Below are 143312 nucleotides of genomic sequence, written 5' to 3' on the forward strand. Positions count from 1 at the left end.
TGGACCAGTGGGTCCTTTGAGTAAGGTTGGTGGTTGCTAGCGCTTGGGCTGAATTGAATTAGCACTAGGGTGTGAGTCAGAGCGACCCGAGTCCCAGTGTCCGGGAGCCCAGGAGGACCCCTCTGTGCACATTAGCTGGATCTAAAATGAGGTCTAAGGGAGCCTCTGCCGAAACTCATCTTGGCCTAGGAGGAGATCCCAAGCATGTCTGCCACGCAGGGAGAGAGGTCAGGAAGACGTTTGGGCTTCACTGAGATGGAGGCTCTCCCTACAGAGCATCCACGGGGAGTAAGGCACCTGGCTTGGCCTGCCCATACTGCCAGGGCCTTCCTTAGGCAGTGAAGAAGAATCTGAGGCAGGGCCTTCCGATACCTGCCCTGCCTCAGACGGCTCTCCCCAGCGTCATACACCACAACAGGAGCCCGATGAGGGTGGGTCTTTTTTTTTTTCTTTTTTCTTTTTTTCGGAACTGGGGACCGAACCCAGGGCCTTGTGCTTGCTAGGCAAGCGCTCTACCACTGAGCTAAATCCCCAACCCCGAGGGTGGGTCTTAATGAAGGCAGCTAAGGTTGGATTCTGCAGACTGCATGCTCAATCCTGCCTCGTGGGGTGGGGAGAGGAATGGTCTTGTCCTCCTCCTGGCCTTCCCTCCTTCCCTCCTATGTGTCCTCCCTAGCTGTCTGTTGTGCCCCCCCAATGCCCAGCTCCCCAATGTCTGCCTCCATTACTGTCTCTTCCCTTTCCTCCTGTAATACGGACTGATGAAACCCGCGTTGGTGTCTGCCATCCCCTGTAATCTTCTCTACGTAGGTTTAAGATGAGGGCAAATCAGGAAGCTAGAGTGAGACGATGAACCTGTACTGAATGGTGGCCTCCCCTACAGTTTGACAGCTTCCTGTGAGTCGTCTGGCCTAGGGCCTGCAGTTTCCCTCTGACTGGAAAAACCACCTTAGTTTCTAGGCTCCCGTAGTGAGACAGGGGCAAGGTAGACAGACTCTCGCATGCTCACCCTGCGGTGCTCCCGGGAGCCGCCAAGTGTCCTTAGTGACCAGTGCCCGCCTGTGCGCAGGTGACCAACGAGATCATTCCGATGCTGCCCTACTCCCACCTGGCCGTGCTGGTCCCCGTCTTCCTGCTCACCGACTACCTACGATACAAGCCAGTCCTGGTCCTCCAGTGCCTGAGCTTCGTGTGCGTGTGGCTGCTGCTGCTCCTGGGGACCTCCGTCGTGCACATGCAGCTCATGGAAGTCTTCTACAGCATCACCATGGCGGCGCGCATCGCCTACTCCTCCTACATATTCTCCCTGGTGCAGCCCTCCCGCTACCAGCGCATGGCCAGCTACTCGCGGGCCGCGGTCCTACTGGGCGTCTTCATCAGCTCCGTGCTGGGCCAGGTGCTGGTCACCCTAGGAGGCATCTCCACCTATATGCTCAACTGCATCTCCCTGGGCTTCATCCTCTTCAGCCTGAGCCTCTCGCTCTTCCTAAAGCGTCCTAAGCGGAGCCTCTTTTTCAACCGGAGCGCACTTGTGCAAGGAGCCTTGCCCTGTGAGCTGGATCAGATGCACCCGGGGCCTGGCCATCCAGAGCCCAGGAAACTGGAGCGCGTGCTGGGCACTTGCAGGGACTCCTTCCTGGTACGCATGCTAAGCGAACTGGTGAAGAACATCCGGCAACCACAGCTGCGTCTCTGGTGCCTCTGGTGGGTCTTCAACTCGGCAGGCTACTACCTGATCACCTACTATGTCCATGTCCTGTGGAAAATCACTGACAGCAGACTCAACTACAACGGTGCCGTAGATGCCGCCTCCACGCTTCTGAGTATGCACTGGAGGGCCCTTGTGGGTCCCAGCTGGACCCCAGCGGGCCTGTAGTCTGCTAGCCCTACCCCTTGCCCTGGGCTAGACCACCGATGTAGGCTGCCCCATCCCTCGCCCTACCCTGCCACCCTAAGTCAACCTGACTCCCTACCCATGGTTCTGCTTACCCAAGCTCAGCCGTGATCAAATGCCTCCTACCTCCAGGCGCCATCACGGCCTTCACCGCGGGCTTCGTGAACATCCGCTGGGCTCTGTGGTCAAAGCTGGTCATCGCGAGTGTCATAGCCATCCAGGCTGGCCTGGTTTTCTGTATGTTCCAGATCCCGGACATCTGGGTCTGCTATGTGACCTTCGTGCTTTTCCGTGGGGCCTACCAGTTCCTTGTGCCCATTGCCACGTGAGTGAGATGGTATGGAGGGGCTTCTGGAAGGTTCTCTTGGGGAGCACAAGACAATGTAGGAGGCCTGACTTGTCTTGACACTCCTGGCTGTGTCTACACTGGTTTCCCTAGGCCCCACAACCCCTGTAAGAACAGAATGCCTTGCAGAAGAGCAGCCTCGGCGCTCTCCCGTCTCCCCCAATCCTTCCTGAACCCCTATAGTGTTGCTGTCAAATAGACCACCTAAAGTTGACCGGGACCCCACCTTCTCACCTGGGACACCCTCCTCCATTTCTTTACCTGCACCCGGTCCTGCTGCTTTTGACCCCCTCCCTTTAGACTTGACCCTACTTGCTCTCCCAGCTCCTCTGAACACTGCTTCAGAGCCGCCCGGCCCTTCCTCTTCCGGATTCTACTAGCACGACTTCCTTAAGACCCCGCCCAGGCTGGAACAGAGGGAGCACACACAGCTGTGTGTGAGTACACACTCAGCTCATGCCACAGAGGCCTCAGATACCCTTGCAGAGCTGGGCGGGGTGGTGCACACCTTTAATCCCAGAACTCAAAAAGCAGGCAGCTCTGTGAGTTCCAGACCAGACAGATTTGTGGTGAGACCTTGACTAAAAGAAACCCAAAATATGTTCCTAGGTATGTGCTCACATCACCAGACGGACAGCACCATCCACACACTACCCACTGCACTACACAGTCCATGTTTATACTATACACACACACGGATCAGCATGCCACCATATATGTGTGTGTATGCAATATGTATAATATGTGTGTGTGTGTATATATATATGTATGTATACATACATACATATGTATGTCATAGGTTTCATACACCATATATTCTTAGCATTTGCACTGTGCATAGCATACATACATGTGCTTACACCGCACACAAGACACTTGCCTTCCGGTACATGCCACTTTTTCCCTGCCCTCTTCTGTGTGTGTGTGTGTGTGTGTGTGTGTGTGTGTGTGTGTGTGTGTGTGTGCGCGCGCGCATGTGTACCCTCGCGTGTGTACCCGTGCGCGCACATGCGAGTATACACACATATACATATATATATACATACATATATATCTGATATGTATATATCATAGGTTTCATACATCATATGTTCTTAGAATACATGTGCCTGCACCGCACACAAGACACTTGCCTTCCGGTACATGCCACTTTTACCCTGCCCACCGTCTCTTCTGGAAAGAGTTTGGGTCCTTCCTACCTCCCTGGGATTCCTAACCCTGCCTTTCTCCCTACTCCCTGCCTTCTCCCATCCCCTGGCCACATACTCCTGCCTTCTGAGTTGAGAGCGCATTCCTGTCCCCAGTCTTCTAGAATCAGTCTCTCTATAGGCATGTCCTGAGCCCCACTCCTGCCCCGAGTCAGCTGCTATTGGTTGGTGGGTGCACGTTGGGAGGGCAGGGCAGCGCTATGCACAGGTGTGCTGGATGGGGGTGTGGATTTGGAATCTTAGAGTTGTGGCTTAGCTCAGTCTGGTGGTGGGGGTTGTATGACTTGATACCTTGCTGTATTCCTGGGTAGATACAGGAGTCTCCCTGACTCTGTTTTTGTTTGTTTTGGGGTTTTTGGGTTTTTTTTTTTTAATTGTTGTTGTTAATGTATTTGTTTAACTAGATGGGATCTCACTGTATAGACCAGACTGGCCTGGCCTCTTCTGCCTCCTGTGCTATGATTAATGAGGTCTGACTCTGTTCTGACCCCTGCCTTACTTGGTGAGTTTGAGCACAGTCCCTTTCTTTTTTAACCTCCCAGTTTTCAGATTGCGTCTTCCCTGTCTAAAGAGCTCTGTGCATTGGTCTTCGGGATCAACACTTTCCTTGCCACTGCGCTTAAGACCTCGATCACGCTCGTGGTCTCTGACAAGCGGGGTCTGGGCCTCCAAGTCCATCAACAGGTAAAGCCCCAACTTCAGTCCCGTGCCTTTGGGGGAGGGAAGCCTGTCATGTGGTCATGGTGGGGCTTCCTGGTGTGGTCCATTGTCAGGGGACACAGACCCACTGTCCCTGGAGTATACAGAGTGTGGCCCACATTTGGGGCGGAAAGTAAAAGGGTTGGACAGGCTCACATTTCCAGGGGCACTTGATGTGGTGAAGTTAGCCACTGTTTGTTTGTTTGTTTGTTTGTTTTTAATTGTTTATTTATATAGTATTCAGCCTGCACATATGTCTATGCACCAGAAGAGGGCACCAGAAGAGGGAACCAGATCTCATTACAGATGGTTATGAGCCACCATGTAGTTGCTGGGAATTGAACTCAGGACCTTTGGCTGAGCCATCTCTCCAGCCCCCAAATTAGCCACTTTTATCTATCCATGTGCCCCTACCCTGCTCCTGTCCAGGTCCCAGGTTGGACCTCTGGGACTTGGAGCCCCAGGTGGCTGGGCCTATACGAGTGGCTGAGTTTTCAGCCATCTCTGAGGGGTCCTCATCAGAATGCCCTCACCTGGGCCTGTACCAATGACCTCACATGGTCACAGCTCCTTAACTTTCATGTCCCATCCCTGTTGGTGGTCGTCAAGACCCAATGGGCCTTAAGCCCAGATGTCTGAAGTCAGATGTCTGAAGTGTTTGTGTCCAGGAGGGAGCTAGGCAGAGCTCCTTGTTTGGAGCTGGCATCGGATGGCATTGGAATACTGGCCCCTCTTGGGATGCCCTCAATTTTCTCACAACAGCCAGAGTTTTTCTTGTATCTGAGAAGCCCCCTGCCTAATCTATGATGGGGACATTATGATGCAGTTACTGGCCAAGCCAAATGGGCTTGACAGTCACATGAGGAGGGATGTGGCTTCTAAGTAGGCTCCTTAGTGATAGTCCCCGACTATAGCTGGGCAGTGTCCTAGGCAACCTATGAAAGCCTTTGGTTTCCCTGGGCTGTGGGCCTGCAAGTTGGCATGTGTCGTGAAGGAATGCTAACCCACCAAGGGTCCCCAGTTGGCACAGCCCTGTCATTGAAGCTTAGTGTTAAGTCTGGTGGGTCAGTGAGGAGGCAGATGGAGCAGGTGCTTATGCATCCGTCTCACTGAGAACTAGCCGCTAGTGTCTGAAGAAACCTATGAAGTGAGGGTGTGGTCTTGACATTTGAAGCTTGAACTTGTCTCCAGTTTACCAAAGTCCTTCAGTGCAGACTCCCAGCAGACTGAACCCACAACAGTCAAGACTTGCCCGGCCCTTAGGGTAGATCGAGACCGAGCAGGTTATATAATTCCTCAGTACTGTCCAACAGCTCTTGGCATGACTCACAGTACTGGGTAAGGGTGTGGGGGTAGAGTTGGGCCAGGAAACAGTTCACTGGCTCAGAAGGGCACTAGTCATCTCCCTCCAACCCCCCCAGTGGAGACTGTCTGTCCTCAAAGAGTAGGGTCTCCTAAAGTGGAAGGGGCTGTCCAAAGAAACCCCAGGGGGAACCTGATTGGCCCCAGCTGTAGTGCACTTAACACGTGATTTGTCTTTTAGTCACTGACTTCTAAGGATACTGTGCTGTCTCTCTCCCATCCGCCAACCCCCTCTCCCTCCATAGCTGCCTCTTGTTCGGCCTTTGGGAGCCAAATGGGTGGGGCTTGACTCTTTAGAGTCTGATGCTGTCCTGTGTTGCCTATGCCTCTGTTCTATACCAGATGCCCTGCAAAGACCCCCTTGCTAGTAATCTTCAGAGGAGTGGGGTAGGAGGCTCAGGAGGGAGGGATCTGGGTCATCTCTTTCCCAAAGGGATGGCCACAAGAGAAATTCTCTTCTTGAGGGTGCTTGGTCAGTCCTATTCATTGGCCCAGACTGTATCCAGGGGCCCACTGAGGGGTGAGGAGTATTCTGACGCTAACTCCTGTTTCATCCAGTCAAGCTTCGAGATGTGTACTGATCTTTCTCTGGCTGGTTTTCTCGGGAGCACTGCATTTTGTTCATAGTCAAAAGAGAGAGGCAGCTTCCTGCTCTGCCCTCTTGTGCTTCATCTTGAGTTGGGAGACAGGCTAGGGCAGGAGTCTGGGCAGTGGGAACACAGCCAAAGACCACTGAGGACCAGGGTGGAACCAACTCCTGTGGCTAGGAGCCAACCTGGGTTTGCTGGTTTTTTTTAAAGTTGGCTTCATTCACGTCCAGTTTAAGAAACCATGCAGAGATTCGGGGTCCCATTTCTTTAGCTCTAGGTCATATTCAAGGTGTTGATTTTTCAGTCAAAATCCAAAACATTTCTTCCCTTCCGGGACCCTTGGGATCTATCTTAGTTTGGGTTTCATTATTATGAACAGATGCCATGACCAAGGCAACTCTTATAAGGACAACAGTTAATTGGGGCTGGCTTACAGGGTCAGAGGTTCAGTCCATTATCATCATGATAGGAAGCTTGGCAGCATCCAGGCAGGCACGGTGCAGGAGGAGCTGAGAGTTCTACATCTTCAAAGGCAGTCAGGAGAAGGGTCTCAAAGCCCACGCCCACGGGGACACACGCCTGTTCCAATAAGGCCATAGCTCCTAATAGCACCACTCCCTGGGCCAAACATTCAGATCTCCACAGGATCTTTTCCTGGCCACAACCACTCCCTTCACCTGTGGCCTGTGAAGAGCTGTTCTCCCTGGAGTGGCTCCATCCTCCTGTGCACTCACGGGCCCTTGGGCTCCTTCTCGGGTGGCTGCTGTAGCTGCTGCAGGCTGTCCGTGTGTCCTCTAGTTCTTCCCTAGAGGTTGTGGGAATGTAGGTTTTGTTCTCCTGGATGGGAGCCCAGAGGCAGAGCTATGGGTTCCCAGTGGGGACCATTACTGTCCCGCCAGAAAGGTGTGAGAACCCCTTTCCCTAGATTTCCATTAGCGCTTGACACACCTCTCTCCTATTAGCCATTCACACAGTTGGTTGCTTTGCAGTTTTCTCTTGGATTCACTTGGGAAACCAGAATTTCGTCTCTGCTGTCCCTTTAGAAGGCAGCAATGGTCTGATGTCTGGGACTGCCAGGGAATTCCAAATTATGTATAGTGTGGAGACTTTACCACTGGGCCTGTTGCCCTGACGTTTTGCCCATGTACCTTCAGAATCATGTAAGACAATGTTAGTCAAATTTCGTTTTTCACCATCAACCATGACTTAGAAAACACAAGCCAGGCACGCAGGCAGTGCCAGCACTCAGGGAGCTCAAACAGGAGACCCGTGAGCTCAAGGCCACCTGAGCTGCTGCGTAGCGAGCAAGCCCGTCTCAAAAACACAGAAGCAAGAATAGAGAAATCACAGGAGGGAAGGGTTTGTTTGCTGTGGTCTCTCCTGATCGATTAATTCCCCCTTGTTCCATACCTCGTGCATCGTTTACTCTTGGTTAGTTTCTTTGGTCTGAATGTCGTCTTCCCTTTCTTACCCTCATTTCTTGCCAACGGTCTCCTTTTTGTGTTTCTGGATTATCGTCGCCGCTTGCTGACCCATTTCGTGGCGGTCGCTCTAGAAAATCTTTCTCACATGATTCCAGTACCTACTGACCGCCTTTGGTGTCCAGAGGCCTTGGTGCGAGGACAGCGGTTTTGATGTAGTGACGCAGTAGCAGAGGTCAAAGGTCTCCTGGTGCCGTGCACTGAGGCTAAGGGGCGTGAAGCGTTGCCTTCACAGGTCTGGCCGCTTAGGTTGACGCACACTTTGGGCAGAGTAGGAGTTCTCACTCCCGTGGTGCTCCCCTTCAGTGCAGTGGGCAGTGAATACGTCAGTACTCCAGGTGTGGTGTGTGTGTGTGTGTGTGTGTGTGGTGTCCAGTCACCCTGAGGGTAAGGGTTAAAAGCAAGATCCTTTCCACAGTGTGAGAAGATTTAAGTTTCTTCCCAAGAGTCTTGCCTGGCCCCACCCAAAAGGTCCTCCTTTGTGTCTGGTGAGACTGAAGTAGCCAGGTGGTACCTTCTCTCTAGCTGGGCTCTACCTGTGCTGGACTTCTGGATCCTGAGGTCTGGCCGGCTGACTCTTCTCTCCTCCCTTCCCCAGTGGGTGTGGCCCCACAGCATCCAGGAGTTGGATTGACACGAGGGAATGGGGAAAGGATGGCTACCCTGTCTTCTTGATAACAGAAGTCTCCTAATGGCCATTTCCGAGGTTGCTTTAAATGTGATCATTCCTGAAAGGGTCCCAAGGGGTTTCAAGAATCTCGCCTACCTCCACCGTTCTCGCCACTCCAAGTTCTAAGACCGTCTGGCAATAACCAGGTTCCTCTCTGGGAGGGAATGTATCTGGTCCTTCAGGAAGGGGTGTGACCATAGCTGCCTGGCCCCTCTTGGTCACTGCTGTGCAGTGCATGCCGAGGCTATGCCCAGTCTTGACTGTGGCCAGGGCCTAGGAGAAGCCCTGGGGCACTGTCCTGGAACCTTCCTAGTGACTGTGGAAATCAGTTCCATGAAATTAGAGCCTAAAGACCAACCCTTGAGGACCACACAGGGTGTGTGTGTGTGTGTTGGGTCCAGTCTCTGGGGATCTTTGGGGAAGCGGTAAGTAGTTGACCATGCTGTGAGGGGGAGGGGAGGGAATCATCCATCTTGAGGTCTACCTATCCTGGAGCAAGGTCTGACTCCTCAGTGCCCTCTGGCTACCTGGAAGCTGGGTGATGGGGAACCACAGTGGGATGTCCTAGGTTGGGCAAGGGTGGGGTTGCTGAACACAAAGCCCGAAGTCACCCCGACACTCTCTCTCTCTCTCTCTCTCTCTCTCTCTCTCTCTCTCTCTCTCTCTCTCTCTCTCTCTCTCTCAGTTCCGCATCTGCTTCATGTACTTCCTGACGCTGTCCATCATCTGCCTTGCCTGGGCTGGGCTGGACGGCTTGAGGTACTACCGGCGTGGCCGCCACCAGCCGCTGGCCCAGGCCCAGGCTCTGAGTCCCTTGGAGGATTCTGTGCAGGCGATAAGCCTACAAGACGGAGACCCAAGGAGACCGCAGCCCTCGGCGCCACAGCTGCTCCCGGAGGATGGCAGCGTGGAAGACGGCAGGGCAGACTTGAGAGTCGAAGCCAAGGCCTGACCTGTCTTCACCTTCCTGGCTTCATCCCAGTTCAGCCGCCGGATTCCTGACTCAGTGGCAGCCCCTCCTGCGTGCACTCCAGCCTGAATCAGCCCTTCTGGGGTTCCCATGCCTGAGACATGTGGGGGTCCCCCTGTTGCCTTTCAGGAGCCTTCAGGTTAGGCCACAGAACTCTCTCCTTAGGGGCCACCTTTTTTAACAGTGGGGCGACAGACAGCTTGTCCTTCCAGTAGCCTCTGAGGACACTAAGCCCAGCCTACTTCATGCTTTAGCAATGGCTGGAGCCTGCTACAGACACTCAGGGCCGCTCCCTGGCTTTTGTGAACCACAATGTCAGGCCACTACGAGCCTGGGTTGCCTACTGCTTGCCAAGAAGAACCTGTGTAAGGGTCAGCTGTGCCCACCAGGCTGGTCTGCCCTTTGCTCCGGGACGCTCAGGACAAATCACGTCTGCCCCCAGGGCTAGTGAGGTAGCCCAGACACTGGACAAGGTCCGCTGAGCCTGCAGGGTGCTGGTTGCCTGTCCTAGGCTCCTGGCGAAGCTGCCATACGTCCACTCTCGGAGGTGCTTGTTTGAATGGTTGTCTGATTTTTTTAAAACTTGACATTAAAATGGAGAACTACATTGGGCTTTTCCGTTGTGAGACGCTAGAATCAGAGGACTACTTGGCGAATCCCCATCTGATGAGGTAGTGGCAGACTTCCGCCCAGTGTCCTCCCTGTCCCTCCCTTCATTCCTAAATGACTTAGTACTGACTTGTCACACTGGTCAGTGTGACTTGGCAACCCAGAGGACTGACTGTAGGTGTGCCAGCCTTGATCGGAACCGAGGTCCTAGAGAGGAATGCCTTTAGGGGCTTGCACTGGGGAAGTGAACCGTCTGGCTCAGCTCCCGAAAGCCATCAGAGTCCGCCGTGAGGTTAGACCGTCTGTGGCATGAGTACTTTTCCCCATACTTCAAACCGACCCCAGTTTGAGGAGGCTTCTCATCCCATGCTGGCCTAGCCTCCCTAGCACATAGGAGATGGGCCGTGATTGATGTCACCTAGCTAAAGCGAGGATGCACACCAGAGAGAGACTAGGCCTTTGCTGTTCCTGGGTTGACTTTCAACTCCAAGGCGAGATCTGACACCCATAGGGCATATATGCAACCCTTTCTGGCTTAGAAACAAGATTCTAGTCAGGGAGGGGCTGATGGGCCAGTTGTGCCGTAGTACCTACCTGCAGGTCCACTTGGGGAAAGGCCATCTTGGAGACAGACCTTGGGCCGAGAAAGAGGCTGAAAGAGGGGCTGGCCCAACACCTGCTTGTGATTACAGAGGACATCCATGCTCTACCACAGCACTCTGAAGCCTTGTTGAGGAGGGCTGGTCTCCATCCCCTCTGGGCTTGACAATCTCGTAGGACACCACTGATGCTTATTTACCACAGGCAGAGATGGTGTGTGGCTACCCCTGCTGGACCAGCCCACCCCCTGTAGCCCTCAGTGGTTCCTGCAGTAGGATGGGACTTGCTGGTACTCAAACCTCTCTGGGCAAAAGCTCTCCAAACAGCACCTGCCCACCCTTGCCTGAGGCCCTGTAGCCTTCACCTGGTAACCTGGACTGGCTGAGGACAGTCACCTCTCTGCTCCTCAACCCTCTATCAGCCACCGGCTGTTCTTGGCTGGAGGCTTTGGACAAGGTCTCCTCTGTTAGGCCAGCACAGTCCCTTAGGGTAGCACAGACAGAACATGGTAGCAAGTACAAGGGATGGATCTGGGGCTGAGGAAACAGATAACACGTAAAAATTGGGAAATTTATTTTATCCGCATGAACGCTCGCTTGCATGCATCCCGGTGACTGTGGGAGCCGGAAAAGGGTGTCAGAGCCCGGGAAACCGAAGTTAGGAATGGTTGTAAGTTGCTGGGAACTGACCGCAGGTCCCCTGCAAGACCTCTGAGGACTCTGAATTGATGAGACATTTCTCTCTAGCCCCCCTCCCCCACGTGATTCTGAAGTCACCACGTGGGCACTGCCGGATATCAGGGGGAGGGTACTGCCAGCACCTGCACACGTCTGCATACATGCATATGCCTGCACACCTTTGTGTGTAAACACACCTGCATACCCCTTTGCACACCGTGTGCACACTTCTGTAGACCATGCATCCATGCAGACCGCCGGACGCCTGTGCACACTTGTGCACATAAGGCATGGATGGTCCCGTGCTCGTGTATTAACTGTACCCACCCAAACATGTGGGTCTACACACCCGACACAACGTACACCGGTGTACTCACATGCGCGCGTTTGCCTGTTCATGCGTGTGCATACGGGCCTGTATCCACGTACACACGACTCTGTCCATCCTCACCTATGCTCCCTTAGTAGGACTCCAGTTAGCAAGCGCAGGGACGGAGGCTCTCCCCGGTCTCATCATGGAGGATGATTCGCCCCTTTCGTAATAGGGAAGACAGTTTATATAAACCAAGCGTCTGTATAAAAGGTCATTTTTATTTGGTGCCTCTTTGAAATGGCTTCAGATCACACATTGTCACAGAACCAGCCCCACTGGATTGTCCCAATCCTTGGACGGCAGAGCCCGAGGCAGGCACAGTGGCTTTGATCGACCATTTGTGGCCCTGAGCACACAAGTCCCTCCACAGGACAAGTGCCTTGCGTGGCTGCTGAGAGATTTGCGGACTTCAGACTGAAGAGCGAGGACAAGGGACTGCCAGACCCAGGCTCTTCTTGGGCTTGGCTGGGGTTGGGTTCTGCTCTGGATGGGATCTCAGGAGTCACCAGAGAAGCCACTCTGAGTGACAAGCCCCATGTCGTGTATGGCCCTCAGAAAAAAAAAATGAGCACCCAGGCTGAGTCTGGCCACATTCCTGGTCTCTGTCCACGGTGACAGGAAATGGGGTCAGATATGGGGGTCACTGTGAACTTGGAAACCTGCTCTGGCAGGAAGTGTGGCTGCAGGAGAGTGGGGGAGTCGGGAGAGTTGGGTCCCTCTCCTCAAGCATGAGGAGAGCCAGTTACCACATGGATGAGCAGGTGCCCGCCTGTACAACTGGCCACAGCCACTGGACGGTGAGAGGGGAGCCTGAACTACCCTGTGCTCTCCCCAGCACGTGCGTGTGACTGCTCTGTGAAGGGTCTGCACAGAAAGACGCCAGGCTAGAGCAAAGTCTGCAGGTCTTAGGCAGCAACTCTAGGTCATCAGCCTTCTGCCGAGACCCAGCTATGGTCCAGCTATGGTCCCGCCAAGCTTGGAGGAAAAAGGAACCGTGACAGGCTAGCCAGTTCAAGTAGGAGAGGAAGGGCAGGAAGTCTACTGTAAATGTTTAAAAAAATATACTCTTTGGCTTCCTTTTATTTCTTGACGATTACATAAAATGTGAACTACACAGGGTCGTATCCTAGCCAGACCCTGGGTGCTGGCTGGATGCTCCCTGCACCGTGTCAAAGTTCTGCATCGCCTCTGTCCGCCCTCTTAGCTGGCAGAGGCCCTATTTGGAGAAAGAGGTCATGAAGCTATTCTCAATGCACAGGACGATGTAGTTGTTGTGGCAGCTCTCGGCCTTCTGTTCCAGGAGCCTGCCCGACAGCAGGGAAGAGGCCTGACCTGTAACCCCAGTAGCTTCAGTCCTCCACGTCTCACAGTAGCTCTCCATCAGCCTGCGCCCACTGGGGTCTGAGCCATGCCATACGCTCTTCTGTGGCCTGCAAGGTATACAGACTGTCAGCTACCCGGAGACCTCTAGGACCGAGAAGATGGAGGCCAGCCGCCATCTTTGGGGAAAGCAGGGCAATGGGACAATGAAAGGCCCCTGTGACCTACAGGACTTAGGTCTACCTCTCAGATGTGCACCCCTCAGAGGGTATTGAGGGTGCAGCCTGGGTGGGCCAGAGGACCTCTGGGCTGGCCTTTCCTCCACGGATGAGATAGAACTGGCTTTCCTTGATGCATGCTAAGAGGGTACTTGACTACCAGGGCTTAGTCATACAGCTCATGCAGGGGTCAAGAAAACCCTTATGGTGCCTCTTGGGGAAAGGAGGTGAGGGCCCAAGTACTGTGCTAGACACATTTGTCCAGCTCCCCAAGTCACTCCTCAGAGAGCAGGGTCATTGAAACAGGAGTCTCATCTGCCAGGTGCAGAGACATGGGAAACGACACCATTCTGAGGACAGTCCAGCCGCTGGTCAATATTTCAGGTGCATTCTATGACCAAAAGCTAAGCTTTCTTACAGGATCGGTGGCATTTACACGGCCAAGAAGCCACAGCTGAAGAAGTGATCTGCTGGGGCTTTAAGGGTGCACACAGCACCATTGCTTAAACCATACGGCGATCACCCATTCCCACGTTCTAGGCCCCCTGATTTTGTGTACTGACCATTATCGGTCTAGAGATGGAGGTCTTGGTCACGTCTCTGAATGCTGGGGGACCTACCAGGCTGGGTGTCTCAGGACATCTCTGCCGTCGAAAGAAAAGATGCGGGCCCCAGAGTTCAGTTGACCCTGGGAGCCAGAGAACAGGGTGTCCCAGCTGGGAGATAGTACCTCATCCTACAGGAGACACAGAAGGGACCTCAGTCATCCATCACATCGGAGAATGACCATTAGGGGAGATCACAGGAGACCAAGGAACACATTGGGCTGTGGCAGAGAGAGCCTCTTCTCCAAGCCCATCACAATGGGAGAAACCCATAGGGACCCTCCCAAGCCTGAGGCTATGTAAGCCCACACCATTGGTTCTGGAAAATACTACTGCAAGGGCCCCGAGAGTCCCAGCTCTCTATAGGAAAGACCCAGGAATAAAGTCGCATGATGGGTCCTGTGGTAGGCTAAGTGGAACATAGAAATTACTCCATGCCCCTTTGGGCTATGTGGGCTATGTAGAAATGTCCATGAAAAGAAGCCAGGGCTCTGGGAGGGGCAGGGATCCAAGGGGCTTGGTGGGGAATACTGAGGAATAGTAAGCCCTGCTGTGAATTTCACACCTCAGACCCAGGCCCGGGTACAAATGGAGACAGATTCTTAGCCTTCTAGAACCCTCAGGTCAGGTTCCACCCACCTTGAGGTTGACGATGGGCACAAAGCTGCGGTCAGCACGACGTACGATGCTGTAGAGGTCCTGCAGCCTAGAGGACAGGAAGGCCCGAAAGGTGCCAGACAGCCCCACGGCTCGGGCTTGCTGGAAGCACTGGAAGTCAGCCCCACGGATACCACGCATGCCTCCAGACAGAGGGGTGTTCAGTGCCACCAGGTGGAGCTGCCGGAAAGGTCACGGATGGTCACAAGATAAGCAGGGTCACCCGTGACCTTCTAGCCTGTGGCCTGCATACCCACAGGCATAGCCCATGGAGGGATGAGACCAGTTACTTTGGTGACGACCTTCAAGCAACCCTCTCTCCTGGCCCCTCTCAGCCTAGAGCATCTGAGGCAAGTCTCAGGTACTGTGGAGTCCCAGCAGCCCCCATGATAGCCCCGATACTCCTTTCCGGTGAGCAGAGACAAGGGCCAGCTCAGCCTGTTCCACACCCTGGCTATAGAGCAACTGCCCATGCCTGGCTGCCCCACCCTCCGTAGGACAGAGACACGGCCTATGCACAGCCCACTGCCCTCTTGTCTGCTCTATTAAAGACTGGCAGAGACTAGCTTCTAAAGAGCTTGATTTCATCGATAACCACTAAGTCACCGGAGAAAAGCCAAGTCCCTGGCCTACATGGTGAGTAGCCCATATCAGTCAGAAACCTACCCATAGCTCTGGGGGGATTCCCTCTGTCCTGTCAGGACTGGGAGCTGGATGGTCACACAGTCCTCAACCCTGGACACTCACCATTGGATGAAAGTCCTGGTGAGTATGGGCAGGTGAGGGGGAGGGGTGGGCTGGCGGCCGGTGTTCATGAGAACTGTGGTGGTGGTGGTGGTGGTGGTGGTGGTGTGGAACTCCCGGGTAAGGCTGGCGGTCCGGCAGACGTGGTGGGTTGGCCAAGATGTCATCTGCTCGCCAGGGTCGTGCCGTGGAATAGGAGTGCTCCCTCCGGGTATATGGACTGCCCTCATGAAGCTGTACCAATGGAGGTTGCAAGGCAGCTACCTCGTTGTCCTAAGAAGGGACATACACAATGCCTGGGGTAGCTCATCACCTCAGTTATCCCCTTCCTTTGTCTATTCTGTACACTTAGGCAGGACAGGGCTGGCCCTGAGGTGGTAAGGAAGCTATACCCTGAGCTCTGGGGTTCAGGCTTGAGCCAGGAAGACAGTTTTGTCTCAGCACAGCTTCCTCAGGGATCCTGGGTACTGGTCTAGCTAAAGACATACATTGTCTTAATCGGCTGTCGAATGTCGTTTGAGGTCACTGGGAGGCTGGCCCTGGAGTTGCCTCTTACCCTCTATTTCACACCCAAGCATATTTGTCCCCAAAGCACCCTCCAAAGTCTGTGATGGTATTTATATGCTTGACCCAGGGAGTGGCATTACTGGAGTAGGTGTGGCTTTGTTGGAGGAAGTGTGTCACTGTGGGTATAAGCATTAAGACCCTTGTCCTCGCTGCCTGGAAGCTAGTCTTCTCCTAGCTGCCTTTGGAACAAGATGTAGACCTCTCAGCTCCTCCAGCCCCATGTCTGCCTGGATGCTGCCCTGTTCTCACCTTGATGATAATGGACTGAACCTCTGAACCTGTAAGCCAGCCCCAATGAAATGTTGTCATTTATAAGAACTGACTTGGGCATGGCTTGGTCACAGCAGTAAAATCCTAACGAAGACAAAGGTCCCTTGTCTGGAGATGGCCCCACTCGCTGCGGCATGGAGAGAACAGCAAAACAGGCCAAGAGCAAAACACAGTGCCCTTGAGCACAGCTAGAAGTCAACCGTTTTCAACCAAGGTGACCACTGTTTATCCCACAGCAATAAATATCAATGGGGCTCAATGGGGATCTCCAGCCCGTGCCCCGACTTCCCCAGTCAGTTTCTGCTGAAGTTCGAGAGCCTAATTTAGTGATGGCATTTCTACTTGTTGTCATCTGTTTGGGGTTTTTTTTCCCCCTTTGGAGGCCTTACCCAAGGGCTTCTGCCCACGACTCTCTTGGGAACTCCAGCCTGCTGCCTTAAAGGGGCCTCCCAGTCACCAGCTTTTTGCTGCGTGTTTTGAGTACTCAGTTTGACGGTGCTTTAATTTTTATCTGTCCTCCTGTTAATTATTCTTTCACTTCCAGCTTGCTGCGTACTCTGTAAACCCGCTCACTCCAAACTGAAAAATGAAGTTGCCCTGTGGCCCACTCCTTGCACTGCAGGGGCCCCGTCATCAACCTCCAGTCACACACAGTTGCTTCCTGCACTTCAAGTAACAATGCGGATCTCGAGGAGGCACTGACTCAAGTCCTGGCCTTCCTGTGCTCCGTGGCCCCTGCTATCCTTCTAACAGCCAAACGGAGGGGGAACGCTCCTTACCGTCCCGTGCGGGAGGGCTGTCCGGGCCTCCAGCTGAAAGACAACAACAGCAGGGGTTATTCCAGGCCAGGGCCTCTCCTCTGTAGCCCTCTTCCCACGGCCCCTCCCTCTGGAAGAGGGTCCCCTGAGAACTCACCAGCACCTTCCGGAAGCCATTTCTAACCCGTACGTAGAGCTCTTCCCTCTCGGCCACAAAGATAAGCCAGCCCTCCGGCACCTCACGTATCTTGTCCAACATGGTCTGGTAGGTAGCCCAGATCCTTACCTGCTAGAACCCCGACCCAAGTGCAATGTGAGACCCACTGCCCAGAGCACCCAGAGCTCCCATTAAGGAGGCCAGAGGGTGACTCTGAGTAGGTCAGGATGTCCCCAAGTAAGAGGAATGGAGCTTAAAGTAAAAGCCTTGGGGACCCCATAGTCTCACAGACACTGAACTCTACACCCATTCAGACTGGTGGCGAAGACTTCCTGACATGGCATCTGCCTCCCCACCCCTACTCCAGATTGTCAGACCTTGGCCAACTGGACACTTACCCCAGCAGAGGCACCCATGGCTCCTGGGGGACCTGGGGGGCCAGGTGGGCCTGGAGGACCAGGAACACTGACAGCTACAAGAGAAATCAAGTTGGAAACTCCTGTCTACCTGGGCAGCCCTCGGCAATCCAGACCCACTCTCCACATTCTTACTCTGTCTATGAGGGCCAGGGAATGAGGGAGGTCCTGGAGGTCCCGGAGGTCCTGGGGGCCCCTGGCGCCCCTCATAGCCAATGCCAGGAGGTCCCTGCGGGCCAGGAGGGCCAGGCGGACCCCGAATGCTCTCTCCTTTTGGACCCTAGGAACAACAAAGAAGCCCTTCATTGGTGCCCTGCGTATCCTAGGCTGGGACTGTAATTGCTCATAGCCCCAGAGGTAGAAGAAGTCTTTAAGACCTATATAGCCCTGCCTACCACAGAGTCCCTTTTGTTAAGAGATATGGTCCCAGGACAAAGGAACAGCCCCAGATCTTCCGAGTGTTCCAGTCAGAAGCTAGGCCCATTGTTCCCTTGAGTCATCATGACAGTGGTGATGCCCTACCCCTGGGGCTGCTCAGTGCTGCTCAAAGCTAGGGACAGCAGCAAAAGAACAACCATAACACAGACACACAAGGCTAGCCTGCCCATGTGCCCACCCAGCCTCACGCTCACAGAGAAGCTAATAATGTAGGTTCTCGGGCAGCTAAGCTTGCAGGGTTTGGTCTGAGTCTTTCAAGGTATACAACCAAGCATGATGTGCCCCTTGACTGTGCCCAAGCCCACAGTGTGTGAACACCTATAGGAAGCCTAGGGGTCGGGGGGAGGGCTTACCGGAATCCCAGGGTATCCAGGAGGGCCAGGGGGACCAGGTGGCCCAGGTACACTTGAGCTGAAGAATCCACCACCAGGAGCCCCAGGCTCTCCCCTCTCTCCCTTCCGTCCGGCATCCCCTCGGTCTCCCTTGTCCCCCTAAAATGGTTATCGGAGGCAGATGAGAGTTACAGGTCAGCACCGACTCCATGAGTCATGGGCACCTCCTTGGTCCTTGGCGTTCCCCGCCCACCCCCAGATCCAGCTCAGCTCCCACCTCCTGCTGTATCAGCCCCACCCCCACTGGCAAGGGACAGCGAGTGTCCAGCCGACACTACCAAAAGGCCAATGTAGAATGGCTCGATGTCATTAGACACTTGTCAGCAGGGACAAAGGCACCGGCCCGGATATCAGCCACCCAATCAGGACATCCATGTGGCCCCACCTTGACCAACAACCTCACCTACCTTCATTTCGGCTTCCAGGTGGAAGAGGTCAAGGGGGAACTGCCCTGCAGGGGGCGTTAAGTAGGTTAGGATCCTATAAGGTATGCATTCCCCTCCCCCACGGTTTGCACTCCCCTCCCCCACCCCGCCCGCCTCCCTTGATTTGTGTGAGGACCACACATTTTCTTACATTTACCCCACATTAATGGATTTTTTTTTTTTAAGATAATGTTTTTGGTCATGGCGTTTTGTTTTGTGTTTTGTTTTGTTTCAGAGTTGCGCTTGTAAATGTTCACCACTGGTCAATGGCCCTTCTGATCCATCACCATCCAGGGGGCCTGGAGAGATGCGCTCCCTCATTCTGACAGTCACCCACGGATCCCCATGGGGGTGTGCATTAAAGACCCGCTGTGTGAACTGGCTTCTTCCCCCGGTCTCCTTGCTTCAAGAAGCCTGGTCCTGTGCCCTCAGGCCTAGGGTCAGTCAACAGGGCCCAGGGCTCCTCCCTCCTCTGGGCCATTTCCTCTTTGTTGACTCTTGCCTACGGAGGCGGGAAGATGTTTTGGCCTCTTCTGGAGAAGTAACTTGATCTTTTTTTTACTTCACAAATGAGTAAAACATAACTTCATTTATTTCTGTCTGGGGAACACCTTCTTGTCCTCATCAAATATGAGGGTTGGTTTCTAGTACGCTTGGATGGAAGGCACGGAGACATTCCATTTAAGGCCTGTAACTCTGTGAACAAAGGGTTAGTTCATTCTCTCAGGGGCTGCCCTCTTCGGAGTCCTTGCCTTGTGGAATTACTGTCTGGAGGCCTCTTGCCACTGTATAAGGTAGTCCTGAGTCCCGATGGCTCAGCTATCTTACAGGGCTGTTACCTGGGAACGGAAGTGACAGCTACCACTAGTAGGACCCAAGCTCCAGCCCCTATCCTAGGACCTCTGTAGAACGAGGTCGTGGTCTATGGGATCCTGTGGCCTATATAGCAAGGTGTCCCACTGGCTTAGTTATTCCCGGCTTCTAAGATGGGCTTCACCAGCATCCCAGCCCAGGCTGCCTTAGGGTCTTTTGTTTCTCCTTTGACTTGCAAGCTGCCTGAACCAATCCTCCAGGGCAGGGATTTTTACATTCACAAGACTGCCTCCCACTGCAGGGACCGATCCCTGTGGTTGGCCGATGAACCCTTCTGTCTCCGTGTTCAATTAATTTCTTTCTTTCTTTCTTTCTTTCTTTCTTTCTTTCTTTCTTTCTTTCTTTCTTTCTTTCTTTCAAAAACGTCTATCCATTTTTTCCTCTGTAATCCCGAGGGTCTGCTACTGTAGGTGAGTGAGTTCAGTTCCTGGATTGTCCTGGCAGATTGAGTTTGATCAAGACGAGCGCTTTTCTACTCCCAGCCACATTTCCCAAGATGCACTTGGTGACAGACGCAAATTGTCCAGGGCACATCTTGCTGGCCACGGCTAGCTCCCTTCTCCCAAGACAATTCCCTCCCCATCCCCACCTTCTAGCTTGCCCATCCTAAGGAAGGGGTCTCCCTTTGTCTCTCTGGGCAGCCAGTCCACGCCCGTCCTGGCTGCGGACAGAAGCGCCCATGCATAGCCACTGAAAACCTGAGTTTAAATCTATTCTGTCTTCTCTCTCCCCGGCTGTCCCTGCTGTGTGTTTCTCCTTCCTTCGTCTTGATTTGCGTCAAACTTTCTTCTGTATTCTTGTTATTTTTCCGTCAGACATCCAGCTGCACATTCTTGGTTTTGGCAAGTTCATCTGCAGCCTTGACCCCAGCCAAACATCAGAGAGATGCTCCAGAGAGTCTGGGCCTATGGCTGTGCAGCCTGGATTCTTCCTGCTGGGTCGGTCAGCTGTTTCCCACCTCCCAGCCCTTTCTGGGACTGCTTGTCTCCCCCAGGAGGCTTGCCCTGGGCAGCAGGCTGTTTGATGCTCAGACTGTCCTCTTCGGACAGGGTCATACTGTGGCATCCTGTGTGAATTCTGATGTGGAACATCAGAGCCCAGCACCCCCACCTACCCCCCCTTTACATTCTGAAGTGCTCAGGGTCTTCTGGCTTTACTCATTTCTGCCAGTTTTCAGTTTTCTTGGGCATCTTTTGACTGTGGGAAGTATTGCAGATCTTTGGAAATGGAGCCATTTTGCCCTTAATTGCTGTTTACCTTTGATTGTCTAGCGACGATCGTGCCAGATGATTGCTGTGTCCTCCCTCCCCTGGGGAGCTTCTCTGTTTTGGTTTTCCACTGTCTGGGTGCTGAGCTGGCCCCTCATAGCTTACCCGTGCTGTCTCAGCTGGTCATGTCCACGGTACTCCAAACTCTCGCATCCCAAGGTTTACCAGACCAGACAGCCCTCTTCTCTGAGATGATTCTCTTTTCTTTTAGGTCTGGGACATGGTGCTCTCTAAGTCTTGGTAACGACTTCCCAGGAGGTACCTGGTCTCGTCTCGTCTCGTCTCGTCTCGTCTCGTCTCGTCTCTTCTCTTCTCTCCTCTCCTCTCCTCTCCTCTCCTCTCTTTTCTTCCCTTCCCCTCCCCCTCCTTCCCCCACCACACACCTCTGGTTGGTTCTTTTTTTTTTTTTTTTTCCGGAGCTGGGGACCAAACCCAGGGCCTTGGGCTTACTAGGCAAGCGCTCTACCACTGAGCTAAATCCCCAACCCCTCTCTGGTTGGTTCTTTGTTCAAGTGTCTGTCTTCCTTATAATGCCACTCACGGTGAGTGCTGTCGGCAGGCAGAACTTGGGGCTCCAGAGTTTGATTTTGCTTTGCTTTGGCAGGATCCCACTAGCACACAAACACGCTAACACTTTTGTGTGTTGTTGGGGTTGGATGAGTGGGTGTGGCCTCAGTCTTTTTGTTTGTTTGATTGGTTGGTTTGGTTTAGTTTAGTTTTTTAAGACACAGTATCTCTGTGTAGCAGTCCTGGAACTCCCTCTGTAGACCAGGCTGTCTCCAACTCAAGAGATCCTCCTGCCTCTGCCTCTGCCTCTGCCTCCCGAGTGCTGGGATTAAAGGTGTGCACCACCAGCTCCCAGGTGAGGCTTCTCAACTCTTAACCTGCTTTCCTAGATGGGCTTGGTGGACGTTGGTCAGACCAACATGGGTGCTTGGCAGGGAATGCTCACTGCTCACTGGCAAGAACAACCTTGCTTGTTTCTATCAGTGAGCTGGGTGACAGGGACATCTCACTGAGCTGCTCTTCCCCACACACATACATCCCCAACCTCCAGGCCCTAGCCCTGAAATGCTGACTGGAGTCCCTAAATCCAGCTCTAATCAAGACTGGGTAAGCTAAGAAAGCGCTTTGTCCCTCCAAAGGGTTGGACAGCAACCATGGTATAGGGGGTGTCTAGCAAGCACCCCAAGGGGTCTGGTCCCCAACTCTAGAGCTAGTTATCCCCAACAACCCTCATCCTGGACAGTAGTGCAGAACATGCTCACCTGGTGGCCCGGGTGGGCCCACCTCTCCTTTGTCACCCTTTGGTCCTGGAGGCCCCTGCACACCTGGAGGAAGAAACCCCAAAGCTATCAGGGAAAGTCCCTCCCCCTACCAACGATGCCCCCAGTCCTAGCTATTGTGGGCACATGGTGGGCCTCGACCAGAAAGGCTGCCGATGGTTGAGGGTGGGAGAGCATAGTCAGAATTAGGGCTCATTAGGAGCAATGGTGTGTGTGAGGTAGAGAGAAACAAAGCTATGTGTTGGGGGATAGGAAGCCACTACCCTGTGCCCCTACTGATGGGTGGTATTGTTCTCGCACCCATTCTGAGAAATCTTGGGTGGTCACCCCCCATCATCAGTGCCCCTAGTTAGACTCCGTGGACAGTCACTCCAGATGTGTGCACCATTAGAAGTCAGGTACGGTTACAGGCATGACCTAGCTAAAAGGTACTCAGGAACAAGATACTCAGAGCTAGCAGAGAGGTTGAGTCCCACAACTTCCTTTTTCCTAATCAGTTTGACGTTACTATCCTGCGGCCAGCTCCTACCAGAGCCCCAAACCTCCAAAGGAAATGTGAGCCCCGAAGCCCTCACCTTGCTGTCCTGGTAGTCCAGGTCGGCCAGACTCCGCAAATGCCTACAAAGACCAAACGTGAGAGGGGGAGTGTGTGCTGAGAGTCAACGCTCTACAAAACATGACTACCAGAGTCCCCAAGGCAAGAAGTCCCAGGGGCCCTCCCCAGAGCCATATCGGCACCCTTTCCATAGGAGCACTGAAGTAAAGGTAGGGTCTATATCAAGAATCCTAGCCATGGTGATCTGCTCTCACAGGTCACCTCTTCCCTTTCTAAGTTTAGTAAAACTGGGGCACCCCCAGCACCTGGATCAGAGACCTGGGTCAATCCAGCTTGAGACTGTCTCCAAGCCCCAGAGTTAAGATCCCCTCCTGTGTGGGATCAGTGCTCATCCCCTGGCCCTAGAGACAGCCAACCCGAGAGACCCATCCCAGAGGCGATTCCAAGGCCAGCAACTGGCGAGAAGCCTGTATAGAACGAGGCTGTGGACACTTACATTGCTGTCATAGACGGGCACTCCGGGAGGACCTGGGGGGCCTGGAGGCCCAGGGGGGCCAGGCAGTCCCTGTGGAAGAAAGCTCTAGTTAGTCAAGGTCACCGCTAAGCCATCAGTGTAGGCTAGGGGAGCAGACACGGGCTGAAAAGCAGTTCAATCAGGAAGCTGAATGCGTTTGATGATGTAAAAACCAAGAACACATTTCTGACTCTGGTCCACGGGCCTGCCAGCTAGGCCTGCCTGTTTCCTGCCTAGGGTGTTCTTCTTTTTCTTTCTTTTTTCTTTTCCTTTTTTTTTTTTTAAAGATTTATTTATTTATTTAATATCTGTATGCTGTAGCTGTCAGATACACCAGAAGAGGGCATCAGATCTCATTACAGATGGTTGTGAGCCACCATGTGGTTGCTGGGATTTGAACTCAGGACCTCTGGGAGAGCAGTCAGTGCTCTCAACCACTGAGCCATCTCTCCAGCCTTGCCTAGAGTGTTCTTAAACCACATAGGGGCCACATGAGCTATGGATAACCAAAGTACAAGTAGTCCTGCTTTCTCCTGAGATCCCTAGCTGCAAATTTGGAGCTCAGTCACTCAAGAAGGCTTTGACATGAATAAATGACATCTTATTTTTACATATTCAAGGTAAGGAACAGCCTAACTCCAACAGTCACATGCTGCCTCTACAAAGAGCCTCTGTGTAAGCCCTGAGGACCCAGGTAAGGAAAAGGAATGACCGGGGCTTCTTCATCCCACTAGGGTACCCTGCGTTGTCTGCTGTCCCCAGGACAACTGTGAACATCTGTGTGGTTTTTTTTTCTTAAAGATTTATTTATGGTATGCATGTGAGTACACTGCCACTGTCTTCAGACACACCAGAAGAGGGTGTCGGACCCCATTACAGATGGTTGTGAGCCACCATGTGGTTGCTGGGAATTGAACTCAGGACCTCTGGGAGAGCACTCAGTGTTCTAAACCGCTGAGCCATCTCTCCAGCCTGAACATTTGTGCTCTTGCTGGCACCTCCAATGGAGGAACACAATCCTCGCAAGGAACAGTATTCAACCTGATTTTGGAAATCACAACTGAGGATAAAATCCAAGAGGCAGTCTTTGGCATTGGGAAGGACAAGGCTGGTCTGTGACTGAGCCGGTCCTGCAGCTCTGCAGACGCTGCAGTTTGCTCTCCATTTTGCCTGGGTGTTGGTAGGCCCAGCCCCAGTCCACAGAGAAGGCAGCGGACAAGAAACCTGGAGCAGCAATGACCAATCAGGAGTGTGAACTCTCTGAAGTACTTATATCTGGGTTTCCATGCCTATCTCTGTGCCCTGGGCAAAATGGGTGGGAGGCAGGGGCCACAGGCGACACAATCACTCTGGGGAAGTCCCTGAGTTTCTGGGTGGCTGCATCCGGTAGAAAGGGAAGAGACACCATGACACTCACACACACACACACACACACACACACACACACACACACACACACACACACACAATCCTTAAGTCCCTAAGGCAGCAGATGGTTTTAAAAGGTATAAAGCTATGTTGATGGGTCCAGAGAAGGGATGTCGTAAGGTCCCATCCCATGGTTCTCTTCTGGTATAGGAATATGCAGATATGTCTATGCACATGTAATTGTGAGTGTGCTCACACAGTATTTATGCAAGTCTGCCTGTCAGGACCGACATGTCTGGTTACATCACCAGACGTCTGAAACAGCTCAGTAGATGAGCTGCAGAGGCCCTGGTAGCCATACCTGTTCCCTGGTGTTCCAAGCCACCGCCCACTTCCCGTTACAGGTTACAGGACACTTACCCTCATGCTGGACCCAAGGCTGGCTTCTCCAGGCTCCCCTTTCTCTCCCTTTAAGCCATTTGTTCCGGGACGACCCTGGACAGGATAGAGTAGCAGGGCTTCTTGGACACTGGACAGCCTGTGCACAGCCCCATCCTTCCCATGATCAAGGCTTCACACCCCAGCCCCAGTCTAGGCCTTGCCCAGAAACTAGGAGAAGCAGGACACTGACTAGAAGGACACAGGTCAGAGCCCGGTCTTTGCCCAGAACCTCCTATCAGGTGTCAGATGAGTTGTACTGCGCTCCGTATTAAATGACCCATGTTAAGACACTGGCCACACAAGTATGACAGCAGCATCAGGAGGATGGACAGAAGGAGCAGCTGTCCATTTTCTCCTAGGCCAAGCCCTCTGTAACCCCAGACACTCTCTACCCACTAGGTCCCACTTGTAAGGCCACCAAATCCTTACCGGCCGTCCAGGGAAGCCAATTTCACCCTTGTACCCAGGCCGTCCGTAAGGACCCTACGGAGAAAAGTGATGAGTCAAGGGATGGGTGGAGCCTCCTAGTGAGGAGGGAGAGGCCGTCCCCAGGAAAGGATCACCAGGACTGCCATCTTTGAGGAACCGCCTGTTGCCATCTGGTGTAACCCAACCCCATATTTTCAGGGTTGCAGTTGATACAAACCCTGGGGCCATGAACTCAGTGTAACAAGGGCACTACTCACCGGGGGTCCTCGGAAGCCTGGTTCTCCCTGAACGGGGAATCAGAGGTACGTTAGGTAGCTATGACTAACCTCACCCACTGCCTCCCAGAGTCCTTGCCGCACCCATGTGGATGTGCTAGGCTGGCAACCGAGGATAATAACCATCCCAGTGGGACAGGGCAGACACTAGCATTAGGGACTGTTGTGGTTATTATTTAAAAAATAGGACCTTTTCTCCCAGGCTAGTGCTGGCACCGTAGGACCACATGGCATCTACAGGGTACCTTCATCTCAGTGGCGGCCAGTTCCAGTGTGGCACCACACCATGTTACCTCTAGTTATCCTCTAGCCCCCACTGCTAATCACCCTTTCCTGGCTGGCAAGCCAGGGACTCTCTGGTCCCAGCAACCTGGTAAAATCAGGACTCTAGAGGTCCGGCAGCGGCTGGCTGGCCTATCTGGGCACTCTGCCATGGACTCTGCCCACACTCCCAGCATCCGCCCCCTGGTCCCAGCAGTGGCTAACCTCCCACCGCTCTCTGCCCCTGCTCTGTTTACATTCCCAACACCCGCCCCCTAACAGTTACGGTATGAACTCCCAGCAAGCCATTAAACTCAACTCAACAAGCTATAATTTAGCAATCGGATTTATATGTTAAATTCTCAATCCGCAATACATCCACACAATAAACTCACAACCAATTGATAAGTTGACCTCTAGAAATCCATCCCTTAAGAAATATTCATAGGGGTTGGGGATTTAGCTCAGTGGTAGAGCGCTTGCCTAGCAAGTGCAAGGCCCTGGGTTCAGTCCCCAGCTCCGAAAAAAAGAAAAGAAAAAAAATTCATAACTAACTATGGCCACTTAAGGCCACATAGATCTGGGTCGTCCTTCTCTGCCTCCATCTTGGTTCTTCTTTTTGTCCCTTCTCCCCCTCCTTACAAAAATTTTGTTCCCCGCCTTACTTTTTACTGTCCAATCGTGGGCCTTTGACCCACCCTGTGCCAGCCCTCACCTGCATAAAGACATCAACCTACCAGGGACGAGGTCCAACTTAAGGCACAGATGGGTGTTCCCTGAGTCCCCGAGGGTAGGTTCAACTTACAAAGCCCATAGCTAAGGGCACCCAGACCTAATTCTATAGAGCCCCTGGGAGCAGAGGGTTCTCTGGGCCTGGGGAATCTAGTATCTAGTTAAGGTCACCTTCTAACAACACTGTAGGCCAGTGAGAAATTATTCCTCAGAGGCACTGTGGCTTGCCAAGGCCCCTCCCCCAGTGCCTCCTTGGAAGGGCCGCAGGGGTGGGAACCTAAAATACAGAACAACTCCTAGCCAGCCAAGCAGTTCTGTGCTCAGTTCCTGCAGGCGCAGATCCATAGGAAGGGGGAGGTCTAGATACCTGTTACACAGGGTAAATGAACACGGCCCCCCAAGGTCTTGGTCCCTTTCATCTCTCATAGAAAGAAGGCCTGGCAGTGGTCAGTATCACTAGTCTCCCTATAGGTGACTTTGGCCAACAGGACCAAGCTATAATGCAAGCCACTGGCAGGTATGGGAGCCATGAGAACATACCCAAAATGGTTGCCAGGGGCAAAGGTCAGAGGGTGTCATGATCTTACTTCTCTATCGGAACACCCCCCCCAACATACACACACACACTCATGCTGTCTTCACAGTATTAGGGAACCCCAACCTCACCTTGGCTCCCTTCTGGGCCTGGCCCAGGGCTCTGCCATCAGGGCTAAAGATACTGCCTGGTTCTCCCTTCTCACCCTGGAAAAGCAAGACAGGAAAAGACAGGTCAGGCCTCACCCATTGGCTTTCAGATACCCACAAACCAGAAGCAGCAAAGGGAGGGGGGAGTCTTGGCCTCTATGGGAGAGTTTATGACCAGAGCCCTCTGAGACAGAGTAACAGAGATGGCATATCCCAGGATTCTCAGGGCCCAGCCTGCCCCAAGAGCCATCGTCTGGATAGATAAGATAGAATATCTTGCCTGTAGCAGGGGCAGCAATAAGGCTACCCCCTGGTTCCTGAGAAAGGAGCAAAAGGCACCCCAGCCCTTTACCTTGGGCCCTGGAAGACCCCGCTCGCCTTTGGAACCCAGGTCACCCTTCGGTCCAGCAGGTCCCTGTAGTGACGATCAGATCAGAATGAGGATCCATGACCCACTGTTCCTCAGTCCCCATAACTCCCATAGCCCTTGCCCCATGTTTGCTCACGGGCCAGCCCTTCAGAGTGGTGAACAATTGCACGTGGCAAGGACACCATGCTACACCATCCAGACCCCATTTTCTTCCTGAGAGCATCATGACCTCAAGGACAGCGACTGTCCCCACCCAAGCTTACACTGCTGTCCTGTGCATACCAGGAGCATAGCCCACGCCCACCCCCAGTGTCAGGGTATCGCTAGACAAGCATGCACCTTGGAAGCAAAGCTACTTACAGGAAAGCCTGCGTACCCTGGCTTGCCCTGTGAAGAGAAGGGGCACCATGAGTTGTGGGGACACCCTGCTCTCACTGGTGCTCTAACCCAGCCGCCCCCGACCCTCTCTGAACTTTCTTAGAAGCAAGATGGCGCTTACCTCAGGTCCCGGTGTGCTCACTACAGCTCTCTGTCCCCACGCCACCAGGAAATACAAATTCGAGGGGAAGGAAAGAAAGCCACCTTTGAGTTGAAAGTCACCTGCTATCACGTTAGCCACGAGCTCAGCAAAGCTAGCCCAAAGTGGAACTTAGAAGAAAACTGTATTTTTAGCGGTGTGCCTGGACTCTCTGTAGACGGCCAGCTGACAGCTGACCCATTTCGTGGGGAGTCCCCCTTTCCAGCTTGGGGTGGCTCTCCAATCCTGTTACATACAGATCCTGCTGCATGTGACCGTCCTGTGGAGACAGCTCCACCTACTGGAGGGCTTCTCCTATGCCTCGCTGTCAAGCCAATGTCCCCTGAATAAAGGCCAGCTCCGGCTTTTGATCTACCCTGGTCCCAGAGCCCTTGACCTTGACCCTGCACTGTGGTGTCTGGCCCACTCTTGGAAGCATGAGGCCCAGGCTAGGCTCTCTTGTGACCACTCACATCCTTTCTCCCAGGACCACATCGTGCCCATCTCAGAACTGATGGACAGACTCCAGAAAGGGAAGTAACCAGCCGGGATCACGAATGACAACTACAGCTGGATTTGGGCCTAGTTAGCGGCCCAACCATGCTCTGTCCAGGGGAAGCCTCTCCCTGGCAGGCTCAGCTCCTCGGGACCCCGCATCTCCCTCTCAGAGACTCAGGCTTCTCACTGCAGAGGCGTGAGCTTGGGCAGCAGCTCAGCTCCTGGGTTCTGTGGTGGGGCCGTGAGGGACCCATTTACTCTGGGCCTGGACCCTTTGGATATGTTGCTTCGGCGAGCCCAACAGGGCAAACCGTAGCTTCTACAGTGTAGAAGGCCTAGAAGCTTTGGCAAGGAGAGAACTTGTAGCCAACACAGACAGCCTTTTCCTGAGAAGCCAGGGCCCCTCTCGTGTCCTTCTGATGAGGCAGCTAGACCATCTTAAGGCAGTACCTAGACCGAGGAATGAGCCCCACAGCACTCCAGGGTACTTACATCCTCATTTGATACATAGATCACAGGCCCTGGGGGGCCTGGAGGGCCAGGGAGGCCTGGCCGGCCCACTCCATCTTTTCCTGGGTTTCCCTGGAAGAGAATGAAGAGAACGGTAGAGAGGTGAACATTCCAGTGTCTGGCCAGATCCCAAGAGCCAACCCACGGTCCAGGTACTAGGTTTGTAGAGAGTAGCTGAGGCCATCCCTGTTAACACAAGGGTCTCTGCTCAACTCTCTGATATCATGCGGGCAGCCAGGTGGTTTGGGCCTGAGGCAGGGGCTTAATGGGACTCCCCACCCCAGGCCTGGGCAGCTCAATTCTTTGTCCCCTCTGTAACTCCGGCTACAGAGACACTTACCTTTTCTCCCTGGGTCCCTTTCTCTCCTTTGGGTCCCTGCAGAGACAGGAAATGAGTCCTTGTAGACAGAGCCAGAGTCCCTTCAGGAACCAGCCTACCTGACCCTGGCTTGCAATGCCGACAAGGACTCTACGTTTCCTTGAGCCTTGGAGACTAGAGAGAGGGGGACCCCCAAATCCCCAACTAGGCTTGCACTGGGCTCCACAAGGCACAGTGTAGCAGGTTGGGGACACAGATGTCCAGGATACCCCAGTTCTCTTCCCAAGGGCTTCTTTTCTGCCCCCTCACTTACCGGGGGTCCAGCTACACCCTCTCTTCCTGGGAGACCAGGGATGCCCTGGACTCCGTCTGCTCCGACTTCTCCCTGAAACACACAAATAAAAGATACAGAGTCAGCCCTGCAGCCCACAGGAGCAGAGACGCCTAGAGAGGGGGCCACAGCAACCATGGATGGGTACGGCCATCACCTAGGTTTCTGCGGGCTACTGGCTCAAGCCCTGGAAGGGTAAGACAACTCTCCCCTTGAGAGGTGAGGAAGATGGGGTAAAGGGAGGATGGTAACAGGGAAGAGGGAAGGGAAGAAACTTATTTTCCCTTAATTAGTGCAGGGCTCTGTGGGTGTGCCCTACGACAAGGACTTAACGTGGGTAGTTTGCTCTGAATCAGGCATGTTAAGTTACAGAGACAGAAGTAGACTGGAGGAACCAGAACCAGAACTGCAGAGGGGTCTCATTCATCCTCCTCTTAGGAGGCTGCCTCTGATATGCCTGACCTACCCTCACCTATGGCCTACAGGGCATAATTTCTGGTCTCTTCAGGCCCTCCCAATCCCCAGTGGACCGTGTGCCCGACCCTGGGTGAAGTACGTACCTTGGCCCCAGGTGGCCCAGTCACTCCAGGATCCCCCTACGTGGACAAAAGGTTCCATAAACTTGGGGTATCAGCTGGCCCACCCCCAAACCAAGGTGCATTCTCCTCTGTTAATCACTCAGGATTCTCGGTCCTAGCACTTAGGCTCTCCTCCCAAGGGTCCTAGAATCCTTGGTGACTAAGCTGAGACCTAGAGGCCCACACTGGTGAAAGGTATGAAATGTATCCCAGCATCATGGCGGTTGGATAGTTCTGGAGAGCGTAAAAGCAGGAGGCAGGTCTTAGCATCTCCACTGTTAGAAACAAGTCCTCTGAAGTAACTTCCAAACATTAAAAAAAAAGGGGGGTTGGGGATTTAGCTCAGTGGTAGAGCGCTTGCCTAGCAAGCGCAAGGCCCTGGGTTCGGTCCCCAGCTCCGAAAAAAAGAAAAAAAAAAAAAAAAAAAAGAAAAAAAAAAAAAAAAAAAAAACAGTCCAGTACAAGCCCATCTGAAATCCCAGTCTTTGGAAATGTCTACCCCGTGTTTTGTAAATCGCAGGAAAACATTCAGCTGAGGTCAGTCAGGACCCCCTGGTAGGGACTATTCTGGTGTTCTCCACCCTTACTCCTGCCCTGGGGAGTCTGACTCAAGTCTAAGGGAAGGTAAGGGCTATGGGGCTATATCTGTGGGCTGCTGTGACATGAGAAGCTGAGAACCAAACTCTCAGATCCTCTAGGACACAACACCCGACTGTCCCTGAAGCTGAGAAAATGGCAGAGGGTAGGGGGTTTGTGGGGGGGGGGCTTGTCCCTGGGCTCTTCAAAATTCTATCATGCTTCAGATGTATGAAGCCAGGAATCTCAATTCGCAGGGTTTTGGAAAGATAAGATATGACCCCACTAACCCTCAATGGGCAGGAAGGGGGCATGTGGCTATTTTCTATGAAGCCATAGGCTGTATTTTGCAAACTTCCATGCTGAAGTCCCAAAGTATTAATCAGTTAGGCAGATCTCCGAGAAAGGCCTCCCCACTCACCTTGATTCCCGGCAAGCCCGGAGGTCCCTGTCAGAGTACAGGAAACAGGTGTTAGTGACCGGATCTGTGTTATTGTTCCTCAGTTGATTCCCCCATCCCAAACCTCACAGCTCCTTCTATGGTAAAATGATCTCCCCGGGCAACCGAACTTTAACAGTGTATCCAGCTGAAAGATACAGGGGGATTCTTTCTGTTGTTCTTATGACCGCCCCCTCCACATTTGAAATGGTTTTACAATAAAAGTATATACTGAAAAAAGTTACAAAGAAAAATAACCATAACAATATTACTTTAACCTATTGTTACAACAGTAGTGGCCCTGGAGACAGGAGGCTGTCCTGGTGTCCTCCAAGGCCAAGGCAAGGAGGAGTGGTATCCTGGATGGGGCCATTGAATGGACCCTCCTCCCCCAACCCACTAACTCCTGTTACTCTAGCCAAGTATCTGCCACTTTCTCAAATTGCAGGCACAGAAGGATCAGATAGGGAAAGGACTGTCTATCTGACACCCTCTCTCCCATCTTGCAGACAGTTTGGAATCGGGTCTTTCTCAGATGGAGGATACTGTGGATCATATCCCTGAGCTGCTGGAGACTCCTTGGCCCACATGAGGCTGCTCCAAGGACACCCGCTGGCCTGGAAATCTCCTGCCTAGCTCATGGGCAGTACCTGCAGCCCACCGGAGCTTCGGGCTGTTGACCAGAGAGGTATTCCAGAACCTTCCATGTCATCCTGAAGGAAACATAAAAGGGATGTTTAGCCTCTGAGCCTTATTAAGGAGGAGCCTTCCCTAAGGTGAGGGAGGTGGAAACGTGGGGGATGGGAGGGGACCATGGATGGTTGACCGAGCTTGGGTTATGGGTAAAGTAATCGAACCCCGATAGGTAGGCCTCCCTGCTCAGTCACAGGGCTCCGGCTTGTGTGTGTGCAAGAGCAAAGTGTACCTGGGTGCACAAGCAGGTTTTCAGCAGTTAAGTATGGAGGGGCTGGGAACAGCAGCCACAGACATTGGACATAATGTCTGTGCCCAATTTGAGTACACTGAGGCCAAGCCAGCACTGGGCCAACCCCATCCAGGCATTCAGGGCTCAGGAGTGGGGGCCCAAAGACAGGGACAGAAGAAACCCACATGGTGACATGAGCTGGGCCCTGCCTAGAGCGCCGTGAGCGTCCTGAGTGCCAACTATAACCCAAACTCACAAATCCAGCAGCAGATCCTGGTCCTGGTGGCCCTGGAGGCCCTGGAGGTCCTGGGGGTCCAACTGGCCCAGGGAGTCCAGGCAAGCCAGACTTTCCAGGCATACCGATGGGCCCAAGGTCTCCTTTGCTCCCCTGTACAGACAGAAGGACAAGGTTACCACCACTCTTGGCCCTGGGCTCGAGCAACGCTACAGGCCACCCTGGAGAACACGTGCTTCCTTTACAACGCTTGACGAAAATCTGAAGACCCAGATAAAAGTCACATTCCACAAGGGCATACCGACAAATCCATGGTATAAAGCAACAGGGCCAAGTGACATTCACAGTTGCACAAGCCTGACACTGTGGCATTGGCTCTAACCCGAGTCACAAAAGCACGCCGTACATCATGGCCTGATACGGAGGCGGGAACTTGGAGCCCAAGTACGGAGGCCCTGCTCCAGAAGTCTCTGCTCCAAGCAAGTTAGCCCTGAAGTTGGATCTGGTGGGCCAGCATGCCCACCAGGGACCCTGCTGGTGCCAATTCACCTTGATGAACTGGAAAACTGAGACTACAGCGTTCCCTCCTGGGCCCTGACAGGCTGACGTAGGAGAGATGCCCCGAGACAAGCCAGACACAAACCTTCGTATAAAAGGTCTAGCTGGGTTCAAAGATAGCCTGGGCTACGTGAGCTGCTATCTCTACTAACAAGTTCCTTTGTATGTGACGAAGATCTTAAGTACCCATGCAAGTGTGGGATCTCCGGCTACAGGGGTAGCTATTCAGTTCCAGGGTTGTGCCTAGTACAACCGCCAGTTCTTCAACCTCAGTAAAATACATGTCTTACTGTCCTTGAAGGCCCTCCGTGTGTGCAAGTATCTACCTGTGGGCAGACCAAACACCTGAGTGCAGACACCAGTGTCGGTGTGGATATGTGTGTATGGTATGAAGAAAGCAGTGTGTGTGCCTGTTTACACACTCGGCCCAGCTCTCTTTTATCTCCTTCTGACATGCTTGTCTGCCCTCTGATACCCATGTTAGCTTCTCCCCACTGGATTTTCCTATCAGCCCCAACTCTTCCTTTGAGTGCCAGCCCGGATGCCTATTGAAATACAGGAGGGCCAGCAAGGCACTCTCTGCACAGGAGGATGCTGGGAGTACCATGAGCAGCGGGTAAGGGGACTATGCTGAATCAGACAGCTATGACCCTGAGGTACCTGACTGAGGTACCCCAGGAGTTCCCAGGGAGCCTTCCTTCTACCTGCCTTCTGGGAGCTCATTTGCAAACCTGACACCCCTGGTTCAATTGCATTAGCAGAATAGAACTGAGTGGAAACACACACACACACACACACACACACACACACACACACAAATACACACAACACACATAAATACACACATACACACACAACACACATACACACGCACAAACAACACATACACACAAACACACACAACACATAACGCAAACACACACATGAACACACACAAACACGCACACATACACACAAACACACAACACACATAAATACATACACGCAAACACACACATCAACACACAACACAAACATACAACACACAACACACAACACAAACACACACAAACACATACACATACACACACAAACACACAACACACATAAATACACATACACACACAAACACACAACACACATAAATACACATACACACACATGTACACACACAACACACAACACAAACACACGAACACATACATATACACACAAACACAAACATACAACACACACAAATACACACACATATGAACACACAACACACACAAACACACAACACACGACACAAATAAACGAACACACACATACACACAACACAAATACACACATACACACACACAAACACACAAATAAACACACACAAACACTGGTAGGGTTGTTGTCACAGTCACACTGAAAGCTACCTTTGCTGACTGGGGTACCCCATGCATCCTGCTGGGATACTTTTATTTACTAAGCAGGTAGCCCCAGCCCTACCAGAACGAAAATTGGTTTATACCTTGGGTCCTGGGCTGCCCGCATCGCCCTATGGGGGGAAAGGAGACGATTACAATAAAATCAGACGCATGTGTAGCAATTAGAGGAAATCAGACCTACTACCGATTATGCAGATTCTAGTGGTTTCTAGTCTGTTCCTGCCCTCTCATCTTGTCAGGGATGGAACCCCCCACCCCAGGGAACTCAGCAGGGAGGGGAGCCACCAAGGCACTAGGCCACAAAGCACCTAACATACAGACCCTAGGAAAGCCTCTTAGAACCTCCTGACCCCTGAGCCCTCTCGGCTTTGCTGAAAACAGACAAGCTCTGTGCACAGTTCACTTAAAACAGCGGTCGGTTCTCAGTCTGTGGCGGTCAAATGACCCTTTTACAGGGGTCACCGAAGACCATCGGAAAACAGAGATACATACAATACCATTCATAAAAGTAGCAAAATTACAGTTATTTTATGCTTGGAGTTACCACAGCATACGGAACGGTAATAAAAGATCCAAGTGTTTGGAAGGTCTAGACCCACTGGTTTAAAAGGACCTTCAGCTGCACAGCACCAGTGAGGGTGGGGAATTTTCTCATCAAACCCCAGAAGTGCTGGGAGCAGCCCTCTGAGAAAGCTCCTCACAAGTAACTGGCCTCTGCTCTCAAAAGTATGAGACCACAATGGATCACGGTTAGCAGAGGCCAGCCTGCCTCCGAAGACTCCTATCAATCTAACTACACGGAAACCTGAAGTAACCCTTTCTTTTTTTTTTTTTTTTTTTTTTTTTTTTTTTTTTTTTTTTTTTCTTTTTTTTTTTTTTCGGAGCTGGGGACCAACCCAGGACCTTGCGCTTGCTAGGCAAGCGCTCTACCACTGAGCTAAATCCCCAACCCCTGAAGTAACCCTTTCTAATGCAATGAAGCTGCTAGTCCTTCTACAGTGGTAAGAAACACACACTGAGACCTTGAAGTTAGGCCGAGGCCCGCTGGCCCCAGTACCAAGAATCGTCCTAAACTGAGGACATAGGTCATGCCCGATGGCCTCCCCCTACGGCAGGCACCCTCTGCTGACCCCCAAAGCATGCAGTGTCCACCACCCTGTGGTGACATCCCCCTGTAGGAGCTGACTTACAACACTGCCTTTCTGGCCGGCCACTCCTGGTGGGCCCTCTTTGCCTGGAGGTCCCTGGGAGACAGAAGAACAATGAGATGAGCTGGGATGGGACCCACCACGAGCAGGCAATGGCTGGCCACCAGAATTCCTAAGAACCAGGATCTAAACTGTTTCCCCCACAAGGTGCGCGCAAGGCTTAGAAGGCACCACCACAGGATGGAGATCATTTCTGTGAGCCGCTGATTCGCTGGGGAAACTAAGGTGGGAGGCTCCCATCCACCCAGTCCCGAGTGGTTAAATGTATGGCTCAGTTAGCTAGTGGGTCAGCACCCCAGAACCACCCCAGGGTAGCCTACTCCCCACCCCCATCACCCAAATATGAACCATCTCCACCTTGCAAAGGATCATGGGAGTCCTGAGGTAGAACTAGCAAGAAACCTCACATGACCACACCCCACATTCCTAGTCGAGAGGGTGCTCTGGGGCAGGGTAAGCAGCATGACTTACCGGGGGACCAGGAAAACCAGGAGGCCCTTCCTTCCCAGGCACACCAGGAAGGCCTGCAGGTCCTGGTGCGTACGAACTGTTGACCCCAAAGCGCCCTGGTTCACCAGGCAGTCCTGGAACACCAGGGGGACCTGGGGGACCAGGGAAGCCTCGTGGGCCCTGGACGGGAGAGATAAACCATCATAGAATACATGGTCCCTGCTGGGCAGTGGTCACACCCCCAGCTAGTCTTGTCCCACCCCCGAGGGTCCCCAGTGATGTCTCAGCCATCACACTCTACAACGTGCCCAGTGACAGTGGGGCGTGGCCACTTACTCTGAGGCTCTCTAGGTCTCCGCTGAAACCACCAGATCCCTCCATGTCAATGAAGGTCTGAGGGAAGGGCAAGAGAAGGCATCACAGGACGCTGTCCTGAGTTATCAGGGAGCACTACCCAGCTGTCCCCTAACCAACCAAAAACGCCTGAGATGGGAGACGAGACATCTTTGTCCCCACAGCCTAGACATCATCCCAATTGTGTAGTGGGAGCCCCATTCTCTTAAACCAACACTGTAGCTCCTGCAGGAGCTGGTTCCTAAGGTTGAGTACTGGGGCCTGGTGTGGAGGAGGCCAAGGGTGGAACTTACCAGCTTGTCCTGTCTGAAGGAGGGTCCTGGTGGTCCCGGAGGTCCTGGAGGTCCTCGAGGCCCAACACCAGGATCTCCCTGGAACATAGGACAGATCTATCACACTGAGAACACAGGGTCCCCACTTTCAGTCAGGAGCCGAGACAGGAAAGAGGCCACGCCTTTGTCTGCACATACTTACCTTCTCACCCTTAGGGCCCACATCTCCTGGGGTCCCCGGGAAGCCTTGAGGTCCAGTGTCACCCTAAAAGACAAGGGTAGGGGCTAGACAGAGGGAAGCAACTCTCTCCCTTCACACAATGATTCTTGAGCCCCAAATGCTCCTCATTCCAGAACAGGGGGCAGATGGGAGATAAGACCGTCCATGGAGGCTGGAATTAGCCAGAAGGGGTCATGCCAATCAAGGAACATCAGAGAAAAAAGCCAGGATTTAAAAGGGACAGCACTGCCTATGGAGAGTGCCCACTGAGTCTTATCACAATGCCTGGACAATGGCATATGTCCTCTTTGGAACTTAGTTGGTATGTCCAGGGTGTGTGTGTGTGTGTGTGTGTGTGTGTGTGTGTGTGTGTGTGTGTGTGTGTGTGTGTGTGTGTGCACGTGTGCATGTGTGCACACAGCATATTCTTATGCACAAACTCAAAGGACACCTTGGGCTCCAGGAAACCTCCAGTTATGATTGAGCTTGGGCTGTATGCTTTCTTAGCCCTGCCCTGACTTTCTGTCAGGTACAAAGAGCTCCCTGAGGCCACTCTGGCAGCCCGAAGGACCCTGTCTCCTCAGCACTGCACCCCCTTCCCCTCTTGAATGCTGGCTTCCTGGCGCTTTGTGGTGCTTCCTCCCCTCTGAGCATCTGCAAACACCACCTCATGGCTTCGGAAGTCACACGGGCATGGATAGATATAAAGTACAGCCCAAGTAGCCTGCCTCCCTCTGCCGTAGGCAGATGGCCCATGGATCCTATGTAAACACCGGATAATGTCAGGTGCAGAGAAAAAGCAAACATACCGGCCTCCCGTCTTCACCAGGGTCGCCCTGTAAAATCCAAGAGAGGCCATTATTAATGGAAGTGGTCCTGGTGCAAGTCCCTAAGACTGGACACAAAAACAATGGCCCTCCGACCCCCTGTGGGTTAAAGCTGAGAACTTGGACAACCATGTGCTCCAGACAGTGTAATGGTTAACACTGCCCTTAAAGTTTAGACTCACCATGCTTGAAAGTCCAGAAAGCAAGAAATGCCTCTAACGTATAAGGCCCTAACAGCTCGCTTCCCTCCCCCCACCCTGCCCCAGCCCTAGACACTGGAGAGTATTCTGTTTGTTTTATTTTTTGTGACAGAGTTTCTTTTTCTTTTCTTTTTTTTTTAAAGATATGTATGTATATGTGTGTGTGTGTGTGTGTGTGTGTGTGTGTGTGTGTGTGTGTATTATACTGTAGCTGTCTTCAGCCACACCAGAAGAGGGCCTCAGATCCCATTACAGATGGTTGTGAGCCATCATGTGGGTGCTGGGAATTGAACTCAGGACCTCTAGGAAGAGCAGTCAGTGCTCTTAACCGCTGAGCCATCTCTCTAGCCCTGAGACAGGGTTTCTTTGTATAGCCCTGGCTATCCTGGAACTAGCTCTGTAGACCAGGCTAGCCTCAAATTCATAGAGAAGGCATGCTGCCGGCACCACTAGGCTGAAGACTATTCTTAAATGATTGATTTTTATGAAATTCGTTGTTCTAGTAAGATAATCAATCCTAAGTAAGGCTTACTGCTATTTCTGCCTTTGTAATCAAACTATATTTATTAATTCATATATATTAAAAGCCAGAGTCTGCCTTCAAGTGCACAGATTTCATGTAATCTTGTAGGTTTTTTTTTGTTTTGTTTTGTTTTGTTTTGTTTTTTACCTTGAACTGCTATAACTATATGTTGCCTCTATGGGAGGCTTTCCTCTGCAGTCCTGGTGTTGTTGAGTATCTGGCACCAGTGTTTAATGAAGCCTCTTCTTATTGAAATTTACTCATGGTCATGGTGAGTCTCTGAGCGACCCCAGGCCCACAACAGACAGCATTTCTGCAATAGAGCTTAGGTCCAGGGCTGCCTTGGGCATGCCTGGCCTCCATGCTCCAATCACCTTCAAGTCCCAGTACACATCAGGAGACAGAATTAAAGTCCCTCAACCCAAGGATGCTATCGCTCTGATTCCAAACAATTCTCCCACCAGCCCCAGTCAGAGACCTCAGCTCCCACCCAGATCACAAGGAGAGGCCAGCACTTACTGGTTCACCATCCCTTCCTGGAATGCCATCCTTCCCTGGTGGCCCCTGAGGTCCCGGGGGTCCTTGTGCTCCAGGGACAGGTTGTGAGCTGGGGCTCTGTACCGCTGGACCGGCAGGACCCTGGGGCCCAGCTGGGCCAGGTGGACCTTGAGCACCTGGCTCTCCCTTTTGTCCTTTGAGACCTCCCTAGGGACCAAAGAAGACATAGGCTGCAGCAACCTACAGACCAATTCACCTCACACCACTGCGACATTCTCTGGGCATTAAATATAAGAGAGGACTTCAGGGGGGTACGGAGCGGGGTATGGAGGGAGGGTTCAAGGCAGGGAGATTTGCAAGGTGTGTTTGCAAGGGCAGGGTGTGCAGAACACAGAGCAGCGGGCTGGGAGAGGGAGTGTGATCCTGAGGGCTTCAGAAAGTCATTGAGACCCATGGGAGGCACTAAGGGTTCCTGGGTGCCCTGTAACAAGGTCATAGGGAAATGACCTCACCTTTATCAAGCCACCTCCAGGGTTATGGACATCCCCGTCCCACACACCGCTTGAATCTGTGACAGGAAGGTTCTCAGCTGGGAAGAGGGAGAGATGGTCCTGTCAGGCTTCCAGTAGCCCCAGGCCTTCAGTTTTACTCCCAAACCTTGTTCTTCCACTCATCCATAGCCCAGGGGACCCAGGCTACGGGAATGGCCACTTATCTGTCCACCCACCGAAAACCCCAAGGACAGGGGCCACGGGAATGGTGAAGGGGAATGGCCACCTAGCACTGGCAACAGGAGAGAAAAAAAAACGAGTCAACACAGACTCATGCAACCATTTAGAGCAAGCCCAGGGACAACTGAAACTCCCGAGAAGATTCCTGGATTGGTTTGAACACTCCACCATCAAAACCCTCTTCCACCAACCATGCAATTTGAGTAACAGAAAACCAGCAGGAATCCTGAGGGATGAGCCCCAAGGGCTCACCTAGACCCCATCATCCACACTGTGCCTCTGACACATAAAGGCATGTATGCACCCACACAGGCACACAAGCAGGGGCATAGGCACGCATACACGTGCGCGTGTGCACACACACACACACACACACACAGGCACACACCCATGTCATTTCCCCCTCTGCAGCACTGTCTGGACATTTGTGGAACGTGTCGAGGTCTCTGTCCTGAATATTCGACCCTCACAAGACAGCCACATTCAGGGAGCCCAGCCTCGATAATGAGGATTCTTTTTTTTTTTTTTTTTCTTTTTCTTTTTTTCGGAGCTGGGGACCGAACCCAGGACCTTGCGTTTGCTAGGCAAGCGCTCTACCACTGAGCTAAATCCCCAACCCCGATAATGAGGATTCTTGATAAATAGCCCACACCCAGTCCTCCCCTGGCTTCTTCTCTGGGAACAGGAACCACAAAGACACCAACCCAGGATCTCCTCTTGTGATGGCTTCATTTCACTCATGTGTTCGACCCACAAGTGCTGTCAGAGCCAAAGTTCAGACCCGCTGCCTGGTTTCGGACAGCCTTTGAGCTGAGAATGGCTTTTATAGATGTGTACAGACAAGAAACACTTAAAGACTTCAAAGGTCAGAGACAGAAAACACCACGGAGTGACCCCCAAGCCTGGAGTGGAAGTCGGCCAACACTACCATCTTCCCCCTGCCTCCCCAAAATCATGGGTTTCAGCCATGGCCCAGAAGAGTATCGTCACTGGAACCACACGATAGGTCCTTACTGCATGCTTGGGTTGCCGTCCCCTTATGATTAACGAGAGGCTTGCGGGATGACATCTAGAGGCTGCTGACAACCTCTCACCAATGGCAGACAGTGAAAATATATGTTGTCAACCCGTCGTATCTTTTGGGGAACAAGAGAAGGGTCTAATTCTTGAACACTAGTTAGAAGAGTCTGCTGGACCCTTGGCTGGGGCACAGAGCCCTCATCTTGGGTTAGAACTGATGCTCACACAGTTATGCCTGACTGAGCTCCATGGCTGGCAGGATTGAGGATCTGCAGTGGCAATTTAGAGTGGCCAAACCTAGAGTCACACAAAAAGCATGCTTGGGGCCCCTTACTTGCTCTCGGGGTTCTGGGGGATGCTGCTCCTAGCTCATGAGGCTGAGATCGTTCTCTGGGGGAGGGGCATGCTGATGGTCTTGCCCACACCCGGTCATAGGCTTAGTGAAGAGTAAGCCAGACACCTGATCAGGATGACACACTTCCCCCAACCTTAATCCACCACAGCCGAACTGCCCCAACTGCAGGAGCTAACTACCAAGTCTGACCACAAGAGGGCAGCATGGGCTCTCCCTGCAGCTGCAAGAGTTTCTGAGAACTCGAGGTTCAGCAGACCTGAAAGCGATGCCCCCCAGGGTATTTAAAACTATACAAACATTGCTAAGAGAAATCAAACAAGGCCCAGGCAAAATGTAATAATGGGTCTCAAGAGTCATCACCAAGATGACAAGACTGCCAAACCCATCCCCATCAAAACTCTGGTGGTTTTTTTTTTTTTCCTTCTCTGAGGATGTGTGAATGGCAACAACCGCAGTCAGGCAAGCATGCGAAACCCCTGTAACTGCAAGGCAAAGAGCAGACTGGAGGGCTGAGCCACCTGATGAGGATGGGGTCAAGACGGGCAGTGAGATCCACGGCTCAGAGGGAAGGGCAAAGATTCAGAGAGACAGAGGGGGATGGTACAGACGGACCCGCATGGAGACCCACAGCACAGAGCAGAACCCAGAAATAGACTCGGGTGAGGGAGGCTGACTTTCCACATCCCAGAGTCTCAGAGTCTCAGAGTCTCAGATCTCAGCAGGGAAAGGGGTCTTTTTAACAGTGACATAGCCAAGCGGGGAAACGGTTTCTTAAAGAATTAAAAAATAGGTCTTCGGATCCCCTTGATTTAGATGATTGCCAGGGGGGGATCTTTGAATTTCAGCAAAAATTCGAAAGTTTTTCTTTTCTAGAGATGCCGTGAAGAAAATGACACTGGGATGCGGCTCACACCGGTAAGCCTAGCGCTTGAGAGGCTGAGACGGGAGGGTCACAGGTTCAAGACCAGCTTCACTCACACACACACACACACACACACACACACACACACACACATACACATCCCCAGACAGTAGGGTAGGAAGGAATTAAGAAAGGGAGAGGGAGTGGGAGAGAGAGAGAAAGAGAGAGAACAAGGCAGGCCACCTCCCATCAATGAGACAGTGATGTCTAAAGACCATCAAAGGTAAGGTAGAGACATATATATATATATACACACATACATACAGACACACACACACACACACACACACACACACACACACACACACACTAGGGTGGGTGGCAAACAGACAAACCTCCTGATGATACAGAAACCCCAGAATAACTTTCTCTGAAACCGCCTCAAACTGGACCTAGTGAATATGCCCATTGCTAGGCAAATGGGCAAATCTGCATAGTCTGTCCACACTGGATGACAGGTCAACAACGGACTAGCTTTTTTATAAAAGGGACGCAGTACCAAGCAAGTCCAGATGCAACTTACTGTGTCTGCATACCCCACCACCCCACACACGCTACACACACACACACACACACACACACACACACACACACACACACACACAGGCGCGTTCCGTGAAAAGCCACCCACCCGTCTGTGGTGACAGCAGCCAGAGCAGTGGTGTCGGGGTGGGGCTGCCCAGGGAAACCTGGTAGAGTAGGGATTGTGTTCTCTCGTCTTCCCTGGGACCCCAGAACGCAGGAAGATGGGAGTCAAGGCAAACCTCACTTCAAGGCCCGTGGCCCACACAGCCCAGGCGGGATTAAGACCCTGCCCATCAGTCAGAAAGTCAATACTGCTCAGCCTTCCTTGGCTTGTGTACTAACAACGGTAGGTGGCCATAGGTGGTGACCCGTGGAAATCTAGACCCCGTGTCTCAGATCTTTGAGTATGTGAGCCCTGATAGCATCAGGAGGGGCCATAGCCTGTTCTCTCTAGAGGATTGGAAGCCCTGGGGGCTCCCAGAAGCCCAATCATTGCACCACTGTATTTCAATCCTATAGAGCTGTAAGGTAGAGGGAGATGTTTACACTGCTACCCAGCATATGCTGGTACCCAGTAACACAGAGACTATCACACACACACACACACACACACACACACACACACACACACACACACTTACTTCACATCCGTCCCCGTCTCCTACAGGCCAGGGGCCCTGTGCAGGTCTCCCAGACAGTGGCTCCCATGGGAAACATGTTCAACCCTATATGCTGAGCCACGGCAAGGTCTGGACTAAGAACATTACTTCCCTCCCATCATCCCCACCTTGGTTCAGTTCACATCCTCCCAGCAAAAGTGCATGGCCCTGAACCAGGAGATGCCATCTCTGGGCAGGGTCTTATACATGACAGACAAAGGCAGTGTAGTGTGGGCCAAGATCTCTGACAAAGGATGTGTCACAGCTGCCTGATTCAGAACTCTCCTGGGGCCCAGCCAGGAGCCTGCCTGAACAGGACCTTCTTAGAAGGCAGAAAAACTTCACATGGGGAGAGTTCTGGCTCTGAAACAGCTCTCATCCAACATATATGCACACATGCATGCACTCACACATGAATGCACATACATGCACACATGCATATGTGCCTACACACACACACACACACATGAATGCACACATACATGCACACATGCATATGCGCCTGCACACACACACACACGCACACACACATGAATGCACACATACACACACATGCATATGCGCCTACACACGCACACGCACGCACACATGCACACATGAATGCACACATACACGCACACATGCATATGTGCCTGCACACACACACATACACACACACATGAATGCACACATACATGCACACATGCATATGCGCCTACACACACACACACACGCACGCACACATGCACACATGAATGCACACATACACGCACACATGCATATGCGCCTGCGCACACACATACACACACACACATGAATGCACACATACATGCACACATGCATATGCGCCTGCACACACACACACACGCACACACACATGAATGCACACATACATGCACACATGCATATGTGCCTGCACACACACACACACACACACACACACACACACACACACACACACACACACACACATCCGGAATGGTTTTACCTCCTATAGAATCTACCGCGGCTTCTTCCTCCTTTTCTTCTGTCCTAGAATCTCCGGTGGCACTGCCTCCAGCCAAGGGCGGGGAAGTGACAGGAGGTGGCTGGGGGAGCCCGGGTCGTAGATATGTATCCTGCAGGAGGAGAGCGGGACACCCGGCTCTGTTACTCAGGGGTGCAGCTATGACGTGCGCGAGTGAACTATCAATTCTGCCTGGCTTTGGGGTTTGCGGCTTACGAAAAGGAAAACATTTGCCAGGCTTTTGGGGAAGAAAAGAAAAACCATCGCTCCGGTTGGAAGACACTTCTACAGAGGTAGATGCTATGGGTTTTCAATAGCCTGTGGTTGGAGTCATAGACCTCAGGAGTCCTTAACTGCCAGAGGACCAAAGACAAAGAGCCTCCCCTGGTCTAGTCCAGATTCCTATGGCTGGATAGCTCCAGAGGTGGCCCAAGTGAGGTCCTCTGGTGTCATCGAAGGGTATATGGAGCAGGTATGTTTTCTTCGAGACTCAGCTCTAGTCTAAACACTGCCCACAGCTGACTTCTTGCTCACACGGAGGAGGCTGGTTTAACCTGAAGACCCTCTGCCATGTGCCCAGTTTCAAAACATACTCAGCCAGGGGGACCTGGTGCCCCACATCAACATGGCCTAGATCCCTCATAACTTTCTATCAGTGACTGTGCAGTCCGGGTAGATGGGCCCTGGGGAGTAACCTTGGCTGAGGTAGCGCTGTGGGGCCTGAACAAGGCCTCCCCCAGACACTCTTGATATGGTATGACAGGTCATCCCACAGGCGTCACAGACTTGGGTGGGAATGGGACACTGGAAGCCCACGGCTTTAATTCCCCCAAAGAGAAGATTCCACATGGATCCCCAGTTCCACATGGATCCCCAGTTTGGCCTAGCCCCTCACAGTCACCTGTGGCAGCAGGGCCAGGCTCCTAGTTGGAGTGAGCAGGTTACAAGAAAGGATGAGTTGTAAATGCTCAAACTAGTTATTAGCAGCCTCTGATCCACAGAGGAGGCTATGCCGGCTGGCACGGCACCCACTCATAAGCATATCTGTACTCCCAACATCTGCCGTGCCCAGGGTACCCTGTGTAGAGGCAACAGTTTGCAAATCTAACCCACGGCTATGAGGAGGACGGCTTAGGACCATCAAGGGACGTAGAGGCTACTGGACCTTGAATGGGAATATAATCAGCCCGCCATGTCACTGGATCGTGTCCCGGAACTCTGTTGGGCAACAGAATGCAGTCCAAGATGTCTGCATCCCCCGTCCTTGGAATCTACCTGTCCCTACCCGAATGTACACATATCAAGCGGTCCCCAACACCTCTTCTGGGAATGGACCACCCCCTACCCTTGAGCCACTCAGCATCCTGTAGTCTTTCTGGTGCTGACACCCAAGGTCCGCCTTAAAGACAGCCTCTGCACTGTAGATGCTGGGGTCACGGAGGGGCCCAGGAGGTTCAGTCAAACATCCTTTTCATATCTGGAGTCCTTCTGGGTTCTCTGGAGTCTGGACTAAAAGAGCATGCAATGTGGGTTTCCAGAAACTTCCCTACAAAGCCACTTGTCTTGTCCTCATGCTAGACACAAGCCAGTTATGGTCTCATAGCAGCCAACAGCAGCGACAGAAGTGCTGGGCCATCTCTGCTGAGAAAGCTCTCTTTAGGGGTTGGGGATTTAGCTCAGTGGTAGGGCGCTTGCCTAGCAAACGCAAGGCCCTGGGTTCGGTCCCCAGCTCCGAAAAAAAGAAAAGGAAAAAAAAAAAGGAAAAAAAAAAGAAAGAAAGAAAAAAGAGAAAGCTCTCTTTAGAGCTTGCTCAAGGCCAATGTCAGACTGGTCCCTGCTGGACATACATACCTGCATGACAGAGAGACATCTGGGATATCATACACACCTCTGTACACGCTATGCACACACCGTGCCCCTCCCTGCCTGAACCAGGGAATGCCCTGGCCAATACAGCAACTCACCTGCCTGTGTAACTTGCTGCTTTCTTCAAGGCCACTTCCAAAATCTCCAGATGCCTGCAGGGTGGGAGGGCAATGAAGGAAGTTAGGACCAGAGACACAATGACAGGGCATCAACCGGACAGCAACAAGTCTCCCGCTGGGTCAAAAACAACCAGACTCCCTGCTCAGGCCACCAGAAGGTTGTAATCAGGCCTGTGCACGCCTGATTACATGACATGGTTGTTCTGTCCTCGGATGCCATCCTCAGGGGACAGGGAGGGTGGGTGGGCAGGACCCTAAGCAGCTACGGTCCAGGCAGACACTGAAGAAGCATGTGTGGAGTGGAAGCGTTCCCAATCATGTCCTCACCCACCACCTCCCTGGACTGGCTGCCTCCATGCTTCCTCTTCCCAGCATCCTCCAGGAGCTCTGGGAAGGCCAGAGACCAACCCTTCCGCCCACCAAGACACCTAACTTAATATAAATCCCGAAGAAAATTACCACCTGGGCCCCCAGAACCTGTAGTGACATCTCAATGTCAAGGTGGCCTGGAGGGAATGGACACGCAGACACCGAGAGTGGGCAGCGCTCTCAGGAGCAAACGTTGCCCATGCACTAGAGACTCGTATTTGGTACCAGAGAGAAGCCAATGACATTTCTGATTTCTCTTCTGGAAAAAGTAACACGAGGAAAGACAGACACACTCAACTGCTCACAGCCGAACACAGCCAGGTTTGCCAAGACAACTGGTGGTGTCGTAGCGTGTTATCTCCACTGGGACATGGCCCCACCCCCAATCCCATCCTCTGGCAAGAGACAGTTTCCTTGGATGCTACGATATCGTGTGCGTGTGTGCATACACAGACAACAGGGGCACTCAGAGATGTGGTCCATACAGACCCCACTGTATGCACCCCACATATACAAGAGACACACAACATACAGAAAACAAACACACCAGCAACACACAAAAGACAGATACATGCAGCACACTTATAAAAGATACACTACACACGGAGACAACACGCAGCATATAGATAACAGCAGACATGCACAAAAGACATACGTGGGGTTGGGGATTTAGCTCAGTGGTAGAGCGCTTGCCTAGGAAGCGCAAGGCCCTGGGTTCGGTCCCCAGCTCCAAAAAAAAAGAACAAAAAAGAACCAAAAAAAAAAAAAAAAAAAAAAAAGACATACACAGCACACAGACAACAAGAACAATTGCACACCCTACAACAGACACACATAGCAAACGTATCAGGAGACACACACAGCACACAACAGACAGACATAACTCCCCCTCCCATAAACGCACACCATACAACACCAAGTACATATATATGCACTTTCCAAAGGGTGACCCCCCCATCCCACTGTGTCACTGGTGGGGGGTGCAGGGGGTCAGTCTCTGACATTTACAATTCCCAGGTTTCTAAAATGGAAAGTTAAGGCAGAGGAAAGTGTCTGGAGACACCGGTTCCTGACACCCCACCGCCATGACTTACCTGGTCATCATCATCTTCATCTTCATCCAGGCAGTGCACAGGGCTCACCCGGGGGGGTTTGCGTACTCTCAGCTCTGAGATCATTCCCTAGACAGAGGCAGAAGATCACTGACTTGAAAATGAAATGACCCTCAATGAATCGGGTGGTTGGACCCTCGGCTGCCAGCTGGTAGCACTGTTTGGGAAGGTTGTGGAACCTTTAAGAGGCGGGGCCTCACTGAAGGAACTGGGGCTCTGGGAGACTGCTCTGACATTTTAAAGGCTTCTCCTACTTCCTGTTCCCTCTCTGCTTCAGGACTGCAAAGTGACCAGCAGTCTCAAACCTCCACCAAGCTTACCTCCCCACCCCAACCTCCAGCACCTCACTGACTTTCTCCTCTCAAACTGCATGCAAGCCTCCCTTTTGTAAGTGGTTTCTGGTCAAATAACTGGTCACAAAAACAGGGAGAGAAACTAAGACCCTGAGGCGGATGCTCACACAGAGCCTGTGTGACTCACGCTGGCCCCCAGCCTAGCCTGACTTTACCAGGGAATCTGCGTTCTGTCGGCAAGACTAAGGCGCAGGCTCTCAACTGGCTTTCAAGTTGTGGCAATTTCTGGGCCAAGCTGAGGGAAGCCACGAGGATCAGAGACACTCCAGGGCAAACGTGGCTCCTCACCTTATGATTGGTGTCCGGAGCGCTAGCTCTCGGGCAGGCTCCAGGATGTCAGTCTGACGGCACCATGAAAGCTTCCCAACAGGGTATGCTGGAGTTCGTGCACACTTTCCCTGTGCTTGCATTTTTTTTTTTATGTTGATGGTATTCTGCTATGCTCACTAATTTCAGTTCGCTAAGTAGAGAGGGCACTTCCTCCATCCCAAAAGGACAATCAGAGAGGCCGGAGTGGAGCTGCAGTCTGAAGGGAGATGTCTCCTCCCTCTGGCTTTCCAGCCAGCTTATGTGGACAATATGATACAGACAGTAAGGGAAGATAGGCAGTCCTAAGGAAACTGAAATCTGAATCCCATACCAATTTTCATACATCACAAAATAACTTTTGGACCATTCCAGCCGTTTGAAAAATGCAGCCATCGTTTTAGCTTAGAAACCTTTGCTATAGGTAGCAGACAATGGTTGCCATGCTTGTGGACAGGGCTGGCCCATGCTTGTGGGTTACGTCTACCCCATATTCTACAACTCTTCCCAGGATTGAGGACAGCAGAGTCTGTGTGTGTGTGTGTGTGTGTGTGTGTGTGTGTGTGTGTGTGTGTGTGTGTGTGTGTGTGTGCGCGCACACGCACGCGCGTGCGCGCGCTCACTCGCACATGTATGCATGCGTGCCTGCATGACTACCACACCTGACACTTATGTGTACACACCTAATTGCACATGCCTTATATATACAGTGTGGGTTATGGTAGGTGAAGAAGCTAGATGACTATGGACCCAAGTAAGGGAGAGGGAGGTGGACTTCAGGAGAGCCCTGCACCCCACAACCACTCTGGTCTGGTCATTTCCAGCCAGAGCAAGGCCTTCACTGGCCACAAGCAAGCATGTACACGAGGGGTAATTTCACCACAGCCAAGTGCATACTTAAGAATCACACATGCAGCTACACCTGCAGCCAACGGGCAAGCCAGGTGCATACCTGGGAGTCACACCTGAGAGTCACACCTGCAGCCACCCAGAAGACCAGATGCATATTTGAGTCACACCTGCAGCCACCCAGCAGGCCAGGTGCATCCCTGAGAGTCACACCTGTAGCCACCCAGTAGGCGAGGTGCACACCTGAGAGTCACATCTGCAGCCACCCAGCAGGCCAGGTGCATCCCTGAGAGTCACATCTGCAGCCACCCAGTAGGCCAGGTGCATCCCTGAGAGTCACACCTGCAGCCACCCAGCAGGCCAGGTGCATATCTGAGAGTCACACCTGTAGCCACCCAGTAGGCCAGGTGCACACCTGAGAGTCACACCTGCAGCCACCCAGCAGGCCAGGTGCACACCTGAGAGTCATACCTGCAGCCACCCAGCAGGCCCACACTGAAGGTGGTTTGGCTTCGAGTCCTTAGATAGCTACCAACCAGAAGTTAGCAAGTTATCTCAGAAGCAGTACAGTGTTGTGACAGGGCACATTCTCCCCACCTAACTGTGGTATTTTCCAGAAGATCCATGACAAGAATTACCAGCAGGCAAACAATGATCCAGCCCCCACCGGCTAAGCTAGATGCCCATTATCCACAGCTCTGTCCCTGTAATCCCACACTGACCCACGCCTGTATCCATTTCCCTGAGGTGGCAGGTAGCCGCACTAGTTCTCCAGAGACTCAGGTGCAGCCCAAGGACCAATGCTAGACTAGGCACAGCATTTGGTGACATCTAGTGTCCCCTAAGGGAGAGAACTATTAGAGGACAGCTCTCACATACACAGGGGAGCACAGACATCATCGGTGTCTACTGAGCAATCCCCAGGCATGTGGGAGGGTGGTGGCAATGAAACTCAACAGCGGTAGCAGACTGAGAACTTGTTCTCAGTGACAGATGAGATGGGATACGGGGATCGTCACCTCCCAGGTGCTGCCCTCAGTACCTGGGGTACACAGGTAGCATGGAGACCTGACACCAGTGTCCCTAGCTTAAACCAAACTAGTGAGACTGTACAGGTCCCTCTGTTTGCTCTCTACCCTCAGCTGCCCACCTCCCCGCCCCCCAAGGTCACCACAGTTCAGTGTTCCCAGCACCTGAGAGGGTGGAGAGCAGAAGAATCTCTCTACAAACCCCTCAGGCCAACGGACCCCATCTCAGGAAACACAGGCCCTGGGAGAGGAGTCTCTGGGGAGGAGCAAGCAGAACGTCCTGGCCTGTGTCAACCCCGTGGGCCTCAGTGGGACACAGAAACAAGGCTTGACCCTTCAGGACCAACATTGTGACAGTGGGGACTCTGTGACCTCTGTCCCCTATGCTATGGTGATCTGAGGTGCAGGAGGCCTCTAGGTTGGGAAAAACAGAACAGGTATTTGTACCCCGCAAAAGATTAGAAGGACAGTATTGGACCGGCAGATTTAGAATAAATTGGTTGTATCTAGTCCAAAGGGGATTCTGGGAGATCCAGCCAGCCAGCACCAGGAAAGCAGAAGGAACATATGGTGTTTCTCTCTCTCTCTCTCTCTCTCTCTCTTTCTCTCTCTCTCTTTCTCTCTCTGTGTGTGTGTGTGTGTGAGAGAGAGAGAGAGAGAGAGAGAGAGAGAGAGAGAGAGAGAGAGCGCTAGTAGCACCCATGTCCAGTCAGGCCGAGGCCCAGTGCACAGAGAACAAGGATTTACAGGTAGGGAGATGCATATTTCTTGCCAGGCAGCTTCTGGTCAACAGAGCATCTGGGAACAGAGTGGACATCCCAAGAAGTCTACTCAGAGCTGCCGCAGCAGGCACCATGGTGATCGTTAAGAGCAGCCAGGGTCAGAAGGACTTGGGTTTAAATACTAGAAAACTGCTCCCTGGGGCTATGCTGGTGCCAGGAGAATCTCGGACGGTCTTGGCCAACGGGCCCATGGCATTCCACACAGACGGGCTCAGTGCCGTGGGCAGCGAGTGCCACGCTCTGCCAAGGCTTTTGGGTGCCTGCATCTGGAAGAGGCCTAAAGGAAAGACTTGGGTCTGCGCTGAGTCCTGCCCTTGTGACTTTTCCAACCCCCGCCTGGAGTCCTCCCAACCTGGAATGGGGGAGACGTCAGAAGGCCTAAGACCCACCACAAATATTTAATGGACTTGGACCCAAGAGTTATGCAATCTGGACCTTGGAAACTGGGAGGACTGTCAACATTTACAGATGAGTGCCACATGAGGCTCTCCCTGCCACACTGACCAATGGTGCTTTGATTGTGAGTGTTAGCATTCTGTCTAAGCTCCACCCCCACAGTTACCTGGCAACAGCCAGGTGTGCCTGACACTAAGGGGCTGCCTGCCCCCTCCTCACTCTCTTGTTCTCTCTGTTCTTGCTCTCTTGCCCCTTTGTCCCTTCTGTCCTCGTTCCCCTCCCCCCTTCTCTCCACGTGCTCATGGCCGGTCTCCTCTTCTACTCTTTTTCTACTCTCTCTCATCCCTCTGCCTTGTCTTGTCCTTTCTATAAACCTCTCCAATTGGAACCGTGTTGGCCTGGTATGGCTTGCCTAGATGCAAGCCAAGATTTCTACCCCTACAGTGGGGAAGTGACTAAAACTGGCCAGCATCAGGAGGAGGCACACACACTGTCTGGCTTCACCTGGACCTGCTAGAGCAGGAGCAGTGTACCAGCCAGCAGAGGTCAGGGGCTGAAGGCACAATGTGGGGCTATCGGCTGGTATTGTCTCATATACTGTATCTGGGTCTTCTGTGGCCTTGAGGGCGGCCTCTCTGCCACACCCCTCTTCCTTCAGCCTCACAGTCATCAGGGCTTTTTCCTCCCTTTCTTTTTCAACCTTGCATGGCCAGTTGCTGCTGCCCTGTGACCCATGCTGCAGACCATGCCACCTGCTCTGTTTGCTGATGCCTCACAGCTCTGGTGACTCAGGACACTGCCTTCATACTCATTCTCCCACACGGCTTTGTGAGCCTCTGGCTTTAGGTCTTCTTCCCTCCTGTGACCAGGTCCCAACAGGTGACTTCATCAAAGATAGCCTCCTTTGGTCTCTTCACACGCCAAGGAAGGAAACTGTGTATGTGCTGTAGCAATGTGCCCACCGCAGGCTCCTCCCACTCCAGATGAATGGAAGCAACGTCTGTAGAGCTTTACAAGAGGAAACTCTGAGAGGACCCGATGGGAAAGACTGCTGAGAAGCAGCCTGAAAGATGAGCTGAAAGGATACCTAGGAGTTCTCCATTGTCCCTTGATCAGGGACCGAACGGCTGGGGTCAGATTTTGATCTCTGCGGCCTGCTCCTTCTCTCACACTGGCAGGTCTGATACCATGAATTTGATGGCTGGGGTGACCTCATGGCCCTAGCACACACATCATTTACTTTTCTGGCAGTGTAGAGGGGAGAGCAGGGGGGGTTCAAGACAGGGTTTCTTTTCATAGGCTTGGCTGGCCTTGAACTCAGAGATCTGCCTGTGTGGCTGTTGGAATACATTTGGCCCGGGGAGCGGCACTACTAGGAGGTGTGGCTTGCTGGAGGAAGTGTGTCCCAGTGGGGATGGGCTTTGAGACCTTCCTCCTAGCTGCCTGGAAGACAGTCTCCTTCCTGCTGCCTCTGGATTAAGATATAGAACACTCAGCTCTTTCTAGATCACTATGTCTGCCTGGAGGCTGCCAAGCTTCCCACCATGATGATAACATTCTGAACTTCTGAAACTGTAAGCCAACCCCAATTAAATGTAGCCCTTTCTAAGAGTTGCCATGGTCATGGTGTCTCTTCACAGCAACGGAAACCCTAACTAAGACAGCCTATCTCTACCTCCTGAGTGCTGGGATTGAAGGTGTGCTCTGCCACCACCAGCCGTTCATTTACTTTCATAGTAGAGCCACTGCTGCACCCTGAGGAAAATTCATAGCTTCAAGAGTTTTTTTGTTTTTTTGGTTTTTTTTTTGACGTGAAAAGGTTTTTTTAGATGAAGGAAATGCAAGTTGACCATGAGATGCTCACAGCTGAATGAGCAACACGGGGAAGCTGGACTTAGCAGGGTCCCTGGAGTCACAGACACCAGGGATCAGGGGTGCTGGCATTGAAAGAGAACCACAAAGAAATCTTAAGCCAAGAAGATGGGGGAGCTCATAAGACAAACAGGGCAGGGCTGGACTCAATGGGGAGTGTTGGCCCAGCATGTGTGAGTCGCTAGGTTTAAACCACCCTAGTACCCCACACAGAAGTAGGGGCACCTCTGGCAGGGAAATAAAGCCAAGAGGAATTCTAACTACAGGACACGTAAGATAACAAACAGCACTGTACTGAAGCACAGTCTCGTTGGAAATCATGCTTTAAGGAAAATGACAGCACAGACTAATGCTCATGACCAAACTCAAAAGGACGGGTGAGATGACAAGTGACAACACTCCTTGAGGACTGTCACCCAGCAAGGACCAGTCCTGGGAGGCTGGAGGCACAGCCAGGCTCTCCCTGGCAGTGTGTGGATGCAGGTGGGACAGAGCATTCTCAGTCAACATGACTCAGAGGAAGTCAATTCTCTATCCAACTGGCTCTCCAGTTCCCTGACTTCCCCGACTCCCAAAAGCTCTGGGATAGCTTCTGTCAAGTCGTGAATCACAGGGCACAGTGACTCTTCCCCAGAGAGCTAAGCACGAAGTCTCCAAGCATCTTGTGCTAAACTCAACTATCTTTTATTCCTCCTCCAGCACATATCCCTCTCTCCAGCTGGCATCTGATTAAATCTGTGCAAAAGATCCTGAGACCTGGCCCCCAGGAGCAGTCAGGGTCAGACTGCTGAGGTCAGCTGGGGAGGAGCCTATGATCTTCACAGAACCAGCATGGTCCCTGAATGTGCTAAGCCTTCCTCCTTCTAAAGGTTTTTCATATCAAAGGTTGTGGGTGCTTTCTCCAGACTCGCATTAACCGAAGAAACACATTAAACGCCCCAGTGCTATTGTGGTTTATAAGTGAAAAAGAAAAATGGTAGGCTGGGAAACAATATGTGTATATACACAGCCAGGGATAAGTGTCTTTCAAATATAAAGAGTCTGTATAAACCAATAAGAAGTGGCTGGACTCCCACAGTCCAAAATAAAAATCAAAGAAACAACAACAAACTGCTAAGGAGATTTAAGGCACGGGGTGGGGGGAGTGTATTCACAAGCACACCAAGAAACACATGGGGGTGGAGGTAGTGTCCCTCTATCAGCACCCACTGGGTGTGAGGCTCTGCCCTCTGCGGTCTCAGGCTCACTGTTCCTCACCCAGCTCTGCTGCTGAAGCAGGAGACACACAGAGCCTGTGGCGCCTGCCATCCCCTTGGGAAATGACGGGGACAGTGTGGCGCAAATGTCCCACTCTGGAAATGATGAATCGTGTTTGAAGATCAGAAGGAAAACACAAAGGGGCCCAGTTTGATGACAAAGTCCTGATAGCTCTCGAACCCCGTGGGTTAAAAGTTCCTGCCAGAGGGCAGAAGGTCAGCTTTGAGAGCTGTGGATCTAGGACTTAACACAACTCACAACAGGAGGTCCTTGTCTGGGTCATAAATGAGTGTCTGTGCCCTGGGGACATGTCCTCCCTCACACACACACACACACACAGGGACCCCTGTCTGGGTTGGGCAGGGGCGACCCAGCTGCCGATGGCTAGTGGGTTGAATTCAGGAGCCATGAGTCAGTGCCAGCCTAGGGTCCCCACGCACTTGTTCCCAGGAGGCTGGGATCCCAGCTGGGATCTCCAGGAGCAGTGCCCTCCTACTAGAACTGAAGGCCTAGGAGTGAGGGACTTTCCTGTGGAACATGGGGGAGTGCCACGTGACTGTCACAAAGTCTTCATTAAGGAACAGGCAGCCACGGCTGACCTAAGCAGGGCGGTTGTGTGAAGTCCCTGTCCCCATGGCCAGCAGGGTGCTCCCTCATCTGTGTTTGCAGCCGAAGACCCTACTCTGGCTAGCTTTAAATGAGTAAGTTTTCTTATCGTTGTTTTGGAACAGGATAATCCAAATGGACCTGGAACTCTAGCTCTTTCTCCCTGCCCAGGCTTGTCTCGCTAACTTTTTCTCAAGGTGCCTGAGTGCCTATCTTTCAGAAGGAATAACTGAGCCCTGACTAAACCCCACACCCTCCTAGTTGTAAGTTCAGTGCCTGCAACTTCCCACAGGCCCCAGCTCATGCCTGAGAAGGTAGTCTGGATCAACTCCGGATGGAACCCTGGGTAGAAGTAGCCTCCAGTAGCTTTCTTCCAGACCGGGGTCTCAGAGAACTCACACAAGCCCACCATGATGCTTCAAGTCATCAAACAACAAAAGTTGGGGAGCAGATCACGCTGAAGGCGTCAACATCAACTGGGAGAACCTGCTTTCTCTCGTCCCCAAGGCCCCCTCCACCCCCTGGATCGGCACACAGTAGGGCAGCACAGGTTACCTGGAACTTGTCAGGGTCCGCTGCTCCAGCCTGACCCACAAAGAGGCCAGCGCCACGCTCTAGCTCCAGACCGTGTGGGGACCGAGCGAACGGCACTCTCTGGAACTCTTCGCAGTCTATGTAGAGAGCCACGGAGCCTCCATCCACGCTGAGCGCGAAGTGTGTCCACTGGCCAACAAACGCAGGTAGGCGGAAGCTGGCTCCCGTCTGGGTCTGGCTGGCCCCGGGCTCCGTGTAGAGCAATGAGATGTTCTGTTGTCCATCTCGGACCTCTGAGAGCTTCACGCCTAGCGAGACCACCACCTGGGCGGCATCTGTGATAGCAAACAGCACCCCTGCGGCCTCTGTGGCTGGCCGGACTTCGAACAGCAACGAAAAGTCCCGGAAGAAGAGTTTGGGGAAGTGATACTGGGCCATCTGACTACTTTCGGAGTATGGTCCAAAGACGTAGGCCAGCCCAACATGAGGGTCTTCGACTTGGGAGATCTTCTGGGGTAGGGGGTCTCCGAGGAGCTGCAGGAGCCCCACCTCTTCAGCAACATTCTCTGCAAAGAGAAGGACATCCAGTGAGGTGGCTGCACCGGACACCAGAACCCAGCGGCATCCTGGGAGACACGGACCATGAAATCACCCCCACGGGCTCGCAGGCCGAAGCAATCTCAAGACGGGTGTGAGGAACTGGGGTAGGGAGTCTCCCATCTTCCAGACCCGGATTCCGCAGGAGAAGCACAGACGAGGAGGAAGACCTCTCTCTACTACAAAGAGAGGGAAGGTAGCACACGGTACTCCTCTGCCTGAAGCTCTACCCGCTCTGGGAGCCAGCTAGGCAGTATAAATCGAACCTGGGAGACTCGAATAGCCAGGCTCCAGGTTAGCTTTCTCTGGTTTCATTCAATCATTACGGTTTCTATGTTCGTATCAAACCCTCGCTCTGGCCCTCCACAAGCCTACTGATGTGTCAGGTGGGACATGTTACAGAGAGGCAGGACAGCTCTTTCTTGGCCATTTCTGTTCCCGGGAGTCTGCCACATGCTAGGGCACAGAAGAGCCACATGAAGGCTTGTGGCAACTACCCTGTACAGACTCTCCCAGATTCACAGCTCTTCTGATGTGCTCCAGTGACCTGATCCAAGTACTCACGTCAGTCCTCCCACCATCTTGAGTTGAACACAGCTGTGCAAGCCCGTCCTATCCTAAAGCAGGACACTCAGGTGGCGTTGGCATCACAAAGCCCAGGAAGGGGCGCTTGGGCAGAGGGAAATGTTCACCCTCAAAAGCTCTTCTGCGAAGGGGCTGCTGGAGGCAGGCATGCCGGAGAGTGTGCATGTGTGCAAGAACACCACGCCTCAGGTCAGGCTCCCACTGTGGGGCTAGGCTGGCCAGGGGCTAACGATTAGGAGGTGGGAAATGCCAAACCTTCAACTTCATGGGACAAGCCGAGGCAACGAGCCCCTTGAAACCAAAAGTCAAGAGCTGCCATCGAGCACATCTCTCAGGGGACAAAGAACAGCTTTGTCCACACGCATAGCCCAACCTACTGCGAGGGTCTCCAAAAAGCCTCACCCTGTCCCATGCTCCCTAAGCCCTGCATGCTGACCAGACATGGCGTTTCCGGGTGCAGAATGGACCCGGCTCAGTGAGGACATGGTCTGCAAGGACTGCGTGTCTGCAACTTTCTAGCAGAGAACAGAGAAGACTAGCAGGCCATCCCGGGGCAATCCGTGATCCAACACAATCACAACTGTTACAATGTTCCCTTCTCACTGGAAATGCTAGCACACAGCGGGCACTGAAGTTTAGAAAAGCCAAATGAAGCATGCTGCCCGGATGCTGGAGATGTGGCCACTCTGCTCCTCCTGGATAGCAAAACTCCCTGTTTCTCCCATTAGCATAGCACACGGGACTCTGCAGCAGCTGGCTTCCTCGGCTGGAAGGCACCCGTGTGTTACATGATGAACCCTGGGTCCTGCAGTGAGCTCTTCCCAAGTTCTTCCATTTCCTTTCCGTGAAATTCTTTTTTGGCTCCGTCGAGAGAACTGCCAAATGCCAGGGCCATAAGATCACTGGCTCTGTTCTCTGGTTACAGCAATGGTGAGTGGGGGGAGGGCATGGATGCCTAAGCCAGGAAACTCTTTCCCTTGTAAGCAGCAAGGCCTGTGCCATGCTCTAAGAGCTCAGAGGGCTACTGCAGGAGGCTGGCCCCTATGCAAGCTAAGGCCTGTCTGGTTGCTCACCTGAACTCAGATCCAGGAATGGGTGTCCTATGTGGTTGAAGTCCACCTTCCCTAAAGTGAGCAGGTATAGTTCTGAAAGTCTGTAATCTAACACACACACCCTTTAGCTCCATGTAGAACCAACCGCAGTCAGCATCCCCCCACCCTCAAAGCCACAGGAAGGCTTGGCTCTGGAGGGACCAGCACCAAGAACGTCTGATGCTCCCAACTGACTGAACCAGGCTCCCAACGGTACAAGAGCCCCTGACAGACTCCCTCCCTGGACTCCAGCAGAACCATTCTCTTCACCGGCAACCTCACCAAGTAGGACCTGGTTTGAGAACATTGAGGGCAGACGGTGCAGCCATTTGACAAGGGCTAGCCTTCAGCGAGGGCTCAGTAATGGCAAACATCATAAGAAAAATGAACCTTAACAGGGACCCTAGCAGCCCCAGGGCAAGAGGGCACACTCTCTCACTGAATAGCTCTAAGTAGGAGACAGCCCGTCCTTCAGCAAGACTCTTGGCCAATCCTGGTGTCTGCCTACCCTGGAGAAAGGCCTCCAACTAGGTCTGTATCTACTGGGCAGCTCAGGGACTTCACTCTGTATGACTGGTGCTTCTGATATCCAGGGTGTCACAGCCTGCCAACTGGCTCTCCCAGGGACGAGGTCTGGGGACTGTGCATCCATCCCTGGCCTGGCCACTGGCTTTCCCCTCACACTCTTGGGACTGTTGTGTGCAAAGCTCAGGCTGTGATAGCCGGTCCTTGCTCTCTCCGGCCTCCAAATCCTGTGGAACTCAGGCCGTGGCAGCCTTGCCCCACAGAGCGTAAGCCTGAGTTCTGCCGACGTGCATCTGGTGCTCCCAGACCCCAGGTAGGTGTACTATCTATGATCTCCCAGAACAACTCCTGTGGAACCTTCTAGAGAAACTGGTGTTTAAACCAAACATTTCCCTTGAGTCAGAGGGAATTATGACAGTCTCTCCCTGCTTCCAATTTCTGGGGTCTATTCAGATACAAACATACGCCACAGCTGTGTAAAGACATGGGAACACCTTCTGTGCTGGACCCATCCCAGGTACCCAATGGTACATCGGGTACGTAGCTGCAGAATCCAGGGGACACGTCCAAGCAGCGCTAAGACAGTCTAAACTGCCATGAAAATGGCTCAAGAGCTATTTGAACTAAGCAGTCAGTGTGGAGGGTTTTATCACATTCGCCTAGGCCTGGCTCCACTGAGCTACGGGAGATGAGCTATGCCAGACTCATGGCGGAATGAGGCCTTGGAGGGTAGTTTTATGGAGCCTTGAATGGAACCATTTTAAGAGATATCCAGAGTCAGAGTCCTCACGGAACTGAGAAACTATAACCAATCCAGAACTGAGAAAAGGAAAAACAAACAAAAAAACAAAAAAGAACAACAATTTAAAAACAAAACAAAAAACAAAAACAAAAAAACAAAACAAAACAAAACAAAAAAAAACGACAAAAACCATGATCACTAAAAACCATAAAAAAAGATAGCACAGTTTGAGTTCCGGTAAAGCAGCAATCTGAACGTCTCTGGTGGAAGGCAGACTTGAGTTGGGTCAGAAGCAAAGAGCAGAGGGAAGCACAACAGCCCAGCAAAGAAAAGAATCCGGCAAAAACTGCCCAGAAAGGCTGCGGGGGATGTTAGCAGCCAACAAGTACAAAACGAGCATTGCGACCATACCAGGCATGAACAGTTTCAAGTCGAACAGAGTTCAAATCAAAGCCCTCACCCTTTGATCTTTGTCTGAGGGCTGCCCAGATGGGTACATATGTATCTAGGAATGGTGCCCTAGGCACAAACAGCAAAGCAGGTGTTTCTTAAGGACGCCCCCCTAAGCACTTTTTCTGTTCAACTTGAAAGAGACAACCTCAGGGTGATGGTGGGTCCTTCCTGAGCCTCAAAGGTATCGGGTTCCCTAACGTTACTTTGTAACCCAGTAGCAATTAGAGCGTGCACAAGCCCAGAGTGGGCAGACACCTGATCTGTAATACATGGAACAAAACATTCCCCACCTTGCCTGAAAGACTAAAACTGACTTGAGCAAGTGAAGAGACCGTTGACATGCTACCCGACACCCTATAATATCCCAAATCCTGCACAGTCAAGCATTATCTAAAAGTGGCCCTGGGGGGTATTTTCTGACCTGGTCCTCCTGAGGAGATGCTCAGATGTGATCCTGTTTTGAAGAGGAAGGTCCTGGATCTTGAGGATGGTGTTAGGGCTATCTCAGGGGTCCAGATCAAGATCTACTTAAGGTGCTGGACCAGTGTTTAGTATACGCAGGCAGAAAACCAATGCACCAGAGGGTAAGCAGGCCATTAAAGCAAGAAACGGAAACACCTTAAAAGTGTAGTGGGCAGAGTTATCCCAGGGTGTTAAAGAAAATGCCAGAAGCACGTAGCCACAGGAAAGAAAGGCAGGGCGGCTCTCTGGGGGACACAGGAAATATGTCAAAGGAGTTTTCACATACAGATTGAGGCCATTCATGGAAAGTGAGCATCGATTTCCCTGTTCCTGTGTATACGCAAGCGCACAGACCTCAGTGGACAGAAAAATGGCCCCCAAAGATGTCTGTTACAATGAACGCTATTTCACCCTACAGTGGGTTGCGTATCTTGAGATGTGAATGAGCCAGTTAATTCACACATTCGTGAATGCTGTTTTCCCAGTCTAGAGGCTCCTGCTCAGGTAGGGAGGCTGAGTTCTGGGCCAGAGATGACAACTCCAGGTGCCCCTTGCCTTCTGGTACCCGGGTTTGCCACTGATACATAATCTGCGCTAATGCTGTCTTAAGATTTGACTTTTGGGGGGAAAATGTTTCAAAGTGAGTTCCTGGGGGACTCTGAAAAGATGGCAGGGCAGAGGGAACCAGGAACGGCATCTTTGGAACAAACTAGCATGCTGCTACGGCCATCAAATATGTAATGCTAGGGACTGGGCATCTATGTAGGGCCTGCCCCCTGCTCCCTTCCCTGATACCTGTAAAGGAACCAGAAAGCCTACAGGTTATGAAAAAAGCTACAGATAGGGACCCCCGCCCTCCCCACTCTTGCCTAGTGGACCTGATTCCCCTCAGAGTCCAACTCATACTGGTGTTTTTAGGCCTGTCTGTCCATAGCATTAATAACTCTTCTAGTGGACTCCTTACCCCTAACAATCGGTGTCAGTGCTCCCTTGAGCCCTTCACACCAGAACAAGTCCTCCACTGTGAAATCTCAGGACAGGCAGGGATTGGAAGTCATGTGACCACACGGAAGCGTCAAAGGTCCTTCTAAAGGAAGAGGGACAGCCCGTCATTAAAGCCAGGCCGCTGCAAGATCACCTGGCTACACCACATTTTTGTTTGCTATACAATTTAAATGTATCCAAAGGATTGCGACATTGTTTTTGTTTTTGGATTCAGGTGTATAAACATGTAATCAAGGAGCTGGGCTTAGTGGGGTGAGCCTTTAATCCTAGCACTTGGGAAGCAGAGGCAGAGGCAGAGGGGCAGAGAGAGAGACAGAGAGGCAGAGACAGAGACAGAGAGACAGAGACAGAGAGGCAGAGACAGAGAGGCAGAGACAGAGAGGCAGAGGCAGAGGCAGAGGCAGAGGCAGAGGCAGAGGCAGAGGCAGAGGCAGAGGCAGAGGCAGAGGCAGAAATAGATCTCTGTGAGTTCTTGGCCAGCCTAATCTACAAAATGAGTTCCAGGGCAGACAGGGCTGTTACAAAAAGAAACCCTGAGCTTGTGGCCAGCCTGGTCTACAAAGTGAGTTCCAGGGCAGACAGAGCTATTACAAAAAGAAACACTGTTTTGAAAAACAAGAGAGAGTTGCCAAGGAATCTCAAGGAGGGGTAGAGACAAAGATACAAGGGAGTAGGGTGTTTGAATTACCACTGAAGTTAAGCTAGTGTGTATCCAAGTTAGAAGTAATCTAGTATACATGGTAACCACACACACACATACACACACACACGCACACACAACAAAATATACATAAAATTACATATGCATAAAAGATGTAAAAATATACATAAAAATCAAAAATGAACTTAAACATTTCATTACAAAATCAACTAAAGGGGTAAGAGAAAGATGGCTCAGTAGTTAAGAGCACTTGATCTTTGTAGAGGACCTGGGTTTGGTTCCCAGTACCCACAAGGCAGCTCACAACTACCGTTCCAGGGGACCCAGAGCCTTCTTCTGGCCTTTGCAGGCTCCAGGCATGCATACGGTGCACACACATACATATAAGTGAAACATGTACACTCACACACAAAATGAAAACAAATCTCAACAGAGAGTAAAGTCTGAACTGGGGAACAGAGGACTTGGATGCAAACTGTATCAACAACAGAGACAGAAGTCCTCAAGCAGCAACTACAATAAATGTAAATGGGTTAAATGTCAATCTAAAGACAAGAGATTGGGGCTGAGCAAGTAAAGGAGTCTGTTTGTGATTCCAGGAAAGAACTGATACCTCTACGTTGTCCTCCAGTTTCTACATGCGGTCCAGGTTATAGTCGCAAGTACGCATGTGCATGCACACACACACACACACACACACACACACACACACACAAATTTAGAGACTGATGAAGTAATTGAAGAAACTATAATCACATGCTTTCTAAATGAAACGTTTTCTATCCAAACAGGCTAAAATGGAAAAAAGGACAACCTGTGCAGAGAGGATGCTGGGTAGCTATATAGACAGAACAGATTTTAAACCCATGTTTTACAAGAGGTATGGGGACGGAAAGGAATCAGTACAGGAGGGAGCTGTGACAGAAAGAAACCAGCAACATACACGAAGCAAAGTGACAGAACAAGGGAGAGACAGAAAGTTCTATGATACCAGTGGGGGACTCCAACACCCTCTCCCTGAAGGGCAGACTAAAGATGAGGAAGGACTCCCCAGATCTGTAGGCAAGCATAGAATTGCCAGCCATAGCGGCCTCCGAGCTCCTCTCTGATGTAAGAGGCAACATTTCCAAGATAGACACATGTCAGTCAGGCCACAGAAGAACCTCAACATACATGACAAATACTCCCCAGCCACTTTGGGACCAAGTTAGACATTAAAAAACAAATAAAACTGGAATATTTACAGATTTGTGGAAATTACACTTCACGGTCCTAAACAATCAGTAAATACAAAACTCAAGACAGAAATGAGAAAATAAACATTTAGAAACAGAAAAAAAAATCAAGTATATTGCCAAAAAAACTGGTGGGGCAGTTAAAAAAATCTTTGAGAGGGGAAATCTATAGCTATAAATACTTCATTAGCAGTCAAGTGGTCTCAAATGAACAACCCATATTATGTGCAGAATTAGGAAAAAGGGCAGTGGGGGTCAGGGGTCACAGAGCAAACAGGAGGAGAAAAATAAGGAAGAAAAACAAAAGCCGATAATGCAAAGAACGGAAAAAACACAAGGGGGAAAAAAAAAAATCAATGGAAGCAAAGTCGATTCTTTGGAAAGATAAACATAACTGATGAACCTTGTAAAGCCGACCAAGACCAAAACATGGGGGAGACTCATGACTGAGGTCAGGAGAGCAGGGCTGTCACTGAATACAGGAACGGAACGGGCTGTGACAGAGCCTGAGGAAAGCAAAGGAAGGGGCCAATTTCTGGACATAGGAAAGCTACAGAGGAAACCAGACTTTTGGATGGACCCACAGCTGGAGAGGAGACGGGACGAGTTGTAGAAAACGAAACAAGCAAACAAAAAGCCCTGCCTTTGAGAACTCTGTAGAAACATTTAAAGAAATTACGTTGATTCTTCTCAAACATATCCCAAAATACTGAGAAAAGAAAATGTTTTATCTCATTCTACAAGACCAGTACTATGAAAATCCATATAAGATATATATAAGTATATATATAATATATAAATATAAATAAATATATATAAAGTTGGGGGGAGGAAGAGATGGAAGAGGAGGAGGAAGAGAAAGAAGAGAAACAGGAGGAAGAGGAAGAGGAAGAGGAGGAAGAAGAGAGAGGAAGAAGAGGACCATGAGGAGGAAGAGGTGGAGAAAGAGGATGAAGAGGATGAGGAAGAGGAGGAGAAGAAAGAGGAGGAGGAAGAAGAGGAGGAGGAAGAGGAGGAAGTAGAGGAGGAGGAAGAGAGGAGGAGGAAGTAGAGGAAGAGGAGGAGGAAGTAGAGGAGGAAGAGGAGGAGGAAATAGAGGAGGAGGAAGTAGGGGAAGAGGAGGAGGAAGGAGAGGAGGAGGAAGATGAGGAGGAAGATGAAGAAGAGGATAAGAGGAGGATGAGGAAGAGGAGGAGGAACAGAAGGAGGAAGAGGAGGAGGAGAAGGAGAAGGAAAAGGAGTAGGAGGAGGAAGAGAAGGAGAAGAGAGGAGGAGGAGAAGAGGAAGAGGAAGAGGAAGAGGAAGAGGAAGAGGAAGAGGAAGAGGAAGAGGAGGAAGAAGAAGAGGAAGAGGAAGAGGAAGGAGGAGGAGGAGGAGGAGGAGGAGAAGAGAAGGAGAAGGAGAAGGAGAAGGAGAAGGAGAAGGAGAAGGAGAAGGAGAAGAAGAAGAAGAAGAAGAAGAAGAAGAAGAAGAAGAAGAAGAAGAAGAAGAAGAAGAAGAAGAAGAAGAAGAAGAAGAAGAAGAAGAAGAAGAAGAAGAAGAAGAAGAAGAAGAAGAAGAAGAAGAAGAAGAAGAAAACAGGTTGGAAATTGTCAATAAAAATACCCAAAGATTCTGCAACAGTCTGGGTAGAAATGAAACTCTAAAGAGACTCTTGTATCCTTTACTCTGACTGTTAGATTGTTGAAACAATGTGCCCCAAAGGAGTGGGAATCCCCCCCCCAGGAATCCCATGCTGGGAGAAGAAAAAGATATTTATCAGAGTGAAAGGAAAGAGTTTTCACACTGTCCTAACATCTTTGAGACTACCTTGCAAGACGAGACTACAACCCAGTAGATGGTGGACCAGTGACTGGCAGGACCACATCCTGACCAGGGCTGCTTAGATGTGCACACCCCTGGCCCTCTATTGAAGCTCTCTTCTCACATCGGGACCTGAAGACAATTTGCTGGATCTCTTCCTCCCTCTTCCCAATGCAACCACTGAACAAATCTTTTCATGCTTTCTGCTTCTAATTTGGCTTTTTAAAAATTTATCTTATTGTGAGGATGGATGGTTGGTGTATAACTGGTGCACAGATTATGACCCCCCAAATTTGATAACATTACAAACAAATGAACTCAGCAAACCAACGGGATAACACACCCATCCACAGAGAAATCACCGTTTATCCACAGCAACACAGAGTCTGAAAAGGAAAGTTCGACGCGATTTCCATACACAGTAACACCGAAAAGAAGAAAATGCTTCAAACCTAACTTAGCCAAGAAGGGGAACGTCTTGGACAGTGAAAGCCACAAACACCACGGGAAGAAATTAAAGGCGGATCGATGACAGACTGCCCACGCTCATCGTGCGGCTGAAGCAACGCAAGACAGAGCAATTTATAAATAACAGAAATGGATTTCTGATAGGCTTTAATGCTGTCAGGTCCTCACAGTGTGTGTGTGTGTGTGTGTGTGTGTGTGTGTGTGTGTGTGTGTGTGTGTGGTGTATACATACATATATATAATATATGTGTATATAAATATACTGTATATATATTATATACTGTATATATAGGTATATATGCTTTGTGTATGTGTTTATGTATATATATATTTATATGTGTGTGTGTATCTATTCATATGTACCTGTACATGTGCACACATGCATGCACATGGGCACAGACACACACACACACACACACACACCCAGTATAGTTGGGTTTCAGATAGATTGAAATCTATCCCTATTGTAAATCTCATGCCTCTTCTACCATCAAAGCTGTGTTCACCTTGTCACCCTCACAGCATCCTGGCTGCATGGCTTATACACGCTACCACTAACAGGCACCATCCGGGAGCCTCCAAACTGAACCTCAGCTCTCTGCTTCCTGACGGGGGGTGTGGCGCCTGCTGCCTCTCACCCCTGCTGCCTTGTGGTGGACTGCACCCTCAGACTGAGCCTGAGTGTGCCCTTCCTCCCTCGAGCTGCTTCTGTCAGGTTGTCCCAGCAATAGGGCAGGCAGCATCACACTTGGTACCCAGAACGCAGGAGAAAATGTCACGCTCAACATCACAACAACCTGACACAAAACCGAGCTGAGAACATGACAGTCAGTATCTTATCCCAAAGCCTCGACAAGGACAGAACAACGCATACTGTCCCCCACTGCCTGAGCTGCCTGGTCTCAGTGGCACCAGGTCCATTCTGCTGGATCCCACCCCAACTGCCCCTATAAGGAAGCAAGCGTTATGGTTTGAATGTGCCATGTCCCCCACAGGCTCCTGAGTGGAAGGCATGGTTCCCACATGGTGCTGCTCCTGAGAGGTTACCAGATCATGAAGGGACTTCTTTGTTGGGCTAATCCAGGAATGGGTGGGAAGAAGGTTTGCTGAAGTCCTGTCTCTAAAGGCTGCCCTGTCCCTGGTCCCTTGCTCTCACTCCTGCGGGATGAGCAGGTTGTCTCTGCCATACCCTTGACTGTGCCTCACCACTGGCTATAAACAATGGAGATGCATATGGGCGTGAATCAAAACGACGCTTTCCTGCCCTACGATGTTTTAACAGGCAATGGGCCACAGTGACAAAAAGCTACCACCACAGATAAGCCCTGCAAAGACTGATTATTTCAGTGTTGCCAGGACAGCCAAGAAATGAGGCAGGAAGAAGCTATGACCCACAGGCTGGAAGGGAAGGTTAAATCCCCAGAGCTGATGCAGGATTCACACAGCTCAGTGACAAAGCAAGCAACCGGATTTTAAAAATGGGCACAAGACCCGAGCGGACATTTCTAAGAAGACCCATACGGTCTGCAACACAAAACCGGTCCAGATCACAGGTCCAGATCGCAGGTCGCCGAAGACGTAAACGAAACCCACAGCGGGACACACACCATCTCACATCTGTTAGGCATGAAGCAACAGGTGGCGGAGAAAAAGGAGGAGCCCTTTACACTGCTGGCGGGGAAGGAATCTAGGTCAGCCACCAAGGGAAACATGGTGAAGCTGAGAGAGAGAGAAAGAGAGAGAGAGACAGAGACAGAGACAGAAAAAGACAGAGACAGAGACAGAGACAGACAGAGAGGGAGGGAGGGAGGGAGGGAGAGAGAGAAACAGACAGAAAATAAGGGAGAGACAGACAGACAGGAAGGGAGAGAGAGAGAAAGAAACAGAGAGACAGAGAGGGAGGGAGGGAAGGAGAAAGAGAGACACACAGAGAGACAGAGAGGGAGAGAGAAACAGAGGGAGAGACAGAGAAGGAGGGAGAGATACAGAGAGGGAAAGACAGACAGAGGGACAGAGAGGGAGGAAGAGAGAGGGAGAGACAGAGAGGGAGAGACAGACAGACAGGAAAGGAGAGACAGACAGAGAGGAAGAGAGAGACAGAGAGAGAGGAAATGAGAGACAGAAGGAGAGACAGAGAAGGAGGGAGAAACAGAGAGACAAAGAGGAAGGGAGAGAGAGAAAGAGAAAGAGAAAGAGGAAAAGAATCAAAATAAAACCCCCGCTGATCACCAGCAGCCTTAGGAATTAAGACACACCCATAACCCAGCTTTACTGCAGCTCTGCTCGCTGCAGCCAAGACACAGAGGCCGCGTGGGTGTTCACGGACATGAGGAAGAGAAGATGCTGAACACACAAAGTCGCACTGACCACAAAGGACCTCGTGTCCTGTGCCAACAGAGTGACCTGATGGACACCGCGCTAAGCGAAACAAGCAAGCTACTCACAGAACAGACATCACCCACAGGTCAGCTCTAACCACCCGTAGATACAGAGCACAAGGTGGGGCTCTGGCTGGTGGAGAGGCAGGGAGACATTCATCCAAGAGCGAGAGCTCCAGGCTGGTAGTTGGAAGTGTTGCCATCTTGGTGAGCAGCGGGTGACCACGGATAGCAGAGAACCTGCCTGGTGTGTGTGAGGCCCTAGGTTCTATCACACGCATGCACGCACGCACGCACACTGCTCAGAGAGTAGCTTTTAAGTGTAACCCTGAGGAGAGATGGGTAACTCAGTGGTCCGCGTTACACAGACTATCCACCTATGAAGCCATTGCATCAAACGCTTTAAACCTTGAATATCCATAAGTTCCTGCAGACTCTCTCCAGGCTCCTACATCTCACCTGAGCCCTAGGCCTGGATGCCCCAGCAAGTTGGCCAGGTGTCAGATCTGGTGTGTCTGGGAGGAAGGGAATGTCTGTGGGCAGCTCAGCTAGCACCGTGCACACAATATTTATCCGCAGGTTGCCAGGAGTGAGAGATAAAGCATTCGGGTATTTTTCCACGGAGGGGTCTTGTCTCCTGGGATCAAAGTTAAACAGAAACTCGGGTTAACTGAAGCGTCCTAAGGAACAGCCGCAGTTCGGAGTCTCTCCTTTGATTAAAGAACCAGATATAAGCGGAGGCGAGAACGGCTAGAAGCTTGCAAGTTTCTCAACGGAGGGAGCATCTGTGGCCCATGTGGACAGAGCAAGACCACAGCAGAGACCCTCACAGTAACCCCATTCCCCCACTCCAACAGCTCCATGACCTACCAGCATGGTCTACAAGGTTCAGAGGTGCAATTACACTCTGTGAGTCTTGGTTGCACAGAGTATGCTGCAAATGCACAATTTGGGGCTCCACGGACTTTCTTTCTCCCAAGAGCCTTCAGGCTCCCTGGGAAATTGGACCTGCCTCTGTTGTTATTCACGGGGTAGGCAAGGCTCTGAGACTCGGATATGTGAGAGTAAGGTCAAATGCATGGCTGCTTGTACAGTCTGTTGACCCCAGCTCTGTGTCATTCTCAGGTCCCACTGAGGTACCTAAGGGCTTCCTGCAGGCTGCAGCAGGCCATGCGAGCAGGAGGCCAGTATCAGTGAGGGCAGAGTGTCATGGGTACAGTACCCCTGAACCCCTGCACAATGCTCACTCTCTGACCCCATATACCTAAGGGGCAAGCATGTACATGTATATATATACATATATACACACACACATATATATAAATATATATATGTATATATAAATATATATGTGTATATAAATATAAATATAAATACACACACACACACACACACACACACACACACACACATCTCCCAGCTGCATGCTGACCTAGTATGCATGAACCTAGCCGTGTCAGGGAGTTCCCACGGTGTGACCCTCTACCTCCCAACTATCACCTCACATATAGATGGAATGCTGTAATGTTTCCCTTGACCCCTTGGCACCAGGCACTCACCTCATGGTCTCCCTCAGGGATCAGAAGAAAAGACATGGGTGAGGAGCTACAAGTTTTGCTAGACAGATGAACAGAGGCCTCAGGGTGCTAGCAGGGCCAGGTGTGCACGGTGAGGTGTGTAGATGTCTAGGCACAGCCCTGAGGCACCAGGTGTATATAGGTATTTGGGTATTTTTTCATAGAAGTGTCTTGACTCTTCAGATCGAAGTTACACAGAAACGCGAGTTACCTAAAGCCAGGTGTGCAAGGCTCAGGGCCTAGGCTGACTGCAGAACTTCAGTCAAACCACACCCCACTGGCCTAGGAGATGGAGAATTGGGCAGGGCCCACATTATAGCAGGAAGCACCCACCGTGGTCTCTGGTCAGACCCTGAGGAAGAAGTGTGTGCTCCCTGATAGGAACTCACTGTTCCCAATCCCCAAGCTTCCTGATGTGGTCAAGGACCCTCCATGTCCGCTGATAGTCATGGGGTTAAGAACTGACCGCCCAACAGCTCCCACTCTAAAACCTCACAGCTGCCACTAAGGCGTTAGGCAACACTGTGGGGAAGGGGTCCCACCTGCCCTTCTCCAGACTGAGGTAGGAGTCACAGAGGCCCAGCAGGAGTCAGGCTCACCCTGAGTGGATGAACCCAGGAAAGGGAGGCTGAGAGACCTCCTGCTCCTACAAGAGTTTTCATGGAACCAACCCCACCAACCTTGCCTGGAAAGGGGCCTTAGTTCAACGAAGTGTGACACCCAGCTGAGGCACATACATGGGCCATGAGTGCTGATGGACCAGTCCCCCAGGACCTTGCTGGGGATACGGTCCAGTGTATCCAGATGTTCAGCCACCGACTAACCAGGCAGCCATAGTTAATGATGTTAGTATCCCACGAAGCTCCACCATATTGCCAGCCCTGGCTATGCACCCCATGTGGCTCAACCTTTACTCACAGAGGCCTTGGCTTTCTTTCCAGCACCTACTGCCTTCACAGCATCTGACTGACCCTGAAACAGACACATGACCAGGCCCTCCTAGCCCTGGATAGCATCCCTCATGCTCATCCATCATCCTGTATGGCCTAAACAGGAGATGTGGTAGGTTGGTTGTCCTCCTGTCAAGACATATCCTCTGTGGAGCTGACCCTGCAAGGCGGGCTCTGCCAGCTGTGGCCAGGTGTGAGCCTCCACGGGGAGGGAGCCTGAAGCACTCCACACTCAGCTATTCCAAGGAAGGAATGTGCGGGGGACTCTGACAGCAGCTGGGTCAAATCTGAGCCTATAGCCCTGGGGTAGCCCCGCCCTCTCAGGCCCAGCTGTGCCCCCCTAATGAAGCCATGAGCTATCCCTGGGCTTCTGCCCAGCCCACACCCTTCCTGGAGCAGGCCCATACATTCATTTCCCCTGTCTGTGGCTTGTCCCTTATCCCTGCCCTGTACATATCTTCCCAGCCAGTGATCTGTTCACCCTCTGGGTGGCCCTCCTGCCCACCTGTCCCTCCATTCCAGCCCCTCATGTGCCTCTTTCCTGAGACAGAGTGCTATCTCTCTGGTGCTTGCCCCTGCCTTACCTGTAGCCCCTCCCTTGCTCTATCCTAGGCCCGTGCAGGCTCTGGACCTCTGGCGAGCATTCCGGCCGGCAACTTGCCAAGAACCATCCAAGTTCATCCTGCTGGCATCCAACAAGATGATACCCTGTAGAAGCCCCGGGAACCCTCATGGCTGCATTACTACATAGCTTCAATTACTACAGTAGATACCCCTTAGAGTCCACCATGGCCTCCCAGCACCAGAGCCACTGACTAAAGGTCAAGACCACTTCCCCACATGCAGAAGACAGAAACCATGTCCTGCAGGCTGGCCAACGCCTCCCAACACAAAAGTATCTAAGGCCACACCCCCATCCATCCACCCCCTAGCCAGAGGCTACGTACTTTAGGCCTTGGCTGGGCAGACACATGTGGGTTGTATAGGAGGCTGGAGCCGATGACTCTGTGCACCTGGCACCTTTCAGACCTTTGGGTACGCTGGCTAGGGCCACAGGGAGAACAATGTGCCTCAGAGGCTAGGAACAAGGAGGAAGCAGCCAGTGTGGGGTAGGCAGCAAAGACGGGTCGAGTTATCTCTGTGTCTCTTGATTTTCAGTCAGGGACTGAGGAAGCACCTGACTGACTCAGAATCAGGACACCTCAACACTCAGAGAGCACCCGGGGCAGGTGATGACCTGTCATGCCTGCTACAGAAATAGAACCTGTAGTCATAGCCACGCCCAGACCCCAGCCTCCTGCCTGCACAGAACACCATACCCCAGCACCTCTCCACTGCCACGGCTAGGCTCCGTGAGGCAGGGGTGGGGATCCTGTGCCGGCTTCCCATCAGCCCTTGCTGAGCTCTGGACAAAAAGCAAAAGGGGCGGTTAGTCGGTAGCCACTGGGTTACCTGCAGCTGGCCCAATGAACACACAGTACCCATCCTCCTGAGAAGGGAGAGAGGCGCAGACGACAGGCAGCCTGTCCCCGGCTAGGTAGTTCCAACACGCGTCCTCCAGGGCCTCACAGAACTGCCGGCAGGGTGGCAAGGCAGGTGGTGGGCCTGGGCCACACGAGGGAGCCAACAGCAGACAGAAGAACCAGGAAAGGAAGGGGTGGCAGTTTGTATGGAGGAGGTGACCCCAAGCCCGTGCGGTGGCCTCCACCTCCGCGCTGTCTGCATGACGAAGATGGTTAGGCAGCCAAAAGTGTCCGATACCTAAGTGGCTGCAGACGGCCAAAGTGGGTGGCAGAGGCAGGCACCGGCTGGGAGAGGTCAGAGAGTCATTTCCCACCAGTGCAGAGTCATTAGAGAGCTCAGACCCCGAAGAGGGAGCCACGTGGGAAACCCAAGCACCAGGGAACCCAGGTAAAGCTGCTACTTGAGAGAGTTGGACTGAAGGGTCAGAGGAAGGAACAGAGAGTAAACCGTGCACACTCAGAGAAGCCGTCACCAGAGGACCCGTCACCAGGGGAAGAAGAGGTATGTGCCCGTGGGTATCAGAGTGTCTGTGCTGCCGGCTGGACCTGGTTGCCATAGGCAAGAGTCCTTTCCCTTCCAGATGCTGTGGCTGCCTGAGGGGCTCTTGGCTCCCCCAGGGAGGAGCCCTGATCCGTGCAGAAGAGAGAAACGCTCTACCTGGGGATGGTGGTGGTACTGAGGGTCTTCCCAGTGGTGCTTGGAGGCTGCTCTGGAAGGGAGTCGGCTGGGTGGGCACAGCCAGCGTGCCAGCCTCGGTTGTCTGAGCATCTGGAGAACTTGGGACGCCACTGCTTAGCAAGAGAGTGGTCTCACTCCCCTGGGGAGCACTAGAGGGCTCAGCAAGAGCGGGGAGGACCGTAGGGACTGGGGAATCTGAAGCCTCAATCCCAGGAGAGTGCTCTGTAGTGGAGTCCTCATCCCACAGCTGGACAAAGCTCCGAATGCCCTGAGCCACATTCAGAATCTTGGCTCCAACGCCGGCCACATTCTCCTCCTTCGTGTCTGGGCTCGCGGCGGGGGCCACCAGGGGAATGGGGACAACAGGGCTTGCAGGGGTGCCACCCTGGCCAGCTTCCCGATCCTCCTCCGGGGACAGCTTGGGGTTGGCAGAAGTCGTCTGTTGTTCTGTGAGGCCATCCTGAGGGACCACGTGCGTGGTGGGGTTCTCTGGGGACTGCACAGGTGGACTGATCTGGGGTTGAGAGACCCGGGCTTCCAAGGAATCAGTGGTCTTGGCAGGCCAGAACCACTCCAGGGGATTCAGGGAATTCCCATCAGCGCTGGTAGGCACAAGGCAGCAGGAGAGCAGCAGCAGCAGCAGCAGGAGCAGGCAGAAGCGTCTGCTGGGGTCGGGAGCCATCAGGGCAGTGCAAGCCTCTGAACTGGGGCGGCTCCTGTGGTCCTGGGGGTGGGGCCTGCCAGGTCCCCACCCTCCCCCATTCCTGGTTCCCAGTCTCCTTCTTTCCACAGCTTCCCTCTGGCAGAAGGGAAGGAACCCAGTCTGAGAATCAAGGTGACCCACCAAGCAGTGCCTTCAAATTCCATTTAACTCCTTCCTCTCTGCACCTCCAGGAGCAGACGGAGCAGAAAGGTGGGTAAGAGACACCCAGTGGAACTCCAGCATGTCCAACTTAGAGCTGCTGAGTCTCTGCTGAGAGTGGGTGTGGGTGCGGGGGCCTGGCCGGGGTCCTCCGGGACATGGAGGCCACGCCCCAGCTCCTACTGCCTCCATTGGAGAACACCCGGAAGTCCTGGCTGCTAGCCACCATTCTATGATGAAACCGAGTTTGAAAAATGCTCGGCTTGCTGCAGTTCCAATTTTTGTGTTACAATTGTTGATTCAGAGAAAGGGTGGGTTGTCCTCTCCCCCTACAGCCTACAGCCCTCCTACCTGTTCAAACCCTAAAGCCATCAACTTAGACACCCCACCCCCACCCCCTGCAAGAGCCCACTTGTTCTCTCCACGGGCCTTGGTGGACACATTACTTCTTTCTCTGGTTTGTTCTTAAATCCTCTCATAGAATCCGCCTACAGTGCTCTCCGCAGTGACCTGCTCTGTGGCTGTGTTTCTCGGTCCAGCAACTGTTTCAAAACTAATTCCTGGGGCAGTTGCTTCAAAGTAACAGAATGTAGCAGTCAGTAGCTGAGCATCAAGATGAAGGTAAAACAAAAAAACAACAAAGTAAAACGTGTGAGATGTATCCAAGGGATTCTTCATCAACCACAGGCTTCTGCCTCTTGTCTTATGGAATCCAGCTGTGTGCAGAGGGCATGGCATTGCTCAGTGGCCTGTGTCCCAGGAGCAGACTGTCAAGGCAATGCCATTCCTCTTGCGTTTGCTTGGCCAGGCCAGTGTGCAGCTGGATGAACCCCCTGCTGTTCCTTTCCCTCACACAGCTTCAGGTAAAATCTCACTCCGTGTATATAATAAACCAGGGGCTCTAAGTGGCTTGTCAATCTTGCAGCGGACTCTGGGTTATAGCATGTCAACCTCCATGATAGCCGCCCTGACCCCATGAGGTCAGGTAGGTTCTTCTATACCATTTCCTTCAGAGATGTTCCAGGGTGGTCACCCAGGATGTCTTCCTATGCTGACTTCTGTATGAACTCCACCTGGGGATCTCCTCCTGCCTTAGTGCCCACCTACCTGACCGAGAGCCCTAGGCAACAGTAAGATGTAGATGGGAAAGGGACACACGTGCCTGGCCACCTGACCACATGTCTTCCCAGCCCCTACAATACTGAGACTTTATGGATAGCTAGACTTGGAGATTAGGAGACCCACGTATCCTGGGGCCTTGGACAGAGAGGTTTGCAGTACAAGCTGGGTTTTCAAATTTCTAGACATTCTGTATCTAATCAAAGTCAACAGCCATGGAAATGAAGCCAAGGAGACAGAACACCATGCGATCCCCCCACATTCTGTGGTCCTACATCTAAGACCCTATAGGGCACAGCTCTCTGCCTCACCTCATTCCCATCACTACTGAAATTCATAAAATGGTCCCCGGGGGCGCCCAATGGGGCAAATACTTTAGGGTGTGGAGATCTGGAATTGTGAGGAGTCCTGGTCCCTCTTTTCACAAAGCCTGGTGGGAGGAGCTTGGCCTCTCTAGGCTGTCACAGGTGCCCCCAGATCTGTCTGAATACTTCCACCCAGAATAGCACACAGGGACCCCAGGACCTAGCAAGTGTTGGCATATATCCAAGAACGTTTCTCTTTCCCAGCTCAGTGTGAAGTCTAAGGCAGTGTGGATCTGGCCCAAGGTTAGCTACATAGGAGGAGGAGCAAGAACTGAGGCAGAGACCCGAGAATAAGAGGCCAAAACATCTCAATGAAAACAAGTGTTCAGGGGCTGGAGAGGTAGCTCAGTGGTTAAGGGCACTGTTCTTTCAGAGGTCCTGAGTTCAAATCCCAGCAACCACATGGTAGCTCACAACTGTCTGTAACTCCGGGACCCAACACCCTCATACAGACATACATACAGGAAAAACATCAACGTGCATGGAAGGAAGGAAGGAAGGAAGGAAGGAAGGAAGGAAGGAAGGAAAGAAGGACAAGACAAGAAGCGTCCAATGGCCACCAGGCAGGAAGGTGGAAATACTGAGGTCAACTATGGGGAAGCAGTCGCTGCCAAGACCGGCTACCCTCAGTCCCATTCATAACTCAGAGCAGGACTGGGCCCCACTCCAGCACCGCTTCTAATTGTCATGTTCTAGAGTATGTGGCTTCCTCAGTTTCCCCGGTGACAAAAGAATCAGGATGAGCAGGAGCAAAGTTTCCCATCCGGCACTCACAAAGCTGTCAAGCCTAACAGAGTCCCCAACACCAGCCAGCCAGGGACATGCTGGGGGTGAGGCCGATGAGGGTGAGACCCGTGAGCACCCATTCCACAGAATGGAGAAATACAGACACAGAGTCCACGAGCCTGAGGTCAAGAGCACAGTTACAAGTCAAGAACTGGTAGTCGGCAGCCTGTGCATGCACAAAAACATACTCATTCACACAAACACTCATGCACACTCTCATGTAATCAGCATGGACACGTGGCTTTACTACCAGGCTCTACACAGTGCCCCTTCACAGTCTCAGCCAGCTGTCCCTCTGGGCCCCTCTCTCTCCGAGCTGTGGGTCGCATTACTGCATTTCTGCCACCCTCCCCCAGGTTTGTAGTGGCAATGCTTCCGTGTGATGAAACAGCCCCAAAGGCATGTCCCCAACTGTCCCCACATCAACATGTAAGGGAATCATCAATCAATCCCTGTCTAAAGGGCAGGGCTATGCCGGTTTGGCTCAGAGTCCAGCTGCAAACAGCTGGATACCAAGTCCCTCTCTAAGACCGAGGCAGCCATAAGCCCACTTCTGGGTCTCTGAGCTCTATGCCAACAAGTGAAACCCCAGTGAGGGATAGAGGAATGCCCAGTGAATTTCCTAATGCGATTTCATGCCTCTGGAAAATCCCAGGACCAAAGTCCAGAACTCTGCCCTCTACCCCGCATCCTGCACGTTTGAGAAGAGGGGACTCAGCCCCATGGCAGGGAGAAGGGGGGGAGGAGACCCTAAACTCATGTCACACCCTGGTCCCCTGCCCTAGTCCGGATGATTATTTCCGGGACCCCTTGACTAGCTGGCTAGCTCTGCACCCGGGGACTCAACAAGAAATTCCTGGGCGGGGCTGGGGGATTTAGCTCAGTGGTAGAGCGCTTACCAAGGAAGCGCAAGGCCCGGGGTTCGGCCCCCAGCTCCGGAAAAAAAAAAAAAAAAAAAAAAAAAAAAGAAATTCCTGGGCAAAACCAAAAGTGAAGGACGGAGGCGATCGAGGGGCCAACACTCCTATTCCAAGGGCCCTATGTAGAAGGTCATAGTCCCTCCCACACTGAGTACCCACACCTTACCCAGCACTCACTCTTGCTTAGACCTTCCCCCACCCTCTCCTCCCCCACTTCAGAGCACGGCTTACCCAGTATTCATTGCAAGCATGGTAAAGGGATTCACAGCTCTCAGGGTCTAAGCTTAGGCTCCCATCTGCTGTCTTGCACTATTCATACATGTGCGCATGTGCACACATGCATGGACACATACATTCCTACACTTACTCACATGCATGATCATGCCCACTCCGTACCCTCAAACACACATGTTCATGCACACGTACGCACACACACACGCACACACTCATGGAAACATTTGCACTATCAGGGAACGCTAAGGCCCTGGCGTATGTGTAAAGGGTCCCATCTGCCCCTCAATCTGGCATCACTCTGTGTGCCCACAAGCTGCAGAGGTCAGAGGTTCAGACAGGTCGGGGAACAGAAGCTGGGGAGCCAGGGACAGCACCCGCTCGTTTCCTTGCCACTGCCTGTCAGACCCTTCGGAGACAGAGAGCACATCTCTGGAGATTGCTTGATCCAGACGATGCCATGCTGGGGAGAGAACCCAAGGTAAAGAGAAAGAGATGCTTACATCCACAGTTAGGTGGAGAGGGGACACTGTCTACACCTTAGAGGTTCTAAGAGCGAAGGACCCATTGAGATGGAATTGAGTCCCAGGACACAGGCCCTACCCATCTGACTCAGGTTCAGTCCTTCAAGGAGCTCATCACAAGCTGGGTTCAATCCCATTGTCCCGCAGGCAGCTACTGAAGACTACAACTCCCATGAGACCACCACTCCAGCTCCTAGAGAACAGGAGGGATTGGTCAGAAACAGGGATCAGCACCCAAGCATGCCCCCGAACAGCAATGCCCCAGAGGCAGAAGTCTACCACACTCCTGATTCCCAGCCTCCGGCCTGCAGCTTCCTTTCTCTCTGGAAGTTGTGAGAACAACTTCCCTAGAAGCCAGTGTCCATTGGCAACCTGGGACTTGAGGCTTGCTTCGACTGCACCTGAATCTGACCTTGGGCTGGCTCTCCTGCTCTGGTGTCCCTGTCACCTTGGGAGGAAACACGTCACCAGTGCCTGCCTTGTTTGAGTGGCCCTTGTAATCTGGCAGAGCTCCCGTAGCTCGGAATCTACAAGTCAAGCTATTCCCCGGGGCCTGTGCTAACACAGCTATGCTGACCTCTACAGAGCAGAGCACTACCCATCCAGCTTACCTATGAGGTGACTGAGAAGCCAGTATAACCCAGAGGGCACCTTACTCTTAAGGACAAAGGTACTGGCACAAGCTGCGCCTACAACGGCCGACAATCAATAAAGTCCTCTCTCAGCCCTCAGTGACTAGAGTTGTGTATGGCTCCTCCTGCCAACACCAGCGAGCAGGGATCGGGACCTGGTCAGACCACGCACCAGCAGAGCCCTGAGGAGCGATCACCCAGCAGCCCCCTTGGGAGGACAAACGAATTTATCTCAGTTTTAGAATCAAGGTACCAAGACACGGGCTGTCTGTCCCTCACCCTCGCCTGCCAAGGTCCTTGGGTGTGCGACAGCAAAGTTCTTACCATGCAAGAAGCCACTCCCTCTGCACCACCATTCCCAGCTAAGCAATGACAGGGACGCAAAGATTCCCGGGACTCAGAGAGTTACTAAATCAAGATCCTAAAGGCACCATTTCAGCTATGTTTCAATCTGGCAAACTCCCTCTCAAGGAACCCAAACCATCCCCACAACTTGAAGTTTACAAGTGCCCCGCCCTCCTCATGTGCCCTTGGGCATCCCTGTGGCTCAGCCAAGCACAGGCCTCCTCCACACTCCCAGAGAGAGCAAGTCTTCTGCAGGCCAGAGTCACTTTGGCTGGGGGACTATAACCTCCTCCCATCACCATGGGGCAAGTAGCCGTCAGAAAAAAAGAGTCTTTAGCTCCCCCTGTACCATTCCTCCCAGCAGTCAGTCCCTTCCAAAAGTCCCACCCTCTCACTTCAGCAGCAAGACGCACCCCTGCCCCAAGCAAGGGTTTGTTCTGTCTTGTTGGCCCGTCTGGTCTGGTTTAGATTCCTGAATAATACTGTCTTCTATTTTCATTAAAAACTCCAAGACACCCACAAGCGAGCAGGAACTGGCTCTTAGCATGTGAGCTGTTAAGACAGCCGAGGCTCAGGGAGCTACCACAGGATGGCTCTGGGAGACAGCTCAAGGGTCCAACGTACTTCTACCAACTCCAGGTGTCACATCTTGTGCCGAGGCTACCCTGAGACGAAGCCCTACCTCCACATGGACCTCTCAGGCCTGGCTACTGCCTGTCCCAAAGCCAAGTAGGAAGAACTGTAATGGCGGAGCCTGGAGGTTATCAGAGCACACTGCCTGCATTCATTCTGCATGGTTCTCTACTGAGTCCACTGGCCGGGGCCAGTGTGCTCTAATCACTCTGTAAGACCCGGGTCTACTGTGGATTCCTTCCTTTGGAAACAGAGACCAGGTGGGGGCCTGAGAGGGCCAATCCACACTGGAACAGTGTCCTGGTCTCACTCATTGACCCAGTCAAACCCTGACAAGTGTCCCCCAGTCTCTGAGGGACAGAGAGAGCTTGGGCATCTGTCATTCATCCCGTATGGAGAAGGTTCACCCACAAAGTATCCAAACACTGCTTCTCCACTGTCCAGAGTGATCAGGATAACTCGCAGAGGCAAAGGACTGGGTTGGCTGGTCAGGGGAAACCACCAGGGCTCCAAGGATACCTAACCTTTTAGGTACTCCTCCCCCCTGGGCAGCCATTGCAAGGACACATGGACATCTGTCCAGAGATCTTAGCAGAAACTCGAGTAAGGTCAAACAGAAGCAATCAGTTGGCTGTGTTGAGAGCGTCACGCTCCCCCCCAGATACATGGATATCCAAAGATGCCTATATCTTCCAGGTCAAGGGGAAGAAAGAGGCTCCCAGTCACCATCACCACCACATGCCACCATGCAGCCCTCCTAGAAGGCCGAAAAAATAGATGGCTTAGTGATTAAGAACACAGAACGCACTTCTGGAGGACCCAAGTTCCAAACACAGCACCCACACCTGGCAGCTCAGAACTGCCTGGAACTTCCGGTCCAGTGGGTCTGACGCCCTCTTCTGGCCCCCACAGGGACTGCACTTACACGCACAGGCACAAATACACACATACACAGAATTTATAAAATAATATTTTTAAGAGAAACACACTTAAATTATCTATAGAACACATTGAGATTACGGGGGGAGGGACATCTGAATGTCCTCTTTGTAACATGGCAGACGGGTGTCACAAGCTTCTCGGGTGTGAGAAGAAATTTAGATCCGCAGGAGAATGCTCAGGGGTCGCAGACAGGAGTGCTAGGGTACAACTTGTCACACGCAAGAAAAGGCTTGCACATGGACATATAGGAATACGAGCCTGCAAGTGGAGATGTAGACCCAGGCGTGGACATACACACACATACACTGGATTACATATAAATGTCAGAGCACACATGTGCACGGACAGGAAAATGACGCAGTATCCAGAGAGATGCATTAGACTCTGCATGTATAGATTCCATGTAAATGGCTGTGTGCACAGAGGCATGTGTGGATCCGTGTTCATGGACTGCGTGTGTGTATGTGTGTGTGTGTATGTGCGTATACGTGTGTATATACATGTGTGTGGGATGTCCGTGAATATGGGCATGGTATATTTACACGCTACGCACAGATGTACATTACCATGTACCGATTTTTGCACACATGGACATATGTACACGTGTGTACAGGAAAGAGAGAGCCTGTAAGAAACGAGGCCAAGTTTCCCCTGGATCCAAGGGAGTGCGGGAACTATTTATTGGGGAAACAGAGGTTTCTTTCGAATGCTCCTGGGCTCCTCTCTCTTCACTTCACCCCAGGGACTCAAGATGACTCAGCAGAGGTGGGAAGAGATGGATCCTCCACCAAGACCCAAGAGGTTGTTCCTAGGGAGTCTTCAGAACCAACAGGCAAGGCTCCAGAAACTTCTAATAAACTCAAGGCAGGGAGAGCGGGGGAGGGGGATCTGGAAGTCAGGGGAGCCAGACAGATACGGAGGACACCTTCCCCTACACATGACACCCCTCCCCGACTTGAAATCTAATATTCGCTTACACAAAATTGATTTGAACGTACTCTGGTGACTATAGACTCCAGAAACATCCACACCGTCCCCAAAGAGAGGACATTTTTTTATTTGTACAGCCTTCAAGAACCAAGCCTGTTTGGCTATTCCGGGTCCCGTGAGGCTCTGCACAGCTGGACTTCGGGTGAGAGCTGGTGTGTAAGCAGCTGGGCTGGACCACTGGCAACTAATCAGAACTCTTTAAATTCCGCCATCGTCCTTTTAATGGTTTGAACGCCAGACTTTACACTTCTTTTGTTAACTTTATTGCTTGGTGTTTTACGGATTTGGGGTGCTATCATAAGCAGGCTTTTTTTTTCTCTTGACATTTTTGTGTGTGGTTTGCCTGTTGACAGTGTACAGACCCACACTGGCCCTTAAGTATTAATCTTGGGTCCTGCAATCTTGCAAAACTCGGTGGTTTCGACTGGTTTCGAGGGGTTTCCTTGAGACTTTTTACAAGGCCTGGAATCGGCAAACAATGAGTTTCACTTCTTGCTTCTCAGTATGGGTGTCTTTCATTCATTCATTTTTTTTTTAAAAGATTTATTCATTTATTCTATATAAGTACACTGTAGCTGTCTTCAGACACACCAGAAGAGGGCATCGGATCTCTTTACAGATGGTTGTGAGCCACCGTGTGGTTGCTAGGAATTGAACTCAGGACCTCTGGAAGAGTAGTCAGTGCTCTTAACCGCTGAGCCATCTCTCCAGCCCCGGTGTCTTTCATTATTTTCTTGCCCAACCGCCTGGCTGCTCTTCCAGGACCTTGGTGAATGAAGTGTCAAGAGGGGACACTCTTGCCTTGTTACTGACCTCATGGGGAGTATCCAGCCATTCACTAAGATCAGCCCTCTGTTTTCCAAACATGCCATTTTCTAAGTCAATGGAGTTCTTTCTGGAGGAGTACAGATTTTGTCAAACCCATTTTCTGGATTTCAAGTGCTACAATTAAAGGCATGCGCCATCCGTGCGTAACCTGACGCGCTATCATTTTGCTAAAAATTTCTGTGTCAAGGTTCTTGTCTGTAGGTTTTCCATTTTTGTGACGTCTTTGTCCAACTTTGGATATTCTTATCTCAGAAATGAGTTTGGGGTGGGCTAGCTTGGGCTACGTAGTGAAGCTCTGTCTCAGAGAGCTTGAGGGTGGGAGAAATCCCATTTTTGCGTCTTCTGAGCGTTCATGAAGAGCTGTTTAAGTGGCTGAGCCAGCTGGGGGGTGCTCTGGTTTTTCCAGACGGGCTGATTTTGCATTACTACCTTTAGGTAGGTTATCTCACTTCCTCTTCTCGCTGTCGTGATTAAATCCTCGGATAAAAATAATTGCAAAGGGAAAACAAATTAGCTCTTTAGCTCACAATTCCAGGTTCCAGTCTGTCGCACTGGGAAAGTCAAGGAGTCTGGAGCTTGAGGTTAGATCCAATCCAGAAGCACAAAGCAAGGAATGCTAATGCTCATCTTCTCTGAGTTATACGGTCCAGGGTCCCTTGCCTAGGGAATGGCGCCACCCATGATTAAGATAGGTCTATCCACACCAACTAATGTAATCAAGGTACTTCCTCACAATCATGTCCAAGGACCCATCTCCCAGAAGATTCAACATTCTATCAACTGACAGCACTCACACGTGTCTATTAAGAGTGTGTATTTCAACAAGCAGGGTGGTGGTGGCACACGCCTTTAAGCCCAGCCCTTGGAAGGCAGAGGCAGGGAGATCTCTGCGTTTGAGGCCAGCCTGGTCTACAGAGTGAGTTCCAGGACAGCCAGAGAAACCCTGTCTCAATGCCTCACCACTACCATTGGGGGTGGTGTAGGGGGAAATGTCTGTTCCCTACTGATTCAGTTTGATGAGGTGTATAGATCAGAGCAGCAGGGCAGAGAGAAACAAACCCACTAGTCTGCGGTTTGCTGACTCTTGACATGAGCACCAAGATTGGTCATTGGGTAAAGAGTCGCCTTTCTATAGATGCTACCGGTGAGGTAGCCATGTGTGTGGGACAATGCCAAACCCCAGCCTCACATCGTGAACCCAAGAAGACCCAGAGGTAAGAGCTAAAGAGACAAAACTCTTGGAACAAGAGATGGGAATAAACCTTCCCGGGCTTGGACCCGACAAATAATTCTTGTGGCATAGCCAGCTCGAGCAACAAAAAACAGAAAAGCAGGCTAAGAGCAAAACACCGTCAAGAACGGAAGAAAGCCTTGTGCGTGTATACTCGGTGAGGGTTTGTATCTGAGATGTACAAAGAACCCACAGCACAAATATAATAGGCAATTTTATTACCAGTGATCAAGGGACCCAAATAAATACCACTGCAGTGGAGATAAACTCCCAGCAGAGACAAAGATGCTAAATTCTCAGCCACCTCGACTGCCAGCATCAAAAGGCAGCTAGCAGAGAGCTGGGAAGATGGCTCAGTGCAAGACAGCAAAGCAAGATTCATTCCCTGCTGACCGGCACATAAGTGGTCAATCAGATAATGGAATACTATTCAGCCATGAAAAATGAACGAAGAACTGGCATGTGCCACGCTGAGGATTTAGACTCTCCAGAGACATCTTGGTGAGTCAAAGGACCCAGACACTGCACGATTCATTCACACAGAATAAAGAGTTGGCAAAAACTGCCTGCAGGGCAGGGGAGGGGCTGGGGGGAGGGGCTGAAAGCCAAACAGTTTAAGGAAACGTTCTAAAGTAGATTCTAAAGTTGATATTATTATCTTGGAATGCACCGAAAACAATGAGTTATATCCTTAAATGAGTGGGTCCGCAGGCTTGCGAAGTATGTCGTCCGATAGAGCTAGAAAAAGGAAGGAAGAAAACACCCACGTCGCATTTCCAAACCTCAAGATCCTTCATCTGCATGCATTGGATCTTTAGTGGGGCAGATTTCTTTTCGAGGATTCATGAACTGTTCCTTTTATAACTTCCCAGTCTTGTTTTCTAAAGGGGAGGGGGTGTTATTCATAATTTCCTTAAATTATAAAGTTCCGGGGGGGTAGGGTGTTCCAGTCAACAAGCTTTCCAAACAAACCAGGGGCCTTTTTGGGAGCTGATCGTTGCTATGGGCTCTACCATTCCCTTCCCCTGCTCATCCGGAAGGATTGGGCCAGCTCTCAGACGCAGCGTCTGCGATTAGACCCACCCACCTGTGCATGTGTCCTCATGCCCACCATCATATAGACCTCATACCATGACAACAGAGGGGACAGCTGGACTCTCTGCCCTCCTAGCTCCTCCCACCTCATGGCCAGTCACCTTCTTCCTTAGGCAAGCACACCTTGCCTGCTCTGGCTCTTGGGGTCTATAAGCAGGCACAGTAGAGGGTCTCAGCCTCACAGTCTTGGGGCTCCTGCTCTGGAAAAGCTCAGTGCAAAATACAGAAAAGTGGATGAGGGTGAGCCTTAGGGCCAGTCCCTGGTGGTGGCCCTGGGGAGGAATCTTCTTCCCAGCAGAGGGATGGCACATGGTGTGGTCTCCCTGATACAGGGGCCAGGTACTGCAGGACAGTGGTATCCAGCCAGCTTAGGAGAGGAGCAACATCTTCACAGGCAGAAATAACATTACCTTTGTAGGAACCTTGGGGCTAAGTGATACCATGGCCCCCCTCTATAAGAAGCACTGTGGGTTACACACGCACCAAGTGTACTGTTCCTGCTGCCTGCAATTAACGGTCCCCCTCTTGGTGGCTACACACGAGGAGCCTTAACTTTCTTTCAAGCCAAGACACTCTTGACCCAGGAAATTAATATTTGACTGGACACAATCACCTCAGACTTCACACGGGAGGGCGATTGCTCTCAAGGGACAGGACTCACACGTAGAGTGTAAGCTCGGTACCATCCTTACTTCCAAGACCTGTGAGCACCTACAATGCACAGGACGGAGCAGAGGCTGAGGCCTGAGGCCTCCTGCCAGCATGGGGGTTCCCCAGCGGTTGTGGTAAACAGCCCCTCTGCCTCTGAGATGCCTCTGGTAGAACTAGGTAGCCTCTGTTAGTGAATGTCTCATTTGGCCTTTAAGGATTTAACAGTTGTTTATTAACCGGATCCTTTCACGCAAGGCTGGACAGCACGTTACCAGTGCTAGGTTCCCAAGGGTGGGGAGGGGAGGGCTTGCCATAATTGGGTTAGTGGGGCCTCAGCTGAGGCCACGGGGTCAGGCACACCCTGGAGCCAAGACACGACACGCATTCTCTTGCAAATCTGCTCATGTCTTTGTGACACCCCCCCCACACACACACACACACAACAATGGCCTGGGCCTGCTTGGGCCACTCAGCTATCCAGAGGGTTAAAATCTGAATAAAAATCACCAGGCTCTGAGGCCTGGGGACCTGAAAGGTTACACTAAGCATATATGCTTCTCAAGAAACTAGATCTAGGGGTTGGGGATTTAGCTCAAGTCCCTGGGTTCGGTCCCCAGCTTGGGGGGGGGGGGAACTGGACTGGATCTGGTTATGGGTATATCTTGACAAAGGACAAGGTCTCTTCCAATGTACTCACAAGACGGGAGTAGGGATCCACAGTCTGTGACTGCACATCAAGGCCACTGTCAGCAAGGCTACCCAGACACTTGACTTGCTCCTGGTGAGGGCAGAATGAAGCCCCTAGGACCCAGGACAATGATATTGATAGCAGGCACAGTGCGACAACAGGAGCCACACAACCTCTCACATACTCACACCCATCTTGGCCCCTTTCTATTTCAAGAATACCCCAGCACACCTGGGATATACCCAAGTATATACATTGGGGGAACACATCGGCACAGCATGGGAACTCTACCACCGCAGGGGAACAGGCTGAGATAGCCAGGCTAAGAGCCCGGGTGAGGAGGTAACTTGGAGGCCAGAGTGGCCTGTGGCAACTCAGCTGATGCAGCCAGAAAATACACAGCCCACAAGAACAAAGCTCAGAAGCAGACCTTAAATTCAGGGAGAAAAAGAGGAGCCAGGTACAGTAGTCGTGTGGGGGTAGTGAGGATGTTTCGGCAGGGATGGGATGGGTCTCTTTCGGTTGCCAGGTGAGCGTGGCCAATCTCACGTGACAATATCCACGCCCAGGCTGCTCCTCCAGGTAGCCAGAGTGGAAGCTTGTCCATGCAAAGCTGCACTGATTGGGCAACTAGGCACAATCCTCTGGGGACAATGCTGGGCTATCCTTGGGACAGCAGTGGATAGCATCCTACAAAGCCTGGTCCCTCCTCTTGCTGGCTCCTGTCCTCGCATCTGTCCTTTCTGCATCCACATGTCTCTCCTGCATTCTATATGTGATGAGAGTGGCACTATCAGGAGGTGTGGCCTCGTTGGAGTGGGTGTGGCCTCAGAGTGGGTGTGGCCTTGTTGGAGTGGGCGTGTCCCTCTGGGTGTGGACTTTAATACCCTAGTCCTAGCTGCCTGGAAGTGAATATTCTCCTAGCAGAAGATGAAGAATTCTCAGCTCCTCCTGCACCATGCCTACCTGGATGCTGCCATGTTTCCGCCTTGATGATAATGGACTGAACCTCTGAACCTGTAAACCAGCCCCAATGAAATGTTGTCCTTATAAGAGTTGCCTTGGTCATGGTATCTGCTCACAGCAGTAAAACCCTAAGACACCATAGGAGTTCCAAAGTGGATAAGGAATATGGGAGACAGCCAGATGCTGCCAGGGAGTCCCTAAGGCTTTGATGTTTCCAGCTCCTCTCCATCCCATCGACTCTCTTGGGAGGACACATAGGCAACTCTTCTTCCACTGTATCTGTAGTAAAGAATCCCATGACTAGGGCCTCCAGGCCCATGATAAGTAGATAAGTGGACCTGTCACCTTTGGGTCTGTTGACTTAAATGCCCGTATAGAAGAACAAAGACAAACTTGGGGCTGGAGCTGATCACCCTTCAGGGATCTAGGCCTCATGGGAGACAGGAAAGTGGAGGTTAAGTACCCTTGTCTCACCCAGGACCTGTCAACAGCCCTGCAAGGTCAAAGGAAATTTCGCAAATGCAATCACTCAATGACCCCAAGACAAGACCCTCTAGACAACCAGGTTGAGCCTGGATTTCACAGTCATTATTTCAAGAGACAGAAGAGAGATACAGACCTAAGAGGACAGCACTCAAGAACACAAGCAGAAGTTACATGATGGGGTCACAGCCAGGATGAGGCCTGGGCCTTGCATGTAACTACCTCGGATGCGGGGTTTTCTATTAAGGCCCCAGAAACTCCAGGAACCACCCAGGAACAGTGGGGACAGGAAAAAAGGCTGAACTCCCAGGGTTACAGTGGCCTCTGCTGGAGGCGGCCCAGGCTGGCATGTGGTCATTGCTAATTCACATGACTGTGACTTCAACTCACAAGGGGTCCTGGCCGAGGAGGGGCCAGGTGTCAGGCTGTGCCTCCCTGTGCTATCTGCAAGCCTTTCCGCTCCCCAGAGAAGTGCAGGCCCTTTGATCCCTCGGGCTTTGGCCACCATCCCAGGCACCCCAGGAGGGCTGCTCATTAAGCAACAGGGATCCCAGCCTTAGTACCTCACGTAGGTCAGAGGCCCCACAGCCTAGAGCCATAAACAGAGGCTACCACACATTTTATTTCTAAGAACATTCAGTTGAAAACTACCAAAGTAAGTGGGGTGGGGGTGGGCTTATGCCTTTAACCCCAGCGCTCAGGAAGCAATAACAGGTGAGTTTGAGGCCAGCCTGGTCTACTGTGTGAGTTCCAGGACAGCTAGGGCTACAAAGAGAAACCCTGACTTAAGAAGGGAGGAGGAGGAAGAGGGGGGGGGAAAGGGAGAGGGAGGGAGAGAAAGAAGAAGGAGGGAGAAGGAGAGGGAGGAGGAGGAGGAGAAGGAGAAGGAGGAGGAAGAAAGAAGGAAGAGGAAGAAAGAAGGAAGGAAGAGGGAAAAGAAGAAGGAAGGAAAAAAGAGGAAGAAGATGGGGAAGAAGAAGAAAGGAAGGAAGGAGAAGAAAACAAAAAAAGACCAAAAAAAGAAAAGAAAAGAAAACAAACAGAGGGTTGGGGATTTAGCTCAGTGGTAGAGAACTTGCCTAGCAAGTGCAAGGCCCTGGGTTCAGGCCTCAGCTCCGGAAAAAAAAAAAAAAAGAAAGAAAACAAACAGAAAAACTACTAAGGGAGCATGAGCAGAAACGGGGTACCAACAGAAAAATATCTAAGACACCCTCAGCGGGCTTTCTCTGTCTTCTTCCAGTTGTAGGGAAAGAGAGAAATCAATGCCAAGAATGAGGCCAGGAAGAGCAGGGGGGGAACATAGAGGGCTTTGCTGTCACTGAAGCATTAAAGGTCACGTCCATGCCCGCCTCAGACTACCTGCACACTGCCAATCCTTCAGGCGGAGGTACCTGCTGGCCGGCCCATGCCAGAGCCAACATCGGGTCTGGGGCTTTTCTCATTCCCCAGTCTTTTCTGTAGTCTCTTACCTCTCCCTTAGCAAGTCCCTCACAGCACTGGTATCACAACGTTGTCAGTATGCCCCAGGATTCAGCTTCTGGTCCCCTCCTCCTTCTGAGATCCCCAAACTAGCCCCAGGGAGTGCCAAGACCTCTCCCCACAAGCCTGAGAATTACTAGGACCTTAAGAGCCCACAGCATCTCCCCCTGGGAGAAGGGACCTGTGACCTCTCAGAGCTACTCCCAAGGGCTACCCATGTGGAGTCAAAAAGAAACGCTACTCACTCAACAGAGGCTGGGGATGCTCGCCTGGGTCTACAAACCACCCTCTCCAGAGCTCCCCAGAGAGAGTCTGTTTAAGGATCAGGTGAGAGAGAGAGAGAGAGAGAGAGAGAGAGAGAGAGAGAGAGAGAGAGAGAGAGAGAACACATATGACAGCTGGTGGTGAAAAATTCCCATGGTCAGATCGAGGGTAGAGGTCCTTGACTGCAGCCTGGGGACCCATTGCTGGTTTTGCATGGCCGGAAGAAAGACTAACCTTCCTCTGAGTGAGGGACCACGCTGTGCCTGGGCCCATGGCCAACACTCTGTTCTCACTTCCTACACTGCCATCAGACTCTTTGAAAAATTTGAGATGACTCCCAAGTCCAGTTGAGTATGTTGCTAAGATCACAGCAGGGCTTGGCGGGAGACAAAGGTCCCTGGTTCTGGAAGACACTGTCATCTCTGGACCCCAGCCTGACCCACTTCCTCCCAGTGGCAACTCAGAAACCCACCTGTGGCCCGCCAAGCCACACCTGACAACTGGTTGGTTTCCTGGCTTTTCACCAGCTGTCTCACCAGGTGGCACGTGGTCAAGTAACACAATAAATTCTATCCAGAATCTATGGAATGCAATTAGCAAAGAGCAGAGATGCCAAAAAAAACCCAGTGCAATAGGGCGGGGCCAAGACACCCCCCCCCCAAACTCCTGCAGCCTGGAGGCCAGGTGGGTGAATCAGCCAGCACAGCCTTGGCACCCCAAATCACCTTCCCACCAGCTCTGAGCTACTGACAACATGGGGAAAGATGTGGGTGGGTGACCCAGGCTCTCACTAAAAAATTTCCCAGAGCCTTTCTCTGGGTTCCACCCACTCCGCTGAGATTACCAAACCCCATACAGACCATGATTCACTCCACAGGACTTAGTGCTGAGCTGCCAAGGTGAGTAACATCTGAAATCCCTTCAAAGTCAGGCTCTGGCATCCTGCAGTGTGCCAGCCTCCGTGTGTCCACTAAGGCAGGAACCCCAGGGAAACACTCTGGATCAGCCAAGATCGGTCAGGACGTGGTCTCAGACTAGGTGGCGGCCACCAGAGGGAGCCACAGACCCGGCATTTCTTAGCCACTTGCAAGCTTTTCTAAGGAGCTCTTCCTGGGATGATAACTATATCAGGAGAAAGAAACTTATATACAGTAATTCAAAGTGAGAGAATAACTTCTCAACTTCTCAGTCCCCATAACCAGTACACAGCACCTCCTCTGTCCACACCTCTGTGCGCTCTCTCTCTCTCTCTCTCTCTCTCTCTCACACACACACACACACACACACACACACACACACACACACACACACACACACACACACACACACACGAGCCTGTCCCCTTCTGTGGCCTGCTTTACAGAGGACCTCATCAGGTCACCCTAGGGGGAAGTTGTGTGGCAGCTTCAGTCCCACTAGCAGCCTCTAAGCCTCCTCTCTGTCTGCATCACCAGGTGCTTGTCTGGTCCAGCACCATACAGCTACCAACAGATGATGTTGGACTCTCTCCTGGTGGGTAGCAGTTCCCTTTGCATGTAATGTAAACTCTAAGAAAGGGGTGTCGGGGTGATGGGTGGAGACCCCAAGTCACAGAGCTGCTCCTATGCCCTCTGCTCTATGTGGGGAGTGGATTTCCCCCCTACACCAATGCTGGAGATGAACCCAGGTCTCCCGTCCATCCAATCAGGTAAATTCTCTCTGAGTGGCCACAGCTCAGCCCTGCCCTATGGGTCGAAAATGATCCATTTTGTCTTTTCCTCTGTGAAAGCAGAGAGCAGAATACCCAAGATGCCTGTCGTCCTTAGAAACTTATGATGGCTGTGCCTCCTGTCAGGGGTTAATCTGCAGGTGGATGTAAATGACACTGCCAGTCTTCACTCTGGAAGCCAGGGATAAGGTAGCCTAACCCCAGGCCCCTGGGGTTCTCTTAGGAAGAAGAGAAGGGGTTCAGCCTGAGGGACTCCCTACCATGCTAGTCTTGAGAGCGGAAACACAAGAATCACAGGGGTGAGTGGCTTCCAGATTATAGGAAAGCCAGAATGGTTTTCCCAGCAGGAACATGCCTGTTAAATTTCCTGACTACTGTAGCCAGTTGGACACATTTCCTGCTTCCAACTGGGTCCTACCGATAAACGGGTCTTAAGCCAAGGACTCATGGCAGCTTATTAAAGCAGCTTCAGGAAGCCCAGTCTTACCTGTGGCTGTTCGAGCTTCCTTTGTAACCTTGACCCATCTCTGGAATCCAGAGTTTCTGTGTATGCCCGGACCCCTCACTGCACCCCCCAACTGTGTGTCCCTGTACCTCCTGGCTGTCTTCTGAGGCCTCATCTGTAAGGTCTTCCTTGTGTGAGGCCCTAGTAAAATCTTAAATGAGATTTCAGTGTTTCTTGGATTTCCTGTCTGTCTCTGGACTCTAGGTTCCAGTTTCTATGATCTTGGGAAGGGCTGGTCCTACCTGTCTCACGCTATTGACAAATAATCCTGTAAAATTCGATAAAACTGTCTTGGCCATGCCAAGTAGCCATAAAAGTTCCGGGCCTGTCAACATCTCCTATTTATCTTTGAACAAGCGCTTTGTGGGACTACCCCAGCCCTGGACCCCACCCCGAGGAGCCTTAGGTTCCCATCTGGAAATCAGCTTCTCAGGTCAGCAAAGAGCATCTTCCAGCTGCAGACAAATCGGCTCATGCCGTTCTGCCAACAAGCTGTTCTCTGAAAGAACTGGAAGGCGGCTTCGTCCCACGTGAATCACAGGAGCCGTGGGCTGGCCCCACACAGAGGCCTCCGAAGCATGCAGAGATCAGCACCCATCAAAGGACCATGGTTGGGGTTCCACCCCAGAAACCCGCCTTCCCTTTGCCGGGGAGAAGCTGCCTACACATAATACCAAAGCCCAAGGGACATACTTTCGAAAGTGTGCGTTTGTGAGCATACAAGATGCAAAACACCCTTCCAAATCACCCACCCTGGTGATTCGGCCGGCCGTGCTTCAGGACAGACAGGACAGAAACAGAGGCCGTTTTCCTCTGCTTGCCTGGCTGCTGGCCACAGGTCCTCCCAGCTCCACAACCTTCCTGGTCTGCAGCCCCCACAGTGAAGACAGTGAACGGCTTATGCCTTGCTAGGCCCAGCCTGCAGGCCCCAACAAAGCCCACTTTGCCAAATTAAAAAGCTGTTTCACTCTACATGGGAGCTGGGAATGTATTCCACACACTGGGCTTCAAATGAGTCACAAAGAATGTGGTCTCGGGGAGTTACAAAAAATGGGGGTGTCACACACAGTCCATCACGTGTACCCTGTAATGGAGCCAAGGCAGGGATGGCTACCTCTAGAGCATGTTCCCCAAAAAGGTTAAAGTTGAGACAACTGTCTACTGTCCACCTATTCCTGGGGCCTCCCCCTTTACAAAGAGGTACCCCATACAGCTTAAAGAAATAAACTGCCAAGATCACTGTCACTCATTGACGGTTGCATAATAGACATTTGGAGACAAGAGAGAACTCTGTAGGTGGGATTTTAAATACCCTTAAAAACATTTCTCAACATTGTCTACAGGGCCATAAATCATTTGGCCTTAGGGAGGTCTGTGATGGTTTGTACATGCTTGGCCCAGGGAGTGGCACTTTTAGGAGGTGTGGCCCTGTTGGAGTAGGTGTGTCACTGTGGGCATGGGCTTCGAGACCCTCATCCTAGCTGCCTGGAAGTCAGTCTTCTCCTAGCAGCCTTCAGATGAAGATGTAGAACTCTCAGTTCCTCCTGCACCATGCCTGCCTGGATGCTGCCATGTTCCTGCCTTGATGATAATGGACTGAACCTCTGAACCTGTAAGCCAGCCCCAATGAAATGTCGTCCTTTATAAGAGTTGCCTTGGTCATGATGTCTGCTCACAGCAGTAAAACCCTTAGACATCCCCTAAGATTCATTCTTCCCAGGTGGGCAGGGCTAAGCACTGCCCCTTCTAGACCAGGCCTTGCTCTTCTGGTGTGAAGGACAGACAGACATGGATGGGACACCTCCATACTGCCCAGAGGGGCTCAAAAGAGGAGAAGAGGGACCTGGGAGGCAAGATTTTCATGGCTGCCCCAGGTAGTCCACACCCCTGACAGTAAATGACCAAGAGAACTGGTCATCCCTGTTTGCAGGACCCACCAAGTCTCTCCAACTCGTGCACCCCACTTGACAAGTGTGAACCGAGCTGGGTCTCACCCTCCTGAATTGGCCCTCCTATGCCCCAGGCTCACCCAGGATGGTTGCCTGGTCTCCGCTCAGGGGAAAGGCCAGGACTCTGACATAGCTGGGCAATAGACTCAGACAGACTTTACAACTTTTATTTTGTCTTTTTTTTTTTTTTTTTTCGGAGCTGAGGATCGAACCCAGGGCCTTGTGCTTGCTAGGCAAGTGCTCGACCCCTGAGCTAAATCCCCAACCCCGGGCAATAGACTCTGAATGGGCATCAAATGGCCGGTTCTCCAAACCGGTGCCTGCAAACCTACCATCCATAGAAGAGTGTATGCGACAGAGGCTTGCAGAGCCCCGTCTACAAAGAGTTTCCACCTCTGAAGAGGTGATGCATCAATGCCGGCCTCAGCACATTTGCAGAAGAGAAACAACTGAGGCTTAGGGGCCACATGTGACCTGGTGGGGGTCCCCTGATGGAAGAAGGGGTTACTGGTGGCCAATGTAAAGAGAACATGGTCAGAGCTCACGCTGGGCTGTGGCCTGGAGTCCTATTCACTCTGCTGTACTCTCTGCACAACCCCCCCCCCCCCCCCCCTCTGAGGAGTGGTCCTGGACAGGAGTACCTCAGGGAGGGCAAACCTGGGTCCTCAGTCTCCTCACGGACCCTGGGATGTGGTCTGTGGACTTGGTATTTAAAATCTTCTAAGACAGCTGCCTGAGAGTTCAACGGCAAACTTAAGAGATGCTGTTGAAGGGTAAAAGTGGTTCTGGAAAAGGAGGGAAAGGAGGTGAAGCCTCTGGGAGTGACCGGGGTGACAAGAAGTCTCGGGGTCCTAAAGGTGGTGGCAAGGCAGTAAAGGTCAGACACATTCCATGTGAAAAATCATGGGAAAATCATGGAAACCATGGAAAAGTTAAAGTCTGGGATGAGATCCAGTGAAGTGGCCATACAAAATAGTGAAGATACAGCCAGACAAGGGGGTGACTTGAGTTAGAGGACCAGAGGATCCATGGTGGGGCCATTTCAAGAAGCAGCCTTTGCCTGTAGTGGGATGGATAAGCCTGTGTTTACAGACCCACCAGTTAAGACAAAATTTGGATATCATATTATTATGGTTGAAGGGAGAAAATAAAATCACATGAAAGACTGAAAAAAAAATCTTCTAAGAGTACTAACCATAAAAATAAGAGTTTTACTAGTCCTTAAAGAGTCGAATAAAATGTCCCTTTATCCTCTGAGTTCCTATCTCCATCTGAGCAAACAGTGCCCCCCTTCTTGTCCTTCTCAATACTGACAAGGTCAAACAAAGTTAGACATTAAAGGGATCCCAGACCCTTTCAGAAGGGAAGGGTTGTTGTTATTTTCTTTGGCTGAGTTGGTTTCAGAATTTCAAAGAAGACGATCATCTGTGGGAACAGCTGGCTTTCAGACCCTACCAGCGGTTGTCACACTCAGTATGGGGAAGGCTGCAGGGGCCTCTCTGCTCACAGAAGACATTTCCGGATAGAGTCAAGAGGGTGGACAGGGGACTAGGCAGGGTGGTGGAACTCCAGTGTTCTGTCTTTGGTTTCTGTCCCGGGGAAGAAGGTGTGGGTCTTTCCCATTTCGCGGGCACCTTGAGGTCCTCCGAGCTCAGCATATAGGAGCATCAGAAAAAGGAGTTCAATGTTCTCAGCCTGCACATATCCTGCAGTGCCCTACTTGAAAGTTGAGCTGCAGGCCCAAGGAAGCTTCCAGATCCACAGTGATAGATAGAATGGAAGATGGCGGGGATGGGGATTTAGCTCAGTGGTAGAGCGCTTGCCTAGCAAGCGCAAGGCCCTGGGTTTGGTCCCTAGCTCTGAAAAAAAGAAAAAAAAAAAAAAAAAAAAAGAAAAAAAAGAATGGAAGATGGCTGTGTCAATAAACCAAACAGAATCTGGCTGTTTTCCCGCAGGGTCTCAACCACTCCCTGAGCTGTGATGGCCCAGTCAGGCCCGCTAGGGCCAGAGAACAGAGAAGAGGCAAACCTAAGGACCTCGCATTTGGAATGCAAGGTTACATTAAAATAAGTGTAGATGTGGGAAATGACAGAGTGGCTCTCTATGAAGCCAGTGTGGCCGGAGGCAGCAGCAGTAGAATGGGGGGCGGGGAGAGGGGGAGGGAGGATGTCCTACCTGCAAGTCATTCACCAACCCCCATACTGTCACTCAGCCAAATTGGCGTATATCAGTTTAAACCCAACAGCAACTTACTTGGACCAAGTAAGTGGCTTTAAGACATGAAAAGTTGGGCTGGAGAGATGCCTCGGTGGCCAAAAGCACTGGCTGCTCTTCCAGAGGTCCTGAGTTCGAATCCCAGTGCCCCCTTCTGGTGTGTCTGAAGACAGCGACAGTGTACTCATATACATAAAATAAATAATTCTTCTAAGGAAAAAAAAAACACCACAGCCAACGTGTGATGGTTGAGGTCAGCAAACCGGACATGTTACCTTCTGCTGAAGCTCTACCTTCTCCACTAACTCCACCTCAGCAAGACCCTGTGAGGAAACCTGTCGCCTGGCTCTGGTACCAACCTGCTGGGATCCTCCCAAAACCCTCAGCCAAGTGATCCTACCTACTGGTGGTGCCAGAAAGAGGCCTAGTGTTTTTTGTTCCTGGGCTCTACTTCTCAACTGGTTTCCCTGCCTTTCAGCCTGGGTCTGCACTAAAGCATTGAAAGCCAGTGGGCATGGTGGGAGGCGCCTGTGTGGGCAGATACTCATAGAGGTGTCCATGGGACTCCGACTTCCTGGCTAAGGGAAACTTCCTGGGCTGGAAAGTACCTGCCGGACAGACCCATGCTGGTCATAGCAGCCCTCTCCATTCCCACGAGCTCAAGGGAACCCAAAGGAGAACCAGCTGCTGTCTCTGCTATGGCCCTAGAGACTGGAGACAGCCGCTCTGCCTCCACGGACACTCATGGCGCAGGCCATCCAGAGCAGCAGGCCTAAACCACACCAAAGGCACACCCGAAGCCTCAGTGAGGACACGCTTCTCCCCAAGTCTTGAGGAGGATCGCATGGGGTTTGAGGGGCCTTGAGAACATCACCATCTTCCAGAGCTCTCAGAGAGATCTCCCTGAGCCATACCTGGTCTGGCCTCTCCCTGGCTCTCACAGCTACCACACGGTACCTGCTGCCTCCCTAGTTCCTGTTCCATTAGGTGACTCAGTAGGAGTCATGGCTCCTTCCTTGTTGTCCTCATTAGCTCAATGAAGGCATCTATCCATCAGTCCATAGTGGAAGGGGCCAAGAGCATACCATGCTCTGTGTCAGGCCCCTCCCAGAGCAACCTACAGACCAGAGAAGCCACTGTGAATAGAATGTATCCCTCCCCTGCCAGCCATCCTCCAGATGGACAGAGACACCTGGAAGGTAAATGACCCACCCTATGGACAGGTACTTAAGGCTGGCCGTGAACCAGATGTAGAAGGATCCCTGGAGTTTTGCTCTCCACAAAAGGTTGTTTCTACCCTTTTAGATGGATTGGACAGGCTTGCCCACCTGACCAAAGCCTGCCCTTCTGGACACATGCTTGACTGATGGAAGCCTGGGTGTAGGGTTGCAGCCGGTTTTGTTCTTTGCTAAGAATAAAAAGTAAATACTTGCTACCCACCCTGGGACCCCAGGCAGAGAGAGAAGAGTCTGGCCCACATTCCTCGGCTTCCAGAGACTTAGCCACCCACGTTCTCCGTCTGTCTTTGTAACTAGACCCACCCAGGATCACCAAAAATGATCCCAAGCCTGCCCTGGGTGGGCCAGAGCCCACCTCCTTCCTTGACTGCCTGTCCAGGCTCAGGTGGAGAAGCCCAGGATATTCATTTTGAGTGAGCCCCTCAAAACACACAGGTGGCTGAGGTCCCAGGTTGAAAGGAAGGCCTCCTTCCTGCCTATGAATCTCGTCAAAATGGTCAGCAACCAACAAGGACGTTGCCAAGTCATGGACTAGGGGCCTCAGCTGGCTAGAAGCTATAGTTGTGACCCAGGCAAGAGCCCAGCAGACAAGGTAGGAAGCACTCGAGAGGCAGGGTACCCCCTAACTATGAACCATGGCTCTACACCCTGAGGAATGAACATAACTCTTATCCCCATAGGAGTAGCCAGCACGGTGGTAGAGCATGATGGGAAACTAAGGAAGGAAGTGTCAAGGATGGCCCAAGCACTGAGGCAGGAGCCTCAAAAGCAGAAGATCCCAATGTCAAGGTGGCCATCGGTGCCAAGGTGGGCCGGCCATCCTATACTGTACTAAGGAGCTAAAAACATGGATCCAAGGGACATCTAGAATGGGAACAATGACTTTACAAGAAAGCAACATCCTGGCCATGGGACCAAGAAACACTTAGGCCTGTTCATCCCTGAGGAGTGGGGCCTGCAGCCTGAGGGAGCCACATGACCTGTCAGGTGTGGGAGGTGTGAGCTTGGAACTAGATGAGGATCCTCCATCTGTTTGATGAACCTTGGGGTTGGGCGGGAAGAACTGGTGTCGCCAAGACAGGAAATGGATTCAGAAAAGGCACACGGGGAATTTTATAGGCGAATATGAAGGAGAATGGGAGGATGGATGGGGGGGATGGATGGATGGATGGAAGGATGGATAGATGGATGGGTGGGTGGATGGATAGATAGATGGATGGATAGACAAACATGCCAGTGAGTAGTGTGACAATTTCTATTTCTCCTTCCTCTTCCACTGGGAATAATCCCTCTCTCACAGGGTTCATAGCAAGAGGCATGGATTCCCCCACCGAGTGGCTAAGCTCTAACCTAGGAAACTACAGTCTTTGAGCCGTGGGACCTTTACTGTGATCTCCAAAGGTTGCTGCTTAGGGGCCATGAGGTGAAGGAAGCTAGGAAAGACGAGGGCTGCAAAGAGGCCATGGTCTCCAGTCAGAAACTGAGTCTTGAAAACACATAAGGTCTCCAGTCCAGACCTGGGGTCCAGAAAACACACTTGTAAAGAGAGTAGTAGTACAACAGATCGCCAGCCAGCCAATTTAGCCTGATGCTCGCTACACAAGCAGGCCGAGAGACACCGTGCTCATGAAGAACCTGGTCTCCAAGGGTACATGCGGGTTCCAACCATACAAGAGTTCAGGACACACCTGGAGTATCCTACCCAAGAGGTAACCTACAATAGACAGATCTGGGGTGGCACTGATTAGTGGTTTCCTGGGACCATCAGAATACAGAGTTTCCTTTTGGGATCCATCAGGATACAAAGTTTCTTTTTGGGATGATGAGAATGTTCTAGAACTAGATTGTAACACAACAGCTATAACAAATACCCCTGCATCACTCACTGTAAGATGCCTGGTTTCACGCTACGACAACTTGGCCTCAAGAAAACACAGAAGGGTCCCATTGTTCCCAAACAGAGAAGACACAGCACAGGATGCTAAAGGAATCTGTCACCATGTGTCATGGTCTCCTAACCTGCGGACCCTCTCCACCCACACACCCTGCATTCTGGTCAGCCTGGGTGCTCCCTCCCAACCACCTTCCCCTGGAATCTGCTCAAGTCTCCCAGCAAACAGCACTACTAGAAGCCACAGACACCTCATCCCATCCAAGTTAAGTTACTTCTGCCTCATCGTGATCCAACACCTGAGAGCAGCAAAGGCTCGTCTGGACTTTGGGTTTTGAGCCTGTTGCAGCCCATTAGGTGGGAGAAAGCTCGGCTATGGCTGTCGGAGTGTGAGCCTTGTTCACAAGCGGCAATGAGGAAGCAGAGAAATAAGGGACAGAACCTGGGACCGAAACCTTCAAAGGTCCACATCCCTAGAACCCAACTCCTGTCAGGCAAGCCCCGCCTCCTAAAGGTTCCCCAGTCTATGAAGCAACCCAGTTTAGGGACCAAATGCTCAAAATGTGAGCCTGCAGGAGACCTCTCAGTTTTAAACCATAAATTTCTCCCACTGGCCCCGCGAAGGCTCACGGCCATCCCATAATGCAAAATGCTTAGCAGCCCCTAATGCTATTCGAAGGTCCAAAGTCTCTTGATGCCCAAGGCAAACCCTTATAAAATCAAAAGGAAACTGCATGGTTACAACATACAATGCACAAAACAAACTCTTACTCCTGAAGGGAGGAAAGGGGGGACAGCAAGGAAAGATCTGACTAAAGCAAGCAAATGCCAAACCCAGCAGCCCCATGTCTAGCATCCCTGGCACTGTGGCACTGTGGGATACGAACTCTGACTGGCTTAGCTGACGCTGACACTGGCAGTACACGCGGCCTCTCTCTTGGACTAGCACTCCCTAAATGCCTTGGCTGATATTCCGTGTTCTTGACACTGTCATTGTCCTGGGGTCTCCACATAGCCTAGGTCTTACCCTCTAAGCTTCCTGTATCACCTTGTCAGGGGTCTCCACAGGCACCGTGAGACTGAGGCTTCACACAGCCTGGCCTCACGGTCTTTGCTTTTCTTCTTTTAACCTTAGCACACAATACCTTACCGCTCAGATATTTTTAATCACGTAGTGTTCTGCCTGCATGTACACCTGCAAACCAGAAGGGGGCACCAGATCCCATTACAGATGGTTGTGAGCCACCACGTGGTTGCTGGGAATTGAACTAAGGACCTCCTGAAAAGCAGCCAGTGCTCTCAACCTATGATCCATCTCTCCAGCCCCACCTCACAGCTCTTAAGTGCTCCTCATGACTGTAAAACCAGCACTGTACAGACAATACCAATTCTGCTGCCAACTTGGGAAATAGCCAGGCATCACTGGACCAAAGGCCTCTGAGCATCGACTGACTAAACTTGGACAAACCTTTCTCCTGGTGGCTCTTTGCTGGGTATCCTTCTGCTCTCTTTTAAAATGAAGTTCTAATGCATTTGCATTTTGATACCCCAGGGCCTTCAAAGGGGTATGTACTAAGTCCATTACTTAATGTTTTAATGTATATGAGTGCTCTATCTGCTTATATGCCTGTATGCCAGAAGAGGGCATCAGATCCCATTACAGATGGTTGGGAGCCACCATGTGGTTGCTGGGAACTGAACTCAGGTCCTCTGAAAGAGCAGACAGTGCTCTAACCACTGAGCCATCTCTCCAGCTCCCCCCACCCACCCATCCCAATCCCATCTCCACCCCCGGTCCACTATTTTTTAATTAAACTTTATTCCAGTCTTCAGGATATGGGAAGAATGCAGTCATGTTCTTTTCCAGACTATAACTTGACCGTCCTCTCACCCAATTCCCAACAGAGTCCTCGTTCCCATCTGAAACCTCGAGAACCCAGTGTTCCATCCACACCTCTGTCTCCCGCTCCTCTACCCTCCCACCAAAATCATCCGCCAAGGTCTGCTTTCTGAATTCTAAGTCTTCTGCCAACCCCATCACACACCAGTTCCGACCGCCCGTAGACCACAGCAATGGTGCTCCAACCCTCGGGGGCGCTGGTTTCTGTTATTAGTTACTTTGGCTTTGACCAAAGACCTGACAGAAACGATTTTAAGAAAGAAAAGGTTTGTTCTGACTCGGTTTCAGGGAAGAAGGGCCCGATGGAGTTCACAGTGGGGATAGGAGGTGGCGGTTACCCACCACAGGAGTGGATGGTTGAGATGGAACAGAAACAGAATCTTCAATGCTCTACTGCCAACCCTCCCCCCACCCCCATCCCAGGCTCTACTCCCAGCAGCTAGCTAAGCCTCAGCTTCCAAACCTTCCATAGCCCTCCAGGGAACACCTAAATCTAGGGACCTAGCATTCAAACTATGAACCCGTTGGGTATAATTCATATTCAAACTCAAACACCTTCTACCTTAAGCTGGGCCCAATCCGGCCCGCAGGGAATGCAGATCACCACCCTAAATACAACAGCAAGGTACCCAAGTGTTAATACAGTGACCAAGGGTGGCCATGGAGAATGCATGGAGAATGCAGTAGGAGGTGGAGTCCATGGGGGAGTCCTGGCAGGGGGCCTCAGGTGGACCCAGCTCTTTCAGGGAAGGGAGGGAACTAACAGGGAGGCTTCTCCAGGCTCTCAGGCTGCTCAGGTGAGTCACCTCATTAGTCAGACCTGACTCAGCCCAGGAGTGACCCGGTGCCAGCACATTCCTGAGTCTGCCCACTTCCCAGCACCCTCGGCCTGCAGAGGCAGCACAGGCCGGGCACCTGCCCCAGCACACCGATTCCAAGACAAGGAGAGGAACGGAAACGGGAGAAGGGAGCTCAGTGTGTGGACTGCCAGAGGTGGGAGAATCCCCCCAAGGAACACTCCAGGTATAGGAAGCAGACCGAGGCAAGCAACTGAGAGCCAAGCACGGGTCAGAGGTCACTGGGGAGGAGGAGGGAGCTAGAGAATGCAGTGTTAAGGACCCTGTAGATGCTGATCACCTAAGTGAAAAGGGAGGAGGGGTAGGTAGGGAATACCTCCTTGCAGAGTGTGAACTATGGGTGGGTCACACTGAGCCCCTCAGGTCCATAGCGACCTTGAGTAAGAGACGGAGTGGACAATGCACGAAACACACACACACACACACACACACACACACAGAGCACACCACATACACACATGCATGCACACACGCAACTTTGGCCTTTCTTGGCTCCTGTAGCCCTCAAATAAACCACAGATCCCTGAGAAAGGGCAGAGGCAGCCCCAAACAGAACCACGCCAGGTGAGAGGCAGGTGACAACACGGCCACTGGGAGATGAGCCCATAGAAAAGCCTTAAGGACACCGGAGCTGTCATCCAAATGACATTCTCAGCTAGCAAGCAGTGTCCCACAGAAAAAAGACATCATCCTAGCTGGACAGTCTGCACACGGCCACTACAAGTTCAGCCCGTAGTGGCTGCCATAGGCGCACATCCTAGCTCCAGTTTAGCCTAGCGTCCAGTGCTCTCTGACATCCAGGCAAGAGAATCCTGCAGGGTGAGCGGAGAGTTGAGGAGGGAGCAGGTGTGGGGGAGTGATGATGCTACACCACAGACTACCACAATTTCTCACACGGTTCCCTGAGGTGGAGGTAAGAAAGGCAACACTCGCCTCAGGGAAGAAAGGACAGACAGGGCCCCAAGAGAGTCTCTGCAGATACGGACACTACTGTGGGACTACCGCAGTCTCCATCCAAGAGGTAGAGTGGGTGGTAAGTCCCCAAGACTGCAGCTCACCCAAGGCGACCTCCTCACCACATCCATTGAGGAAACCCATGGTTTCAAGAACATCACAGACAAGGGCACAGGATGATACCAGAGCCCTGAAAGGCAAGCTCGCAATGGGCCAAGCCGGTGGAGACTATTTCATGGCCTGTGTTGGAGAGAGCTGGGCCAGAGCCTCAAACTTACTGTACAGAGTAGAATGGTCAGCCAACCTGTACGCCTAGAAGAAAGTCACAGCCCAATTCCCCAGCAGATGCTGTAGTTCTCCAGGCTGTGTCTCCTCTGGGTAGTTGGCACCCCGAGGGACAGGCTGGGCAGCCCAGTGAGCACCCGGGTCCATGCTCTCTGGCCCATCAGAGTGTAAGCAGAGCGTCCCCAAGCTGACAGAACCTGCCATCTCTCCATCTCCGGATGCCGATCCCCACCCTTGGGGGCCACAAAGAGGAACTGACTCTGCCTGGGAACTTCTATCCTAAGGCACTCTTGGGTACCTGATGGCTTAGAGTCAAAGTGCCCGCCCACTCGCTCCCCCGCTGGCCACTTTGAGAATCAGAGGCTGGCCATGTTATGGAGACAGACAGGGGGCATGTTTCTCAAAGTTGAAAAGAAAGTCCCTGAAAATTCCTCTAGGAAGGACCTGCTGGCCCATCAGGGCACAGCTACATTCTCCATGTTTACCGGGTCCTTTAAGGCTCCTCTGTCTGGTAAGATACAATGCCAAAGCCGCTACTGACCCTAGGCTAAGCCTTTTACACTGGGTGTGGCCCTACTAAGAGACATTTAAAAAGCCACACTCTTGCTTCACCTCTGCCACATGGGCCGTCTAGTCCGTCTGCCATTTGTGGACGGCTGGTCCTCCCTGGAACACTGGTCAGCCCAGGGCAGTAAGAGGTCTCCCTGTTTTATGGTCTCAAAGTACAGCAACTCCTCACTTAAAAGTAGAGGCTGGGGTCCAGCTCCTCCCTCCCTGCCTCCCCCAGCATGTTGAAGGCAGCCCAGGCTCAACTCTGTTAACTAATGCCACGTGGTGAAGCCCTCAGCCACGGGGGCCCTGCATGCATACTCGCTGTGCGGCTCCTGCTGCAGTCACACGATACATTAGACATGGCGTCACCAACGAAAGCAGCAGCCCAGGGAGACCTGTTTCGCTGTAAAGAAACCAACCTTCACAAAGCGCCCATTCAAATCAAGTGGCTGAAGAGACTAATGCTAATTTACACCCAACCCAGCCCAGGAGCAGGCAACTGCAAAAACACCAGGAAGGAGACAGGATGAGGCATACTCAACCATTTCCCACACTCCCCCACACCTGAGGAAACACGGAAACCAGCCACAGTTGGGGAGGGACCCAGGCAGCAGGTCCACCATCAGGGTAGGTCTTAGTCAGGGTTTCTATTCCTGTACAAAACATCGTGCCCAGGAAGCAAGTTGGGGAGGAAAGGGTTAATTCAGCTTACACTTACACTTCGTTGTTCATCACTAAAGGAAGTCAGGACAGGAACTCAAGCAGGGCAGGAAGCAGGAGCTGATGCAGAGGCCATGGAGGGGTGCTGCTTACTGGCTTGCTCCCCCTGGTTTGTTCAGCTTGCTTTCTTATAGAACCCAGGACCACCAGCCCAGGGATGGCCCCTCCCACAGTGGGCTGGGCTCTCCCCCATCAATCACTAATTGAGAAAATGCCTTATAGCTGGGTCTCACAGAGGCATTTCTTCAAGGGAGGCTCCTTTCTCCGTGATAACCCCAGCTTGTGTCAAGTTGACACACAGAACCAAGTGAGACCTTGACCCTTCACACAAGGTGGCAGGCGCTAACGGACTGCTGTGTGATCTCAAAGGAGGACATGTCTTGATAAGATCTTGGGCATCTGTCCTTTCTCTGTCATCTCCCTCCCCCTTCCCCTCCCCTTCCTCTGATGTGAATAGGGTTTAAAACTGGAACCCAAGTACGAATCGAGACTTGGTCATTTGTTTGGGGATCCTGAGAAGAGCCCTCAGCTCTCAGTCTGGTCTGGTCACTGTGGGGAATTGGGAGTGGCATCTCCCCCCCCACCCCACTTGAGACATGCAACAGGCAGTTCTAGAAGCTTCCTTCTATTTGGTTTCGAACCTGGGACAAGGGCAGAGGTGCATACTTACATATCAAAGCAGACCTGGCCTCCATGTTCTCCCAGCATCCCTTGGTCCCTACCTGGCATACCCTGCCTCCAACTCTGAACTTTCCAGCTCAGGGCTCTTCCCCACATAATCCAGACATTTTGGGGTCTCTTTCTGCCTCCCCTCCCCCCCTCCTCTTCTTCCTCCCCCTCCTTTCTCCTCATCTCCTCCTCCTCCTCCTCTTCTTCCTTCTCCTCCTCCTCTTCTTCTTCTCCTCCTCTCTCTCTCTCCCTCCCTTCTCCTAATCTTCCTCCTCCTCCTCCTCTTCCTCCTCTTCTTCTCTCTCTCTCTCTCTCTCTCTCTCTCTCTCTCTCCTCCTCCTCCTCTCCTCCTCCTCCTCTTCCTCCTCTCCTTCTCTCTCATCCCTCTCCATGAATTAATTCCCTTTCTCTCCCTCCCCATTGCTCTCCCCATGGGGACTTCCCTGGCCTCAGTCCCTCGGGCAAGTTCCCTGGCTTCCCAATAAACCTACATTTAATGTAATCTGGCTTGAATTGGCTCATTTCACCAGCGATGGGAGAAATAACCTGTCAACTTCCTATCGCCTTAAACCCAGAGCCCGCAGCCCCCATTCCTCTCTCACCAGTAGACAGACCGATAGAGGCAGGGATCTCGACAGGTGGAGAACCTGGGGGTGTCACATGAGGGTGCCTGCAAGACCTCCCCACTCTAGTGGGACTCCCTCCCTCCCAGGGCACCTCACGCTGCTGCACATTGAATACACAGGACAGCAGTGGGAAGATGGCAGGTTCTACACATGAGGAACAGGGAGGTTAACTGAGAACTCATGCAACAGGGCTACAGACAACCATGCTACGTCTTCATCCAGCTGCTCCCTCACCAGAGAGAGGACTGGTGGAACAGAGAGAGGACAAGCTGGAACTGGGCAGCCTTACCAGCCAATGCCAAGGCCCGTGAGGGAGCATGAGTCTATCCAGATGCCTGAGGAGCTACAAGACAGGTCAGGTGTGGCACTGCACCTCCCACAGGTCAGTCCTAGCCATGCGGGCCCGGCTGCCTGCGGGACAGCAGCGATGACCTGACATGACGGCTCCACTCTGCCCATCTGAACCAGTGGGGAGCCACTGCAATCACCACCTACTGCATGAGCACCAAACCAGTGTCCTGGCCTGGGGAGCTGGGTATAAGGACCGTGCAGACTACTGGTCAGAGCAGATTCAAACTGGCCAGCTTGAGGCCATGCCTTTGGGGACATCATAGCCTGGAGGGTTAATGGGTTATTCTTCAACAGGCTCCTGCCTCACCTGTTAATGTTTGACAGGAGTGCCGGTCAGGAGCTCGGCAGTGATGGTGACTCAGTGGCCTAGAGCCCTCGGCTTTGTGCCACATCTAGGGAGAAGAAGATGGGGGCATACTAGGTAGACACAGACTCGAAGGAATGAGGCCACATTCCACAGAAGTCAAAGGCCCAGCTTAAGCATGACTGACAGGGGGTCCCATACCGTTCTCCCTCCTGAGCTCCAGCAGTTCCAACTAGGTACCCATTTCAGCAAAAGATGGTGGCCCAGCTGACGCTTACTGATGATATCAGACAAGCACGCAGTCATTCTCGACTCCCCTAAGCTCAGCTTGTCTGGTGGATAAGGAAAAGGAGCCGCGGAACACCACAATTAAGTACCGGTTGGGGGATGGCTTGGTGCTAATCTCTATGCCGGATATCTGGTTGCAATACAGATGATGGCGTACTGGGTCTCAAAGTTATGTAAAAATTGTTTTCCATCACCTCCGATTGGTTAATAAAGAACTGGCCAGCCAATTAGCTGGGCAGAGGAGAATAGGGTGGGACATCCGATCCTGGTGGTGGTAGTGATGGTGATGGTAGTGGTGAGACCAGAGTAATAAAGGAGAAGTATGGAGACACTTTGTAGATGGACCAGGACTCATCAGGAGGTGGTGATGTGGACACACATGGACCAGAACCAGCCAGGGCTCTGATTACAGGTAAAACAACCTCTTGGCTGGGAAATAGGCTGTCTTAGAGGGTTAGAATAGTTTAGAACCTGCCCAGCTTAATGCCAGCAGCTGTCTATGTCTTTCACTCAAGAGCTAAAATGAAGTAGAAAGGCATAGGAACACCCAGAGTCACAGAACTGCTGCCCTGTCGTGAACAGAGAGTCCAGCCCTTACATCCTCCCGACCCTCTGCCTCTGGAAGACTTGTGGACTCAGGTATTGAACACACTAAGTCCTAAATTGCAAATGAACGTATGTATGCACACATGTGCTAATGTGGGATGAGATGAAGGTTACCATGCAGTCGGCAGCATAGAACATGAAGAAAATCCCCGCAAGTTTTACACATGTGACCGACAGGGCTGGCTTTAGAGATCTATATGGTTTGAATAGGCATGGCTCCCACGGACTCATGAGTTTGAATGATTGCCCCGTAAGGGGTGGCACTATTAGGAGGTGTGGTCTTGTTGGAGGAAGTGTGTCACTTTGGTGGCGGGCTGTGAGGTCTCAGAGGCACAAACAAGCTAGGTCCAGTGTGGTTCCGTTTCCTTCTGCTGCCCGCTGATCCAAGTAGAACCCTCATCTCCTTCCTTAGCGCAGTATCTGCCTGCATTGCTGCCATGTTTCCCACCATGACAAGAAGGGACTAAACTTCTGAAACTAAGCCAGCCCCAATGAAGTCATGGTGTCTCTTCACAGCAATAAGACCCCAACTAAGGGGCTGGAGAGATGGCTCAGTGGTTAAGAGCACTGACTGCTCTTCCAGAGGTCCTGAGTTCAATTCCCAGCAACCACACGGTGGCTCACAACCATCTGTAATGAGATCTGATGCCCTCTTCTGGTGTGTCTGAGGACAGCGACAGTGTACTTACATAAATACAATAAATAAAATATAAAATAAAATAAAAAAACAAAACAAACAAACAAAAAAACAAAACCCTAACTAGGACAAGATCCCAAAGACAGGAGACTGAAGAGGTAGCTCAGTCGGTAAAAATGTGAGGAACTAAGTTTGATCCCCAAAACCCCACTAAAATGTTGGTTGTAGCAGTACACACTTATAATCCCACTGCGGGAAACAGAGACAGGAAGGCTAGTGGTGCACACCTTTAATCCCAGCAGTAGGAAGGCAGAGGCAGGTGGATCTCTGAGTTTGGGGCTAACCTGGTCTACAGAGTGAGTTCTAGGACAGCCAGGGCTACAAAGAGAAACTCTGTCTCAAACACAACGGATAAAACAAAAACAAAGAAAATAATCAGAAACGAAAAGGAAGGTGGGAAGCACCTGAAGAATGACCCCTGGTTGACCCCTGGCCTGACAGACACATTCACGAGCATCTACACACGAGCACCCATGCACACATATGCACCCATGCACACATGTGTACCTACACGCTTAACAAAGAAACCCCAGAGGAACACATTGAGGACAAGTGTCTCGGGACAGCAGCTCCTGAAACTTTAGGGCCTGAGGGTTTTGTTTCTCCCTGGTTTGTTTATCTCTTTGAGAAACACACTCACTATGTAGCCCAGGCTGGCTTGGAATTCAAGGCAATCCTCCTGCCTCAACCTCCCAAGTGCTAGGATGACAGGTGAGCACCGTCACACATGGCAGGGTCTCGGAGTTTGAAAGTTACCCTCAATTCATCCGTCTGGTTGCTTGACTCTTTGGGAGGCGAATGAATGAATGAATGAATGAATGAATGAATGAATGAATGGTCTCCATGAATGGAAGACAATGAGTTCAGCTGTCTGACCCTGAAAATCATGAGCTTCCTTCTGGCCAGCAGTTGACCACCATTCCTGCTGCATCACCTACCCATACCCACTCCTGGCTGTCCATCTCCCAAGCTGCCTCCTCCCTGCCTTCCCAAGGGTCCTGACCCACACAAGGGTTGTGAGCCACCCTGTTTAATCTGTGTGTGTCTTCATGGCTCTGTCTCTCCTAGCCAACTGATGTTGACCCCATCCAGAACCTCCGTTAGAACAACCTAACTGTTTATAGAAACTCTTTGGTCATGGACGCAGCAGTAAGTCCCTATGTAAGGGGCACGGATGCCTGACACACGATTTGAGCGGTAGCCTTGCAGTGGCAAAGGCCTGTGAGGGCCACATTGCCTGCCTGAGATGATGTCCAGTCCTGAGGTAAACGCCCGGTCCCACATAGAGCCTGCTATCTGTCTGTCATCCTTCTTCAAGGAGCCTGCAAAGTGTGATGTGGGACAGACAGACACAAATCTCTTAGCCCAATGAGGAACTAATGCAGTCACAGTGGAAGCCAATCAGAAGGGGCAGAGTGGGGTGGGGGTGCACATCTGGAGTCTCCGAGCCTACAGTAGAGCACAAGGGCAGAGGCTGTCCTCCAGCCCCTGGAAAGACAGTGGTCTGCAGTTAGGACACCTCAGTAACCTGAGACAGAGCAGAGTGGGTTCCTGCCCTTGACTACAGGTGAACCCCACCAAGGTCTTGGCTATCCGTGGATTCTCAGATTACCCCCAACTTCACTTCCACCTATTAGAGCCCTGCCCACCTCTTGGTCGCCAGCCTCCTCCACAGGGTTTCCCTTGCTGCCCTTGCCCTACTTCCCACAGGAGAATGTTATAGGGAACAGAAGGAGCTGGGGTCCCCTGGCCCAGACCCAGAGAATTCACCCCCACCTCTCATCAACTGTCATCCAGTTGCTGGGATACAGCGCGGTAGAAACTCAATCTCGGGATTAGCGTCTAGACAGCACAACCTTTCCCCTGGTTCTCCACCTATAATTGGGACCCAAAACCGGCAGGCACCGTGAGCAGATAGCAGGAATAAAAGAGGAAGTTGTTTCTGGAGCCTCGTGGGGACATTCCTCAGCCAGGGTCATGCACTACCTGCTCTGGGACTGCTGTGCACAGCCGACCTAGGGCTATGAGCCCAGCTGCCCGCTGGTTACACACAAAGAGGCTTTCATCCTCCGGAATGTCACGTCTTCAATTAGCGCAGAAAGAGCTGGAGAAGAAAGAACTGAAGACCGTGGCCTCCCAGCACTGGGCTCGCCTGCAGGGACCCCTGTCTGTTAACTCTATGCTGCCCATGGCCCTGCCAGGCAGTTGGCACAGGAGCTAATGACCGGGTATTCCCCCACACTGCGAACATGACCAACAGGTGCCCACGGCTAGTCAGGAAGGGACCAGCCCAGGGTAGCAGCACCTCAGCTGGTACTGGCAGGAGGGCTATGGAGCCAAGGTTAGCCCTTGGCCTTTCCACAGCCACTCAAGGACAGGAAAATTCATCACTAGGTTTGGGTGGGGGACACCGCCACCTGTGCCTAAGTTCAATGTCCTCCAGATTCTTGACTCTGTGTGCCCGTACATGGATCTACACGGCTCATCTGAGTCAGACCCACCTGGACCAGCTGCTAGGCCCATTAACAAGAATGTGGCTACGGATGTGACTGACCAGCCCGTGTCTGGGAACTGGAGTTCAGCCAGGCATGGCAGTGCGTGCCTGTCATGGCAGCATCGGGCAGGGGTGGGACCAGGGTGAATTCAAGGCCATATTAAGCTACACTGTCTCAAGTAAATGAGGGATGGAGCTGGGCATTGCAGTGCACAGACAAGGCACTCCGAGGCTGAGACAGGAGGGAGGATCAAGACTTTGCGGGCCGGCAGGATGGGAAACAATGTCTCAGCAAAACCCATCAAAGTGTCAGGATTTAGTCTGACCGGAGCTCCTCCTTCAAACACATGCCCACTGAGACCCTGAGGAGGGTCCATCATGGTTTTTCTGTGTTGATCGTTTTCTCTGTGCTGCGAGCCTTCGTTTGAAATGCCCAGTAAACCTACTAAAAAACACAGGGGGCGGAGGCCGTACACAGTGGCTGCAGAGGGGCTACACTGAGAGGATGCACATGAGAGGGGCTATGCAGAGGGGAGGGGCTACACTGAGAGGATGCACATGGGAGGGGCTATGCAGAGGGGAGGGGCTACACTGAGAGGATGCAAATGGAAGGGTCATGCAGAGGGGAGGGACTATGCAGAGGGAGGGGCTATGCTGAGAGGATGCACATGGGAGGGGCCATGCAGAGGGGAGGGGCTACATTGGGAGGATGTACATGGGAGGGGTTATGCAGAGGGGAGGAGCTACATCAAGAGGCACATGGGAGGGGCCATGTAGAGGGGAGGGGCCATGCAGAGAGGGACTATACTGAGAGGATGCAGAGGGGAAGGGCTATGCATCGGGGAGGGGCTACACTGAGAGGCACATGGGAGGGGCTGTGCAGTAGAGAGGGGCTATGCAGAGGTCATGCACAGGGGAGGGGCTACACTGAGAGGCAGCACAGAGGGGTCACGAGGAGGCCCCGCAGAGGGACAGAGGGGAAGGAGCCACTGCCAATAGGGAGCCAGTCTTAGAGATATACTGACTCCCCTGGGAGATGATATGGCCCTGAGCCCTAGATAGTCATGAGCCAAGGAAAACAGTGTCATGGGTGGAAGGAGGCACGAGGCAGAGGAGGACATGGGATGTGAGAGAGGAATGAGTGGGAGTCACAGGTAAGCAATCCCCTCAGCAGGAGGTACCTCTGTGTTTACCAGTGTGGGGACAAAATAACCAGAAGAGGCTGGTCCAGGGCCCACTGGGGAGTTCGTATATGTACAAAGGTGCCTTCTCCTTGGCAAAGCTTGCAGCTCTGCAGGGGACCCGGAAGACGGCTGGACAACAGCAGACCCACTCAAGCTTATGCATGGGTGAGACATGAGCTTCTGTTAAGTATTTTGATCAAAAGTACATCTTTTAAAATATTAACAATTGCTGGGTGCACATCTTTAATCCCAACACTCAGGAGGCAGAGCCAAACAGATCTCTGTGAGTTAAAGATCAGCGTGTTCTACAGAGTTCCAGAACAGTCAGGGCTACAAAGAGAAACCCTGTCTTGAAGAAACAATTCAAAGGAAAAAAATAAATAAAACTACTTAAATCAAGTGTGCATAAGAATGTCTCATGGGAACTGAATTCTCTGGCTTGGGACTCTAGGTAGCACATGGAGGCTCCACCTTCCAGGGGGGCCCTGTTACTTAGGGATCCCTGTGACAGTAGAGAAGGGGAATTGTTCAAACAAGCATTCGCCATCCTAAAGTTCACATTTTGTTTGCAAAAGACAGAGCCCTGGGGGAATGCATGGTCACTAATTCTTGTGGTCATATCTAATGCTAGGAAAGACTGAGACAAGAGGTCTCCAAATGGCCAGGTACACACGAGTCCCATAACTGCAGACAGTCCTGCATCTTTTATTCCCCTTTTCATAAAAAAAAGGTGACATGTAGAAATGTCCCCAGCAAGTCCAGAGCTAGTGGGCAGTGTCCCATCGCCGGTATTTCTTCCACTCGTTTAGTATATAGCTGCAGGCTTTGTTTGATAATGATACAATTATTCACGTGAAAGTCCACGTCATTTGAGGTTCTTGGCCTGTGTGGGCAAGTGCAGACAATGACACAACTGGATGTCACTGGTTCAGGGACAGGACTCATCCACCACATGGAGGTCACCAAGACTTACAGGAAAAGGCTTGGAGAAGAGGGAGGGGGGTTGTGCTAAGGAAGGGTCACAGTGAACAGGTTTGGGAGAGAGCTCTGGGACAGGATGCCTCAGGGAAGTGGCCTGGTTCTACCTAACACAGAAAAATTAGGCCAAACCACAGCCCTGCTGACTGAGATCAGATTAATATTCAGTCTGTGTGATCACACGCAGTGTGTGTGTGTTCAGCTCAAGATGTCAGGCATGTTTAAAGGTCCCCCTTAAGTGTGGGAGGAAGCAGAAGTGGGTACAGGCTGTGTTACACAAAGACTGGGAACCCTAAAAGAGAGCTGAGGTGCAAACTGTGGCAGGCAGACAGGAGCCCTGTGGAATCGTTGCTAGAGGTCAGTTCCAAAGAGGAAACTCAAGACCACCTGATGGACTGGGTACGGGGTCACACGCCTTTTACTTCCAGCACTTGGGAGGCAGAGGCAGGCAGATCTCCAAGTTCAAGGCCAGCCTGGTCTAGAGAGTGAGTTCCAAGACAGCCAGGGCTACACAGAGAGACCCTGTCTTGAAAATACAAAACGAACAAGAAGCCGAAATGAGTACTGGCATGGGATGGGGAGCCCAGACTGCAAAAACTCACCAAGAGGAAAGAATAAAGTGAACCAGATGATGCCAGCTGGTGACAGTTTGGTTGGACCAGAGTGAATGAGGACACAGCCCAAGTGGGACAGAGATAAGCTGTGTCCAAGGTGGGAAGATAGTTAACTAGTTAACTCCCTGCTTCAGGCTAAGTAACGCTGACTTGGAGAGCGATGGTCCACAGAACCACTCCAAGGGAGCAGTGTCCTGCACAAGGCAATTTCCCCGAGGTACACATTTCCCTAAACAGTGATCAGCCCGCAAGACAGGAAAGGAAACTTTAAAACCCTTCACTAGAACCAGAGGGCAAAGGTCAGATAGGACGCCTGAAAACAGATAAAGCCCAAGAAAGAACTGTATCTTTTGTCTTATCTCAGAAAGGAAGAATGCCGGCAGCGGGGATAATGAAATTCCAGAGGAGGAAATGGAGCCTTGCGAAGGGGCTTTGAGACAAGTGGACCACAATGTGGGGAGGGACTGGCTGTGGCGTCACAGTTCAACTATTAACTGTTGCTCAAGAATTGAAATCCAGAAACTAATTTAGCTTGAATTTGACACCTGCTGAGATACAGATTGACTTGAAAAGATGAGAAGCTACTGCTGGGGGCCCGGGAGAAGAGGGATGGGGGTATTGGGGGGCTTGAGAAAGAATGCGGATGATGGAGGGGTGGGCAAAGGATTGAATGAGGGATGCTGGGAACACTAGAGCGGAGGAATCCTGGGAAGCTGGTGGGGAAAGGAGGTTTATTTGGAGGCAGAAAAGGAAGGGATGGGGATGCTGGGGGTGGGTGGGTAAGATACTGAGGTCAGGATCACTGCCTTGATCCAGCATACACTGTTCTGCATCCTCACCCCCAACTCCTGAATCTGAGGTACTCTCCTCCGGTCATAACCTCAAGCCTTTTACCATTTCCCTGGGCACAATGGTATTCCTATTCCACAGAGGTTTGGTCAAAGTTTGTATGTGTTAGTCCTCTGACCAGCTAGTGGGCTTCAGGAGAGTGGCCAGGCAGGGCTGGCTGATTTGCCAGTCAAGGTTGATATGGCTGACTCATCACTGCAGACCCCAAGAGATAAAAGGGGGAGCCTACCAGCTTTCATGACAGATGAAGTCCAGAGGTGTAAGCACTGTACCCTGATAAGCCCTGGGTGGAGCCTCCTCGTGATATAAGCAAGCTCCCTTCTCATGATACAAGCGAGACCCTCTGCTTCTTCCCTGAACATGAACAGGACTAGAAGCCGGGCTCAGCACCTAGCCAAAGGCTCCCTCAGAGGCTTTCCCTACTCTCAGGAAAGGTCCCAATCCCCAGGTACAAGCAAAGAGCCCAACATGGCTGGTTTGGACTGGTACAAATTAAAGATGTCATTTAAAAATTCTAGAAGTCCACTTGCTGGGTGGTGGGTGTGGTTTGGTCCAGTTCCTAGATCCGTATTTGCCACCATGTTTCTGCCATGGACTGACTAAAGGCTTGTCGGCTCCATTCTGGATAACCGAGGATATAGGAATGACTCAGGACAGCTGAGGCTTGGGTAGTTTTCAGAACAACCAGAGACCGGCAGCCTCTGGTCCACAGACAAGCCTGCTGGGCACACAGCCAACTGTTTTACTTTAGGAAACTATTTCGAGCCCCACTGTCCTATCCCTTGGGACTGACAGGAGCTGCTCTCCTGGGGTTGAAGATGCGTCTGATAGGCAGAGTAGAAAGGAGCTAGCTTTTATACTATGTTTCAATGTATACTATGTAGCAATGTCCCGGGCAGTGGTCTGTCTGATCTGGGATAAACTGAACCCACTCTACAAAGCCCCTAGGCTGTGATCCTGATATGCAGAGCCCCAGAGATAAATTAGCCCTAGTTCCAATGATCCACCAGAGCCAGAACTAGCAAGAGAGCGTGACCGCCAGGGTACATGCGGGAACCGGTTCCACCCTGTTTTTTATTTTTACCGCAACAGAACTCCTACTGTATCTCAGGGACAGCAATGACAGCATTCATGGACATTCTTCCCAGCAGCTCCCGCCAACAATGGCAGCCAACTTCCTGAATGGTAGTTGCTGCTTAAGAACAGCTGTCCTCCACTCTCCTGCTTTAGACAATTGACCCTAAGCCAGACTCTGGTGTAGAGAGGCTCTAGAGGCTGCTGACGCTGGCCGTATTGGGGAGACCTGCCAATAGCAAATGGAGGAAGTGTCTTTAGGGTCAGGGGCTCATCTTTAGCGTGTCGTGGAGAACCTTTAGCCTCGAGTGGTCCCAACCGTGCTAAAAGAATCAGACAGTATTCTGGCCAGTGGGCCTTAGAGACACTGTGGCATCCTGCTTGGGAAAAGATCGGACCTTAATTGATTCAGAGGTTCTCATACCACAGCAGGCACCTTACTCCTCCGAATTGCTACTTCCTCCCCTTCAGTGAGCCAATGAACCTAGGGTAGACCACCCCAACTTCCCAGAAGGTGTTTAGAGGTACATGTATCACCTAATGGCTGCTTCCGTGTTCAAGGCCAACAGCATAACATCCTCCAAATTATAGTCTATCCTTAAATATCCACCCTCAGGTGCACATGCTCAAAATCATACCTCCATCCTCATATCTGACTGACTGTCCTGCGCACGACCCCTGGTAAGGACCCTGGCATCATGTCAGCCATCCAGAGGTCTAATCATCTCTCTACTTCAAAATCCCCAATCTAACCCCAGGTGCCTTTGAACCTTCGCAGTCCACGGATGAAGATGCGAACATCTTTCTGAGACACTCACTATTCAGTCTAATATACATGCCAGACAGGGCATGCATGCAGGGGCCACCCATCCTTAGAGTCTGTCGTCTGTCCTAGCTGTAGACTAGCTGTGTTTCCTAGTCTGGCATAGAACCAAGGCCAGCTGGCTGACCTTAGTCCCTAGGGCTATTCACTAAGAGAGGAGCTGTCCACAATGGGCCAGGTCTAGGCAGGCACCAGGGTTCAAGCCTGGCCTTTCTAAAGAATCTGCATTTCCCCTTTCCCACAAACAACAATGACAGGAAAGAGAGGAGGAGGAGGAGGAGGAGGAGGAGGAGGAGGAGGAGGAGGAGGAGGAGGAGGAGGAGGAGGAGGAGGAGGAGGAGGAGGAGGAGGAGGATGGGTGGTCTCCCTGGTTACAAACCTCCCATGGCACTCCACTGGGCTGCTTTCCTTGGGAGTAAAGAATCATGTCATCAAGAAAATAGTCAGATCCTGGTTGCCCTGCGGGAGGGGGCTGTCCAGGAGATAGGGCTGTTATCTAAGGACCAGGAATGAACCAGAGGTCATTACTAATTGTTGACTGTCCAGAACAGGTGCCCTAGGAGACCAGCAGCAAGATGTGGGTCTACTGCACAGTAGAAAAAGAAGAAACAAAAGGGGGGAGGGGTATTAGGAGCCAAAATGAGAAACAGAGATAAGACACCTGGGCTCATAGGACATCGGGCTCAAAATATTTCTCCTCCTTCTCCCCCCTTTCTCTCCCTCTTTCTCCTCCTTCTCCTCCTCCAAGGGCTAGTGGCTCAGAGAACAGTAATAGTTCTTGAAGACGCATAGGAGGTAGAGCCCTGAGCTCTCAGCTCTAAATTCTCCCAGTTTGGAGGACCTCACTGTTCACAGGACCCTGTCCTGGGCCTCCCTGTTGACTCTAGAACCCTGTGCTCATTGGGAATATCCTAGTAACCTACACCCTCAGTCATCGGCATGGAGGTTTCTATAAACCAGAAGGTGACCAGGGAGGACCCAGGACCACCTCACCGTGAGGAGAGAAAGGAACGGTGTGGACAACAGAGGCTGTGGCTACAGGTAGGGTTAGTGAGGAACCGGGCTTGCATCTGAAGAGGATTAATTGAAAGTGGCTCTGTTTTCTAGGTGAAAGGCTGAGGTGACAATGAAAAGAGAATTGGGGGGAGGGGGTTCTCTTGTTCACTCCCTAAACAGGGCCTAAGTCCAGAGCTTTAGCCCTGGCTAGAAAACCTCCGCTAAAAGGAGATGCTAGCCCTCAGGAGTCTTCTGATGACCCGTGGATTCTTTTTTTTTTTTTTATGATTTATTTATTTATTATATATGAGTACACTGTAGCTGTCTTCAGACACCCCCAGAAGAGGGCATCAGGTCTCATTACAGATGGTTGGGAGCCACTATGTGGTTGCTGGGATTAGAACTCAGGACCTCCAGAAGAGCAGTCAGTGCTCTTAACCACTGAGCCATCTCTCCAGCCTGACCCATGGATTCTTAAATTATGTCAGTCCTATAAAGAGACCTGTTAACTTGAAACGGGCAGGTGGGCCTGAAATCTCTCTGAGAGCCCATGATAAATTAATATGACCATGCTGGACACCTCAGGTGGTCTAGGAAGAACTCTGAGAGGCAGAAGCAGCCGCGTTCCCTAACATATGTCACAGTAGCAGGTCCAACTCACAACGCTAAGAGTTCCAGAAACACACCTTCTACTCCTGTTAATGACAGTCTTTCCAGGATACTGCCTGGCAGCTGGGACGGATCCCCCATAGGGCATTATGGGTCCTCTGAACCCAGCCCAGGACTCTCAGGACGGGGAGAAACTGAGCCACAACTATGCTCGCTTTAGGCTGGGCCAGATTCTATATCGCCTCGTGGCAAGCGAACCATCATCATCAGCCCCATTCAAAGGATCAGGAAGCCGCCTAACGTCACACAGCACTGGGAACGGGGCCAGCTTTCGAACCTAAATCCTGGGCTCTCAGCCGCCACATCAGCCTCCACCTAGGAGGGCAAAGCTGATGGCCAGGCCGCCTGCCATATAAAATCCCCAGGATCTGGTGACTCTACAATTGCTTACTATAAGAGCAGAAAGCAAGCAATACACAGCATAGGTCTCTCTTACACAGTGCCCAGCCCCACAGAGCCCTCCCCCTGTGCAGGCATCTGGCCTTACCCAATGCTTCTCAGAGAAGGCACCAGGCCTCACACAGTCCTTTGCCTGCAGGTAATGAGCAAACCGGCCCAGGAGGACCTCCCTGGGCTAAGCCCACCCTTAAACTGTGTCTGCCACTAGAAATCATACAAATGAAGGAAAAGGTTATGTATGACGGGCTGAGCGGGCCAACACACCAATGTGGCAAGCCAAGCTACCACAAGGAAAGAAACACCCCAAGAAAGGAAGACAGGTACGACGACGGGTAATATAGCGACCCTCTGCAGTGCGACACAGAAATGTTTGATCAGATTAGTAAGGTTTTTTTGAAGTGACAGTAGCTAGCTGGCATGACCTGATGGGCTCTGCCCATCTGGAGGGGCCCTACCTCTCCTGAAGGCCCAGACACAGCCCCCGCACCCAGCCCCAACCCTGACTGGAAGCACCCAAGATAAGGACCGTGAGAACTTGGAGCTGGACAGAACCCAGGCCCCGGGCACTCTGCCTCCAGAGATAAGAGAAAGCCCTGCTCCCCATCGACACTCACTCTCCCCTCAGCCCCCAGACTACTGGCATCTGGAAATACTCGCTGTCTACCTTCCTTCCTTCTCTCAGAGCAGGCACCCGAAACACAAACAAGAAGAGAGAAGATAGGTGACCAAGTGGAACTGTGGAGGAGTGACATTCGCCCCAAGGTAACTAGGACAGCCTCTTTGTAAACACCCCCAGGTGAGGACCAGCCAGAGCCAAGGGGGCGTCCGTCAAAGGTACCCACTAATGCTGGCTACTCTGCTGGCTGGCCTCAGTAGCCACTGTGGGAGTCCCAGGTGCTGCTCCCATGAAGACTTACCCACAATGAGGGACTGTGGGAGAAGGCAGGACTGTGTCACCTTGACCCTATTCCCATGGCTCCAACCTACATGGGGCCGACTGAATGAGCCAGACCTTTGGCTACCAAAGGCCCTGGGAGACTGCTCCCCCCACATTCGGCTTCCATCCCCATGGTTACCCATGCTCTTAGTAGGAGGGCAAACACCATCCACCCACCCCCAAACCCACCCCCACCAGAGGTAAACAGCACAGCCATCTAAGAGCTGGAGATGGCCAGCTACACCAGACCAACATCTACCTACCAGACCAACATTTACCTGAGCAACCATATCTTGTGATACCACTGCCATCTGTGCTCGCACTAAAACCCTCTTCCACTTCAGGAACATCTTCCCAGAAAATGGGTCTCCAGTTGATCCATGGGAAGGTCTATCTTTGTCCTAGAGGCATGGGACATCTAGATTCAGGTCTGCAGGGGTTCACGGAGCACAGGGATTCACACAGTGTGGCCTCTCCCACAGCTAAAACCACTACTGCTCTTCCCAGCCCGCTAAGCTCCCAGGAAAGCCTGGGTGGAAGGTTAACTACTACACTAAAGAAGTTCTTGCTCTGGGCTCTCTCCAGTACAGCTTTCGTAACAGTTCAAATCACTGCTCCCGTTCAGTGAACTCAGTGAACGGCTTGTGCTGGCTGGCTTTTTGAAAGATGCAGATCCCTGCAAGAGAAATTTGATACTGTTTCAAAGACATCTAAGCTCAGCTTTGAAACAGGAGGCCTGGTGGCTGCTGATTAAGAAGGTACTAAGAAACAAAGCAAATCAAAATAAAATAAAACACTGAGTGATTCTAAACGAAAATGAATGAGTAGATGGTGGGTGGATGGATGGATAGATGGATGGAAAGGATAAATGGATGGATGGATGGATGGATGGATGGATGGATGGGTGGGAAGGATAAATGGATGTGTGGATGGATGGATTGAAAGGATAAATGGATGGATGGATGATGATGGATGGGAAGGATAAATGGATGGGTGTGTGGATGGATGGATAGGTGGATGGATGGATGAATGGATGGATAGGTGGATGGGTGGATTGAAAGGATAAATGGATGGGTGGGTGGGTGGGTGGAAGGATGGATGGATGGATGGATGGATGGATGGATGGATGGACAGATGGATGGACAGGTGGATAGATGGTTGGATGGATGGATGGATGGTTGGATGGATGGATGGACAGACAGACAGACAGACGGATGGATAGGTGGATAGATGGATGGATGGATGGATGGATGGAGGGTGGATGGGTGGATGGATGGATGGACAGATGGATGGACAGATGGATGGGTAGGTGGATAGATGGATGGATGGATGGGTGGATGGATGGATGGATGGATGGATGGATGGACGGATGGATGGAGATGGATAGATAGGAGTAGACAGACAATGTGATGCTGTCTGCAGAATTTAAACCTTAGCCAAGTGTAGTAGCACACACCTTTATTCCCAGAACTTGCTTGAGAGACAGAGGCAGGCAGATCTCTGTGAGTTCAAGATCAGCCTGGCCTACGAAACAAATTCCAGGACAGCCCCGACTATTACACAGAGAAATACTGTCTTGAAAAACAAACTGCCAGTAGTAATAGTAGCAGGAGGAGGAGCAGTAGCACCTATTACTAATATTAATTTATTTTAATAATAATTATTATTACTGAGTAATCCTAGGCTCTACCCATAACCCATCACTTATCCCTCTCTTTAGGTAGCCCCATGTCATCATCCTGCAGCATCTCTGAGTCCTTTGTCTGTCTGACATCTTTTCTGTGGGACACCCTGGAGTTAACCCTCACTCATGGCCAGTGCTGGTAAACCCAGCACTTCTTACATGCACCTCCAGAACATCCTGATCTTCTGGAAACTGGGGATAACTGAGGACCTATCATGTCCTGATACCGAGTGTCCCTGCCCTGCAGACCAAAACACAGGGGGTCCCTGCCCAGAAGGGGCTGTTTATCTCAGGAGGGACACAGTGTGAGTTGCAGGTACATTGAATGTCATTAAAAAAAACAAAAAAACAAAACTGAATCAGAGAAAAAGACACAGAAAAGTGTAACAGCTTTACCAACGGTTCTCAGCTGCCCACCACGCCAACTTGACTCCCCTATTAGAGATGGGGGAGGGTTGGGGATTTAGCTCAGTGGTAGAGCGCTTACCTAGGAAGCACAAGGCCCTGGGTTCAGTCCCCAGCTCCAAAAAAAAAAAAAAAAAAAAAAAAAAAAAAAAACAAAGCATTTAGAGATGGGGGATCCAGCTTCAAAGCCAGGAGACAGCCACTATAGCATCTGGGCACACAGGACAGTGCACAAGGCTTGCCCTGCCCCATCCCCTGCTGCCTCAGGACAGCACAGGCCACATGGCCTCACTGCAGTGTTGGGGAGCCTCCCAAGATGGCTCCAAGGGAGGAATCTGGGCCTGGCAAAAGCTGAGTCCTGGGCCCCAAAACTTCAGGATGGGAGCTAGATCTAGAGAAGCAGAGGCCTGACCAGAGGAAGAGAGCTGTTCAGCTCATGGGATACGTGAGAGATGACCCCAGATTGTTCTACGATCTCACCACCACTTGTGATTCAAAATGTACCAAGTTTCTAAACCTCATAAACATACCAATTATATTTTTAGTTTCCTAGTGTTTCATACACATAACACTCTGTCTGTCTCTCTGTCTTCCCCCGCCCTGCCACTCCCCCTCCTCCAACATTCAATCTTGGGAATTTCTACTAGGTCCTATGCAGTCTGTCTCTGTCTCTGTCTCTGTCTCTGTCTCTGTCTCTGTCTCTGTCTCTGTCTCTCTCTCTCTCTCTCTCTCTCTCTGTATCTATGCCCCCACCCTCTCTCCCCAGCATCCAATCTTGGGAATTTCCACTAGGTCCTATGCAGTCTGTCTCTGTCTATCTCTCTGTCTTTGTCTGTCTTTGTCTGTCTGTCTGTCTGTCTGTCTATCTGTCTGTCTGTCTGTCTCTCTCTCTCTCTCTCTCTCTCTCTCTCTCCAGCATCCAATCTTGGGATGCAGTCTGTCTATCTGGTGGCAGCCAGAAAGCATCAATAGATTACAGGTTACCAGGCTCACCCTTGAGACAGGGACCACTGAACTGTTTCTTCTCGGACAGGTAACCCCTAACAGAGAGCCTCTGATGAAGTTCTGAGTCCTGAGAGATGTTCATGGAGTAGTGGCCCATGTGCCATGAAATCTGGAGTCTGGAAACCCACATAGGACCCCTTGGGCCTCCCAGTGAACTCAACTTTTCTAATACCACAGATGGAGACAGAACTCAGAAGATTACACGATCAAAGAACACAGGTGAGAGAGAGAGAGAGAGAGAGAGAGAGAGAGAGAGAGAGAGAGAGTGTGTGTGTGTGTGTGTGTGTGTGTGTGTGTGTGTGTGTGTGTGTGTGTGTGTGTGTGTGTGTGTATGGGGAACTGTCCTGGCATACCCCGTGTACTTCCATGTTTGTATGTATGTATGTATGTATGTATGTATGTATGTATGCATGTGTTTTCCTTTGTGGATGTTGCTGCATTGCAGGGGACTTGTGAGTGTGTGTGTGTGTGTGTGTGTGTGTGTGTCTGTGTGTGTGTGTGTATGCATGCATGGGCAACTGTCCTGGCATACCCTGTGTACTTCCATGTTTGTATGTATGTATGTATGTATGTATGTATGCACCGACACAATACACACATGTGTGCATGCATGGAATGCATTTGTAACTGTGGGAGTGTGCACACATTTATGTTTGAAGGCACCCGGGCATTTGGGGAGCACAAATGTGAATGACTTTATGTTCGTGAGGACACGTGTGGTTTGCACTGTGTGAACATGTATGCATATCTCTAAGTCCATTTAGGTATGAAGATCACATTCACGGGCACTCGTGGCCTGAGAACACATGTGCATGAATATTCACGTCTGCACAGCACATTTTCAAAGTGGAACAGGGGTGAGTGGAGGCATCACTCTGGCCTGATTAGCTGCAGTATCTACCTGCACCCTGGGGAGGTCAGCTTACTCCTTCTAGGTTTCCTCAGGAAGAGGGCTTCCCCTCTCCTCGTCCCCCCTTCCTTTAAAGGAAAACAGGAGTACCCTGAAAAACAAGTTTTACTGAAATTCAAAACTATCTTCAAGGTCTCTGCATTTGAATCCTGAGGACTCCCCAGTGGGCGAGCCAAGACTGGGAGCCCTTTCCCACTAACTTAAAGTCTAATGTTACCAAGTGCCTGTGTGCCAGATCCCTGTAAGACCTACTGAGGGAATGCAGCTCAGAGGCACTGCTAGGTGCTAAAGCACACAGTGGGGAGTCCTAGTGATGCCAGGAGTCAGACGCAGAGCACGGGGAGGTCGAGCACGAGAAGAGACAGGAACAAGAGGATGTGAAGACAGTTCCAGGGTGGCCCTGAGCATCCCATAGGTGCCTCCTTGGCATGGCCTCTTTCCTCACAGACCCCTCTTAAAAGTCCATGACCACGTGGCATATGCCAGTCCACAAGAGGAGAAACTGCAGATAAATGGGGACCTTTCATATCCTAGGAGTCATAGGTGGCGTGGCAGCTCCCCCAAGGCGGGTTCAGAGTGAAGGTACAGCCTGCTGTTTCAAAGTATGCAAATGAACCCCAGAATCGCGGCAACACAGGACCAGCCCCAAAGCAGGAAAGGGCTTTGCTCAGCAGAGACCTCTACTTGGAGATGTAGCCTCCGGGCAGCTGAGGATGGTTTCTACAGGACCCAAACAAATCACAACCTGTCAGTCAGGATTTCGGGCATATTAGCTCTTCTTCCCCACCCCCCACCAGTTATCCTGGAGGACTCGGGCCCCCGGGATGAGAAGCCCTGGCCATGTTGGGGGAGGAGCTGATGTAAGCAACACAAGTCCCCCGCCGAGCAGCTTTTGGCTCACCCTCCAGGACACAGAAGAATCACATTCCTTGGACCTCTCTAGAGGGACCTCCCAGTCCCTGAGGGTACAAGGCTAACAACCCCGACGGTAGCCACCGCAAGCAGAGACACATCACCTTCCCAAGGTTATCCTTATGTCGCTTACAGACACACACAGGTTTGGCTAAAATTAAGATCATCACCTTTCTATACTTGAAATCAGTCTTGCTGGAGGCTGGGGTGTGTGTGTGTGCTGGTCTCTCTAGCATCTTTCCTTTGTCATCAGTGGTTACAGAAGAGGCCCCAGGCTTGCAAATCCCTGTCTACGGCCCCTGCCAGTCCCTCATTTGATTAATAGCTCCAAGTGCCATGTGGTAGGTCAGTAAAAAAGGCCTGGCCAAGACCCATCTCTGGCAGTTGCAAGGCGGCGTTACCCTACCCCCACCCCACTCCACCCCACCCCCGTAGTTAACACAAGTAAATGAAGAATTATCTGCTACCCAGCCAACAGGTGCTTTTCAGATCCGTGGTTTAAAAAGAGCCTGAACTCAAGTTTAGCCCAAAATGACAACAGACCAAGTTACTTTTCCTGCCCTGAGTGATTCCTTGCCTCTATTTTTTTATCCTTTGTGATGCTGTGCGCAAGAGGCCTGGGACCACCGCAGGTGACACTGCCGAGTACCGACTTGGTTCTTGGGGGAGGTCACCAGCAGGCGCCTTTGTGATAAAGCGCGGGGGTTTCTACCCTGGCAGTCTGGCATGGCACCAGCGCCCAACTCAGGGGCTTTGTGGATATTTTGAGCAGGAGAGCAGCCAGTTGCTGGTTAGCTGCCGACTTGCAGAGCTGGTGGCAAAGCAAGCTCTCAGCGCGCCCATGCTGTGGTCCTTACCGGGCAGCATAGAAGGCGACGATTCCATGGGCTTAGGAGCATTGTTGCCGGTTTGACTGCTGCTTGGCGCTCATCAGCATCAAAGGGGACCGCGCGCAACCCGACACCACTGCAGGCGCGGGGGACAGGGGCCTTGAGCTGCAGCAGCACACAAAGACTAGCCGGCCACCGGAGTCCGGCCCCGGGCAAACGCGCGCAGTTTTGCCTCAACAGGTTGGAAACTCAAAGATGACGCCATGCACTTAACGATCTTTCTCGGTTCTTTCTCAGCCGTGACAAACTCCGCCCACAGTCCCTCCCGAGGACCTGGAGGGACCAGCGGCGGCCACTCACTCAAGCGTTGCCGAGAATGAGGCCAGGGAGGGCGATCCTGGTGAGGTGGGACACCGGTGTGTGTCTCCGCTCGCCTAGCCAGCGGAGCGCACAAACTTCTCCGCAGAGCTGCTTAAGTCTGGCCACCCCGCAAGGGACTCCAAACGCGGACAGCTCGCACCCCGGAACCCCGGACGCTCAAAGTCTAGAGAATGAATGGCTATCATAAGCAGCACAGCGCTGAAAACGGCACCACCGCGCAACCCACTGAACACTCCAGCCACCGCCCGCCACCTGCGCGTGGGCAGGGCCAGGCCGCTACTGCCTCCCAGCTGACCGCACAGGCTAAGAGGTAGCTGTCGCTGGAACAAGCCAAAGACGCGTAAAAGGCACGTAAGTCTGGCAAACTCTGGGGCACCAAGTTATACTTCTATCCAGGCTTACCTGGCTCTGCCCAGGAGACGCGTGCCACCAGCAGCAAGACCAAACTGGTGAGCATGTCCAGGAGGTGCCACCTGCGGACGACAGTCACAGGTTAGCGGGCCTCAGACGACCATCACCCCCTCGCACCCTTTACCCCTGAGCCTGCAAACCTGGGCGCCATCTCCCCAGGCCAGGCCGTCTGCGCCCGGATGCTGCACCCAGCTCCTCCGTGAGCCGCTTGCCCACAGCGCTCCCGACCGCTGCTGCCGGCTAGGGCAGGGGCGGGCAGGGGCGGGCAGGGGCGAGCAGGGGCGGGACGGGGAGGAGACAGATCAATGGGCGGGGCCCTGGGCTCTAGGCACAGAGCTGAGCCAGAGAGGACCTGGTGAGCGATCTGGTAGGATCTAGGATCAGAACCTGAGGACAAGCAGGGTGGACAAGGGCTGGCATCTATCGCGGCTTCTAGAACTCCTAATGGCAGTCTCTTCCTCTCCTCAATGTCTCCAACGCGCGGGTTGTTCCTTCATACCATGCTGCCTCACCAAGCTACCAGAGGCAACATGTGAGATCTAGGTTCAAACCCAGGGCAAGGTGCAAGGCTGTCCTGCATTCATTAATTTATACTCACTAGAGGACTTGTGTTTAGTCCGTGAGGTGGACGACGGGAAGGCCAGCGATTTAAAGAAAGAAGACATCTACCGCCAGTGGACACTGCAAAGTGACAGTGGTTACTTCTTATGTCCCCTGCACTCTAGATCGCTGGGTGTGTTAAGAGGGTCCTGCCAGTCTCAGTATCTCCACTGCCTCCTAGTCCAGAGCAGGCTCTCTAAAACCGTTACCATGATGCACACCCATGGGCACCTCACCCAACAGCTGCCTGCAGGTATACATGGGTTATGTGTACTCCCAAGGGTGACCCCTGCCCCCACCTCCACCCCCACAATTGGGATGCTCAGAGATAAGAAGGTACTTTCTTTTTTTTTTTTTTTTTTTTTGAGCTGGGGACCCAACCCAGGGCCTTGCTTTGCTAGGCAAGCGCTCTACCACTGAGCTAAATCCCCAACCCCTAAGAAGGTACTTTCAAGTAAACAGACAGACAGACAGACAGACAGACAGACAGACACACACACACACACACACACACACACACACACACACACACACACGATCCTTTTCTCACCTACCACTTCAGCACTCCTAATCCCCACTACCTGACCTACCTTTGGGCTCCTTCCTCCAGGAACTGGGCAACATGGCCTTCCTGGCCTGGACTTTAACAAAATCAGAGACAGTGATACCCATCCGACAGCAAATCTAGATTCTAGAAAGTCATTCGCACTGACCTAGTGTCATTCTCCCAAACACCCTGGCCCTCATCCTTGCCCATCCCCACTGTCCTTCTTGGCCTGCCTCAGTTCCTGGACCACAAAGAAATAGCCACAGGATCAGCCTGGCTCCCCAGCCCCTCTCATACCTCCACCCTGAGTCTGTACCGTCTGATGTGACACACACATTGCCTGCAGACCAGAGATCAAGTCCTTCCACACCACCCCCTAGCTCTACCCCGGAGTCCCTCCTAAGCCTCCCAGACCCCTCTCCAGTCTCCCTGCCTCTCCTTCCCCATATCACCTCCTGACCTAGGCTGGCTCTGCCCTCCTCTGCCCACTGCTCCGCAGCTGCAGCCCGAGGCCTGCTTGGGATTCTCGTCTGCTCACATCATCTGACTCCTCTCCAGGCTTCAAAGACCGGATCCTGCCCCAGACCCAGGGGCCTGCCCAGTCTCGCCCATCCACCTGGCCCACATCCCCACTTCATCTGCCTTCAAACTTAGAGTCCCCATCCAGGTGAAAAGGGCACAGAGAGGAAGAAGGCAATCAAGAGGACGGTGGTCCACATTTTCTTAAAGAATAGAAATGATCGATTGCCCTGCACTCTTTTTCAAAATTGTTTCAGAGGGGAGGATAGGTCAGTGCACTGTCTGCGACCCGCAGGTCTTCTTGTGCAAGTCCGTGTGTGTGTCTCCATAGTTACACATAGCATGTGCATGTGTGTCAGGCAACATGCATTCATGCACACATACATGTAGGAGCATGTCCTGGATCTCAGTAATCCTGTCTCTCTTTGTATTCACATCTGTCTTCCTGGAAGCCATGAGCAGGTGGGGAGTCTGAGGTAGATGCAGGGGGAGGGGAAGGAGGGGCTCTTGTGTCTGCTGCCTGGCTTCCAGGTCTACTCCCACCAGAGCAGGCCTAATTCTTCAATCTTCAATTAGCGGATTGGAACTCAACTATGTGTCCAAAAATGCAGGCCTCTGCAGGTGGCAGGATGTAGCCCCCAGGGCTGTCTGTAGTTCCTGGGAGGAATCCTGGAGCAGGGTTGGGGGAGCCACACCAGCCATCTGCGGCCTGCCTTCTTCCGATTTGACACCTCCGGCCCAAGGGGAGTCCATTTTGGAAGAATTTGGTGATGGTGAATGGGGACCAGCAGGAGACAACCAAGCCTGTCTTTCCCAGACACAGGGAAGATTATTCTTCAAAGGGCCCTGGTGACAAACAAAGTTACTGACAATGGAAACCAACCGGAGCTCTCTGCTGTGAACCTGATGCCCGGATGCAACCTCTGCTGTTAAAAAGGCACGTTCTACACGTCCTGTCTTTCCCATCATGCCTGTCCTACACCGGGGGACCATAACAGCATCTTCATTAGTCCCATAATATTCACAGCTTTTCCCTGGAAGGGTTTTGTTCCCTTGGTATATGCAATTAAGACGTGATCACTATAGAAGCCGGGAAGCCCCTGAGAATACAGATGTGCAGTTAGGAAAATCTCAGTTAATGCTATACTCTATGCCCTTTCTCTTCTTCCATTAAAATACGGGATGTGCTGGGGAGGGCAGGGTTCATCTCCAGCCCTAGTTCATTCTCTGCAACTGAGGGGCAAAGAGGAAAACACACACACACACACATACACGCATGTGCACATGTATATATGCGAGTGCATGCAAACGGGGAGGGGGGGCGGCTCGCAGAGACAGAAATCAGTCTTCAGCATGGTACCTGGCTGTCCTATCACCATGGGATCAACTGCAGACTCTGTTTCTCCTCTTATATCTAGAGAGACACCATGGAGTCCGATATGAGCTCCGTGTGAGTCAACCTCCTGTTGCTACGACAAGCTGATTTTTAAATCAACTTGGAAGGAAGAACGCCTCCTTTAGGGTCATCATTTCTGTGGTTGGCTCAGTCACACTGGTACCTTAAGCCAGGCAGAACATCATAACAGGAAGCCCATCGCAGAGGAGGCTGCCCACTGATGGAGACCAGGGAAGGGTAGGGTTAAAATTGTTTCAGAGGGGAGCATAGGTCTGTGACCCGCAGGTCTTCTTGTGCAAGTCCGTGTGTGTGTCTCCATAGTTACACATAGCATGTGCATGTGTGTCAGGCGACATGCATTGGTGCACACATACATGTAGGGGCATGTCCTGGATCTCAGTAATCCTGTCTCTCTTTGTATTCACGTCTGTCTTCCTGGAAGCCATGAGCAGGTGGGGAGTCTGAGGTAGATGCAGGGGGAGGGGAAGGAGGGGCTCTTGTGTCTGCTGCCTGGCCTTCCAGGTCTACTCCCACCAGAGCAGGCCTAATGCTTCAATCTTCGATTGGCGATTGGAGCTCAACTTGTATACAAAAAATGTGTCTCGATAGCCCCTCCGAGAACACGTCCCACGCCTTTACTTTCCACCATGAGGCCCTGGGTTTTTCCTCCACCTCCCAGTGACACCGAAGACTGGGGACCAAACCTTTAACACCTGGAGATCCAAATTACAAGGCCACCAAGTAACTTTTCAACAAGAAGGGGGAAATTACAACATGGGCCAGGTTGCTATGGAAAGCACGGTGTCTATCAAAAGTCTAGTCTCAACCAGGCCCGGCCCTGGAGTCCCTGAACCTGAGCTCAAAATGAAGCCATTCAACCATTTACTTTCAGGCCGTGGGCTCCCTTCTGAGACCCGCAGAGCATTCTCATTCTCTCTCTCTGTCTCTCTCTGTCTCTCTCTGTCTCTCTCTCTCTGTCTCTCTCTCTCTCTGTCTCTCTCTCTCTGTGTCTCTGTCTCTGTCTCTGTCTCTGTCTCTCTCTCTCTCTCTCTCTCTCTCTCTCTCTCTCTCTCTCTCTCTGTGTGTGGTGGGGGATCCTTTGTTAGACTCTGTCACTTGGCTGTCACAATCCATCCCTGCCTAGCTCTGGGCATAGTCATGTGAGCTGTCCTTTGACAGTACATGGAAGGATGTATCCCGGTAGAATTTTGTAACTGTGAGTTACAAGACGGTGGGACACCCACAAAGCAAAGCATTATGTCCCTGTGAAGAGACCTTAATTAAAGACGCCACTGTGAAAAAGGCCTGGCCAACATACATATGGGGTTGGAACACTCACGGCTGGAGAGCCCGGTCTGCTAATGGGAAGTGGTTGTCTTGGAGCAGGGCAGTTACCAAGTCCACAGTTTCTGAGGTTTGAAGTAACCACCTTCTACTTGATTTGCTGGGGCCCCTTGTATGTCTACTTTCCAGAAGTGAGGAGGAACCAGACTGCTAGCTCCCTGTCACTGACAGGCAAAGGGCATCACACAAAGACCTAAAGCCTCTGTTTGCACAGGACTGAGGCTCCAAGTGGAAGAAAACATGGCCTCTGTTTTCAGTCACACTGTTACTGATGCTCCAGAGACAAAAGAGCTCCAAGTGGCTTCTCACTCCCCGCCAGACAGACAGCCACCAGGAACCGCATGGTTAGCAGCGAAGCCTGCACCTCTCACTTTTCTCCTGGAACTCACCTCGTGGTTCCAAGTCGGCTAACAGCAGGAGTTCTCAACCTGTGGGTCTCGACCCCCTTAAGGGTTAGCATATCAGATGTTTGCCTTACGATTCTGAAAAGTAGCAAAATGCCAGTTATGAAGTATCAACACAAGTAATTGTACGGTTTGGGGGGGGGGTCAGCACATCATGAGGAATTGTGTTAAAGGGTTGCAGCCTTGGTAAGATTGAGAACCACCGGTTAATGGCACAGTGGACCTAACTCCAGTATATAGGATGCCTCCCTAAAGCTGGGAGGACCATTCAGGTCCAACCTATCCCAAGCAGGGGCTGGGGAAAGGGCTTGGCGGTTAAGAATATCTGTTGCTCGTCCAGAGGATCAGAGCTGGGTTCTCAGCACCCGTGTTGGGCAACTCATAACTGCTTGTAACTCTGCCTGGCCTCTGAGGGTACCCGCACACACGTGACACATGCTTACACAGATATACACACGTAAATACAATTAAATCTTTTCTTTTTTTTTTAAAGATTTATTTATTTATTATATATAAGCCAGAAGAGGGGATCAGATCTCATTACAGATGGTTGTGAGCCACCATGTGGTTGCTGGGATTTGAACTCAGGACCTTTGGAAGAGCAGACAGTGCTCTAACCACTGAGCCATCTCTCCAGCCCAACAAATAAATCTTTAAAAAACTATCCCAAGTATAGATGCCACAATATTATAGGTGCACACAGAGACACATACAACCAGATTTACCATACACACACACACACACACACACACACACACACTTCAACACAAAATCTGCATTTGTTGACTCTCAAAGCAGTACTAAAACTTTCCCAGCTACATGCACGTCTTCATCCCTCAGACTTCGTGGGACTTTCATCCTCCCACAATGCCTCTGCTTCACCTCTCTTTCCAGCTATCACCACTGACCTCTCACTGGGGCCATTTATAGAACCTAATAATGGGCAAGGCTAGCCTGTGCCTCCGGGGCTTTATTCCCTTCCTGGCAATCCCGCGTTTTAGTCATGTGTGCTCCTGCCTCATACCACACATCCAGCCCAGTCCAGCCTGGAACTACTGAAGGGACATACTGACCATAGTTATAGTTTCCTTTCAGAGTCCAAATGTTGCTGGTGGAGCGAATGGCCTCTCAGCTCACCCCACCCCTCTGTTCTCCTTCTCCAACCCAATATGGTCCTTATTATCTTCTTGTGTTTTTCCTTCAGATGTATGTTATCCTAGAAATATAGAGATGCCTTGGGAAGTCTGAGAAAGAGAAAACCTCTATGGTCCAAAAACTATCTTTTTAAAAAATTCACAGTTTTTTTTTTTGTTTGTTTTTTTTTTTTTTTGGTTCTTTTTTTCGGAGCTGGGGACCAAACCCAGGGCCTTGTGCTTCCTAGGCAAGCGCTCTAACCACTGAGCTAAATCCCCAACCCCAAAAATTCACAGTTTTAAACTACAGCCCCTTCCCAGTTTTTTTCTCCTTTTCTTCTTTTTCTTATTATTCTTTTTATTTATTTTTTCTTTTTTTTTTTTTTTTTTTTGAGCTGGGGACTGAACCCAGGGCCTTGGTTTTGCTAGGCAAGCGCTCTACCGCTGAGCTAAATCCCCAACCCCTATTTTATTTTATTTTATTTTTTTGCAGTTTGATGCATACACATGCTTATGAAGCCTGACTTATAATCCCATCACTGATGAGTGGGAAGATGATCCTGAACTCTTGCTTAAAACTATATACCCAGAACAGAGGCCAGCATGGAAGGGTTGAGGTGTGGCTGTAGCAAGCTGAGTGGGCAAACTTGTCCTTTGAGTGGAAGAGACAGGGAACTGAACGTAAAGCCAGCTCTGCCAGGAACGGTCCACCTTCACACGCACACACGCTCTCACGCAGGCATGCACGCAAAACCATGATGACTGGAAACCATGGCGTTCTCTCCCACAACTGAGGACTGTTTCCCACAAGCCCACATGCAGGGGGAGGGGAAGAAGTGTTTGAAGAAATGGTGCTTGAGAAAATTTTAAATTAATGACAGACACCATAAACTGAAGAAGCTCAGGAAATGTTTACCAGGACCAATGCCAGAATATTAAAACAAACAAAAGTAAAGCAGAAAAAGACGCTCGCGTGAATTCAGACTCGAGAAAAGGAAAAAGGACGGAGAAAGTCTGTCCCATTCCTGTAGAGAAAGAGAACTAAGGGAAGGGGGGAGGCAGAGGGAGAGGGAGATGGGGCGGGGGGAAGAGAGAGAGACAGAAAGAGAAACAGAGAGAGAGAGAGAGAGAGAGAGAGAAAGAGAAAGAGAGAGAGAGAACATATGCATCTATAAATCAGGAATCATTAGGTTGCCTTACACAGTTGGAGAGCCAGAGACCTCCGTAGCTACTCATTGTGAGAATCTGGGATCAGCTGTCCAGCCTCCCTCAAGGATGACAGCCTAGAAGCAGACTCCCCTGGCCTGAGTACACACGTTACTCTTGCAGAAGACCCGGGTTCAATTCCCAACACCCATATGGCAGCTTGCAACCATCTACAACTCCAGTTCCTGGGGATTTTGACCTCCTAGGGCACTAGGTAGCTCCATGGTACACATGTGCACACGTAGGCAAAACATTCATACTATTAAATTAATTAAATAAACCCAAATATTAAGATATTTTTTGTCATGCATCTTAAGGCAGTTCTTGAGGTTTTAAAAGAGGTAAAGGGGGCTGGAAATGTGACTGACTTCATAGAGTGCTTGCCTCAAACACACAAAACCTTGGGTTCAGTCCCCAACCCCATTCCTGTAATCCTAGCATTCAGGAAGTAGATGCAGAAAGAACAGAAATTCAGGGTCATCCTTGGCTATATAAGGATTTCAAGGGGTACGGGATACGGGAAACACTGTCTCAAAAATAAAATAAAATAAATAAGACCATAAAGCAAGAACAAAAGGATCTAGGGAGAAAGCTCAGTTGGTAGCATGAGAACCCAAGTCCATTCCCAGAACCCAGATAAAGAAAAAACAAGACCAAAATCTTGGCATAGTAGCACAGACTCGTAATCCCAGAGAGGAGACAGAGGCACCTCATCTCCCCAGGGCTCAGCCAGCCAGCTTAGCCTAATCAGAAAGTTACAGGCCAGTGAGAGATCCTAAGAAAAAGGGGGACAGCACCTGGGGACAACACTAAAGAGGTCCTGTAGCCTCCATATGCCCGCACACACTTCTGAGAGTGTGCCCTGTCAGCAGAAGTCTCAACAGAAAAAGATACAGGGATACCCTTCTAGATTCCCCAAGAAACAGGAGCTGGGCAAGTCAGTGGCAGCCCATGCCTTTAGTCTCAGGACTCAGGAGGCAGAGACAAGCAGATTCCCCAGTTCGAAGCCAGCCTAATGCCAAGGTCTAGGATAGCCAGGGATATCCAGAAAAGGAAACTCGGTCTCAAAAACAAGAACAAAACAAAACACTAGGCAATGGTGGTGAGAGAGCCTTTAACCTCAGCACTCAGCAGTCAGGAAACAGAAACTGACAGATCCCTGGGAGTTCGAGGCCAGCCTGGTCAACAGAGGAAGTCCCAGGAAGCCAGGTCTACAAAGAGAAACATTATCTCAAAAAACCAAAATAGAGAAACAAAGAAGGAGGGATGGAGGCAGGGAGGGAAGGAGGGAAGTGAAGAAGGAGAGGGGTTGGGGATTTAGCTCAGTGGTAGAGCGCTTGCTAGCAAGTGCAAGGCCCTGGGTTCAGTCCTCAGCTCCGGGGTGGAGGAGGAGGGGGAGGAGGAGGAGGAGGAGGAGGAGGAGGAGGAGGAGGAGGAGGAGGAGGAGGAGGAGGAGAAGAAGAAGAAGAAGAAGAAGAAGAAGAAGAAGAAGAAGAAGAAGAAGAAGAAGAAGAAGAAGAAGAAGAAGAAGAATATGATGACCACGATGACGCCTTCATTGTCCTCACATGAGGGAAAACTTCACAAAGTCCCCCAACCAAAAGGTCAAGAGTATGGAACCATCTTCCAGCATCTCTGTTACTTTGTAGCTCACCAGAGAAGACAGAGGGATGAGAATGTCTGACTGTCTGGAGGGTTACAAAAGCTTCTATCAGCATCAGCCATGAAACCTCAAGAGACCTTTCTGGTGTCTTACATGGGGAAGAATCCTTCAGCCACCAAACCAAGTTGTAGCCTTCTAAGTGGATTCAGACGGAGAGGAGACCCGACTCAAGCTCCCTTCCCCAGAAACACTCTAGCCAATCATCCACATGCATCCTTCCCAAGGGGCCACCAAACAGGCTCAAAATTGTCCCTTGTACACTAGAGGCTTTCACAACTACTGCCTTAATATAGTGCTGGGGGGCGGGGGCTGTCTGTGGCATTTAGTCTCTCAAAACGGTCATGTGATTTCCTGATTGAGCTTTTTGCCTACATTCCAACTACACTAAAGAGGATGAAAAATTTGTCAGTTTTGTTCAACCGAAGTAGTCCAAATGCCTGGAAAGTACTTGGTATTTTGAGTCCAGGAAATCTGTAGAGCGAACCCATCATCGGGATTAATTAGGAAAATTTTCCCAATATTTAGATAGAGAACATGACAAAATCAAACACTTAGACTTCCTTCTCCCAGCCCCATTTTAAAAATTAATATTGTTTCTGTTTTTGTTTTTCAAGACAGGATTTCTGCATGTAGTCCTGACTGTCCTGAAACTCACTCTGTAGACCAGGCTGGCCTCGAACTTGCGGAGATCACTTCTGCTTGTCTCTGCCTCCTGAGTGCTGGGGTGACCACTGCCTGGCCACTTGAGCTTTGAACAACACGAAAATTCCCAACAAGCTGTGAATGGAAGGGCTGCCCTCCAGCCTAAGGGGGATCTCCATGGAAAGTTCTCATCCCTATGCCTAATGTTGAAGAACCAAGTGCCTTCCCCTTAGCCTAAGGAGCAAGACATGGGTCTCAGTAGCATGTCATTTGTATGTGGCATTGTCCTAGAGGCTTGACTGAGTGCAATGAGGGAAGAAAAACATAATGACTACGCTAGAAAGGAAAATCGAATGTCTTTTCACATATGACAAAGTTGTGTGTAGCAAAGGAAAATACATAGCTATATATGTGTGTATGTATGTATATGTATGTGGCTATTAAATTTAAGTCTGGCCTGGTGCCTACCATTAGTTCCAACACTCGGGAGGCAGAGGCAGGAGGATCTTGAGTTCAAGTCTAGCCTGGCAAACAGCAAGTTCTATGATAGTCAAGGCTACACAGAAAACTTGACTCAAAACAAAAACAAAACACAAACAAACATTATAAGTAAAGTTACAAAAATTACAAATATAAGGGCAAATATAGATAAGTAAATAAACACAGTCCTTGAAGCCAATAACAAATAATTCAAATTTTAAACCATAACAAATAATTCAAATTTTAAACCCAAACAATATTTATAAGCAGTGTTAGGGGAATGTAAGAGAGAGAAAAGCATCACCTAAATTGGGGAAAGAAAGAAAAAAAGAAAGAAAGAAACTAAGTAACTTGTTTCCAGATGACCTAGACCCCTATTTAAGTCCCACCAAAAGCCCCACTCACTAAAGTTGTGGGACATAAAATGGACATAGCCCCTCAGAGAAATGAAGAAAGTCCCACCTGTCAACAGCATCCTCCCAGATAAAATTCTTCAGAGTAAACTTTAATGGGGAAACAAAAGACCTATATGCCGACCTCTAAAACACAGATCAAAGAAACTGAAGACACAAATAAATAGGAAGGTCGCCCATGTGCACCTAGAGGAAAAATTAATATTATAAAAGTGTACCCATCACTGCCCAAAGTCATCAGCAAGTTCAAGACAAGGCCCATCGAAATCCCAATAGCATTTTTTTCACATGACTAGGAAAAAAAAAAGCTAAATTTCATAGGCAATTAAAGACCCCAAATGGCCGAAGCCCTACTGAGTAAGAAAAAAGCTGGAGTGCTGGAGAGATGGCTCAGTGGTTAAGAGTGCTGTGTTCAATTCCCAGCAACCACATGGTGGCTCACAACCATCTGTAATGGGATCAGATGCCCTCTTCTGGTGTGTCTGAAGACAACTACAGTGTACTCACATAAATAAAATAAATAAATCTTTTGGAGGAGGAGGAGGAGGAGGAGGAGGAGGAGGAGGAGGAGAAGGAGAAGAAGGAGGAGGAGGAGGAGGAGAAGAAGAAGAAGAGGAAGAGGAAGAGGAAGAGGAAGAAGAAGAAGAAGAAGAAGAAGAAGAAGAAGAAGAAGAAGAAGAAGAAGAAGAAGAAGAAGAAGAAGAAGAAGAAGAACAGGAGGAGGAGGAGGAGGAAGAAAGCTGAGGGCACCACACTGCCTAACTCAAAAGTACAACTCTGTAGAAAGCAAAACACCATGCTACTTAGAATAAAGCAGAGTCCTGAGCTCAGAAATAAATCCACAAGTTTATGGTTGCTTTGGGATTATCTATCTCTCTATTTATTTCAAGACAGGGTTTCTCTAACAAGCCTCAGCTATCCTGGAACTCACTCTTGTAGCCCAGGCTAGCCCTGAACTCACAGATAACCACCTGTCTCCTTGAGTGCTGGGTTTAAAGGCATGGGCTACCACCTCCTGGCACAGGGGACAAGGCAGGGACAAGGATCCATCCACCAGTCTGAACGGAGCTCTATACTTGGGTTCAGGCAATGATTTTTCTGGACAAGTCTAAAATGGGACAAGTGAATTCTATCCAGTTGAAGGACGTCTGCCGAACCAAGGAAGCAATCGGCAGAGAGGAGAGACAGGTGTGGAGGTGGAGAAATGCCTACTCAACAGAGAGCTGATAAGGGTAACAATCTGAGGAAGAGAAAGAAATCCAACAGCTTGGGAGCAGTGAGATAAATAACCCACCCGCCAGAAACAGGCAGCCATTTTTCAGCAGAAGATGTATAAGTCTTGACCAAGAAGCCTTGGTGACACAGCCAGCAACACTAAACACCACGGACCTGTAATCAGCTATCACCTCGTGCCTGCAAGGATGACCACTCTCGGAAACACGACAGTAAAGGGATGTTGGGGGAAGGGAGTTCTCGCATACCGCTGGTGGGAATGGGATTGGCACAGCCGCTGTAGAACAGTGCGACAATGTCTCAGAAAACTACAATGGGAACCGCCATGTAACTCGCCGACCCGACTTCTCAGGTACACATGCAAAGGGAATAGATTTGGTATGTCAAGGGGACGTCTGAATTCCTGTGTGCACAGATAACAGACGCTGCTCCATCTCCCTTACCTGCGGACTTTGGAATAGCTGAACCCAGAGAAGTAGAGTGTAGACTCAAATATGGTTTGCTACCCACCCCAACAGTCTGGGTTCATGAATGAAGACACAGACAGACAGACAGACAGACAGACAGACAGACACACAGACACACACACACACACACACACACACACACACACACACACGGTCTTTACATTTTAATATGTCTTACTCAGCACAATAACTCACCCACTACCTATCCTCCACCCGGTTAATCCCTATTGTGGATTGGTTCTGATGCTATTTGTGTTAATTTGGCTCCCAAAAGTATTCGGGAACCCACATGACGCTGAGGGTCCCTGCCCCTACTTGGCTTTGATTGGCGGAAAATGGTTAGGCCGGGAGACAAAGGTTCCCTTAGATTTCCCGGGCAGCAAGCGACCATGAGAAGTTTTTAGAATCACCTTGCGGGGCAAGCGGAAACACCAATTCTCACAGCGGAAGGAGAGAAAGCAGAGAAATGGCTCCCGGGGCCACGCCCCCATTGGGTCTAGGGTAGCCGAGATGAAATATAGATTTTAGTAAGTAATAATTCAAGAATATCGGAGGGGAGGCATTAGCAACGTGGAAGTTGGGAGTGGCCCAGCCATTGAGCTGCTCAGGGCATATTAAAAAATAAGGCTGCATGTGTGTTTCTTTTATTCTCTTTTTTTTTTTTTTTTTCGGAGCTGGGGACCGAACCCAGGGCCTTGTGCTTACTAGGCAAGCGCTCTACCGCTGAGCTAAATCCCCAACCCCTCTTTTATTCTCAAATCCAAAACACTTGGGCGGGTCGCACGGAGCACATGCGCACCCACTGGGGAATTTAGATTAACATGTTATACATCAAAGCCGGAGTTATTACTTACTAATTCTATGTTCTATCTTGGCTGCTCTGGGCCCAGAGGGATGACCAATTGGACCGTGTTCTCCCGGCTCCTTCACATGGTGGCTATGCCTCTCTGTCCTGCACTCTTCTCAGGGAAGGTGTCTCTCCTCCCTTCCCCACTCTCCCAGCATCACAAATCTCCTCCTTCCTCTTTAGAAACTTTTTTTTTTTCCGGAGCTGGGGACCGAACCCAGGGCCTTGGCTTGCTAGGCAAGCGCTCTACCACTGAGCTAAATCCCCAACCCCTCTCCTCCTTCCTCTTCTCACCTATCAGGGTCCCAAAGCCAGGAATCCTGACGTCCCACCTCTGTCTGCCCTGCCCAACCATTGGCTGCCGGCATCTTTATTTACCAATCAGAACCAACTCAGGGCAGGTTCCCAGAAGCTACATATAGACATCACACGCAAACATTTTCTTAGGGACCCAAATTAACATTAGAATACAAGCAGCATTAGGCTAAACCCACTACTGTAGAGGGTAGAATGGTGGTTGCAAAGAGATTAAAGAAGTCAAAAAGAGGAAGCGTTTTGATTTATTTTTAAAGCTATACATACACAAAAGCATAAAAACACTGACCTAGTTTGCTCTTCTGTTTGCCATAACAGAGACCATGGAGAAACACCACTTATTGGCTTGCTCCCAGACCAATGCATAATTAACTTTCTGATACAGGCCAGGACCACCTACCTAGGGATGGCACTGCCCACAGTGGGCTTGGCCCTCTTTCATCAATGAGCAATTAAGACAATGCTTCACACACATGACCATGGGCCCCTCTGATTGAGTCAGTCCTTCAATTAAGGTTCCCTTCTCCCAGATGACTCCGGGTTTGCTGACAGCTGAAATGAACTAACAAACCACCCAGAGATGAACTTAACATGTCGAAGATCTGCCTGCCAAGAAATCTACGAAACTTGACTGCTATTTGAAAAAGTTGCAAATAAAAAGGTGGTTGTAGCATGTGCTTAACTTGAAAGACTGGATATTTTGTTTCACTCTTTTGATTTTGTTTCAGTCTATTAAAACTTTGTTTTCTTTTAAAATGATGTAGAAATGAACACAAACCCATGTTGGGCCCAAGTAAGTTTGTTTTCTAACTACCAGCATGCTGCTTATAAACTATGTATAAAATACAATGGACTAGGGTAGCCCACCCTATTGGAGGAAAAGTAAAAACATATTGGGGGTTGTATCCAACTTATTTCCAATATTTCACTATGAATTTACATTTTGTTGTTGACTATGATAAGTGAAACAGCAGTATTGGACGAGTAGTAGAAACACCAGTGAGCAAAAGAGAATAGACTAGAAACCCAGAGATCCCCAGGTGCGTAATCAACTTAGCTTCACAAAGATACCCAGGTTTTCCTGTTTTACCAGTTATCAGCTCAGATGTGAGGGGCAAGCCCTGCATGGATGTGTGACGGCACCCACCTAGAACCCTACAACCTGAGTGCATCTCTGAGGCCACAGTGATTTCCAGCCAAGCGCCAGTGAGGGTGTGGGCCATACATGTGGGCACCCATTCACATCACATCACCTCTGCGTGTTTCCAGAGCATGCTGAGACCTGTGATCCCAGGAGCAGTGAGCCATGCAGGAATTGTGCTTGCCAGGAGCACCAACCCTGTCTAGAGTTTGGTTCTTATCAGATTTCCATGGCAACAGAATGAGAAAGCTATTCCCAAACCAAAACTCCCCACAGTGATGGGAAAGGGATACATCTTTTTCTGACTCATCAGGAGGACTGTCAAAAAGGGCAAGGAAGATGATGCCAAGTCTAGAAAAGGACATGAGCATCTGGGATGTTCACTTCCCGCTGCAAGGAGATTAGCAGAACTTCTTTGGAAAACTGGCCATATGGAGCAAAGTGAAGCATGCATTCCAATCCCCAAATCCTTCTCTTGGGAATACATCCAACAGATATAACTATGCGTATCCCCTAAAGACATGGACAGGAATAGTCACAGCAGAATGCAAAAAGCTGTGTTAAATTCACAAAAGAAGGGCTTCAGCATAGGACTAGTACATACAGCCAGGTGGGTGACATTCAGAAATACCACGGAAGGACAGACACTGTACACAAGAGAATTCGTACTCAGTGATTCCATGGACACGGTTTTTTATTACGTACTGGCCAAAAGTATTGAAAGGCATTATTGTGGATCACAGTAAACTGGGAAATTCTCCCAATTAAGTATACAAGATAGTTAGGTCCTCCAGAACTATACCAAACATGCGTACTATGTGTATGTGTGAGCACATATATGTGCGCACACACATACACAAGCTAAAGGTATCTTACTTATACATTGAGGTATCATGTCCTATCCAGAGGAAGCGATCTATACATTTCCTAAACATCAATAAAGAGGAAGGGGAGAGAGAAGGGAAGGGTAAAGAAATCAAATTCAATTCAAAACAAAACGTCCAACAACTTCTGAAATGGCCCTAAAATTACTTCTGCCGTTTTGTTCTACATATGTATATAGTACCCTCAGCATTGACAATTATAAAATCAAAATAGCAATCAACTCTGAAAAATTTTAAAGATACTACATACCAGAGTATTAAATATTTAGTCAAAACTTAATTATTTATATAAAAATAAACAAGCACATCCATCTCACTGATATACAAATCTGATTTCAGGTTAATACATTGTGGAAGTATATGTGTGGCAAATAATTTTTGTAAATATTTTTATAATTTATTATCAATAAGTGTTTGATTTGTATACCTGTTATGTATATACATAGGGGGTTGCATAAAAGTATCTCAGATGAATAGAGGTTGTAAGTGGAAAACAAAATGTAAAGGCCCTGGTTTACCAGGTGGCTCTAGGGAGGTCTACCAGATATCTCCAGCCTTGGTATACTTAGATGGCACCAATGAGGTCTACCAGATGTCCCCAGAGTGGTCTATCAAATAGCTTCACTGTGCTCTACAAGATGTCTCCAGAGTGGTTTGCTATAGCTCTCCAGCATGATCTAGAAGATGGCTCCCAAGTTGTCTACCAGATGTGTCTGCAGCAGTTTCTCAGATGTTTCCGGAATGGTCTACCAGATGTTTCCAGCCTTGGTATACTTAGATGGCACCAATGAGACCCACCAGATGTATCTAGAGTGGTTTACTATAGCGCTCCAGCACAATCTATCAGACGGCTCCAGAGTTATCTACCAGATGTGTCCTCAGTAGTCTCTCAGATGTTTCCAGAATGGTCTACCCAGATGGCTCCAGCCTGGTCTAGCAGATATCCTCATTTTGGTCTACCAGATGTTTCCAGAATCATGTTTTCAGTCTAGTCAACAGATGCTCGTAGAATGGTCTACCAGGTCTACAGATGTTCCCAGCTTGGCTCTCCAAGCATGGTCTAGAAGACACCTGAATCTATGTCTAGGTTAAGTTGCAGAGGCCAGGTGGCAGCAGAACATATAGCAGACTCCTTGGTGGCTCTTCTCTGCCTCACCTCACCACTCTGCCTGGGTCTTCAAGGAAGACCAGGACGGAGGCCAGAAAACCTCATCCACAGTGAACATCTAGAACAACTCGTATAGAGGCTGCAGTGTGTTTGAGGGCAATCTTTATGTTACTACTCTTTGCATGGTACATGTGCACAGTAACATCACTTCTGGATACGTGAAGTACATTACAACAAACAAATGAGTAAAAAATGCTTAGCATTTCTTAGGAAGGCAAATGTGAATGAACTTTCCCATAAAACTCAATTCTTGGGGCTGGGGAGATGGCTCCGTGGTTAAGAGCACTGGCTGCTCTTCTAGAGGACCCAGGTTCAATTCCCAGCACCCACCTGGAAGTTCACAACTGTCTGCAACCCCAGTTCCAGGGGATCTGACACCCTCACACCAAGGCATATAAAATAAAGTTAAAAATCAAAACGAAACTGAACTCTTTTGCACAAAATTCTGAGTGAAAGACAGGCCATGAAGAAAAAAGCTCCCTCGGTCACCAGGGTGCCCTGAGGACACTGGAATGCTCTGTTTCTACCCCCAACTTAAGAGGAGGCCCGGGGATACTGGAAGGAGCTATAGGGTGAGAAAAACAAGTGACTGTGAAATCCAGGGCTCAATGAGCTGAGTCTAGGGAACTGCCCAGGTGCCCTGCCCAGGCCAGCCCAGGGGCAGCATTGTTAGACAATTCACTGTGCTCTGAAGGTGTTCTCAGCCCTGTCTGCATCCCTTCCTCCCCTTCCTCCCCTTCATCCCCTGCCTCTCGCCTCTCACATTGTTTCCTTTTCCTCCAGTTCAGTCCTGGCCTCCCCATCTGCTTCCCCCTTTCCTGTTTTCTGTCCAGCCCTCACCCCTGCCACCCTCTAGGGGTTTCTATGAATGGAGGAAGAGGAAAACTCAGGATCTAGCCCAAGGAGAGCACAGGCTTGGTCTCGTGACCTTGGCCAAGCCTGACCTGGCTGGGCATATCCTTTCAGTCGCTGTGGCCTGGTCATTCACTCGGGGCTCGTATATTTCAGGACATGGCTAGAGAAGAGTCCTTTCAGAGTCTGAAGCTGATGTTCCCTCCTCTGCCTCAGAGCTGAGCCCCAGCCACTGTATCTACCAATAAGTGTTTAAAGCACAGCAGAACCTCCCCTGAAGCTGGCCAGCTCGGCCACATGTAGTGGACTACAGAGCCTCTGTTGTGGTAAATAGTATCTGAGGGCTTCTACCCCATCTTAGATCATTTAGTTCCCAAATAAAAGACACAAATTCTTTATATTTATACTAAGCCTTAAAGCACTAGAGCTGGGCAGATTATCAACCCTCTGTGCTAATTCGTCTACTTTCCCTATCAATAACCCCCCACCCCCCCACCCCCCACCCCACCCCCCACCCCCACCCCCGAGATATCACTTGCTGGGTTCCATCTGGGCTGCTCCTACTCCCAAGCCAACACTCATAGCCATGGCTCACGAGTCACTCACTCCACAGAACCTTCTTCCTTCCTCCTCCTCCTCTCTCTCCCATGGTCTTTACCTCAGACCCCAAGCTTGGGGAACTGAAACCCTGCCTACCTCTCTTCTGCCCAGTTACGGGCTGTAGGCATCTTCATTCAACCAATAGTTTTAAATTAAGGAGCAAGGTTTGCACAACAAAAGCTGGTGTGCTGGAAAATTCACTCATCCTGAGGCAGCTAGATGTTGGGATACAGAATCTAGCATTACAGTTGTGTAGCAACAGGCCAAACCTCAACAGGCATACGATAGCAGAGAGTCACACGACCCATCTGAGTGGCACTGGACAGACAATGTTTGGAAGTCCGGCACTGCCTGTGTTGTGATAGAATCGCGGCTCACATCCAGACAGACCTCACCAGGCCAATACAGTCCCATGTGGAAGAGGTTTATTGAGGACATCGGAGACAGAAGGGGGGAAGAGAGAAAGACGGAAAAGAGAAAGGGGGTAGGAAGGGTCTGCCTTTTATTTCAACTGTGACTTAACTGCTCCCAGGTGAAAGTGGGAGCTGGACCAAATGAATGCTGGGAATGTATGGCCATTGCCATGGCAACAGATGTGCAGGTTCCTGTCACCTGCAGCTGATGTCACTGCTGGAGCGGAAAGCAGTTCCTGATACCAACAGCCTGTCCACCTTCCTTACTGTCTAGTCATAGGACATGGTCTACTGTGTCTTGGTAGAAGGGGCTAGGCCCCTGAACCAGAGCCCCTAACCAAGGTGGGTTAGTTCTCTGCTGTGGGTCTCATGAGGTAGCATCTAGACTCATCTACGGGCTTGTTGTCCCATAGAGAAGTCACTGGTGGGGGTGGCTGTCTACCCGGCATGGCTGTTAAGAATCTGACTAAAGGGGGTTGGGGATTTAGCTCAGTGGTAGAGCGCTTGCCTAGGAAGCGCAAGGCCCTGGGTTCGGTCCCCAGCTCCGAAAAAAAAAAAAAAAAAAAAAGAATCTGACTGAAGGATCTACAACCAACAAGTTCCCAATAGAAGGGCAAGGGATAATACAGTTACAGTGAGATGTAATTTACCATCTAAACTGGGCTATACTTGGGAGTCGAGAAGCATTTTGAAAAGTTACACTAGGGTAGCCGGGCCTGGTAATGCACGCCTTTAATCCCAGTACTCAGAGGCAGAGGCAGGTGGATCTGTGAGTTTGAGGCCAGCTTGGTCTACAGAGTGAGTTCCAGGACAGCCAGGGCTAT

The 143312-nt window shown here is 51.2% G+C and overlaps 2 protein-coding genes and 1 pseudogene across 3 annotated transcripts in view; 2 read left to right on the plus strand and 1 right to left on the minus strand.

Moving 5' to 3' along the window:
• The window catches only part of Slc19a1 (solute carrier family 19 member 1), a 13410-nt gene extending 3583 nt beyond the window's left edge, over nt 1-9827 (plus strand). The window contains exons 2-5 of the mRNA XM_032888821.1: nt 1070-1823; nt 2027-2219; nt 3991-4132; nt 8936-9827. Coding sequence (XP_032744712.1) covers nt 1070-1823; nt 2027-2219; nt 3991-4132; nt 8936-9202 — 1356 coding nt within the window. The 3' untranslated portion in view covers nt 9203-9827. The remainder of the gene's footprint in view (nt 1-1069; nt 1824-2026; nt 2220-3990; nt 4133-8935) is intronic.
• Nucleotides 9828-11677: 1850 nt separating this feature from the next.
• Col18a1 (collagen type XVIII alpha 1 chain) lies at nt 11678-73016 on the minus strand. Of its 2 annotated transcripts, none has more exons than XM_032888739.1 (41): nt 71569-73016; nt 55606-56150; nt 47584-47670; nt 46100-46153; nt 44118-44247; nt 39451-39527; nt 38960-39145; nt 37700-37726; nt 36873-36935; nt 36692-36769; nt 36381-36437; nt 36066-36224; nt 35577-35630; nt 34470-34496; nt 32453-32584; nt 31922-31984; nt 31254-31280; nt 30239-30274; nt 29661-29732; nt 29369-29404; nt 29011-29100; nt 28003-28032; nt 27864-27890; nt 27486-27548; nt 27116-27190; nt 25439-25465; nt 25182-25235; nt 24732-24806; nt 22926-22994; nt 22449-22491; nt 21856-21918; nt 18429-18472; nt 17983-18120; nt 17327-17471; nt 17174-17247; nt 16776-16904; nt 16640-16672; nt 15027-15296; nt 14262-14459; nt 13638-13753; nt 11678-12909 (listed from the first exon to the last, which is right to left on the minus strand). In XM_032888739.1, the coding sequence occupies exons 1-41, from the start codon at nt 72998-73000 to the stop codon at nt 12696-12698; spliced, it is 5319 nt and encodes a 1772-aa protein (XP_032744630.1). In that variant the 5' UTR covers nt 73001-73016; the 3' UTR covers nt 11678-12695. The 2 variants fall into 2 exon arrangements, with proteins under 2 accessions (XP_032744630.1, XP_032744629.1); XM_032888738.1 differs by having other exon boundaries at nt 16776-16907.
• A 20240-nt stretch (nt 73017-93256) lies between these two features.
• Nucleotides 93257-93691, plus strand: LOC116887183 (annotated as a pseudogene).
• Nucleotides 93692-143312: the final 49621 nt, after the last annotated feature.

This window comes from Rattus rattus, chromosome 18, assembly GCF_011064425.1.
Source record: "Rattus rattus isolate New Zealand chromosome 18, Rrattus_CSIRO_v1, whole genome shotgun sequence".
Classification (NCBI taxonomy): Eukaryota; Metazoa; Chordata; class Mammalia; order Rodentia; family Muridae; genus Rattus; species Rattus rattus.

Bases quoted from the DNA above. Each gene is read 5' to 3' on its own strand.
- Col18a1 (XM_032888738.1), bottom strand. From the start codon at position 73,000: ATGGCTCCCGACCCCAGCAGACGCTTCTGCCTGCTCCTGCTGCTGCTG. The intron at 36,225-36,380 runs GTAAGTGGCCAC...TCTCCCGTCCAG, and splicing joins GAGACCTAGAGAGCCTCAGA to GGCCCACGAGGCTTCCCTGG. The intron at 27,191-27,485 runs GTAAAGGGCTGG...TTGCTTTTCCAG, and splicing joins GGGGTCTTCCAGGGCCCAAG to GGTGAGAAGGGAGAACCAGG.